Source organism: Phyllostomus discolor, chromosome 4 (assembly GCF_004126475.2).
Source record: "Phyllostomus discolor isolate MPI-MPIP mPhyDis1 chromosome 4, mPhyDis1.pri.v3, whole genome shotgun sequence".
NCBI classification, from domain to species: domain Eukaryota; kingdom Metazoa; phylum Chordata; class Mammalia; order Chiroptera; family Phyllostomidae; genus Phyllostomus; species Phyllostomus discolor.
Window position 1 is genome coordinate 1,950,969 of NC_040906.2, and position 137,512 is coordinate 2,088,480.

The following is a 137,512-nucleotide window of genomic DNA, read 5'->3' on the forward strand; positions in this document are numbered from 1 at the left end:
GGGGACTGGGAGGGGGCAGGGAAGGAGGAGGGGAGAGGTGAGCCGGGAGCTGGGGGGCCCCGGCCAGCATTGTGGGGTTCGGTTGTGTCCCTCGCTCGGACATTCTCTGCCTCGAGGCTGGGCCTCTGCCCCGCTCTGCCCTCCCCCCAGTTTCTCAGGGCGCCCCTCAGTGGTGTGGCTCCCATGCTTTCTGCCCTCGCCCTGTGACTGTCTGGCCTTGCTCCCTTGCCTGGGGCTGGCTTTCTCTTTCTCAAGACTGTGCCGCCCAGTCTTGTGTCCGTCAGACGAAGAAACTGAAGCCCAGAGAGGGGCTGACGGCTCCCCCACGTCACACAGAGGATTAGAGGCGCCTCGCACCTCCTCCAGCCCACCTGCCAGCGTCGTCTGGTGGCCTGCCTGCCGGCGCCGGCCCCCTGGGGAGGAGCTCCGGGGGCACCGGGACTGGGACGTGCGCTCTGATGGCCGCCGGCCTGGCCCGCAGCCTTCCGTGACCGTGTGTCGGATTCACATTGTTCACAATCACAGTCACGCATTTAGAGAACGCCTTTGACTTGGACTTTGACCGAGGGGCATTTTCCAAACAGAGCTCTGCGCCGTGCGCCCCCCCCCGCCCCCCCCCACCCCCCCACCAGGTGAGCTGAGCTCACAGTGCCTTCCCGGGGCCCTGGGGACAGAGGCCTGGTGCCTTCCCACGGGCTGGGAGGGGCTGTGCCGCCCCTGCCCCCCCCCCCCCATGTGACTCCGCCTCCTCCAGGGCCCCACTCCCTCCCTGCCTTGGGGGGACCTGGCCCGCACCGAGTTCCCAGGCCCGGCCCCAGCTCTGCTTCGCTGGCCTCTTCCTGCTTCTCAAGTCGGTCCGAGACCGTCGTTGTTTTCTCACTCCGGGAGGAACGTGTTGGAGGGACGGTTCTCTCGTCAAAGCCCACCAGCATCCTTCCCTTGTCGCCGCCCCACAAGTGCGCGTGCCCGGAAACGCAGGCCCCCGGAGGGGCTGGTGTGGGGACCCCGCGGAGACTTCCCCTGAGCCGAGGCCTCAGGACAGGGGGCTGGTCCTCGCGGCCTGCCCCCATCGCCCCTCGTTTCCTCCCGGGGATCGGCGGTGTCTTTCCCGGCACGGCTGCGGCCCTGGCTGCTGTGCGTCACCCAACGCAGGGGGACGTGCGTGCGTGCGCGTGGACCTCGAAGGTGCCGAATGGAGTTCACTGCCTGGGGAGGAGTCGCCCCGGCTCAGGACTGGACTTCCCCGCGGGCGCACTCGGACATGGTCCCCACGCGCTGCTCTGCGGGGCGTGGGCTCCAGGGCAGAGCGGCGTGGGCGCTGTGACATCGCTTTGCTAGAGCTCCGTCCGAGTGAGAGCTCCGACGGGGGACGCGGCAGGAACGGGGGGAAGAGGGGTTCGTTCTGTAGGACCGTAGACCCCACCAGGCTCTGCTCCCCCGGAGGCCCCAGAGGACACCTCCAGCACCAATCTGCTGAGCCAGAGGCTCGGGGGGCTGGTTGGGGTGGGGGTGGGGGAGGGTTCCCGCGGGTCCTGGCCCGCATGCAAGCTTCTCTGGTTGGCCAGGGAGGGACTGGAGGGAATCGGGTGGGACGACTGGACCCGTGTGTGGACTGTGGGTGCTGTGTGTGAGTGTGGCCTCTCCTGTCAACCATCTACTGCAGGAGGGACACTGACGGAACAGGCACGCTGTGGACGTCAGCCTCGGTTCTCGGGACAGTGGTCATCCTCACCTTGCAACGTCCTCTCCTTCTCTCTTCCCTCTTCCCTGCACCCCGACCACATGTCCACCTTTGTGGGGGTGGGTACTGCAGGGGATGAAGGTCAGGGGCATCCGCCGGGGCTGGTGCCCGACATCACTGAGACCGGCGCTTGGTCTCCAGACGACAGCTCGGTCCCTCTGGACATCCTGCCCTGGGTGTCCACCCAAGAATAGGCAGAGTGGGCCCCGCAGGGCGAGACCCTGTGGTCAGCACAGGCGGTGCAGCTCCAAGCCCTCTTCTGGGTCACTTCCTGCCATGACTCCTCCGCACCGACAGGGGGCGAAAGAGGCTGCCGGTGGAGGGGGCGGGGGCGGGGGTCATCACTAGATGCGCGGTGCCCAACCTCCTGCCCTAAAGGAGCAGCAGGGCCAGGGTGTTGAACGCCCCGAGACTGACGCTGCAGCCCAGGCGCCCCCATCAGGCGGGCTCAGTTTCCCCACTTCTAACACGGGGTACCTTCCGGTGCTCGGAGGACTGAGCTCCCGGGGTCAGACGAGCGTTTGCGAAAGGGCAGCGCAGCGTGGATGAGATCCCCGAGCAACGCGAGGCCTCGGTGCAGCGCGGGTACAGTCCGCGTGCCACAGAGATGAGGGCGCCTTTCACCCCCCACCCCACCCCCCCATAAAGGGGACGCCCCCCACCCCCAAGTCTACCAACCGCCTCCATCGGGGCCTGGCTCTGGCCTCAAAGCCTTTCCATTTGCGGCCCAAGAGCTGAACGCAAATGCATAATTAAAGGCAGGGATGAGGTTTCTCCTGGCGGGAGCGTCCCCCACAGGCATGCAGGCGCTCTGCCCCCGCGTCTGTCCCCTGGGTGGGCCTGGTCGTGGGCCCCGGCCCAGGAGGAGCCGGGGGCGGCTGCAGGAACCCCCAGGATTCCTGCCCGCAGCGCGTGCCCCAGTCCTTCCCCGGGGCCCTCAGAGGCCGTGACACCTGGCCTTCGATGCACTAACCTGCTGGTTGGAGCTCGGAGCCCCAGCTCGGGCCCCCCCTCGGAGACCGGGAAGGAAAGGAAAGGAAAGGAAAGGAAAGGAAAGGAAAGGAAAGGAAAGGAAAGGAAAGGCCCGCTGTTGCCGGAATCCGTGGAAACGGGGGCCCCTAAACCCAGGACTCTGTGCATACCAGGTGACCCGTTCTCACTCGCTCCCCGCACCCGACTCCAAATAAAAGCAGCCCGAGCCAGATGAGTTGTGGAGGTCCAGCACGGGTCCCTCCCCCGAAGAGTTTTTATTTACCGTTGTGACTTGGATGCTTCTGGGGGGTTTGTTTTTAGTGGCAAATTTTACAGAAAGAGCTCCTCTCTGGTGCCCCTGCGGGTTTGCCGGTGGCCCCAGCCCCTGCACGCCGGGTCCCTTGGGGGGTTGTTTCCCGGCGGGGCTGTGACTCGGGACCTACCGGGAGCCTCACCAGCATGCAGCATGGCGTGGCTCCCGGAGTCCGGCGTCCAGCGAAGGGAGCCCTGGGACTCCCTGGGGGGCGGTGTCAGGAATGCTGCTGGGGCTTCCCTCCAGCCCAGCACAGGGTCAAGGTCCTGGCGTGCAGCCCCAGGACCAGGAGAAGCGAGAGACCTCTGGGGACCCTCCGCAGCCAGCAGGCTGCGCCCTCGGTCCCCACCCCGAGCAAGCAGCTACTGCTTGGGAGACCCACTGGCTCCCAGCTCCTCCCTTTGGGGCCCGAACGCCCAAGGGGGCCCAGCCCCTGCCTCGGGCCAGACCAGAGACGCTGGGCAGGGGTGGCGGGCGGGCAGGGTAGGGCGAGGAGCCGGGCACTGTTTCCAGCTCCCGGAGGCAGAGGGATGGGAACCGGGTCTGCGTTGCCCGGGAAACCGGCTGTCTGCTGGCTGCTGAGTCATGCGTGGGGTGTTCGGCTTCTGGCGTGGGGCCGGCGGCGGCGGCTGTGGGGAACTGGGCCCCGGGTTCCCGGAGACGGCGCGAGGGCCCTGGAGAGAAGCCCGTTCACGCCCAGCACCCACGACCTGAGGGGGTCCCCCAGGGCCTGGGCCACCCTGAGACTCTGCTCCACACCGGGGTTTGCTCCGGCCCACCCAGGGGCCACTGTTAGCCCCACAATGAAGCGAAGGGCTCCCAGCCGAGAACAGAGCCCACGCTCCCATCCTGGCCTCGGGGGGCTCCAGCCCTGCACCCCACAGGCATCCCCGTGTCCTTCCTCCCTGCCAGAGGTGTGGGCACACTGCGGACAGCCAGCAGGGCCGGGTGACTTGTCCTAGCATGGGCCACTGCGGCAGCCTTGCCCCTTAGGCCTTAGGGGCAGATGAGGTAGGAGGTTCCAGAACACAGAGGAGCAGGGGGCTGTTCGAGAGAGAGGCTGTGCCACCATCACTGTGGGCATGTCACAGCCAGGGCCACCACAGGCAGGCAGGGAGGGAGGGAGCGGGATTACGACCTCAGCCGGTCCCCTCCCGCTCCCGAGGCCTGGCTGGTGCCCCCTCAGGGCTGAGCCCACAGGGAGGCTGAGGACCGGGCGCAGCCCATGCAAGGTCAGTGGTCAGTGTCTGGGACACCAGAGACCAGAGGCAGGGGGGCCTCCCGAGGGGCTGCCGGCCCCCACACTTCCCCTGGCTTCCCCAGCCCTCTCCGCCCCAGCTCCCCAAGGTCCCCTCCCAGGAGTGAAGTTTGCAGGAGCCTGGCGACCCTGCCCGCCTCTGTCTGTCCAGCTGCCTCACCCGGCTCCTGGGAGAGCTTCCTGCCGACCCCTCCTCTGAGGACAGGCCTCCAGGCCAGCCCGACTCCCCGGGCAACGGGCTCTGTTGCGCTGCCCTCGGGTGCCCTCTTGTGGCCAGAGCGGGTTACTGCGGCTGACCCTGCGGCCCAGGTGGATCCAGGGGAACCCGGGGACCCAGGATGCCCACGGTCGCGTGCACCAGGAAGAGCAGCCCCGCCGCAGACCTGTAACTGCTGAGCTGTCCACCGCCCACCAGGAGGAGCTCCGGGGCTCTGGGCTGTCAGGAGGCCGCGTCATCTGATCTCCATTAGGGTCTGCGGCGCCTGCAATGACGGGTTTCTCCCGAGCGGGCCCTAGGGGGCGGCTGGAGCGCTTTCAGGCTCTTTTCCCGGCGCTAGAGGGCTCGCTGCGTCTTTGGGCGTCTGGTCCCAGCGGGACGGTCTCTGGGGTTTTACAGCCTCCACGGCCGGACGAGAGCACAGGCGGAAGGACTTCAGACGCCTGGACGCTGGGGTCAGCAGCTCTGCCCGGACTCGTGTGCGCCCCTCGTGTCCAACCCCGCGCGGACGTTTGCCGCCGGGACCCACGCCTCCCAGGTCAGGCAGGCGGCTACAGCCCACCGCGCGTGTCGCCGTCCCTGCGCCCAGCCGGCTCGCGGGCTCGTGCCCAAGCGGAGCAGAGGCTGCCTTGTTGGGAGTTTGTTCCAGAAGACAGAAGAGGCGACGGCCGTGCCTCTTTAGGATTCCCTCTTCCGTGAAGCGCAGCTGATACTCCATCCACCGCGTTGTTGGATTGGGATCGTTTCCCCGGGTCCCACACCCAGTGGAGCGTTGTCAAAGCCCAGCTTCTGGCCGTTCTGGAGATTTCCATCGTCGTCTCAGCCGTAGGGCATTAAAAAGACTTGTCACTACTACGAACTAACTTCCTTTTCCTCCCACCCTCCCTCCTTCCCGCGGGCGGCTGTGCCCTGGCCCGCGGGCAGGGCGAGCACGCTCAGGATCATCCAGGCCAGGTGGAGGGGGCTGGGACTGCAGCCCCAACGCGGGTCCCTCGCGGAGGAGGCTTCGGCCAGCAGGAGAGGTGCCTCAGGTACAGGGTGCGGGTCACCAGCAAGTGGCATCGCGTAGAGATAAACGAGGCACTGACCACGCCACTCTGCTGGGGTTGCTCCACTGCTGGGTGGACCTGGGGCCCACTGGCCGGGCCTCTACAGCAACGCCCGGCTCTGGGTGCCAGAGTCCCCTTCCCTGTGCCCAGTGCCCCGCGGCCACCCCATGCACCTGGGGAAGGCGGTCCCTGCAGCCTTCCCCTCCCACCTGCCCAGGACTGGGCCCCTCCCCTTGTTCCCCAGGCACGCCTGGGCTCCGGCCCCTGGGTGCTGCCCTGGTCTCTAATCTGCACCCCGGCTCCGGCAGGGTTTTCAGTGGGTGTGAGGGAAAGCACATAGACGTTTGGTTTTATTTAGTTTGTTTTCTTAAAAAAGAATGGGTTATGATGTCAGGGGTCCAGGGGGATCCCCCAAAACCTGGATTTATTTATAAAAAATTGTGTTTGTATTCGTACATGTTTAAACTTCAGCCACCTTCCGAGTGCTCTCCATTGGATGTGACGCACCTACCGAGACATTTTTTCCGCTGTTCAAAACAGTTTTTAACTCGTCGATTTTGATGCCTTTTAGTGTTTCTGCTGTTTTTTGTTTTACCTCTTCCCCATTGGCAAAACATTTCCCTCTGAGGACTTTTTACATCCCGGGAAAAGTGATGCTCTGTGAACAGGGAGGGTGGGGCACGGCGGTCATGCCGATTTTAGTCAAAAACTGCTGAGCACTCAGTGCGGTGTGGGCAGGTGCACCCATAAATCACCCATCAGGGAATGGGCAAATGTGTTGGAAAATTCATCTTAAAAAAATACACTGAGGCCGAACGCAGCCTCTCACAACAACGCCAGCTGGTGCACCAATGCAGATGGGCTCCTGGAACAGTCAGTCACCTAGTGCGGGGGAAGCCAGTGCTACAAGGGGCCCACCTTCCAGAAGGTAACAGCGGGTTTTCTTGAGTCCCTCCTCGTAGCCTCCATGATCAAGACCATGTCGTACTGGCAGATGGACAGACACACAGGTCGGTGGGACAGAGCAGAGACACCAGGACAGGTGCTCACCCAGATGCCCCACGGATGCCCCACGAGGGCGGAAGAGCAGCCCAGCGAAGGAGAGAGAGTGTTTTCTACAGATGGCACTGGGGCTGCCGGGCCTCGTGGATGTGGGGACAAACCTGGACCCAAACCTCCCCCATCACACAAGCGCCAGCTCCGGAGGGATCAGGGACTTAGACCACACAGCCCCCAAACTTTCGGGAGAAAAAAATCAGAGAAAATATTCTGGACCAAGGAGTGAGTCGCTTGACTTGACCAGAAGCGCCGTTGGTAAAAGGAAAAACACGGATACACGGAGTCACATCGTAGCGGGACGCTCCTGCCCCGAGGTGGGTTCTGTCAAGGCAGGGAAAGAACAGCCATGCACGGGGGGACAGACGTGTTCACAAACCACACTCCCCGCCGAGGGTCAGCGTCTGGAGTGTTGACACGTAAAGAACTCGAACTCAACAGTAAACGAACAAACAAACACCTAATTAGAAAATGGGCTAAGGACATGATGAACAGGCTCTTTTTTTAACTTTCCACCAGAGAGGACCCCCAGATGGCGAATAAGCCCATGAAGAGATGCTCCATGTCATCGGGCGTTGGGGAAATGCACACGGAAGCGTCAGGAGACATCCCGGCTAAGATGGGCTAAAACGCAAAACAGCGGCAACACCCAGTCCCGGGCGGGCAAGGACGCGGAGAGACTGGGCCGCTGTGCCTGCTGGTGGGACCGGAAGCCGGGACGGCCCCTCTGGGGAGGGCCCTGGCCTTGTCCTGCAGAGCCGAGCGCACCCTCAGCACCCAGCTCTGCCAGCCCCCGCTGGGTGCTGGCTCCCGAAGTCTGAAAACCTCTGCTCCGGAAAAGCCTGCACACACCCATTCAGAGAAAGGTCGCTCATGTCCGCCTTGCTTGGGAAACGTCTCCAACCCTGAAGTGGGTGCGAGTGGGACAAGCTGTCATTCACCCGTGTCTGGAAACGGCTCTCGGCCACGGGAAGGAGCGAACTTGGCCCATGCAGCCATCTGGGTGGAGCTCAGGGAGCTGGGCTGCCTGAAAAAGTCACTGTCCAAAGGCTGCAGATTACGAGTTCCTTCCAGAAGCACCTGGAGGTGACAAGTTTGCAGAGGTGAGGGGATTGGGAGGTGGTTGCTGGCCAGGGGTGCGGCACGGAGGGCGTGGTTGGGCAAAAATGCCTATGGGATATGAATTCAAGATTGTGTCTCTTCACAAATGCGTACTGGATGCAAGGGAGAAAAACGGACTTGAAAGGAGCCAGATTGGGAACATGGATGAAGTCCCGTTAACCTCTGATGTCCCATTACACAAGGCTGCTGATGGGAAAGGTGCCCAAACTGTGACCGTGGAAACCTCAGGGCCTGATAAAACCCACCACACGGTCGTGTTGTCCTGCCGTGCCGACGGCACTAAACCGCCACCAGTGCTGAGTTTCAGGAGAAAAAACGTGCCAGAAGAGGCCGTCCCAAGAGGAGTCATTGTCTGTGTTCACGACGAAGGATGGGTGGGTGGACGGAAATGGCATGAAGATACGGATAGAAAAGTGTGGTCCAAAGGTCCTGGGGGGCTTCTGGGAAAACCTGCTCGACTAGTCCTTGACCAGCTTAGGGCACTTGTCACTGGAGCCACAGAGAAGAGATGTGAAGGAGAGAAAACCCATCTGGCCGTCATCTCTTGAGGTCTCACCAGCCGGTTGCAACCTTTGGGCGTTCCCAGCGACGAGCCGTTTGAAGTTTGCATGAGAGAAGAGCTGCACAAAGGGACGGCTGCTGGAGGTCATGACCTCCCACCAGCTGGACGAGTGAAGAGGCCCACGATCACCCCAGTTTGCGAGTGGGCGGAAACCTCAGGGCAGGCAGTGAAGGGTGGAACCGTTGTGAGGTCCTTCAGAAAATGTGGCGTCGGCAATGCCGTAGACGGCTCTGAAGATGGCGTCCCCTTCGAGCAGAGTGAGGAGCGGAGCTTCGTGAAGGTGGACCGTAGTGACACGGCGTTCTTGGGGTTCCCTGATGCTTAGAGGGGTTTCCCTGCTTAAAGCTTGCAGTCAGTAATGATGGTTGCTAGTGCTGCTGTTGAGTTCTGTTTCCATTTACATTGGTGAAATATTATGTTATTAAATATTTTACTGCATTTTTTGCTTCAAAACTTTTTTCCTGTTTTCCTCCTCTAAAACCTAGGTGCGTCCTATAGTCCGACAACACGGTACCTCAGTTTAGGGGGGGTGGCCATCTGGAGCCAAGGGCGGGCTTGACAACGAGGGGGCTTGGGGGGGCCTTTCTGGGCCATGGGGGTGTTGTCTCTCTCTGTTTTGGGTGGCTACGTGGTTGTACGCACGTGTGGAAACCCATCAAGATGCGCGCTTTTAACAAAATATTTATTTCCTTTTAGAGAAGAGAGGAGGGGAGGGAGAAAGAGCGGGAGAGATACCTGGATCAGTTGGCTCTCCCACGCCCCCAGCTGGGGACCCGGCCCGAAACCCAGGCCTGTGCCCTGACCGGGAATCGAGCTGGGGACCCTTCGGTTCTCAGCCGGCGCTCAGCCCACGGAGCGGCGCCCGCGGGGACCAAACGCGCACCGTAACGGACGTAGGCGTACGTACGCCTTTACCGCAGCCCAGCGACACGGACACGGAAAACGGGTGCTTCTGCCGCGCGTCGTGACTGGTATCCGATTCGGAAGCAGAGGCTCTGCTACAGCTGAGCGGGTCCGCCGGAGCTGGGGGCGGGGCGAGCGGGGGTGGGGCCGAGCTGGTGACAGACGCGCCTTCGGAGCGCAGTTTCCCGTGTCCCCGTTGGCAGCCGGGTGAGGTTTGTCTTGTGCAACACTTCTCCGCACTTCGCCGAGAGTTTAACTCACCCCAGCTGCACCCCGACCCCTGTCCCCCGAGGCTCCGGTGACTCACTGTCCCTGCCGCTGAGTCCGTGGGGAGGGGACTCCGGGGCGGGCCCCGCCCACGGCAGTGAGGCCTCGCTCTCGGCCCACTCAGAGTTCCCGCAGGACGAAGTCAAGATGCATTTCAGCAACGGTCCCAAACGGGTAGCTTGCCGTCGTGGACCTGGGGCTGGCCGCTGGGATTTCCCTTCAAGAAAGAACTTGCTAGAAAGCTGTGGGGAGGGGGGGTTCCTGGCAGCCTGTGGCCCATTTCAGCACCTGTAGGGTCGGTCTCGGGCCTGAGCCGAGGCTGATTCTTGGGGGCCTGGGCGTAGTGTGGGTTGGGGTGTGGCCCTTTCTGTCCCCTTGGGGAGGGGCTAGTGTCCTCAGCCCCGCCCCGCCCTCCCCCTCCTCCCTCCCCGGCTTTCTCCTCCCACACCTGCTCCCCCGCCCCGCCCCCTCCCTCCCAGGGCTGTGCCGCTGCGGACACCTTGCAGGAAGCGCGGCGCAGGGGGGTGTTTGAGGTGTTTCTGCAGGTCCTGGAAAGAGGTCAGACGCTAAGCACGGACCCGCTGCAGCAGCAAGCAGGACCTCAGCCAGAGCAGGAAGTCAGTCTGCTCTCCCGGCCTCGCGGGACCCAGGGAGGGGGGGGGGGGGGGGGGCGCTGTTGCCGGGACCCCGGGCCGCCTGGCGGACGCTGGAGTAATTTCAGGCACATCTGGCAGGAGCTGGAAGCCCACAGTGACAGACTGTTGTTGGTGGGTCCCTTGTAGCCAAGTTGGGGGCCAGTGGGGGGAGAGAGAGACAGAGAGAGAGAGAGAGAGGGAGAGACCCCGCCTTCTCCCTTCCAGCCCCCGCACCAGTCCCTGCTCCCGTCTAAACCCACCCAGACGCTGGGAGACCCCGGGACCGGGTTTCTATTTCCCTTCCTCAAGGAGCCGAGGAGCAGGGGAGCGAGAGCCAGATGCGAATCTGAAAGAAGACAGGAAGTGGCCAGGACACCTTCCAAAACCTCCTCCCCGCTCATTCGGGGGAAGGTCATTGCGAAGCGCGCGAGTGGGCGGCTGGGGGGATGGGCAGGCGGATCCGGCCCGGATGGGACCAACCCGGCGAGACATCCGTGGCAGAATCCGGGTGGGGGAGACGCAGATTTTCGCTGAGGTTCTTCCAGCACTGCTGTGGGTCTGCACATTTTCATGATAAAATATTGTAAAAAACACCCTCTTTAAGTAAAACTTTTATCTTTCCGGGGAGGCGAGGGTCAGTTTGGAGTGTAACCGTTTCTGCCTTGGAGCCCTTCCCTCCTCCTGTTGGGACGAGCCCTGTGACCCCCTTGTCTGCAGCTTTCGGGGTGCCTCTCCCATCCCGGGTCGGGGTTGGGGGCAGAGGCTGCACACCCGTGGCCAGGCTTCGGTCCACGCCACGCCACCTGTGGCCACCCAGGGCTTCACAACTTCCGTGTTAGCCACTCCCATTCAGACACCTGAGAAATTCTCACGAAAGTCCGAGTGTCCACCTTCGCTTTGGAACCGGAAGGTCCGGCAGCGCTGGGCCTGCCTTCCTCCTCGGGAAGAGCTGAGCGGCCGATGGCGCGCGCCCGGGTCGCCATGACCACCGCCGCCCCGCCCCTCCCAGCCGGCCCGCCTGCTCCCTCGGGCTTCCCTGGACTCATCCCTGGGAACAGCGGCTCCGAGGACCCTGGCTTCACTAGGACTCCTCTGCTTGGAACGACCACGCTGCACCTTCCCGCGATGCTTACGTCCCTTGAGCTGCTTCATCCGCCGAGCCCTTTCGTGACTTGCCGTATCCACGGGTCGCCTCTAGCCCCTGAAAACCTTAAAATGGATTATTTCAAAGAAGAGGCCGATTTTGTGCCTTTCCTAAGCACCATTCCCCACGAGCCCAAGAGTTCGGTGCACTCCGAGGGCTTTCCTGACGCCACACACCGCGCACTTGCGCCCGAAAGCGTGGGCGCGCGTCTGGCACAGAGGCAGCTTGCGCCCCCTTCTGGTCGCCTCTGTGCAGGGCAGCCTTCCAGCAGGCCCCCAGCTGCCCACGAGAGGTGTCCCCGGCTCCGCAGGGCCTGTCCCGCGTCACGCGTGGAGGAACCCAGGCTGCTTTCCCGTGACCCTGAAGCTCGGGGTACGCAGCAGGGCCCCCCACGTCTCCTCCTCCCCCAGAGACTGGCTCCTGCCCTTCCGAGTTCCGTGGCTTCGGCACCTCCTCGGCACACCCCCAGTTTGCCGAGGCTCACCGCATTCACCCAGGAGCACCCTGGCCCATTCTGACCGTCAGTCCTGTGTTGGGAGCGCGGTGTGTGGTGTGAGGCCGCAGGATCACGCTGGGGACACAGACGGGGCCACGGGACAGTCTGGGCCGCCACACTCTGGGTCTGTCCCAGCGGTGGACAGAGCCTTAGGGAGCTGCCCTCTCAGGTGACCGGACCCCCTGCCGGGGCCACCGTGTTGGTCCCCTGGAGCTGGAGGTGGGCGACCATAGCAAGGACACTGCCCGCGTGCACTGAGCTCCCAGGGGCCGGCACACGCAGGCAGGATCCAACTCGACAGTCACACGACCACTGTGCGGGGGGAGGGCAGGGGGGTCGCTCCGGCCCCGGGACAGATGAGGCAGTGAGGGGAGACGTTCAGAGAGGGGAGGAGCGTGCCCGGGGCCCCACAGCTGGTAAGTGACGGAGCTGGCCTAGAGTCCTGGTCCACATGACACCCCTGTGCACCCTCTGGCGCCCCGCTGGCCCCCGGCTGTTGGTGCCGAGCCAAGTCTTGTGTTTTTGGTGAGCTGGTGCACGTCCCTTCCACCGTCGCTCACGGGTTGGGCGTTTTGGTTGGTCTTAGGTTTCCCCCGGCGCCCCCTCTTGGTGCTGATACGGCCCCCAGAGCCGGGCCCGGGGCCGTGAAAAGGCCGCACAAGTCCCCACGCCTGGTGTGCCCACGTGTGCCTCCCGAGTGTGCCTCCCACAGGGCGGCTGTGTGCCTCCTGCTTCCCTGGCGGGGGCCGGCGCAGGGCGGGTGTTGGCAGAGTCACCCAAGCTGCCTGCACCCTCGAGAGCGATGCCGTCTTCTCTGTCCCCGCCAGAGCCACGGAACCCTCCAGCAGGAGGGCGGGAGGTTGGGGTGTCATCCCCGGGCCCTCGACTTCTGTGACCTTGTCCTGCCCGCTGAGTCTCAGAGCCAGAGGGCCCGGCGCGTGGTGTGGTCTCCACACCCCGGGGGGCACCAGGGAGAGGTGGGGCGGGTGCCGCTGGGTGCCGGCCGGCTGTCCTAGCTGACACGCCCACCGGCAGGGCCCAGGAGTCTCTGGGTGTGCCCAGCACGGCGGGGGGGTGGGGTTCGGTCACTCCCCCCACTCTCCCACCCCGGCCACCAGGAGGCAGGTCCTGTAGAGGAAGCCGACCAGCACTCTGGCGCCGCCTCCCACCTGGTCCCCCAGCGACAGCATGAGGCGGGAAGAATCCTGAGGCCAGGCGGCCGGGGCCAAGCGAGGTCACGGGTCTTGCCAGAGCTTGAGGGGTTTCCGGGACTCACCCAAAGCTGTGGCCACCCACTGGGCCTCGCTGCCCCACCCGAGTTCCTGGAAGCCCTTCCCGCCCCGCCCCTGCCAGGACAGAAGGGGGGCTCCCCTGCCCCGCCCCAGCACCAGAACTCACTTTCTCACGGAGGCGGCGCTGGCCATGCCGCCCAGGGGCCCTGGACCGATTGCGGACAGTGTGCTGCCGCCGCGCGCCGGCCGAGGAAGAGCCCGCTCCGGCCGACCCCGTGACCCCTGAGCACAGTTGCCGTGGGAAAGCGCGGCTCGGGCCCCAAACGGCTGACTTGGAAATGCAGGCCCGGCGCTCAGCCCGCGCATAAATCAGGGCCCGCCTGTCACTGTAAAAACTGTTTATTTGGAACGTGGGCCTCCCTGGGCTCCCCTCCCTCGGGGTCCGCCTCGTACTCACTTTCCTCTCCTCCCGAGACGCCGCGGTGCAAAGCCTTCCTGTTCCCGAGAACTGGCAGGGGCCACCGGGTCCCCGGGCGGGGCGTCCGTGTCTGGAAGCACCCCAGGGACGCGTTTCGTCACCGTGGAAAATGTCCTTCTGTTTTCCTAGGTGACGGGAGGTGTTTACACAGGGACTCCGACGGGGCTCCCGCCTGGCCCGCCGGAGCGGCCGGCTGGAGGTGCTGTGCGCCCAGCAGCCGGGCTCCCCCCGGCCCCCACCGCCGGCCACGGGACCCGCAGGCGGGGGTCTGGGCGGCCCGTGGCCACGGGATGGGCACATGCCCAGCTCTACACGCGGGACCCAGGGGTGGGTCGCCGGAGGTGGAGTGTAAGGTGGGGGAGGCCTGGCCCGCCAGGGTGGGGTGGGCCCTCCCGGCCCACAGTGAGTCACGCCTATTTTTAGCAGCCGCCCGCCCAGGTGGGCCAGGTTTCGGCTCACTGCTCTCCGCTCCGGTACCTCCCTTTCCTCTGGGAGCCGGCGACACTCTGCCGGGGAGAGTGCTCAGTGGGTCTGGGGCTCTGCCCTGGGTGGGCGGGAGCAGGGCTGGTGAACCCCCAGGGGCTTATGCCCCTTTCTCCACCTGCAACAGACATGATTAAGTGATCGGGACGCACCTCTCCCAGGCTGGGCCTTGGCCGCCTGTGATCGATTAGCCATGCCTGTCTCTGAGCCTGGGGACGCAGGTAGGGAGCCCCTGCTGGCAGAGGCGGGGAGAATCGGTGTGTCAGTTAGTTATTGTGTGAATTCCCTTCTGTCTGTCCTGCTGACAGCAGCCTGCATTGCAGTGCCGGTCCTTTACTGGGAGGGGTCCCGGAAGAGGCCCAGGGCAGTGGGACAGCGAGCCAGGGCGTGGACAGCACGGGCTCCCTTGGGCCATCTGGGGACCTGGTAGGGTGTGTCCAGAGCTGCCCCCCACCCCCCAAGGGATGAGGATGCGAGGCGTTCATTCTGCCTCTGCAGCCGGTCGGTGATTGAGGACCGGTCAACCGTCCTGAGAGCCTGAGGCTCTTCCTCCCGCTTCCCCTGGCCTGGGTGTTGGCCCCACATCCGGGTCTGCAGGCCGGCCTGTCCTCCTGCCCCTGCCTGGGGCCTGCGCCTGCAGCCCCGTCTTGGACCCCACTTCTCGAAAGGCCTGTACCCACAGGGCCTGCTGCAATACAAGAGGAACATTTGCACCGCGTCGTGTGGCGGGGACATCAAAGCCCGCCTGGGCTGCAGACAGCTGGCCCTGTCCAGTTCCAGAGGTCACGCCGAGGTTGCACAACGTGGCTTCCCCTCTGCATCTCGTTCTCCGGCTGACACCCTCACGTCCCCTCCCCCTCCCGCTTCTCGGTCCCCCTGGCCCTCCCTCCCTCCCCTCCCCTCCCCTGCTGAGCTCCTCTCACTGGGGTTCCTTCACGTTTTGGTTCCGCCCACGTGTTTTCCCTGCAGGACCCCCAGCCCCCACATGCAGGGCTCCGCATACCTCTGCCCCCTCTCAGCTGCCTTCTCGACATCACAGCAGCGAGGCCCAAAGGGACGTGTGTGGAAATTTCAGCCGGAGAATCAGGACTGGGTGTTGCTTAACATGCGAAAAAAATGCGGCGTCTCCTTCTCCACAGAACACGGTCCCCACAGTGGTCAGTCCGCCAGCAGGACGGAGGGCCTGGCGAGGGCAGGTGCTGGGTGGCCCCCCAGGACCTGCTCCTCCGCCCACAGAGCCCTGCCCAGCTGTGGGTGACCCCCTGCTTCCAGCCTCTGTCTTTGAGATCCTCTCCGGCTGTGCCATCGGGGTGGGTGGGGGTCCGGGGCCACTTGGGAGGGGCCAGGCCGCAGTCAGCAGGAGAACCGGTCCACAGAGAGCCGGCTGGGAGCCTGCAGGATACAGCAGCCCAGGGCACTCAGGCCAAAGCCCACCCAGTTCCCACCTAGCCACACCCGCCTGCCTCTGGAACGAGGAACCCCCCTCCGGGACAGCCCCTTAGGCCCTCAGTGGCTGGTGCTGATCTGATGCTCTTTGCTTCCGCTGTCGGCTCGGACAGGGCGGCGGGGGAGCAAAGAGCACTGGGGGTGGGGGGCCAAGTGGGGGGGTCTCCCCAGGATCCCTGTGGACACGGCTATTCTGGCCACGTGGGCAGATGCCCGGGTGCGTCTCCTGACCAGACGTGTCCAGCGTGACTTGGGTGGTCGGTTCCCCTCTGGAACCCAAGTGTCCGGGCCGACGGGCCGCCCCCGTGGCTGCCCCCGGTGGCTCCACCGTGACACGTCCCCCGTGCTGCCTCGTGGGGCCGGGGCCCTCGCACTGGCCCTGCCCTGCGCCAGGCCCAGGAGGGAGCTCCGCCCAGTGGAGCGGTCGCCCTACGGTGGGGGGGGAGAGAAGGAGCCCCATCTCCGCATGCCGTCCCCGTGTACGGCGGGAAACGTCCACACCGCGTGGGGGTGTGCGCGTCACTTTTAGATCCAGTTTTTGGATCGTTCGCTCAGTGTGCGAGCGTCAGGACATGCAAGCGTTACCACAATTTTTAAGGGAGCCAGGAAGGGGGAGGACTCCTCCTGTGGACAGGGGAGGGGAAGGGGCGGGCAGGGGGAGCCGGCACCTGTGCGCCCCTCAGGACAACGGGGGTTCCAGAGTCACCCCCGGGGCCAATGGCCGCTGCCAGGCCCCTGGAGCCGTACGCACTCTGGTCTGTCTGCTCCGGGGCGTGTCCTCGGGCTGCCTCTGCCCTAACCCCCCGTGCGCCCCACCTCCCGGCCCCTGGGGCTCACTCTCTGGCGGGTGCTTCTCTCCCGCTTCCCTGGGACTGCCTGTCACCTGTGCTCTGCTTCCTGCGGGGGGGGGGGGGGGGGGGGGGGGGGGGTGCGCTCAGGTCTGTTTCCGGTCACGTCTTCCTCCCGCTCTCTCCCTCCTCCGTTCAGCTGTCGCGTGGTCATTATTCTCCTAGTGAAAAGGTTAACAAACTGCGTGTGCGTTTTAAGAATAGGTTGCCCCACCTCATGTCTCGGGGTCCCCCGGGTGGTCGCTCCGGAGGTGCACGCTGCTGTCTCTGTCGTGAGCCCCTTTCCCTGAGTTTGCCAATTTCCCTCGGTCTTCGTCTCGTTGGTCCGGGGCGGATCTGAGTTTGGGGCCTCGGGAGCGGGAGGGGGCTTCCTGCGCTTGGTGGCTGCGGGCGGGCCCCTCGACAGGGTGGCCTGGAGGCCAGCGCCTGTTTTGTTAGGGACCCCCTCCCGCCAGGGTCCACCCTGGCCCCCCCACCCCCGAAACGAGCTCCCGTCCTCCCGGGCCAGGGGCCCACGCGCCCCCTTCTGGGGCCTCTCCCTCTGACGGCTGTGGCCGTGGGACAAGTAAGTGCCCACGCGCGGTGGCTTAAAACCACTGAAATTCCTTTCCTCACGGTCCTGCAGGCCCGGCGTCTGCAACAAGGGTGTGGGCAGAGCCGTGCTGTTTCCGGAAGCTCCAGGAAGGGCGCACGCCTCGCCTGCCCCCACGCTTGGTGGCTCCCCTGTCCCTTGGCTTGTGGGCACGTCACGGCAGTCTGTCTCCATCCCCACCCCCCCATCCCCTCCGCCCCGGGTGTTCCCTCTCCGGTCCCTCATTCTGCAGGTTTCGCCGCATGTCGGGTCCACCCCAGCACCTCAGCCGCTGCTCGTCTCGGAATCCTTACCTCTCTCCCACCTGCAGAGGCCTTCCCCCCCCCCCCCCCCCCCCCCCCCCCGCCGATAAGGCCCCTTTCTGAGGTTCCAGGGGTCAAAACGTGGGCATGTTGTCTGGGGGGCACCCTTCCACCCGCCGCACCCCTTGACCTGCAGATGCACCCCCTGCCCCCGTGCCAGCCCGGGTCTCCGTGGAATGAGCTCTCTGCAGAGCCTGACCCACGAAGACCAGGGGCCTCAGCCACCTTGTCGGACCTGCAGGGCCCCTCTGCTCCGTGGCACTGGGGGCAGGGACTCCGCACTGCGAGGAGGAGGAGGGGCGTCGCCCGAGTTCCATTCACCCGGCCGAGGTCTCCACACTGCGTGGCCTGGGGTGCAGGGTGGGAACTCAGCAGGGCCTCACTCTCTGGAGGGGCCCACCCGCCCCGGGAGAAGGGGCCACTTAAGGGGGGGACAGTGGGCCTCCAACTGCAGGAATAAAAACACACGCGAACCCGTAAAAGGAATGGTCGCAACAAAAGAGCAGGCGCTGGGTTCAGAGAGGGGGTGGGCCCTGGTGAGGTGGCTCCGCGGGTTGGAGAGCCGTCCTGTGCACCACGGGGCTGCGGGTTCGATTCCGGCTCAGGGCTCATGCCTGGGCTGCGGGTTCGATCCCTGGTCAGGACGCATCCAGGAGGCAACCGGCCGACGTTTCTCCCTCACACAGATGTTTCTCTCTCTCTCTCTCACTTAAAAAAAACGTTCTTGGGTGAGGATTAAAAAAAAAAGAAAAAACGACAGAAAGCAAGAGGGCGGAAGGAGTGTGCCAAGAACGCTGCTCCCTTCCTCGGAAGCGCTGATATTTTCTATTTGGGGCCCGTTGCCCCGGCGACATTCCACAGTGGCACGTCACTCCGCTGGCTGCGGCAGCGTCCAGAAACCTCAGGAGACCAGCGGCCCCTGCTACTTTAATATGTGGGTCAGTGGAAACCGGTCGGAAATCTGATAGCTGCCGACACGCTCACCGGCCAGCCCGTGGTGCCACCGACAAACGTATAATTCAGCTAAGGCTCCAAGGAACGGCACGGAGACGGGCCTAGCAACCGCGTTGGGGTGTCTTGGGGAGCTGGGAGCAGTGGAGGAACCAGAAGGGGGTACTGAGGGGGGCCAGGAGAGATGCCCCCACGCCCATCAGCCCAGACAGAGCGGAGATCCCACCCCAGGCCGTCGACCCCAGTGGTCCCCCTTCTGTGACAGAGGTCACGTCTGCAGGCCTGCAGGGTGTGTTTTATTCCAGGGGACATTTGCTCCAACGTCCTGCTGTCCCCAAGAGCAGCCCCTCTCAGGGTCTTTTGTGAGAGACCCCGGCAGCAGCGGTGGCTGGGGAAGGACGCCAGACTGTCCCCTCGTCCCGGACGCCCAGCTCCCCCGGCAGCAGGCCCGGGGGACATGCCTCCGTGTGATCTGGCACCTCTGTCCGGCCCCTTCTCACCCGGCAAAGTCAGCCCCTGACGGGCCCAGTGGGTTACGGGTGGGGAGGGAGGGAAGGTTCTAGCGGGCACTCTGAGACCTTTGGGTCACTGTTAGTGTCCAGTAGCCTTGGGGTCACCGTTAGGGTCTTCAGGGCCCCATCCGTCACCTCCCGGGGAGTGTGGGGACAGGGCAGTGAGGACAGCCAGCCCGCAGACTTGGGGGCGTCCCCGGGGCTCCGAGGAACTCTGAGGGCACTGGTGCGGAGCCCGGCCAGCCCGCCCATGGGAGCCTCTTCACCAGTTGTTCATACACAGTTCCATGGAGAGCGTGACAGGTGTGAGCCTTCCTCAGCCGCACCTGCCGCGCCCCTGCGCTGAGAAGGGGGTCCCGGGGCTGGATGGGGCACCCAAAGGTGCGGCCATGAGAGCCCTGATTCCTGAGAACAGTTCACACACAGGTGCGACCCGTCCCGACAGGTGCTCGCTGCCGGCCAGGGCACCTCCCGAAGGGGCTGTTCACATCCGGAGACACATCCAGAGCTTTTCCCGGGCCCCGGGGTCTCCACTGTGGCCGCCACCTGTGGGTCCGATCACCAGACGACGCCCCGGGGCGGTGCCCGGAGGGGGCCCTCCTGCCGGGATGTGAAGGTGGCAAGAGGGTGTCCTGAGAGCGCGAGCCCCCCCTCCTCTGTGCGGGGCCTGTGTTCCAGTCTGCAGAGTCTGCGCCTCGAGCCCCTGGCAGGTGCCGGTGCGTGAACACCCTGGGGTGGCTTGGCGGTGAGCATGCATGAATGAGTGGATGAATGAGTGAGTGAGTGAATGAGTGAGTGAACGAACAAGGATGAGGTGAGGGAAGCGGCGATGCGCCTGGTCTCGCTGCCGCCAGGTTCCTGGGCTGCAGCCGCTGCTGCCGCTGGGAGTCCAGCCGGGAAGACCGAGCCCCCCCTCTGTCCCCCTCGGGCTCTCTAAGAAACGGGCTGGCCGCCCCGCCCGCCTCCCCCAGGATGTGGCCGGCAGACCCCACGGGCGTCCTGCGTGCCTTGCTCGGCGTGGCTGTGCGTCACCCCCACCACTGCTGCTGGTGGGTGGGGCGTGACGGGGCGGTGTTTGGCCCCGGGCTCGGCTGCGGGCTGCAGAGGTGAGCTGAGGAGAGGGCGTGGTGGGCCCCGCGGCATGGCCGCCGGGACTGTTGACAGCTCGCAGCCAGTGGAAAAAGGACTTCACCGGGCCGGAGGGCCGTGAATCAGAAGCCGCCCTCGCCGGCGGACGGCTCCCCTGTGAGAGCCCCATTCACGGCGCCCCGGGGGGCAGTGCCGGTGGAGGTGGTGAGGCTGCAGTGGGTGTGCCTGCCCTGTTGCCCGGTCTGCCCCGTTCCAGGCCGCAGCGACTCCGGCCCGAGCGCGGCCCCTCCCGGGCTGTGGCTGCAGTGGGTGGGCAGCCGGTGAGCTGGCATCCCTTTGCTCGCTCCAGCCTTACTCACTGCCCTGTCATCCTGCTGGTGCGTCCCCACCCACCTGCCACCCTCTCCCAGTCCGGGCAGCACCCCACCCACTCGCCCTGGTCTCCCATCTCCATCCGGTGGTCCCGTGGGGTCCAGAGGGGGAGGGCACAGACCCACTGGCGGCCCCGGGGGCAGGAGGGGGTCCCTCGTCGGGCACTGAGGGTGCTGCGGCTGTCAGAGGTGTTCTGGGCAGAGGGGGGGCCACGTGGGGGCTCCTTTTACCTGCGCTGTCCACCAGACCCTCTGGGGGCCTTCAGACCTCTCCACTCGCACCTCTCGCGGGCCTGCGGCCCCCTGCGAGGCCAGGAAGGCGGGGAGCTGTTCGCGTTTGCCATGGAGAACGCCGGGGCTCACTCAGCGCGGGAGGCCGGCTCAGTCCCGCAGCCAAGCAGGGGGCAGCCGTGTCTGCAGCCCCAGGCCCCTGCTCTGGTCCGCCCCGCCCTCCCCGCTGCCCGGGCCATGGTGCCCAGGACCAGTGTTATTCGGCCCTGTCCTGCCCTGTCCTGTCCCATTCCATCCCACCCATCCATCCGCTGTTTCTGATTCTCTTCTCGTTCTCTTCTCGTTCTATCCTATCCTATCCTATCCTATCCTATTCCATCCCTCCCATCCTGCTGTTTCTAATTCTATTCTGTCCTATCTCACTATCCTACTCTTTTTTCATATTATTTATCTAATACTTTTTCCTTATTTTTTTTCAATCCTTCCATTCTGTTTCTTTTATCTCTCAGATATAGGACTTCTCCAACGGGCCTGCAGTTTTCTTCTCTGTTTCTTTAGCTTCCTCTCTGGCATTTGTCCCGTTTTCTGAGGGGGTTTCCTCACGTTAGTCTTCCGAAAACGTCTATTGCATGTTTCGCTTTTGCCGTGGTGTTTTTCTGAGATTGGTGGAGGCATGACTGACTAATAAAACTTGCCGTCATTGTGGTGTGCGATGCTGTGACATGCGGAGACACTGGGGAGTGACTGCACAGCCGTGAACACACTTGTCACCTCACGTAATTACCGTTTTCTTGTGACAAGGGCACTTAACATCCACTCTCCCGTCCACCTTCAAGGAAACAGCGGAGTTTTCCTGAGTCTCCTCAGCACGCTGCACTTGACCCCAGAGCTCACTCAGCTTGTCACTGAGTCTGTGCTAGGGGCTGAGGGGCTGGGGGGCTGGGGGGCTGGGAGGCACGGGTCCCCTCCCACACAGAGACTTCACGGAGCCCTCCCACCCCTCCTGCTGTCCCTTGAGGGTCTCACCCTTGCCTCATTCCGTGCCCCGTGTCCTGGAGTTCCTTGCTCTTGAAATCCACCTCCCCATTCCCCTTGGGGTTTGGAGCCGCATTGCGCCCGGGGTAGGATCCGGGTGTTGAGTCCTCTCCACCTACACCCCCCGACCAACCCTCGTGCTTCCTGCCTCTTCCTGCTCTTGCTAACGAAACGGCAGCTCCTAAGGGACCTGCCTGAGCTCTCCCGGGGTGGGGGGAGGTGAGGGCGCCCTCTTCTGGCCGCCTCTGGCATTTACCCCAGGTGCACCCGGGCCTCTTCTCCTCCTGGGGCCTGGCCCGCAGCAGGAGATCCCGACCCACCCCGCAGGGCGGCCTCCACCTCTGGGTCCTCCGGGGTCACCTGCCCGCCCCGCACGGCCGGCGCACACAATGGCCCTTCAGTGCCGGAGGCCGGGAGAGCGCAGGAAGGGAGAGGGCGGCGGTGCTCAACCGAGCCGCTGTCGGACTTCACGCCCGAGAGAAAATCAATCCTGAGGCCTCGGCTGTTCAAGGAAGAACCAGCCCGCCCATTTCTTTCCAAGTGGAATTCATAGTTCAACGCAAAAAAAAAAAAAAAAAGAAAAATGAGTCACGGAACTTCGGTGTAGCCTGGTAATGAGAACACCAAATATCTCCTTGCTCAGAAGTTGGAATCCCGACCCACGGCCCCTTGGACCGCCTCCCGTGGGCTTGCCATCCTTAAAACTAATCAGCCGAGCACGGGCCGCAGCTCACCCGATTCCGGGAAGCGTGCTGTATTTTTAACCGGCGATCTGACACACAGTTTCCTAGCGCCAGCCCAGCGCTGGCTCCCGGCTTCTGCTCACAGCCACTTTCTCGTTTCCCCACGTGGAGGGGGTCACACGCGCCCCCAAAGGGACCGGTTCACGGTAGATAGAAAGTTCCCCCTGTTTGGCGTTTCTTTGCAAGAACGGGCGCACCGTCGTTAGAAGGCCGTTCCCCAGGCTCTGCAAGTGCACGGCTCAGGACGCGCAGCCCCGCCCCACACCTCCCGGGGCGATGCTTCCGCGGACGCCTCACCTCCCACGTCCAGTTTCCGTGTCAGGCTTGGTGTCCACATGCCTCTCAGGGACAAGGACCTCACTTCCTGTCCGTTCGATGGGAAAAGTGGCTTTAGGAGAACGTGAGGAAAATCCGGACAAAGATTTTCACGAGCGCAGGGGTGTTCGTGGAGATGCGGCCTGTGAGCTGCTGGCCTCGGAGGCGGCCCTGGGCCCCGCAAGCAGCCGCTGGTTGGTTGCTCAGGTGGCAAGCCGGTTGTTCGGGTTGCAAGTCTGGGGCGCCTCACTCAGATCCGTGTGAGAGGAGGGTAACTTCTGGCTCACAGTCCAAGGGAGAGTGGAGGTGGGGGGGCCCAACTTTGTGGAGGGGTCTGGGGACGTCTGGAAGCAGGGATCCATGGTTCTGTCCCCTTCTCTCTGCCGGCTGCCTTCACGTGGCTGCAACTAGGGCAGCTCCCCTCAGGGAGCCCCAACACCGGCTGGCTGTGCGTGCACACTGGGAAGCCTCAGGCAGGCCAGCTGGGCCCGTGTGTGTGTGTGTGTGTGTGTGTGTGTGTGTATGTCCGGTGTCTGCGGGAAGCTGGCGGCCGCTCTGGAAGCACATGATGAAGGTGGGGAGGGCGGTCCCCCTAAGAGGGGAAGTGCGGGCCAGACAAACGACATAGCAGATGTCCCCGACGGCACTCCTGTCCCCTTCGCGGGCGGCTGTGCTCCGGCCGGTGGAGGAGAAACATCCCTGAGCTCTAGACTCTCGGAAGTGGCCGCCACAGCGCCCTTGGAGCAGCGGATGAGCCCGCTGGGGGGTCACGGCAGACTGTTTGTGCCGTGTGCGGGGAGGGGCAGGGGCGGCGAGCCCCCCACACCCTCCCGCCTCGGCCCTGAGGCCGGGGCTGGGGGCCCAGTCAGAGGCAGCGGGCTGGGGCTGGAGGTCAGGCCGAGGCCAATGTGGCGGACGCAGCAGGACCAGGGGTCAGCGCTGGGCCGGCCCTGACGTTGTCACGGCGGCAACCTCGTGTTCTGCCGACGAGGAAGCGGAGCCCAGACAGCCGGCCTGCCCGAGACCCACGGTTCCTCAGCAGCAGGGAGGCCCCGTTCCCACTCTCCGCGGTGCTGCTGAAGGAAGCTGACGGCGGCCCGGGGTTGGGGGTGCACCTAGGAGCCCCAGCCGCCCCCACTGCGGGGTCCTGGGGTAGGGGGGACAGCTCAGCTCCTCCTCCGTGGCTGTGCTCACTCCCCTTCCCTTGAAGTAGCAGGGTGCCCCTTGGTGCACTTCACCGTCAGCTGACTTTGGAATCTCACGTACCCACCCCCTCCCCCGGGAAGGCGCGCCCCAGCCTCACACAAGCGCGTCATCCGTGACCCCGTGACCCTGCCTGCAGACGCAGACCCCCGCTGCGCTGCGGGGTCTGCAGACAAGCCCCTCCCCCACACTCTCCAGGCCCAGCCTCTCCCAGGAACTCGATCTTCATCTCAAAGGCAGAACTGTGCCTTGACTCCCCCGTCTTCCTCGCTCAGTGCTTCCTCGGCGTCGGCACGTCCGTGCGAGCCCGGGACCCCCGCACGCGACCAGTGAGAGCAGGGGCGCCCCCGAGTGATTCCCACGCACAGGGCCTCTGACTATGTGCCCCAACTGTATTTACTGTTTCACGTGCGTTCACTGGTCTTCCAGAGAAGAGGAGAGAGAGAGGGAAACCTGGACGTGGGAGGGGGGGCCCTGGTCTGTTGCCCCCCGTATGGATCCCAACCGAGAATCAAAACCTCAGCCCTTTGGGGGACAGGATGATGCCCCAGCCCCCCCACTCGCATTGGCCCTGGCAATGCGCCCTGACTTCAGAACCGACCCCTCCCCGTTCCCGCCAGGGGGATGCACGGCCGTGGGCCCTGCAGCGGCTGCCTCGCCGGAAACCTGAGTGTGGCTTTCCTTTGGTCTCAGGGCCGCCCCGGTGTTTCAGGGCTGAGCGTAACCATGGAGAACCTGCATTTTCCTCTACCCATAATGCTGTGGTCTTCCTGTCCGCTCGTTATCCACGGTCGTTTCCCGTGCCTGTTGGCAGGGGCCTTCCGGTCTCCGAGCAGCATCCCGGGGGCCCAGGAGCCAGGGTGTGTGTGGCTGGGACCCCTGAAAGGCCTGCCCAGCACGGGGCTGCTAGGGTACCTCTTGGATCCTCCTGGGGCTTTGGGTTTGGACTGGGGACAATGGTCCCAGGGGCGGGCTTCTGGGGCTCATCAACTTCGTGAATGCTACCAGTGCTTATTATGGGGTGCCGGTCGTCAGGGCGGCGGGGCCAGGAACTGTTCTGGGGGTTGCTTCCCACGAGGGGGGTCCCACTCGGACTTCCGGGAGCTCCGTCCTGGAAGCTGGCTGCGGACCCCCCACGCCCCTCCCCCCAGGGCGCCAGCAGCAGCACTAGTGACCCCTCCACCTGCTCAGCGGGTCCGTCCGGGCACCAGGCCGTCCGCAGAGCCAGGGCCCCAGGAGCCCAGCCCCCCGCAGCCCCCGCTCCGTCAGCGTCGACTGCCCTGGGTGAGTCAGGAGGAAGAGATGACATTCGAGGAGAAATCATTTCACGTTTCCCCTGAAACAGGAATTTGGACACGTCCGTGCCATGCGGTGGGGCGGACGAGACTCTCTTGAGGTCTTTCCCAGAGAAGCGGCGCCTGGGCTGAGGGGCTGTGGAGACCCCTGGGCTCGCCGCCACCTTCCCCCCCCCCCCCCCGCCAGGCTGGAGGCCGGTCCGAGCAGCAGCGCACCCGCCACCCCGAGGGGCCCCGGGGGCCTTTCCTTCCTCCTCTCTGCCTGTCCCAGGAAACACGCAAGCTCGGGCTCCAGAAGCTGGACACGGAGACTGAGGTGCCAGCGCGCCGGCACCCGCTGGGGCTCCGTGCGGGAGAGCAGACCCGCCCGGCTGCTGCGAGCTCCCAGGGGTTCGAGGCCGGGAATTCTCTGCAGGGGTTGGGAGGCTGGGGGTCCCCAAGGAGTGGGCTGCAGGGCCACACCGTCCCACCTCGGTCCTCCGGTCCTCCGGCCTGCCCTGGGAGGCGGGGACGGGGCCGCACGGCAGAGCCTATGTGGAGGTGCAGGGGCTCAGCTGCGGCCCCGGGGTCGGGGACGAAGGAGATGGGGTGGCGGCGTCACCACTCAGATGGGATGCCCAGTCACCACTTCCGCTCAGCCGCGGGAGCCGTGGTGCGACTGGGGGTCTGAGCCCAGCTGCCCCTGCCCCCCAGCCCGACATTCTGCGGGCTGGGCCCCAGGGTGCCCTGGGCCTGCGGGAGGGGCGCGGGCATGGTCTCTCGGGTGCTGTCTCTCCTTAGTCCTTGGGCTCAAAGGGGGTGCTCCCTGGAAAGGAAGCCAAGGTGGCCTTCAGGTGTCCCTAAATCAGGGCCCAGCGCAAGGAACACCGTGTTGTGACCAAGTCATCCGTGTGTCGTTCTGTTACATAACTGTCGCCCTCGCACACACCACACGGCGTGTTCATGTTCGCAGGAAAACCGTACACTGTGGCACCCACGTCACTGCCCTGCGCACCATGAGAAACAGGCTGTACCCCTGTGGGACCCTGCATTTCCCGGGGACCGTGCTGTCGCTGGGGCCGTGGGCCAGGGGAGCCGTGAGAAGCCGGGGCGTGTCCCAGGCTGGGGCTCCATGCAGGTCTCTGCCACGGGCCCAGGTCCCCCTCGCCTGTGCAATGGGACCCTCCCCGGCCCCCCAACAAGAGGGGACACGTTCTGTCGTCCATCAGAAAGGGCTCGGGGCATTGCCGTCCGCCGTCGAAGACAGAACCGGTCGGTATCGAAGCGTCGGCACCGCCCAAGCCTCGTAGAAACACACGACCTGTCTCAAGAATTTCCTTGACACCCTGAGCAAGGGAGCTGTTCTCGTCCCTGGAGCAGGGTCCCCGGCCCCACGCTCAGAACCCTTGACCCCAGAACTGTGAGGGAGGACGCGGCCCCCCTTTCTCGTCTCCCTGCAGCACCCGGGGCTCCGGGCCGTGGGGAGCCGGGCGGCTGTGACTGCGGCACTGATATGTGAGGGGGGAGGCTGTCAGGAGACGTCTCTGCTCAGAACCTTCAAGGAGAAGCGGGTGGCGGGTGCGGTGAGGGCGGAGGGGCAGCCGCATTTCCTGTTTTCCTTTCCGCTGGCGCTGCAGAACACCACGGGAACACTGTGGGGAGACCCACGAAGAAATTCCAAAATTTACTCTCCCTGCCACCGCCGGCCCAGCCCCAGGGGTGCCGCGGAGAAGGGGTGAGCTTCTTTCTCGAGAGTCGGGGTGTGTGGGGGCCCGGCCCCACGCGTGTCGGGGGACGGCAGTCCTCCGAGGGTGACCTCAGCGGCTGCAGGGGCCAGGAGCGGCAAGGCAGAGTCTGGTTCTCATTTACAGTGCGGGGCGGCCGGCGGCGGGGAGGGGCCGGGAGGGGCGGGGGGAGGGGAGGGGGAGGGGCGGGGGCGGGGCCGGAGGAGGCCCTGACTGTACCCCTGGACCCCGGCCAGTGTGCAGCTCGGTCTTCCCCCAAAGGCCGCCGCGCGCTCTCCCGCTCCAGCCGCCTGCAGGGACCTCCGGGGAGCGAGCGATCCCCCTCCACTCGGGCCCCCTCTCCCACAGGAAGAACGGGACTGGCCGGGAGCGGGACGGCCATGGGCCAGACCCCGCGTCCCTGAGCGCAGCGCAGCAGCTGGGGAGGCCGCCTCTTCGGGTCCGCTCAGGGTGAGTGCGGCTGCCCCGCGTGGCCCCGGGGCTGCGCCGGAGGAGGGGACGCTTTCGAGCCGGGGACCGTGGGAGGTGGCTCTCAGGGTCCCTCCGTCAGCATCCGATTTCTTTACAAGTTGCAGGTCTCCGGAAGATGTGGCCGAGTTTTCTTTCTTGGTGTCCGGCCGCTGGGCTCCCCTAACGCGGCTGAGGCCGTGGGCTGCCGTGGGTGTACCTGGGCTGCCGCCGCGGGGCGCCTGGGGCTTCCAGCTCCTGGGGGTGGGGCGGAAGCTGTGCCTCTGGGCCCAGGAGGTGGGGGCCGCCGCCTTCTCCTTCCCCGACTCGGTGGGAGCCTGCTTTGTTAGCAGGAGTGTCGCTGGGAGAATCCCAGGGCTACCTGCCGGGCTGCTCCGTGTGTGGGAGGTGCCTCTGGGTTCTCCCAGGTGCGCCGTCCCGGTCCCCGCTCGGGGGGCACATCCGTGGCCTTCAGGGGACTGCGGTGACTTTAGTGTCTGGGTTCGGGGCCACGTCCGGAGTTCGCCATGACCGCCAGGGCTTCACCTTTTCAGGAACCTCCGCTGAAGTCCTTGTCCCCTGGGGCTGCTCAAAGGAGCCGCAGGGTCAGGCGAGGAGAAGGCCTTTGGTGTTCGGGCGGCGTGCCCGGTGGATAAGGCCGGGGGCCCTGGGGCCGCGGGCCGGCCTGTGCTGCCCAGATGGGGGGCGGGTGCCAGGCCGGGAGGCCCGGGCTGCTCCCTGGCCGGCAGGGTGCGGCTCGGTCCTCTCGCCCGGGATGGAAAGTGTTTCCTGACGGTTGCCAGCCTGCCTTGGGGACCTCGTTCAAGGGCTCACTGTGTTAGGAAGTCAGTGTGGGGTGGGGCAGGGTGGGGTCCCGGGAAGGGCCCGTGGAATACGGGGGACTCGGAAAACCAGCACTTCACAGCCAGCCCAAAGGGCAGGGTTAGGGGCTGGTCTGGACCCCGAGAACAAACCGCTCTGAGCCTGTGGGGGGTCCCCTGCACCCAGTGGGACCGCAGCACTGGGGTCCCTTCCCAGGTGGGTCCTTGAGAGCTGCGGGGTCGAGGACTCCTGGGGTGCTCAGAGCTCATGCAGACACACCGTGCTCCACCCGGGGTCCCCCGCCTCTCAGGGGACCCGTTCCGAGCACTTCGGGAACTTGCAGGGAGCTGGCCTTAAGCCCGGGCAGTCTTTGTTTCGAATCCAAACCCTGCCGAGGGGCGGCGGCGGGCTGCTGGACATGGTTGGGACTGCTGGGGAGGTCGTGGGGGTGTCCCCAGTGGGAGCCTCTGAGGCGTGGTCCCGCGGTTTTGCAGAGGAGGAATGGGGCGCTCCCAGGGGCCGACTTACTCGCTGGGGCCGCAGGACCCGGGGGCGGCGAGATGGCAGCAGATCCCTGACTGGGGCCGGAGAGCAGACGGCCTCTGGCGGAGACCCCTCGAGGACGCGCCTCTGGGCTCGCACATGCGTCGGCTTTGCTTCCCCAGAGGACAGTGCCCCGCGCCCTCAGCCTGTCACAGGGGATGGGGAACGGCTCTGTGCTCCCCAAGTCCCTGCGGGCATGCACAGGAGACCGCGCTGGGCAGGTGAGCCAGCCGCCTCGACGGCACTGGCCCTGCGTGGGGGTCTCTCGGGCGTGGCTCCCTCCTCAGGCCGCCTCCCATGGGCCTGCACCACGTGGCGGGGCTGGGGGGAGGCGAGGGGCTCTGGGAGGAATGCATGGTCCAGGAGTGGCCACGTGGTCTGGACAGTGTCTTAGTTGAGAAGGACGTTTTTCGTCGTGGGTTTGGGGTCTCCTTCTGCATTCCTAGCGGTGTGGCAGCACTGAGAGGGCGTGGGCAGGAGGGGTCCACCGGGGAAAGGGTCCTGGGGGAGCAGGGCGGTGCCCCGAGGCTGTCCTGCCTTTTCCCAGCCGGGGACCTGGAGGGTGTGGCCACATCCTGGCGCCCGTGGCCCTCTGGAGATCAGGTCTGTGCTGAGTGTTCGCATTGGGTCTTAAGGACAGTTTTGATGGGAGAAAAGCATCTTCCTGAACAGGGATTGTCCTTCATCGGCACCCCCGAGTGTCCACCATGTTCAAGGCTCCCCGTTGCCCTGCTCCCGTCCCACTGAGCTGAGAACCAAACACGTCCGTGCAGGGACCCTGGGGGGCAGCCTCTGGCAGTCGGCGATCAGCCTGCGGCCCCCGAGGGGCATCCCATTGGACCTCAGTGGTGGGTGCGGACCACCACGGCCACCCCCCCACAAGCTGGCTCAGACGCCCTGCCCCCCCGAGAAAGCCGCAGTGCCTCTGCCCCTGTCGGGGTTCAGGTCTCCCCCCCCAAGCGCTCGGGCAGTGGGTGAGTGAAGCGTGCTCCCCACGGGCAGGGCGTGTCAGCACCCACTTCCATGTGAGAGTCCACGCTGGGGACTGAAATTTCCACGTCAAGTCACGGGTTCCGTGGCATGCAACTGTCTCGCAGGCGTGGCAGCCGTGCAGCCAAGAGCTTCATCTGGAAGCTGGCTCTTGGCACTGCTCTCGGGGGAAGGGCCGGGGCGTTCGCTATCTCTGGGAGAAGAGTCGGACGTGTCCTGGGCTGCCCCCTGTCTGAACGGGGCGCCGTGCCCCCCCCACCCCCCCGTGCGTGGGCTTTCCCTTGGCGACCCCAGGGAGCGGGCTTTTCCCGGGGCCTCGGCCGGGGAGGCGGCCGTGAACCCTGGCACCACCACCCACAGGGGCGGCGGGCGACCCCAGGAGCCACCGGACATTTCAGACATTTTATTAATTGCTCCGGCTAAGGAAATGAGAAGCCCCTGTGCGTCACAGTTTAAAGCAGGGAAGCTTTAAAAACAGTCCCTGCACATTTGGGCAGCTTTGAACCAGGTATTCGTAGGTACGGTTTCTCTCTTCCCGATGTAGAAACTCTTGGGAGAAAGAACCCTTCACAGAAAAGACGCTCTTTGTCCGCCCCGAACCCAGGGTCGTGACAGCCTCCCACTCAGCACACACCGCGTCCCGATCAATTCCCCTCGGCACGGAAGGATGCCGGTACTCGGAAAGGTTAACTTTTGTTGCCTTTTGGTCTCCTAGGCTGTTTTGGGGAGGAGGTGAAAAGTCGAGTGAGAGCCTTGCTCCTGAAAGTGAAGTTTGGTTTTCCTTCCTCCAGAGGGCGGTGTGTCCCCCCCGAGCGCCCGAAAAGGATCTCCGAGGGGTGCGGGAGTCCTCAGGGTGGGGTTTCGGGGCCTGCGGGGAGGAGAGAGTCGGTAGTGGCTCTGCAGAGCTGGGGGACACGGCGGGAACCCCGAGAGGTGGTGTCAGTACAAAGTGTTTGGGAAGCGGGACGGCAGCCTCCACAGAAGATGCAGACTGAGCGTGTTTTCTAGCTCGGGGAGGGAGTGCACTGAGGGGGAAGCACGCTTTGCAGGGAGGCCTTCTGCAGGCCACCCGACCTCGGCACCGGGGCGTCGGCCCGGGGAGACCGGCTCCAGGAGGTGCCTGCCCCCCTGCTGAGGAGGGTCTGAGGTAGCCGGGAGGGGTTCCGGAGGCAGTGTCCAGGCAGCACTTCTGAAACTTATTTATTTTTTATTTACATCGTGCCACAATTTCATTTCATTTTATTTTCTACATATAATTTATTGAGGATGCTATTACAGTTGCCCCAACTTTTCCCCCTTTGCCCCCCTCTGCCCTGCCTCCTTCCCTCCAGCAACCCCTCCAGCCCCCCCACCCCCACACTTAGTTCATGTCCACGGGTCGTGCATCCAAGTTCCTTGGCTTGTCCACTTTCTACACTGTTCTCTTTTTTTTTTAAGATTTTATTTATTATTTTTAGAGAGGGAAGGGAGGGAGAAAGAGAGAGAGAGAAACATCAATGTGTGGTTGCTGGGGGCTGTGGCCTGCAACCCAGGCATGTGCCCTGGCTGGGAATCGAACCTGTGACACTTTGGTTCGCAGCCCACGCTCAATCCACTGAGCTACGCCAGCCAGGGCTCTGTACTGTTCTTAACATCCCCCTGTCTACTCTGCACCTACCAATTATGCTTTTTATTCCCTGTACCTTTTCCCCCATCCCCCTTCCCACTCCTCACGGATAACCCTCCATGTGATCTTCATTTCTGTGATTCTGTTCCTGTTCTACTTGTTTGCTTAGTTTGTTATTTTTTTTGATTCAGTTGATGATAGCTGTGAATTTGTTGTCACTTTATTATTCATAGTTTTCTGATCTTCTGTTTCTTAGATAAGTCCCTTTAACACATCCTATAGTAGGGGCTTGGCCATGATGAGCTCCTTTAACTTGACCTTATTTGGGAAGCGCGTGATCTGCCCTCCCGTTCTAAATGAGAGCTGTGCTGGATGCAGTCATCTTGGATGGAGGTTGCTGCTTTGCATCACTCCGACTGCTTCTTGCCATCCCCCCTTGCCTGCGAGGTTTCTCCCGAGGACCCAGCTGACAGCCTGTGGGAACTGGTGGGATGTTAAGAGGAGCTGATGCAGTGACTCAGGCTTCCCATTGCCTGCCCTTGGCTGGTTCCTCCTGCTGGGCAGCCCGTGTGAACGTGTTGTAAAGAGTGCCCGCAAGCGGCGGTTATGACCGTCCTATTGAAAGTGTTTGTTAATACAAAGTAGACGACTGGCTCCCAGACTTAGGGCTGCCACCAGCCTGAGTTGTCCCCACCCAGGGCCTGAGTAACAGACTCCGGCTCCGAGGGAAGAGCCCCAACCCTCAGCGGGGTCTCAGCCTGCTGTCTGCTCCCACTCAGCGAGAGCCAGTGCTCCACGGCGGGGCGCCCGGGGCCCAGGGAGGGACACAAACTGCCAGGACACAGGCCCTTCGTTCCGGTGGGCCAGCGTGGTTTCCGTCTGGCCACGCAGAATGTTGAAGCACGACCACCTCCGTGGGTGCCTTCTCCACCCCTTTGGGACTGCAGGTGGAGGAGGAACGGGGGCGGCCGAGTGGCCCGGGGCCGCCCTCTCCTGGGCGCTCCCTCCTGTCGGGGCTCCGTGCACAGGTGGCCGGGACCAGGTGCTCCCGGGGGCACACGTCCCCGGGAGTCGGTTGCTGAGTGTCACGTGACGGAAGGCCCTTCACGTCTTCCGTGGAGGAGCATAGTTTAAGTTTATTCAGCAAAGAGGTAATTGTTCAAAAAAAAAAATCTGGAAAGGAAAAGGAGAGAAGAAGAGAAATAAGACAAATACGCGAAGTTCTGCCAAACCGTCTCCCAGAGGCAGAGCGCTAGCCTTCTGAGGGGGCCGGCTCGGTGGCACCCAGCTGTCCTCCCGCAGCTGCGACTCGGGGAACACAGAGACACGTCGGAGTCCGGGGAGGCCTGGGGCCGTGCGGCCGGACCTGTCCCGGCCCCTCCCCTGGTCTGCGCTCTGCATTCAGTGTGCGCGGCTCCGGAGCGCGGACGGCTGGCCGCCGCAAGGAAGAGCTCTCGGACCGGTTTAATTTCAAAATCCAGCACTGAGCCACAGCTGGACGTGACTCAGGTCTCCGGGGAAGCCATTCCAGGAAACCGGTTTGCCTTTCTTCTGGAACCTTCATCAGCTGATTCAGCAGCTCAGGGCCAGCGCCAGCTCAGCGGAGCCCACGGGGAGGAGCGGGGTTCTCTGCGCCTGGTGGGGGGTGGGCAGCGGGAAGCCCCTCAGGGGCCGGGGCCTGGGGAGGGCGTGGGTGGAGAACGTGGCCGTAGGACCCCGCCCCCGAGACCCTGGGGCCACTCTCGGCGTTTCACTGGCCAGCGAGGCGGCAGAGGCTCGTGGATCCCCGCCGACGGGGCCTGGCACGGGGCATCGGTCCCGGCTGTCACTCCCAGTCCAGAGCCGAGGACGTTTGATCAGGGGTTTCGACTTAATTGTCGTAAAGGCTCTATTTTAAACACGTTTCCCTTCCAGACTTGGTCATGAGTCAGGCCAGAAAACAAAACCAGCACGTTTGATGTCCTTGAACTGTGAGAGCCGTCCAGCCACGCCCGAGGGATTGCACAGAGGAACCCCAGGGGCTGGGGGAGGCAGGGACCCCCAGGTCCAGGGCCGGGGAAGGAAGGGAGGGGGACAGACCCCAAGCCCTGGCCCGGAGCCCCCCGGCACCCCGTGTCATGGGGCGGGGCGGGGAGGGGTGGGTGCGTGTTCTGCAGCGTTTCCCGGGGCAGCCCCCACCTTGGTGAAAACCCGAACTAGCTCTAACTAAGGTCCACCCTCCGCGGTGGAAGCCCTGTCCAGGCGCCCGGCCCGTCAGAGGGTAAAATGTGTTTCCCATCTGCATCCGGGCGTCGAGCTTTCCCCGCGCCTACAGAGACGGGACTCTCTGCCTGAAGGTCATTGTCTTGGCCCCGGGACCAAGCCTTTGAATGAGTTCCCAAGCACGCGGGCAGCTGCTGCGGAGGTTCCTTAAGCGGCCCCGGTGGGGGAAGGGAGCTAACCCCATGTGCTCAGCGCGTCCCCCCTGGCGACCCCGTTCAGCGAGGGGATGCCCCCACCTCGTCGTCTGTGGGGGTCTCGTCCAGTCCGGAGCTGCCCGACAGGGGCCGTTTCCCTCGGTCTTACCAGGAAGAGCTGAGGACGCGGGTCAGCCCCTCCGTGTCCAGCCAGGACCCCGGTGAGTGGCAGCGAGGCCGGGCCAGCGCCCGCAGGGTCAGAAGAGTTAAGAGCCTGCTGCCCCAGGGGCCTCGGTCAGAGCCTGGGTCCAGTACGGCGCTGTTCTCGGACACGGCCTTGCGGCTGGTGTTCCGTGTCTGGTGAACCTTCCCGGAGTGGAAGTGCCCGCTTCTCAGGTGTTTCTTTCTTGCAAGGGCTTTCCTCGGGGCCGTCCCCCCCATCACTGGCTTTTGGGGGTCCCCCCAGAGCTCTTCCCAGTGGCAGTAACGTATTAAACCCCGCTCTCCTCCTACTGGGTGGACCCAATGCACCCCCCTTAGCTTCCTTTCCGGGGCTGAGAAGGGGGGCTCCTTTCCTGGGGTTTGGGCAGATGGGGAAGGAGAGCCAGGAAAAGACCGAGCGGGAGGGGCCGCAAGCTCAGGACGCCTCGGGTTTCATGAAATGTGGCTTTTCCTGCCACAGCAGACGGCACATCTCCGTCCCGCAGCCTCCAGCTGCTCCTGCAGCTCCCGCGGCGGCCGCGGGTGGCAGCGGCAGGGCCAGGGAGGCGTCACCGGCAGCCCCAGCCCTGGGTGGGACGGCCGGCCTGGCTTTCGGGGGTGGTGCTTGGAGAAGACCAAAGAAACGACTTCAAAATGGGAGCTCTGGATGTACTTAAGCCTTTGTTTCCAAATTATTTCCTTGTGTGCCTGTGTGTGTGTGTCTCTTTCTTAAAAAAAAAAAAAGATTTCCAGACGTGGAAAATGAGAAAGCGTTTGAGTCGACTTCAGGAACACTGAATGCGTGGCTCTGCTGGACGGCTGGGGGGGGTGTCTCTGGGACTCGGGGGGACACGAGGTCGGGGTGAATGGCCCTGTGCTGCGGGCTCCATAAAAGAGGGGTCTTTAGAAAGTTCTGAGGCGTCTCAGATCCCTTTGAGAAGGAGGCGGAAGAACACAGACAGGAATTACTAAGTGCTCAGCAGGGAGAGCGAGGGTGCAGTTCAGTTCTATTATTAACTCCGCTGCCCGGAGGGCAGAGTGCGAGACACAAAGAGGCCCTTCTCCCCACCCACCCACCCCACCCCACCCCACCCCACGCGAGGGTCTCAAGCAGCCAATTTCCTACCGTACTGGAAAGAGCTGCAGGGAGCAAACGGATTCTGTCGACACAGAACCCGTGGTGGCCACCGTCAAAGACGCCTATTTTATCCCCGCGAGACGTGAGCAGTTGCCGTGTGCCGGCCCAAGTCTGCCACGGCCTCTTAGGGGTTCCCGGGGTCCTCTCTGGGCCGTGGAGACGCAGACCTCGGTCACAACTCTGCTCAGGGTTGTGGTTCTGCGTCACCTGTGTGGCTGTGGGCGAGCGGCTTCGTCTCACCTGGTTCTGGTTCCCGCTGCAGAAACGGGGGGGGGGGGGGTGGGCGGGGCAGGAAGCAGCCGTGGGGCTGTTGGCAGGAGATCTCGCCCTGGAGACAGGGACCCAGAAACCACTGCTTGCGTCTCAGCTCTGTGTCCTGGGGGGAGGGGCAGGACAGGGGAGGGGTGTGGGGGGGCGGCGGCCTCACCCTCCCTCCTAAAATGGGCAAGCCCGGCGACGGATCGTTGGGGATGGCGATGTCGACGGCGTTCGCCCATCTAGACGCGAACGTTTCTCCAAGTTGCCCGGAACCTCGGGTTTGAACGCCAGACTCCACGGCGGGGCCGACCACAGCCTGGATCTGACCGCAAGGGAGAGGGAGGACACATAGGTGGTCCCCCCCGCCCCCGGCCCCTGCCCCGGGAGGGAACCCAGTCACTCAAGCTCGTCGGTCACCCGCGGGGCCCGGACGGCACAGGAGTTCGCACCCACCTCCCCCGTCCTTCCTTCTCAGAGCCGGAAGGCCTTCTCCCCGCCCCTCTCTCCAGCATCTGTGTAGACGGCGGGAAAACCATCCCCGTGCATTATGCATGCACTCCATTCCTTCGTGTCCGGACAGGAAGCGACTCCCTTGGGGGGTTGCTGTCCTACAGCTCGACACCTCGGAAAGGAAGACTGTTCCGTGTGAGGTTCGGCCAATCTGAGATTCCTTGCCCTGAGAGAGCAGTTGCGGTGAGGGCTGCCTCAGAGAGATGTGACGGGTTTCTCCCCAGCACAGCTTCGAGGCTGCTGAGCGCCAGCCCAGACGGCGGATTAGGCTGGAATGCTCCCTGCAGCCCTGCAGCTGCTGCGTGGAGGACGTGTTTAATTGAAGCCAGCGGGCCCGGACCCCCCGGGAGCCCTGCTCTGAACCGTTCACTGAAGGTGGTGTTTAAGCTTCGCTGGGGAGCGCGGCTCACACGCGGACCCCGGAAACCGACGGAGGCACCTACGGTTCCGCACACATAGGTGGGGGTGGTCAGGCCCTTTGCAGTCTGCGGGCCCCGTAGTAAGCGGTGTTCTTGACCAGCCCTGGCCGGTGTGGCTCCATAGGTTGGAGTGTCGTCCTGCAGCCTGAAGTGTGCGGGTTCCATATCCAGTCAGGGCACACGCCTAGGCTGAGGGTTCGATCCCCGGCCCAAGCACAGACCATCCTCGGTCTCAATGCCTGCGGGGGGCAACCGATGGGTGTTTCTCTCTCCCTTCCGCTCTTAGGTGACGATCAGAACATAAAAACATATTCTGATAGTATTTGGAAGGGACACGCTGTATTTCCAAAAAGAATCCAGTAAAAGGTAGGTCCTGCAGACAGTTTCCCCGTTTTCAGCAAGGTGCTCATTGCTAATAGAAGCTCCAGTGTTGAACTTTCCTAGAAGGACGGAGAGGCACCCAGGCACCACGTCCTCCCGCCGTGCGCCGAAGTGCTCGTCCCCGGTCACGGGGGCGGGGGGGTAAACACGTGTCACACTCGTGGAGCTTGCTTTCCTTTATCCCCCCCGCCCCCCCCCCAAAAAAAAGACATAAACAAACCCTCAGGAATAGGTCGAGCAGAGCGTGGAGAAGGAAGGTCGGAAAGGATGGAGAGGTCTGGAACCTCCTCCTTGTTCTGCTAGAACTTTTCGTGGAATGAGGGTTCCCTGGAATACACTTTGAGAAGCGCTGGCAAAATGGACCGCAAAAGAGAACCGTCGTTAGAATTCCCTGACTGTCTGTTCCATGCCGGGCATGTGACCGCAGCCCAGTCTGCCGCACAGTCCTCACGGGCAGCTGGCGAGGGGGGCGCTGTTCGTGTGGCCCCGTGTTCGAGACGAGGAGGCGGGGCCAGCAAAGTGGCCTGCCCAAGGCAGGGCGCGCCAGACCCCAGATCCAGGCTCACCTGTGCTTCCCTCCTCCCTCTGGCTCCTTATTCGTTCCTAAGAGGCTCCAAATTCAGGCCGTGGAATTCGATGGACAAGTTGTCCCAGAGTATCAAGATGTTTTTCTTCCCGTCCTCATTAACGGTCAGACTCGGGGCCCAGGGGAAGAGCAGGTCGTCCCTCAATAGCTGTGTGACGTGGGCCAGTTGCTCTCTGAGCCCCAGTTCGAGCCTCGATTTCTTCCTGATAAGCCTGGGGGTTGGCGTGTGCCTGGAAAGACGGAGAGAGGGCACACGAGACAAATGATGAGAAGCTGTGGATGGCACACAGCAGGTGCCCGGGAACTGTTGATACTGTGATGTCAGAAAGAGCGGTTTGATAACAGCGGAGGCTGAGGCCTTGCTCCAAAGTTACTCAGGATTTCAGGACAGCATTACACCAAGCACGGGGCCCTGGGAGCGTGGGGTCTCATGGGGTGGCCCAGGAAAAAGCTGGGAGGGCCCAGAGCCTTGGGCGAGGGGGGGAGAAAAGGGGTGCTGTCTCGGCAAGGGGACGTGAGCCTGGCCGGAGCAGACCCGGGCCAGCTCCCTGGGGCGGGGAGGTGGGGTCTGGCGGACCAGCCGGGCTGTCGAGCTGACCTCTCCGGGCCGGGGCCTGGAGGGTGGAGAGGCGACAGGACAGTGTGGAGCCGTGGGGCTGCTGTCTGGTTTGGGGTGGGGCGAGGGTGTGTCACGTGCAGGGACACCAGCGAGTGAGTCCCTCTGAGCGTGGCGGGAAGTCACACCTGCAGCCCCAGCCGGCGGTCACGGGACCGTGCAGCAAGGCGGCCAGCCCTCGGGCCTGCTTCTCAGCGTTGCTCACTCGGGAGCCCTGGGCGAGTTCCACTCTGAGCTGGGGGCTGGCACGCAGTGGTTTCTGCTGGGGGGGGGCGGGGTGCTAAATGTTAACGGAGAATAAGGGGGAAAGGTCGAAACAGCCCCGGCACTGGGGCTGTGCCCGTGCACGCTCACCTGGCGATCTGGGCGGAGTCCGCTCCCTCCCAGCCCGTTGCTCCCCGGTGGGCTTCCTCCGAGCAGGACCCCAAAGCCAAGGGGGTCTCCATCCTGCCACTTCCGTGCCTGCACGTGTCATCCCGCCGGACTCTTCTCCTCGCTGCCGGTGGCTCAGTGACACGCTCTCTCTCACCGCCTGCGCCAGTGTGAGGGGCAGACAGGGGCCGTATCACAATGGTGGTAGCTATGGCCACCGCACCACGGCCGCCGGATTCAAAGAGTCTCATTTACATGTCCAGTCAAAACTATTTATCGGCCCTGGCTGGCGTAGCTCAGTGGATTGAGCGCGGGCTGCGAACCAGGCATCGCAGGTTCGATTCCCAGTCAGGGCACATGCCTGGGTTGCAGGCCACGGCCCCCAGCAACTGCACATTGATGTTTCTCTCTCTCTCTCCCCCCCTCCCCCCCTTCCCTCTCTAAAAATAAATAAATAAAATCTTTTTAAAAAACCCTATTTATCGTAAAAGGGGCGACTCCTTCATTCCCTAGGCGGTCGTCTCAGAGCCAAACACGGTCATTCTCTGCCCTGTTCTCTCTTCCAGGTCCCCACGTGGTGCTCAGACAAACTCAAAATGAGGAAGCACCGGCATCTGCCCTTGGCGGCCGTCTTCTGCCTTTTGCTTTCAGGCTGTTCACTGACCGGTGGTCAGCAACAACCAGGTAAGACCCGGAAACACCTTTGATGCTTTAGAATAGGATCCGCGTCCTCCGCTTCCAGGCCGGAGGTAGCGCGCAGCTGCCACAGCACTTACGGATGCTTCGGGGAGCGAGCTGAGGGAGTCGAGGTCCACGGGACACCCACCCGGGTCACGGACCTCCTCAGACGCTCGCTCCCCTCCCGAGGGACCGCTCACCTGTCCTGGAACTCTGGTTCGCTGTCTTGGAGCTGGTTGGCCAGTGGCCGGCTTCGGCACCGGGTGCAGACAGACCATGTGCATCACACGCGTGTTACCATCCGAACCCTTTCGGTTGGCCTCCGGGCGCTGAGAACCGGGAGGAGACACGATTTTCCTTGGAAACAAAACACAAGTCTGGACATAGAAACATTGGTCCTGTAGCATCGTCCAATCTTTCAGAAATCAGTTTCCCCAAACTATTAAAAAACAACCCAACCCTAATCAGCCCCATGAAGAATTTGCTCGCGGAGTTTTAGGAAACCCAGAGATCCTTCATGCGCTGTGAGCTCGGAGTGGGGCCGGGGCCTCCTGTCCGGGCCCGGCAGAGCTGGTCCCTGCCGGGGATGCCCCCCACCCGGCGCCCTAGTGGTTAGACGGCAGGCGGTGAGTGCCAGCTCAGGGGAAGGGGACCACTGGTTGGGCACCGGGCCAGCCCGAGGTAAGTAGAGTCCGGGAGCCCGCTGTGGTCAGCCAGCTGGCCACGGCTGCAGAAGGGCCGTCCCCAGCACCCCCAGCCTCCTGCCCACGGGGTCCATCTTTGTAGCAGACAGGTTATGGCCAACACCTACGACGGCTTTTATGGCCCCCAAACATGTAGCAGGTTGTCAAGGCGCCTTTCTTTGTACCAGAAAGTCTGAGAACAGTGAGACTTTGCCCCTCTGTGTAGTAACACGAATCGTGCTCACCGAGGGAAGACCTAGTCATTCCCTTTAATTTTTCTTGAAATTACCCAAAGTTTGGAGGTGTGTTCAGGCCCAACAGCAGCCGCTTCCACGCTCCCTCCTCGTCGGGGCCCAGCACCCCGCCCCCAGACTGCAGGGCACGCTGTCAAGTGGTGCCTGGTCACGTGACAGGCTCTCCCGCTGGTCTGCTCAGGTGGGTTTTGGGGTTCAAAGTGCCACAGAGGTCATGCTTGAGTCCAAAGACACCCCGGAGGATGTTTTTCTCCATTCTGGACCCTGCCCCCCAGTGGTGTGCAATCACGTGGATTGCAGAAGGGCCTGGGGCCGCGCCCTGGGTGGTCTCCGGCAGCTCGGAGCCCCGGCGCCCAAGCCCCACCCCTCAGGTAAGTCGGCCTGCCCACCCACCTGTGCTGCCGGCCACCAGGTGTGAGTCCCATGGAGACCGCAGGGCAGACGCGGAAGGAGTTAAGGGACGCTTTGCCCGGCTAGGAAGCGACTGCTTGGACAGGAGAAAACACCTAAACCCGTGTCTTCTTTTAAAGATGTCACACACGGTGCCGCTGCCGATGTAGTATTTCTAGTGGATCCCTCTTGGAGCCTTGGGAAGGACCATTTCCGACTCATCCGGGAGTTTCTGTATGACGTTATAAAGTCTTTAGCTGTGGGACAGAATGATTTCCGTTTTGCCCTGGTCCAGTTCGACGGCAACCCGCGGACCGAGTTCCGGTTAAACACGTACGGCTCCACCCGGGAGGTCCTGTCCCATGTCTCCAACCTGTCCTACACCGGGGGCGGCAATGAGACTGGAAAAGGATTAGCGTACCTAACGCAGAGCCACCTCACCGAGGCCGCCGGCAGCCGGGCCGGGCGCGGAGTCCCGCAGGTTATCGTAGTGCTGACCGACGGACGCTCGGACGCCCGCCTGGCGCGGCCCTCAGCGGGACTTAAGTCTGCCGACGCTGGCGTCTTTGCGATCGGAGGCGAGGACGCGGAGGAAGGCGCCTTAAGGGAGATAGCCAGCGAGCCCTTCCAAATGCATGTCTTCCGCCTAGAGAATGCCACCTCGCTCCATGACATAGTAGGCCACTTAGTGTCCTCTGTGCACTCGTCCTTGGCTGCAGAGAGGCCTGGAGACACAGGGACCCTTAAAGACATCACAGGTAACGGCCACGCCGTCACGCTGCCGCCCGCCCGCCCGCCCGCCTGTGCCTGCCTCGCGGCCCTTCGCAGATGCGCTTGGCACCCGCTGGCCTTACAGCGCCGCCCTGGCTGGCTGACGCGCGGCGGGTGGATCAGGGAAGAGATGGCCGTTCACAGGCTTAAAAACAAAGGTTTTTCTCCTTCGCAGTCTCCTTCTGAGAGAGCGTGCACCCACACCCAAGAGGGTGTTTTTGGGAAACCATTACATTTTAACTAAAAAAAAACCACCCCACATCCCACCAAAGGTGCTCCTTAGGAAGGAAAGCCCCAGTGTGACTGTTTGCGGCCGGATGGGAGGGTCGCCCCTGAAAGGTCAGGCTGTGGTGGAGAGCACGTGGACGGGGCGGGGGCTGGGGGAGAGGGTGCCCACCCTGGCGTCCAGTGGAGAAACGGAGGGAGCACCTCTCTCCTGCACAGCTTAGTTCACTCCAGAGGCTGGAAGGAGTTGGGACTGTAGGGAACCTTGGCTGTGGTGCAGCCCACGTCTGTGAGAGGGCTGGAGTCCCAGGAGGTGAGTGACACGCAGTCAGGGAGGGTCCGAGCCATGCACTTGGCTGGGGGTCTGGGTCCGGTGTTGCCCTATGTCCCGGGTGCAACCCAGGCTCTCCTACCCTGCCTGGCCCGCCGGCGCTGCTCTGGCCGCTCTGAGAAAGCCTGACACGGCCCTGCCCGGCGCTGCAGGGACGCCGGCGGACCAACTGGAGGCTGTGCCGTTTGGCCAGCCCGACCCGGGAACGCCCTCCCCAGTGCCAAGTGTGGGAGACGGACAGGGCAGGAGCGTGATGAGGCCTGGGCCAAATCTACCGCCCACAGCGGTTCTGAGCCGTGCCCACTCGAGGCTCCCTCCTCAGTGGTGGGCGGGGCCAAAGTCTGACACCTGCGCAGGGAGCAGGATGCCAGTGCGGAACAGGGGGTCTTAGGAGCCTGGGCAGGGAGTGAAGGTGGGGTCGAGGCCTCAGGGAGAGACAGGGGGGCAGGGAGGAGGACTGGGGGTCAGGGGAAAGGAGCCAGCGGTCCCGGGCGGGCAGAGCTAGCACAGCCCTGGTGTTTCATTAGGCCGTCCACAAAACGGTTTCCCAGAGGTTGCCGTGATTTCAGCTTTGGTGGCGTGAGAGGACCACGCTCTCCTTCCAGCGGAGCGGGCCGAGGGACAGGCTGGGCCACTCACGCTCAGCACCCCTTCAGAGGGCGGGCTTCACCTCTGTCTGGGTGTCGGTCCTGCCGGGTCGCAGGAAAAGAACGTGGGACCCCCGAGAGCGCCCCAAACCACACGCTCCAGGTGACGACGGGGCAGGGCCCAGAGGTTGCCTGCGCTCACCTGCTCCGGGTGCTGCTGTACCCTCCGTATCAATGAGTCACTGCTCACCGCTGTTCTGGATGGAGGGACGATAACTAATCCGTGTCAAACATCGTGCGGGGGGCAGGGGGCAGCCTTTATTTATCGATGTTTTGGCCAGGTCAGGAAAAGGGCCTCTGTGTTTAACCCTCATGTAAATGAACAGGTAATCAGATTACGAATGCCACCTGAGCCCGTCAGCCCAGGATGTTTGCACACCAACGGCAAAACCTTTGTTTTTATGCTGCGAAAACATCTCCGCCTTCTAGTGTCCCGGCCACTAGCAGCGCTGGGGCGGACTCTTAATCCATCCGTGTTGTCTTTTCTAATTAACTTCACCGGCAGTTTTTCTAGAGTCATGTCCCACTGCATGTTCCACAGGAAAAAAAATAATTCTCTGCTTATGGTTGTGGGGAAAGGTAGTCACGACAGAGAGGAATTCTGCTGAGTTGGGGCAATTTCTCCCCATCACCTGCCCACCGCGTAGCTTTCCCCCCTAAATACATATATTTATATTTATGTAAATAAATATGTATATGTATAAAAGTTAGTGATTGCCACTGTTCTAAATGAGCTCAACTCAATCAGCCTCTGACAGTTGCGGTTTTCAAAACCCCTTGTATACATGGGTATAAGACACAAAAGCTCTAAACTAAAGCAAAAGCCAAAGGTGGTCTACAGTCGGTTTTGAGGACGCACTTGCTCTGCCGTGCAAAACATAAAGGTCTCAAGAACTCAGGCAGCCCCCCGACCACTCTGTATTCGTGTAGGACATGCAAGTGCGATCTTTCAAATTTGCCTTAAAAAAAAAGAAGGAAGCGCCCCGTGAGCTCAGGAGGGCCTGGTGCCCGCCCCACGTCTTCAGGAAACTAGCCTTTCCAACGGCATCGAAGGAGCCGGCGGTTTTTCCATGGGCCTTGCTCAGTGTTTCCATAGAAAATGCCACGGAGGGCGTGAGGCATGAGCCTCGAAGGCAGGAAACCAAAGGGGCCCCCGGTTTGCATCCTAAGTGGATCCGATTGCCCTCCGAGTCCCCCCAGCTCACTGAGGGGCCCTGCTGGACGCGGGACCCCTGGCTCTCGTGCCCCCCGAGGGTCCAGCTCTTCCGGAAGACCCAGCATGCCCGTGTGTGTCCATCATGTGCGCATCAGAGGACAATGCTGTCCATTCAGTGATGACAAATTATCCAACGTTTTTCTATGACCCAAAGCTGTTTGGCCTTCGAGGGGAGACAGGTGCAAGGGGGTCCCCTTGGGGTCCATTTAGCTTATTCATGCCATTGTGAGTTGCAGGTAAAAAATAAGAAATAAATGAATAAGAAAGGTGCCAGCCTGTGACATTTTCTACGATTGACCCTGGGATCACCGTTAATTCTTCTTTTAAATGTCTTGCTGTGCTAAGTGTGTGGCTGGCAAACCTTCCTTGGTCCCTCAGGGTCATTGGCTCAGGTCTGAGACAAGTTGAGGAATTCTGCGGTGTGATTGGCAGAACCCCTAGTCATGTGATGACACGAGCCATTTCATTGGCCGGCTATGCCACACTGCTAGTACCGCCCTCCCGTAGATCCTTCAGGAATCCCATTGGCTAAAGAGTGGCCAGTGCTTCGGAAGTCTTGGCAAAGACCCAGTCTCATTGAGTTCTTGTGTGTGATGACAATTATTAATAACACAAGAAAAATTATGGTCACTAGACCTTATATTTCCTACTCAATATCTTTGCCTAGGCGAGGAATTGGTCGGCAAAGATGTGACCAGGACCGTGTGTATTTGAGGAAGGAAAGGGAGGAGGCGGAGCTCCTCAAAATCCCGGCTCGGTTTAACGCGATGAGAGAGCTTGGGGGAGGTTTTGCTGCGGCAAAACTTTTCAATGTCATGAGATTAGATTGGTATCCTATTTCTGCAGTGGAAATAAAAGCAATGTTGTTGGCGCAAAGAAAAATAGTTTTAAATATAAAATGTTTGCTGCCATTAAAAAGATCAGAATGAATGGTCTTATATATTGTATTATAATTGTACCCGAAATACAGTGTCCTGACATCTCAGAATGTAGATATTACATATATTCACATGAAATCCGTTCCCACTCTACCACGCATGGAAGTGATTAAACCGACACCAGAATAGTTTTCCTTCCTCTGCAGTTTAAGTCAGTCTGATTTAAATGGTCTAGCTGAGCCTTTAAAATATTCTCCTCAGGTTTGCAGATTTATCGATTGCTCAGTGCTCCTCTGAAACCCCAGGTCCTAGTGTCAGGATGGAAGTGTCACAATGGCCCTCACAGGGAGGGACACAAGAGCCCTTGGCTGGCCAGCCAGCCCTTCTTCTGCCCGTCTGAGCACCCCAGAGCGAGCTCTGTCTGGTTAAGGGCCCATCAGGGGCGCACGGTCCCAGGAGGCCAGCAGTGGAGGCTGTCATAAAAACAAGGTTGGATAATTATGTCACGGCTGGTTTCACGTCACCTTGCTTGGCCTTGTTCTGCATTACGTGACTGAATAAGAGGCAATAGCCTAGTCCCGGACCCAAGTGGGAGTTTCACGCAACTAGACATCGTACGGGATAAAAAAATAAAGCCAAAATTTTAGCTGAGTGTTTTTAAAATGAAAACTCTCAGTGTCGCTTGAGTTCTCCCTTTCAAACGAACTAAGTTGTGTGCACCCGGTCACACTGGCTTTTAAAGAGAACAAAGAAGACACAGGCCGCTCAAAGAATCAAGCGTTTAACATGCTGAGGTGGCGAGCCACGGGACCCTGAGTCTGACGTTCTCTTTTGTAGCCGTGGGTTTGCACTAAGGAAATTCTTACAATCACTTGAGGATAATACGACAAATGTCCATCCCATCGTCGGGCCTTTGTTAATGTCCTCCTTTGTTTTCTTCCGGAGGTATGGTAACGCACACTTCCGTGAAACTTCATTGCCCTCCAAATCGAGTAGAAATTTGTAGAACATGTACCCACATACTAGAAATTTCTCCCACAGAAAGGCAAATATGAGCCTTAAAAAGAGGGCAGAAAATGAAAATGTGATAGGAAGTTCCCTATTTTACACCATCATTTCTGAGAAGTTGCCTCGTATCCATTCAGAATGCAGAACAAAAAGAGAAATTCACGTTCCTTAATCAACATGTGTTTCGTTTGTCCATATTTCGTGTTTCTTATTGGTCTCCAAAGAAACATGTCAGAACACTGAACGATGCATGTGGTCACTTGTCCTAACGCTTTCACATTTTTTGCATTTCTTTCTTTTAAAGCACAAGACTCTGCTGACATTCTTTTCCTTATTGATGGATCAGACAACACCGGAAGTGTCAATTTCACAGTCATTCGGGACTTCCTTGTAAATCTCCTTGAGAGACTGGCAGTCGGAGCTCAGCAGATCCGAGTGGGGGTGGTCCAGTATAGCGATGAGCCCAGAACCATGTTCTCCTTGGACGCCTACCCCACCAAGGCTCAGGTTCTGGATGCGGTCAAGGCCCTGGGGTTCATTGGCGGGGAGCTGGCCAACGTTGGCTTCGCCCTTGATTTCGTGGTGGAGAATCACTTCACCCGGGCAGGGGGCAGCCGAGTGGAAGAAGGGGTTCCCCAGGTGCTGGTCCTCATAAGCGCCGGCCCCTCTAGTGACGAGATCCGCGACGGGGTGGTGGCGCTGAAGCAGGCTAGCGTGTTCTGCTTCGTCCTGGGAGCCGAGGCCGCCCCGAGGGCGGAGCTTCAGTACATAGCCACCAATGACAACCTGGTGTTTACCGCCCCGGAATTCCGTAGCTTTGGGGACCTGCAGGAGCAGTTACTGTCGTACATTGGTGGCGTGGCTCAAAGGCGCATTGTCTTGCAACCGCCAACCATTGTCACACAAGGTACGTATACCCTTCTGGCCGTTGAGGGGGCGCGGGGTGCTGGGTGGGCGGGGTGTGTGGAAGGAAGGCGGGCACCTCCCGGGCTGACCCGCCCCGGGAGCAGCTGTAAGTACCACAGCGGAGCCCTCGCGGGGAGCTGCCGGAGCTGGCTCTCGGGTGCGGCGCCTCGGACGGCGTGGTTCCCGAAACACCAAGGGTCTGTGAGGGCCACCCCACCAGCAGGCCCCTGGTCCAGGACCTATGCTTTGAGGGCCGGCTCAGTGAACCCGACCCCGCAGGATGTCAGACGCCAGTGCGTCATCTCCTGGTGACGCGGTCCTGCTAAACCTGGGTGTCGGGGGCCCACGGCCATCCCGGGAGAGTCAGTCCAGGGCCAGGGCACCGGCCCCTGCGGGCCAGCCCGCGGGCAGTGTGCTCGCAGATGTGCGGGGGCGTCTCCCCAAAGTCCTCTGCGTGCTGGGAGTCCGGAGGTGTGCTTCTGAAGGTAGGACTGCACTGGCTCGGTGTGGGGTCTCGGAGAACACTTCCCTGCACGGGCCAAGTTCAGGGGCAGCTCTTTCCAGGGGAGCAATGTGATGTGGAGTCACACGAGGGTCTTTGGCAAGAAGCCCAACTGGAGTCCTTTTAAAAAACAGCCAACCAGTCAAGTCCCTTAAATCTCCGTGTAGCAACTGCGGGAGGTGGGAGGTGGACTTCAAATTTAGACAAGGCAACGGCAGTGCCTGGCACTGCGGCGGTGACGGCAAGGACGGCGGACACCGGTGCTGCACGACCTGGGGGTCCCCTCCGTCCCTCGGGGAGCCCACCTGCGGTAACGGGCGCGCTGCCGGCCCGGTAAATGAGGGTTGATGGGGCACTGCCCCCCGAAGCTTCTCTCGGCGATTCCAGCTCTGCCTTGGGTGGGCCTGCACCCCACGAAGGGGTGTCCCTCCCTGGGCTTGCCCACCTTTGGGAACTCCCACAGTTTCCACAGGGTTTGTGGACACCGACCGAGGGCTGTGGCTGCCGTGGCTGCCGTGGCGGGGGCTGGCCTTTGGGCCCAGGGCCTGCGTCAACCCTCTGCGTGGTGCTGGGCTGGCCGCATGACGGCCTCTCGTGCTCCAGGGTCCGGAATCTGTGACCCGGGAGTGTCCCCAGGGGAGGAGGTAGCTCCGCTCCAGGAGGTGTTTCTGATCCTTGCTCCTGCAGCTCGAGGCCCTCATTTCGGTGTCCCAGGTTTCCTGGGGAACGAAAGCGCCAGCCCCTTGCTGGAGACGTCCCCCCCCAGTCTTTGTGGTTAGCTTGTCAGTGCCCAGCAGATGTGCCTGGCTGTGTGGCGGGAGCCGGGCGGTGGGCCGAGCCTGGGAGAGTCGGGGCGGGTGGGCAACACCGAGGTGGCGGCTGGCCTGACAGAGTACGGTGGACGGGGGTAGACGATGGGGTGTGAACCACGACTAAGCTGGAGTCCGGCGAGTTTGAGGAGGACACCACAGGGGCCGTCAGGGGAAGAGGGGGGCCCAGCTCTTTAGACCGGGGGTCAGGGAAGCTGGCCTGGGAGGTTGCAGGAAGGGAGGAGGCGGAGCACCACTATGTGTGGGGGAGTCGCACGGTGGGGCGAGGAGAGGAGCCCGGCCCCCGTCGGGGCTGGCACTCACTGGGCACGGGGCCCTGAGAGGCAGGGACAGCTGTCTGTGGGCCCTCGAGTTCGAGAGGCGCCTGGGTGCCGGGGACCGACCTCACATGGGCGGAGGGGACAGTCTGGCGGTGGGGCAGGGAGAGCCGGGTCTCGGGGACCAGGCTGCAGGGCTGTGCTCGTGCGGCGGGGAGGACGGGACAGGTGGCACGGGGCGGGGCAGGGACGGGGAGGCGAGGGTGTGGGATGCTCGGAGCCCGGCAAGGACCGTGTGTCCCCGGGTGGGGGAGACCCCCGGGGCCCCGAGCTGCCGAGAAGCGGAGGAGGACGGAGACCAAGAGGCCCCTCGGCCATGTCCACGTGGAGGTCCCTGGAGTGGGTGCGACCGTGCGGGTGGGGCGAGATGGCTCTGAGCGGAGAGCAGGGTCTGGGAGGGCCGTCCTGGGGGTGGGGAGCCGAGCTTGCTGGCGCAGCCTGAGGGAGGGCCGGGGAGCAGAGGGCCAGGCCCTGAAGGTGGCGGGAGGGACGGAAGCGGAGCCTGCAGGGGCCCGTTGGGAGCAGGGCGAGCGCAGAGCACATCTAGGGCTTCGGGTGTGGCCGGAGGAGCGGGAGCCAGGGGTAGCTGGAGGGTGAGGCTGGGAGGGGGACAGGGAGTGAGAGTTCAGAGCCCTTTCTGAAGACTTCAAGGCCACCTGGGGCTTTAGACACAAGTGCTGGGGGCAGGAAGACAGGCTTTGTTGGCTTTCGGGGTCCCGGGGTCCCTGAGAGGAGCAGCCTGGGAGTAGCTTCAAGTCACTCTAAGGGTGGGCTGGAGGGAGACAGCACCGAGAGAGGGCGGCAGCGGGGGTCTGGACAGTTGAGGGGATTTGCTTGGAAACAGTTGAAGCACAGGCACCCAGGCCTGGGCCGCCAGGGCTGCGGGGCAGCCGTGTCCTGGGGGGTGAGCTGCACGCATGGGGCGGTTTGAGTGGCCGCACACCCGTCCCGTCCTTCACGGAGCAAAGGAGCGGGAGGGAGAAGGCAGGGTTCGGGACACGTGGTGAGTTTCAGCCGCACGCGCAGCGAGAATCCCGCGTGTGTGCAGGTCTCTGCAGAGCCGAGGGCTTGCCATGGATTGTTCACAGCACAACTCGCCGCCTCCGCTGGGGCCCCCGCATGCCCGTCCTGGGTGCGTTTCTGCGTCCCCGCTGACGCAGGGCAGCGCGGAGGGACAGGCGGCAGCGCGGTGAACGCCGAGGGCGGTGGAGGGCTGCATGTGGCCCGTCCGGCAAATCGGAATGACGGGGGCCCCTCACGGCCAGACAGCGGCCTAGTGAGCAGAGGCCGCCTGCCGCAGCCTGCACCTCCCGGGTCCCTGTGGGTCCCGGAGGCCCTGCCGGTTTCTGGCCGGTGGGCGGGGGGCGGCGGACTTCCAGTCTCCGTTCCCGGGACTCAGGCGGGCTGCCGGCGTGGGGACACGGCCTGGGGACAGGGCTCTTGCTTCGTGGCTCGTCTTTGCAGCTCCCCACCCTCACCACGCCACGTAGAACCTTCAGGACCCAGGGCTCTTACCCAAAACACTTCGGTGCCACTCACCAGCTTCGACACCGATTTCCCTTTCACAAGCTTTTTACAGTGCCCGGTCACCGGCGTTTTTCTTTCTCTGCCTCGAAGTCGAGGCGGGGCGGCCAGAATGGAAGGGGCAGGGTGCTCACACGCTCAGCGTCTGTCTGCCCCTGGCCGCGGGTGTCCGTGCGGCCCAGCGGTGGCACGAAGGGCCCTCCGATCGCTTCTTCGGTGACCGGACCCGTGGCCCCGTTCGGCGCTTGCTGACTTTTTCAGCGACAGCACGCTGGCCAGCCGGGGGCTGGGAAACCGCATCCGTTCGGAAATAAAGCGCCGAGTGGGTGGGGACGGCGGGGGAGCTGGCGCTGCCCTCCCGGTAGGGGAGGACGGTGCTCGTGTGCGGGTGACGACGAGCCCCCCGCGAGCCTCAGGTTAGCCAGAGCTGGAGGGGACGCTCTGTCGGCCGCACGGAGCCACGGTCGCCCGCCGTGGTCAGACCGCCCCGCTCACCCTGTCGCGTTGCCGCCCGCAGTGGTCGAGGTCAACAAGCGGGACATCGTGTTCCTGGTGGACGGCTCCTCGGCGCTGCCCACGGCCAACTTCAACGCCATCCGAGACTTCATCTTCAGAGTCATCCAGAGGCTGGAGGTCGGGCCGGACCTCATCCAGGTGTCGGTGGCCCAGTACGCGGAGAACGTGAGCCCCGAGTTTTACTTCAACACCCACGCCACCAAGAAGGAGGTGGTCGCGGCCGTGCGGAGGATGAAGCCCCTCGGGGGTTCGGCGCTGCGCACGGGCTCCGCTCTGGACGTCGTCCGGAACAGCCTGTTCACCAGCGGGGCCGGCCACCGGGCCGCCGAGGGCGTCCCCAAGCTGCTGGTGCTGATAACGGGCGGCAAGTCGGTGGATGACGTCAGCGGGCCGGCCCAGGAGCTGAAGAGGGACGGCATCCTGTGCCTCGCCGTGGGCAGCAGGGCGGCCGACCAGGCTGAGCTGGAGGACGTGGCCTTCGACACGACCTTGGTGTTCACCCCGGCCGAGTTCCAGACCGCGCCCCTGCAGGGCATGCTGCCCAGCCTGCTGACGCCGCTCAAGACCGTCTCCGGGACCACCACCGAAGGTACTCGAGGGGGGGTTGGGGGTGGGGGGGGCCCCAGGCAGGGCCCTCGGACGACATGGCAGAGGGCCGTTTTAGGTGTGCCAGTTAGGAGACAATCTGTAAGTGGAGGAGGCGGGTGTGACAGATGGCACTGGTGTCCTGTTTCTGCTGCTGGCCCTGGGCCGGGACCTGGGGGACTTCGCAGGCATGGGACGCAACTTCAGGTCCTGAGACGCCACGAGAAGAACTCCGTGGCTTCAGCTGTAGGGTCGGGGCCCGACGGTCTCTGAAGCTGCTAGCGGAGGGGTCCCCTCTCAGTTCCTGTGCCTCGTGAGGTCCCAGCGCTCTGTGTCTGCTGGGGACCCCCATCCAGCCTCCTTCTCCCCTCCCGCCCCGAACCCCGAGACGGAGCCTGGGCCTTCCTCTCCTGAGCAGACAGCCCACTCCTCAGGGACCTGGGCAGATGCTGACCCACTGTCCTTCCCTCTACGGGATGTCCTGTGGGAAGCACAGGGAACCCATGGGCGTAGGCAGAAAACCCAGCGGTTGATCCACGCCCTCAGGTAGTGCGGCTGTGAGTGGGAAGTTGCTTAAACAACACCCAGGCAGCCCGAGAGCTGATGAACAAGTGGGCCTTGCCCGATGACCTCCCTGAAGATGGATTTCACGGATTTCCTGGGGGCCGGCTCTCTGCCTCAGGAGCCCTCCTCCCGCGAGAGGGTCCCGTGCTTGGCCCGCGTTGCGTGAATGTGCGCTTTCTCCTCTGGCACGCTCTCTCTCTCTCTGTCTCTCTCCCCCCACCCCCCGCCTCCCTCATGCTCCTGAAAATCCCAGTCCACACCCTCACAGCCAAAGGACAGTTTGACAGAACATAGGATAAAGTTAGTTGCTAGGTTTAAATTTTCTAAGACACCAGGGGACAGAAGGGAAAGAATTTTTTAAAAGGCATGGACTTGGGTGCGGGGGGAAAACTCCTGTTGGAGAATCACACCTTTGACCCTTCACGGGTACAGCCTCAGCCAAACCCCGCAAGGGACCCTTTTCACTCTCCCGTGTTCCTGTGATCCAGGGTTCCCATGATCCCATGCTCTCTCTCGGGAGGGATCGGGCGCCCTGTTAACAAAGGAGAACAGCAGGAAGGGACGCGTGGGTGCCCCTAGGACAGCTCGAGATGAGAACAGACTGGTCTTACGAAGCATCTTTAGTCCTACGGAAGTCATGTTCTGGGGTGAACTTAGGGGACCCTGGCTGTGACCGTGCCCCGGGACACCGGCGAGGCCGAGCTCCCTGGCGCCCTTGCAGAATCCACCCGCAGGGAAGGGGGCTCCGCTTCAAGGCTCCACCCCTTTCTGTCGGCCGGAAACGCTGTGCCTTCGGCGTCGCGTCTCCCCGTGAGCCAGCTTGGCCTCTCCTGCGCATGTCCACGCGCCTCGCACACCGGCCCCGGCCCCGGTGGGGGACGCGGGCAGCCCTCCGCCACGTGCCCCGAGCCGGCCGTGCTTCGCCTCCTCGGTGTGTCCCAGCGTCCTGCGTGTTGGTTGGCATGCGTGCCCGCGGCAGGCACACATGGGCAACCCCCGTGGGCGTGCGCCTCTGTCTCACGTTGTCCTCTGTGCTTCACTGCAGTTCACGCAAACCAAAGGGATCTCCTCTTCCTTTTGGACGGATCGCTCGGCGTCGGAAACAGCAACTTCCCCTACGTGCGAGACTTTGTCATGAACGTAGTTAACAGCCTTGATGTTGGAGGCGACAGGATTCGCGTGGGTGTAGTGCAATTTAGTGACGCTCCGGTGACGGAGTTCTCCCTAAACACGTACCAGACCAAGGCTGACGTGCTCGCGCACCTGCGGCAGCTGCAGCTGCAGGGGGGGTCGGGCCGGAACACGGGCTCCGCCCTGCGCTACGTGCGCGCGCACCACTTCACCGAGGCCGGCGGCAGCAGGATCCGCGCGCACGTCCCGCAGCTCCTGCTCCTGCTCGCGGCCGGCCGGTCCGAGGACTCCTACCTGCACGCCGCCAATGCGCTGGCCCGCGAGGGCATCCTGACCTTTTGTGTGGGAGCCGAGCAGGTGGATAAGGCCGAGCTCGAGCAGATCGCTTTTAACCCGAGCCTGGTGTATCTCGTGGACGATTTCAGCTCCCTGCCGGCCCTGCCCCAGCAGCTGATTCAGCCCCTAACCACGTATGTCAGTGGGGGTGTGGAGGAAGTCCCGCTGGCCCAGCCAGGTAAAGCTCTCCCACTGCGCGGGGCTCCCTCCCCCCGCCCCTCCCCGGCCGGCAGGCGGCCCAGCTCGGACTCCAGAGCCTGGGGACCTGTAGAAATTCGATGGACACCCTTTGGTCGAAGCATTTTGAATGGGGGCTCGAGAGGTGGCTGTGCGCCCTCTGTCTGAGGGGTGTTCACGAGAGGCAGCAAGGGTGGGCATTCGGCTGGTGCTCCTCGCACCTCGCCCCACCCTTCATCCAGAAGCTGCCTGCCCCACCGATGCCGGCCATCTGCATTCTGGGGTGCACAGAGAGGTGGAAGTGAGAGGTGCCGGCAGACAGAGACCGGTCCCCCTCCCCCGAGAGGACGCCTTGGGGTCAGTGGGAAGTCTCAGTTCTTTCCCTTAGGTGACATTTTTTATGCGCACAACCTGCTGTATGTGGGCCAGAGGCTGCGGCTTTCTGTGACGGCGACAGGGTTTCCAGAGGCAGCCCCCCCGCCCTGGGGTTCCTCCCGCAGAGGAACACGGGGGCGGCAGAGGGGTGCCGGGTGGTCCAGCTGCTGACGTCACGCAGACGACGGGGGGGGGGGGGGGGGCGGGGCAGGTTGAGCCCACTGAAGCGCACCAGAGAATCCCAGGGAGCATTCGCATGGCCCGGTGGGGCTCCGTCAGGGGTCGCCACTCTTGTTTTGATGTCTACATACAGCAGATTGGGGCGCAGTGACCCACACAGCAGTGACGGGCACTGTTCTGGGCGCTGACCTATACCCTCCAACTGGGTGAAACGGTGACCCCGTGGGAACAGACAGGTGCGGGTCACTTGCCCTCAGGCAGTGACGATGCCCGCCTTTGTCACGAGAGGCAGCTCAGCCGTTAAGAAAAAGGACAAGGAGGGCCCCGAGTTCGAGCGCTCAGTGTACAGTCTGGAAACACCGTCCGTGGTAGAGCGGTGGCCCCCTGGGGCCAGAACGCGACCCTCCGGGCCCCCCGTTGGTTGCTCGGGGGAGGGGGTGCGGGGCCAGCTGGGGTAGACCCGTCTCGTTCTTCTGGTCCTTTGCCTGTACTCGCTTCCTGCGAAGGGAGGGCCGGAGTAACTTGGGCATTTTTAATGACGGCTGTGGGGGGCGGGGCGGGCTTTGTCTCCCCTCGCCGGCACGGCAGTCTCCAGATGCCTTATGCGATGCCCACGGCCAGACTCGCGTGCGGCCGGGCTGAAGCCCATCCCCGCTCTGGAACCTCACTCACTGTGCCCTCACCGCCTTGTTTCGCAGAAAGCAAGAGAGACATCCTCTTCCTCTTTGACGGCTCCGCCAACGTCGTGGGCCAGCTGCAACCCGTCCGTGACTTCCTCTACAAGATCATCGAGGAGCTGGACGTGAGGCCGGAGGGGACCCGCGTGGCCGTGGCTCAGTACAGCGACGACGTGCGGGTGGACTCTCGCTTCGACCAGCACCAGAATAAGCCCGAGATCCTGAACCTGGTGAAGCGGATGAAGCTCAAGACCGGCAGGCCCCTCAACGTGGGCTACGCCCTGGACTACGCGGACAGATACATCTTCGTGGAGTCGGCCGGGAGCCGGATCGAGGAGGGCGTGCCTCAGCTCCTGGTGCTGCTGGTGGCGGGGAAGTCGTCCGATCACGTGGAAGAGGCGGCGCGGGTCCTGAAAGGCAGGGGGGTGGTGATCTTCGCGCTGCAGGCCAAGAACGCAGACCCCGCCCAGCTGGGGCTGATCGTGCTGTCGCCTGCCTTCATCCTGGCTGCCGAGTCGCTCCCCAAGATCGGCAACCTCCAGCCCCACGTGGTGAATCTCTTACAGACAGTGCCGGTCGGGCCGCCAGCACCAGTGCCCATTGGGCCGACGGCACCAGTGCCAGCACCAGGTATGGCCCAGAGACTCCGGCTGCTTCCGCAGCTCAGCTCTGCAGTGCGGGAGTGATGGTGGGTGGGTGGGTGGGTGGCCGGCTGCGGGCCGTCGGAGGGAAGCCCCGCGGGTGTCTGGGGAAGGAACAGGCGGTCTCCGCAGGAACCACGAAACAGGCTTTTCTTTCCCCGCTTGGACTCTCTCGCTGCTCTTGGAGGCGAAACAGGAGCGGTTATTTTTAGGGACGTGAGAGTCTTTCACAGTAAGACGCACGCTAAAGATCTAGACATATTTGTGGTTGGAAACCCTTTGAAGAGAGACGACTTTACTATACGCATAATAGAAGCCACATGGTATGGTTACACTGTAGCTAAAGGGCTCTTCATCTTCCCGCTCCCCCGAGTCCTGTTGCTGAGGGTGTGCTGCCGAGTTAGAATTCCTTCGCTCCGCTCAGCAGCAGCCCACGGCGTGACGGGAGGCGGGCGCATTTCCCGCCACAGACACTGCAGGAAGCATTTCTCACCGACAGTCCCATGCCTTTGTGTTTAACCGCCTTCCAGCTGCTGACCCCAGGGCAGTGAAAAGGGTCATTCATTTCACGGGGGATCCTGTCGATGGGACCCCGGGGACAGGGCGTTCCCCTGGTGGCTGTGGGTGGGGGACTGTGACCCAGACGTCTGGGTCGCATTTTCTCCCCAACGGATCCGGGGCGGCTTGCAGCGAATTATCTACAGCCACTTGCCTGCAACGGGGCAACGGCCCCACAGGCTGTGCCCGCCCTCTCTCCCCAGCCCCTGGCGTGGGTTTCTTCCCGAGCCTGCCTTTGTGCCTCTGAGCATTAGCAGCGCTGCCCGGGCCTGGGGCAGCCGGTGCATCCCCCACCCCCCTCTGCCAGGGCTGCTGCAGCAAATTGCCACACCTGGGGTGGCTTTAAACCAAAGGGAATTCGTTATCTCACAGTTGTAGGGGTCAGAAATGCAAACTGAGAGTCGCTGGGCTAACGTCAGGGTGTCCAGTGAGACTCCATTCCTCCTGGAGGCTCCGAGGGGTCGTCCCTTATCCCACCTTCTCAGTTTCCGGAGGAGCCTGCAGCCTTTGGCTAGCGGGCCCTTCCTCCACCTCCCGAGCAGCAGCAACACAGTATCTCCTGGCTCCCGGGACTTCTGCCCCCGCCCCCTCGCTTGTCCCTCTGGCCCGATCCCCTCCCCCCACTGGCTCCCTCTTATAAGGACACCCCCCAAGTCACGCTCTGCTCTGGGGATTCAAAAGCGGACGTTTCTGTGGGGCTGTTCTTCGGCCCATCACAAGTGGCCCCAGACCGCCCCTCTGGTGTCCCGTCCGAGTCACACAGCTGTCTTCCTGCACTTCCAGAGGCGAAGGACGTGGTGTTCCTGCTCGATGGCTCGGACGGGGTCCGGAGAGGCTTCCCCCTGCTGAAGGATTTGGTGCAGCGGGTGGTGGAGAGCCTCGACGTGGGCCCTGACCGCATGCGCGTGGCCGTGGTGCAGTACAGCGACCGCACCAGGCCCGAGTTCTACCTCAACTCCTACATGGACCGGCAGAGCGTGGTGGGCGCCGTCCGTGGCCTGGCCCTGCTGGGGGGGCCGGCCCCCAACACCGGCGCCGCCCTGGACTTCGTCCTCAGGAACATCCTGATCAGCTCGGCCGGGAGCAGGATCGAGGAAGGCGTGCCCCAGCTCTTGGTCGTCCTCACGGCCGGCAGGTCGGGGGACGATGTGAGCGGCCCCTCCGCGGACCTGAAGAGGGCCGGGGCGGTGCCCATCGGCATCGGCATCGGCAACGCCGACGTCAGGGAGATGCGGACCATCTCCTACACCCCCAACTTTGCCGTGACCGTCCCCACCTTCTCGGACCTGGGGAGTGTACAGCAGCAGCTGTACGGGAGGGTCCGGCTCAGCAAAGAAGAGCTGATCCAGTTGTCGCCAACTATTATTGAACCACCGCCAGGTAAGGCCAGGTCACCCTTCCTTCAAGCAGCCGGGGCGGCTTGCGGGGACTGCGGGCTGCAAAGTGTTCTCAGCGTGTGTCCCCTGCCGCGCAGGGTGGGGACTGCCACTCCAGGAAGGAGAGGAGTCACGTGTGTTTGGTCTCAGGGGCCGGCAGTGGCAGAGGCTCGGGGAGGTGCTAAGGTTCACGTTTTCGGCCAAATTAAAGGCGGACAGAGGACGGAGGGGCGTGCGCCTCGCCCGAGGGGTGGGCGGTCCCCAGCAGGCCCAGCTGGCAGCCTTCCGTGGCCAGGGCCCGAGTCGGACCCCAGGCGCGGTGTCAAGCTGGAGCACAGCCTCTGAAATACTGGTTTTCCCGGAGCCGGAGTGTGACGACGGCTTTTGAATTTCCTTAGTACCGAGAAGTGTCTTAACTGGTCGGACAGCCGCCCGGCCGGCTCCGTTGCCAAAGTGTATCCCAGGCCCTGCTTCCCGTGCGCTCCCCCAGGCCTGGTGACGAGACGCTGGCAGGCGGCGGGAGCCCGGCCGGCCGCCGGGAAGGAAGGGGCCTGGGTGGGGGTGGTCACAACGGGGACCGGCAGCAGCGTCTTCTCCTGGTGGCTCACCTGCTCCAGAACGCCGTCTGCATCCGCGCAGCGTGGAGCGTGGAGCGGGGGGTGGGGGGCGGGAAGGGAGGAGAAACGGCCAGGGAGAAAAGTCAGATGCCGGACACAGAGCCTTGGGGAGAAGGAGGGAGGTGAGGGGTCGGCTTCCCCTGGCGGGTGTGCAGGGCAGAGGGCAGGCCGGCCCCCAGGCCTCCAGGGCACGTTCCGGAGGGCTTGTCTTCAAACAGACGTGGGAGCCCGTGAGACGCACAGAGGGAAAGAGGTGCCGGCTAATCGGGGCGCTTTGCGAACCTCCAGTACAGTGGGCGGCAGCGTTTGCACACTCCCTTCCCGCAGGGGCCCTCCCACGCACGCACGCCCTGAGGCTGTGTGGCCAGCCTCCCGAGTGTGCCCTTGGGGACTGCCCTCGCAGCGAATGGGCCGCTGCTTTACCTGGAGCGCGAGCCCGTACTCCTACGGCAACACGACTCCGGCCCCGCCCCCGGTCACACCCCGCCCCCGGTCACACCCCGCCCAGCTTCCGCTAGGCCCCGCCCTCTCAGCCTGCTCCCCCTCCCCGGTGCCGGCTCCTCTGGAATCCCACCTCCCTGGCCAGCGTCAGGGATTGGAGTTGAGCTTCCGGAAGCACCACGTGGTTTCTCCCAGCACCCGAGTCCTTGCCTCAGCTCCGCCCCCTCCCCCGGTGACCCCCGCCCCCCGTCTGCTCCGGGCTCTCCTCCCACCCACACAGGGGTGTCCTCGCTCCGGATCTCCCGTTCTTCCCACGCATGGGGAGGGTGACGTTCTCCTCACTGCAAACGCATTGCTTTCTGTCTGGCTTAGATACTCCCTCCCAGTGAATGCCCCGTGCCCCCTCCCGTGGTGCCTCAGCCCCCATTCAGATCCCACCCCCTCCACATCTCCTCTCGGGACCCCCAGTCTGCCCTCCCCCCACGCCGCTGCACACAGTGGCTCCTCCCCAGGGCCCCCCCTCTGACCAAACCCGATAGTCGGTTGTCAGGTGCCTTCTGGCTTGACCCACCGCCAGCACCTGTCGCAGCGGAGGTCCCCTCCTTCCCGAGCACCATCCCCACGCCACCTACACGTGGCTCTGGGTGGCCAGTCTCTGCCCCCCTCGCAGTGACCCCTCCTCAGCCTTGCCGGCTCCTGTCCTCTTCCCGACTTTTCATCACGTGGCCGGGATGCAGGTGTTTCAGCCGAAGCCGTTAGAATCAGGACACTTCGCCCGTTGTGCGGTGGTTCCGCGACAGGCCGGGAGGTGGTTGGCTCGTGCTAAGAGTCAGGTGCCGGTGAAAGCGAAACCCCCGGTGTCGTTGGGTTAGTCCCAGATGCTGGCAGCAAGAAGGACGTGGTCTTCCTGGTCGACGGGTCCCTGCGCGCCGGCCCCGAGTTCCAGTACATCCGCACGCTCATGGAGAGGCTGGTGGACTCCCTGGACGTGGGCTTCGACACCACCAGGGTGGCGGTCATCCAGTTCGGCGAGGAGCAGCCCAAGGTGGAGTTCCTGCTCAACGCCTACTCTAGCAGGGAGGAGGTGCGGAACGCGGTCCGGCAGCTGCGGCCCCGGGGCGGGAGGCGGGTGGACATCGGCAGCGCCCTGGACTTCGTGTCCAAGAACATCTTCAAGAGGCCCCTGGGGAGCCGGATCGAAGAAGGCGTCCCTCAATTCCTGGTCCTCGTCTCGGCCGGGCAATCCGGGGACGAGATGGACGAGCCGGCAGCGGAGCTCAAGCGCTCCGGCGTGGCGCCCATCGCCGTGGCCCGGAACATGGACCCGCAGGAGCTGGTGAAGGTCTCCCTGAGCCCCGAGTACGTGTTCTCGGTGAGCACCTTCCGGGAGCTGCCGCGCCTGGAGCAGAAGCTGCTGACGCCCATCGCGACCCTGACCTCGCAGCAGATCCGGCAGCGGCTGGCCAGCATCCCCAGTCCCCCGCCAGGTGAGCGGGGTGCTCGCTGTGGCTGTCTGTCTGGGGCGGGGGGGGGCGTGGTGTCGATGAGCAACAAGGAGTGGGCTCAGAGATCCACGGCGCTCGTGATGAGTGCTGTGGGAACGCAGGCGGGAGGTGGGCCGTGGGACTCCGCTGGGCTAGGGGGGGCTTCTGCTGGGACCTGAGCTCATGGCAGGGGAGTCTGTGGAAGGCTCCGGGAAACGGGCCTTGGCCCCAGTAAGATGCCCGTCAAGAGAGGGAAGTAACCCCAATGCGAGTGGGTGCCCTGCTGAAGCTCAGGGGTGCAGCTGCCGGGCGTGTCGAAGCCCCTGTCGCCCCCTTCAGCCGGGAGAGAGGGCCGTTTGGTTACTTTTGTCTTCTTTTCGTCCGCGTCCACGCGTGGCGATGGCCGCGTGACCTCCTTTTTGTCTTGATGCCTCGTGGTTACCACGTGGCTTCTCCCGACCTTGGGGTCCCCCTGCAGTCTTTGTGTCCCGAGGGAGAGCCCGGGGTCTGCTGTGTGTGGGGGGCGGCACCTCTCTCTCTCAGCGTGACCGGCTCAGGGGCGCGACACGCTCAGCGTGTGCTCCGCTGTTCCCACCGCCGGCAGCCCGGTGACGCGAGAGGCGAAAGGCTGAATTTGACGAGCCATGTAATGCACGGCATCTAAAAAAATACCCAGAATTCTAACTAAGAGGAAAGCAGGACTTTCGGATTCATTTTTTTTTTTAGTTAAAAAGTGGGCTCATGGAAAGATCTAGGAGAGGGAATATTGCAAGTAAAAACTTGGTATAAATGCTGGAGACACGGGAGCCAGAGACACGCACCGACGGCAGCAGTGGGGGCGGGGGCCACAGCCACCCTTTGGGAGACGGCGGGTGTCGTCTGGGCGGCCAGCAGCTAAGGAGAGGACCTTTGACCTCAGCGGGACCCCTCTTCTTGTGCCACAGGGATGGCGGTCTGGGGACCTCCACGCCTTCTGGTGGGGACCGTGCACGATTCTGTAGGTTATGGTTCCCAGGATCTGTTTCTAAGTATCGCTTTGATTTTTCAAATCAGTTGTAACCCGGACCACAAAGCCGGAATTAAAATTGAGTCAGCTCAGAAAATGTTGGAGAACTTAAAATATTTCAAGACCTGGCTACCATTTGGGTGCATAAGGCCCAATTTTAATGATTATTTTAAAAAAGATGACCCAAGCTATAAACACACGGGACTCGGGTTATAGTTTTAATCTTTTTTTTTAAGATTTTATTTATTTTTTAGAGAGGGAAGGGAGGGAGGGAGAGAGAGAGGGGGTGGGGAGAGAAACATCAGTGTGTAGTTGCTGGGGGTCATGGCCTGCAACCCAGGCATGTGCCCTGACTGGGAATTGAACCTGCGATGCCCGGTTCGCAGCCCGTGCTCAATCCACTGAGCTACGCCAGCCAGGGCTATAGTTTTAATCTGAATGCTGGGGTGCAATAGGCCACCAAGCCCAGACTGAAACGCCAAGGGCAGACACAGGGGCACAGGGCCGCCTGCCCCCCCTCCGTGCTGAGTTCCCTGTCCTCCCTCCGGTCCGCAGCTCTGGAGAGCGACGCGGCCGACGTCGTCTTCCTGGTGGACAGCTCGGAGGGCGTGCGGCCCGAGGGCATCGCGCACATCCGGGACTTCATCATCAAGATCGTCCGGAGACTCAACGTGGGCCCCAACAAGGTGAGGGTCGGGCTGGTGCAGTTCAGCAACGAGGTCTTCCCCGAGTTCTACCTGAAGACCCACAAGTCCCCGGCCGCCGTGATCAGCGCCGTGCGCCGCCTGGGCTTCCGGGGCGGGTCCCCGCTCCACACGGGCAAAGCTCTGGAGTTCGTGGCTAGGAACCTCTTCGTCAAGTCCGCCGGGAGCCGGATAGAGGACGGGGTGCCCCAGCACCTGGTCCTGTTTCTGGGCGGCCAGTCCCAGGACGACGTGTCCAGGTTTGCCCAGGTGATCCGCTCCTCGGGGATCGTGAGTTTAGGCGTGGGGAGCCGCCACGTGGACAGGGCGGAGCTGCAGACCATCACCGACAACCCCAGGCTGGTCTTCACCGTGCAAGAGTTCAGAGACCTCCCCAACCTGGAAGACAGGGTCCTGAGCGCCGTCGGGCCCTCTGGGGTCACGCCGGCCCCTCCAGGGGTGCCGATGACACCCCCGCCGAGGACAGGTAAGAGCGGTGGGACCCGCGACTGTGGGGTGGGGTGCCGATTTGTTTTTTCGATTGAAAAATGTCATTAGCATTCATTTGGGTGATTTTCATCTCATAGGGTGGTTGTTCCAGATAATATTAGCAACTAAATACTGGAATAACAATTTAGTTGAGATTGTAGAAGAAAGCATGTCCCAGAAAGCCAAGGGTTACTGATCCCCTGCCCACTGCCCTCCCCCCCGAGATGTCCAAGAGCTTCTCCGAGGTTAAGGTAGCCGAGAGGCGCTCGCAGGTGCACTGAGGGGTGACCACCGGTGTTGGGTCTCGGAACAGGACGGCCTCAGGGCAGCCGGCCAGCCCATGACCCGCTCTGTTCTGGTCTGGACCACCTGGCAGAGTTAGGATGTGACCCCAAATGCCCCTGATTTTCGGCAGTATGCCACCACGCTCTCAGCGTGTGGGCAGGCGGCCCTCCAAGGGTGTGTGGGGTCCGCTTCCCGTTCTGTGAGCGGTCCCTGCCAGCCTGCCCTTGCTGTGCCTCTGGCATGTGTCCCCAGTCCTTGCCAGGTGACAGCCTTGCCAGGTGACAGCCTTCCTCTGGACCAGAGGGAAGTGTTGGGTGGCACTTCCCAGGACACCTGGAGTCAGGGGCGGCACAGCAGAGCTCCATTCCAGCCGGGACGGCCGGGACTCGGTTTCTCTGAGTTCTCGTGTTTCCCGCCCTTTGCGTTCCAGCCATGTGCCATCTCTCTGTGCCCAGCGTAGCGGTTTGAGGGCTGTGCCCTGGGAAACCACAGAGGCGTGGGGCAGAGCCCCGGCGTTCACCATGCGTCGGTCACAGGGCTGCCTCGCCTCAGCGATCTTCACGTGTGCTCTGTGTGCCGGCCGCGGCCACGGAAACCAACCCTGTCCCCCTTTTCGCTCGGTCGCCCTCAGAACAAAAGAAGGCGGACATCGTGTTCTTGCTGGACGGCTCCATCAACTTCCAGCGGAGCAACTTCCAGGAGGTGCTGCACTTCGTGGCCGACATCGTGGACACGGTGTCCGGGCCGGACGACTCCATCCAGGTGGGGCTGGTCCAGTACAACTCCGACCCCACCGACGAGTTCTTCTTGAAGGACTTCTCCACCAAGCAGCAGATCATCGACGCCATCAACAAGGTGGTCTACAAAGGGGGGCGGCAGGCCAACACCAAGGTGGCCTTGGAGCACCTGCGGCTGAACCACTTCGTGCCCGAGGCCGGCAGCCGCCTGGACCAGCAGGTCTACCAGGTGGCCTTCGTGATCGCCGGCGGCAGGTCCGTGGAGGACGCACAGGAGGCCAGCTTGGCGCTCACCCAGAAGGGCGTCAAGGTGTTCGCGGTGGGCCTGGGGAGCGCCGACGCCGCGGAGCTCGGGAAGATCGCCTCCAACAGCGCCATGGCCTTCCGCGTGGGCAGCATCCAGGAGCTGTCGGAGCTGAAGGAGCAGGTGCTGGAGACCCTGGACGCCGCCATGCAGAAGAACCTGTGTCCGGGGCAGACGGACGTGGCCAGAGGTAGCCCCCTCCGCCCTGGTGCGTCGCTGTGCTTGGCCGGCTCAGCTGCCTAGATTTGTCTAGACCCCCAGTGCCGGCCAGGGGTTCCTTAAACATAATGCCCTTCCTCCGGGCATTTATGGACCCCTGTCTGCCTGGGTGGACTCCTGGTGGTCGCCTCGCCCGCTGTGGGGTGTCCCTCCAAGATAAGGGGGAGGCCTGTCTCTCTTGCTTTTATAGGTCTTGCTTTCCCTCTGTATTCTTTAATCCCCCAAGAATTCCGACTCGCGACCCCCGTTTCTGCCCGTAGATTTATTAGATCAGTGATAGGCGATCAGAGTGTTTGAGCTCTCGGGTGCATTTAGGTTCAAGCACGAACTTGGGAGGCACCTAAATACACCTGAGGGCCACGCCAGCATAGACGAGAAACTCACAGGGTCTGCACTGGTGCCCCGGGGAGACGGGCGGACGGGCTGCTTCTCAGAGTTCAGCCGCACGAGCGCTCACCTTGCCCTCTGCCTCGGGCGGCCTGGCCCCTGGCCCTGGGCTGTGCCGGGGTGTCCGGCTCATCTCCTCAGCCCCTCTTAGAGCTCACCGCCTGCTTCCTGCCCCCCGCAGCCTGTCACCTGGATGTGATCCTGGGGTTCGATGGCTCGGGAGACCAGAACGTGTTTGTGGCCCAGAGGGGCCTCGAGTCGAAGGTGGAGGCCGTCCTGAACCGCATCAGCCAGATGCAGAGACTCAGCTGCAGCGGCGGCCAGATGCCCGTCGTGCGGGTGTCCGTGGTGGGCACCACGCCCGCGGGCCCCGTGGAGGCCTTCGACTTCGCCGAGTACCAGCCGGAGCTGCTCGAGAAGTTCCACAGCATGCGCAGCCAGCACCCCTACGTCCTCACGGCGGACACGCTGAAGGCCTACCAGGGCAAGTTCCGGCAGGCCTCGCCCGACAGCGTGAAGGTGAGCGGGGCCGCCCCGGTCGCCGGGAAGCCCGCCTGGTGTTCCGTGAACACTGCCCACGTTCCGTGGCCCAGGCAGTGCCTCTGGCGAGAGCCCTTCCCTCGGCCGTCGCCGTGTTCCGGAGGGCAGCGTCTCCCTGGCCTCCCTTCAGCTCTCCCAGAAAACACCCTGGAAACCGCTCACGGAGCCTGAATGCGCTGCCTTTGTGACGAATGCACGTCTGCGGTCCCACCTATTAAATGGTTCTGTTCCCCGTGCAAGCTGTCTCCCTCTCCAGGCACACGCCTATGGTTGGTTGTGTGTACACACACACAGTTTCCAGAGACAACTACACACACACACACACACACACACACGGGAGTGAGGTAACTGTTTTCACCTTTGTTGCTGCCTGTGGTTTTGGATAAACCAAACACCACCGCACACCGCTCCCTTTCCAGCCAGAGTAACGGCACGGCAGCCAAGCGCTGGGGCCATGGGGCCGTGGTGCTCGACCTCCGCCCCAGTCTCCTCGGCTGTGGACAGAGGGGTTCACGTGGCGGCCGGCGCTCCCTCGCAAGCGCCTGTGCTGTTTCTTTTTGGTTGCGTCTGGAGTTTGACTTGTCTCCTGTTTTTAGGTGGTCATTCATTTTACTGACGGGGCGGACGGAGACCTGGCCGCTTTACAGAAGGCCTCGGAGGAGCTCCGACAAGAAGGTGGGTTCTGGGGTTCTCTAAACGCAGGACGGAGCCGTGGGGGAGGCAGACTTGTGGCTCTGCTGGAGAGGAAGGGGTCGCTGGCGGGTTCCCGGGCCGCCCTCTTCCTGGGCATCTCGGCTCCCCGCTGTCCACCTGGGGCAAGGGGGTGGGGCGTCAGGGGGCCCCCTGCACCTCAGACCCAGTGCTGGCGCAGGCCGCGCCGTCTCAGACCACCCACGTGGTGCCACACCGGGAAGCAGGACGCTTTTGCAGGAGGCCGGGAAGGCTCGACTCCCTTGGTGACACCACGTACACTAGGAATCAATTTCACAGCAGAAAACATTGCTGTCTTTTCCGTTAGCCCAGCTCAAGAAGACCACAACATCAAAGACACATAAACTTCAATGTAACGTAAATAAAAGCACACTTTCCAAGTTCAAGGTGGCCAGCTGGAACAGACGGCCGTGGTGCCTGCTGTCGCATGTGACGGCTGCCCGCCCCGGGCGCTGGACTCTGGCGGCTCTGACCGCCAGGACGTGGTGCCGGCACCGGAGGGTGGGCGGGAGTGCAGGGAAGCGTTCGGTCACCACGAGAACATTCTCTCCGTTGCTTGTTTCCCCGAGCGGTGGGGATGGGACGGCTCTCGCCCGAGTCTGAGGGTGTGGGGCTCCACTTCTTTCCCCGGCACACCCGTGTCAGGCAGGGCCAGCCAGGGAATTTGTGCATGAAGCCACTTCGCGGCGTCACCGCCTGCATCCGTGTTAAGCGGTTCAGTCAGTGACACGTCTGAGACCGCTGCTCCATGGGCGGGGCTCGGCGTTGCAGCATTTCAGCTCCATCCAGGGGCTGACCGGCCTGCGTACCTGTGTCTCCGGGAAGGGCCGCACGGCGCACCGACGTTGTCTTTAAAGGTGGGGGTGCGTGGCTGTCCGTGCCCCGGCGAGCCTCAGACGTGTGCCGTCCTCTCAGGTGTGCAGGCGCTGATCCTCGTGGGCCTGGAGCGCGCGGCCGACCTGGAGCGGCTGATGCAGCTGGAGTTCGGGCGAGGGTTCCTGTACAACAGGCCGCTGAGGCTCAACCTGCTGGACCTGGACTACGAGCTCGCGGAGCAGCTGGTGCGTAGCACGTGCCCCCGCATGCCACCCACAGTGTTCGGCTTCTAAATCTGGCTGGTGTGGCTTAGTGGACTGAGCACGGGCCTGCGGACCAAAGGGTCACAGGTTCGATTCCCAGTCAGGGCACATGCCTGGGTTGCAGGACAGGTCCCCAGTAGGGGGCGTGAGAGAGGCAACCACACAGGGATGATTCTTTCTCTCTCTTTCTCCTTCCCTTCCCTTCTATCTAAAAATAAATACATAAAACCTTTAAAAAATATAATGAAATCAGTGATCCCCCGCTGCGTGGGTGACTTAACCCATCGAATACCCATGGGACCTGCCTTGTTGCCCTCACATGAGTGAGTCTGGGACACAGAGCTCCAGAGTGAGACAGGAGTCAGCGAGCTGGGACACGCGTCCCCGGGCGTGCTGATGCTGTGGCCTCAGCGTCCCCTGTGCTCCCTGCGATGGAGGTCTTTTCACTCATAAGGTTGCTGAGCAGACAAACCACCGAGACCGACCCTCCCAAACAGAAACCGTGCCTGTGGCCCCAGGGAGCCGGCACGAGGCGAATGAGCATGTGCAGGGAGAGGAGGGACCGTTTCTGGGTGGAGAGGGGCTGCTGAGGCCTCCTCTTCCTGTTTCCTTCGAGCGAGCAAAGGTGCCCCTGGGGCTCCCTCCCTCTCTCGGCAGGAAGGCTGGGAGTGGGGGTGGGGCTCATGGGGGGTGCAGGCTGAGCGGTCCACTCTGAGGCCCTCCGGGTGTGGCCGCAGTGGACCACGGGATGGACCGATTCTGCCCCGCCTCCCCTCTGCCGCCTCCCAGCCCTGGAACCGGGGTTTGGAAAACTGGCTGCAGGGACGTGCCGTTAGGCGGTGACCCCGGGGTGCGGGAGGGAGGGAGGCTCTGGGAGGCTCGCTCACTGCCAGAGGGCAGACCCCACGGCCGCGAGCTGAGCAGGCGGAGGGCAGTTGGGGTGCAGCTTCCCCGGGCCCGGGCGGGAAGGGTGAGTGAGGGCCACGGAGGTGTTGGTGACCCGGCTGGTGGCGCCCTGGCCGGGAGGCGGGGACCCTGGGGTCTGCCCCACACCGGGCCTCCTCTGGGCCCGGGCCCTGAACCCCAGGCCTTCATTTTGAAGCCGCCTTCTGTGCCGACCGCCAGCCATCTGTGCATTAGGTGTTGCTCTTTGGAGCTTAAGAGTACATGAAGTACGCTTCAGGTTTGAGACTTGAGAATCTGTGTTGGAAAGTTCTAGAAATAAGGCCCAGCCCGAGGGGACATTGTGAACAAGGTGTATTTTACTTTGCTCTCGGTCTCCCGAGTGGCTGCCCCCCCCCACCCCCAGCCCCCGACAGTAGAGCCACGAAGCCGGTCTCTGGGCGAATGCCACTCGGAGTAACCTCCTCGGTCGCCGCGGGACCCCCACAGCGCGGGCCTCGCCCTTCAGGGCCCGCCTGTGCTGCCGGGGCAGGCCTGGGGAGACGCGAACGTCCTGTTACGATTTGGCAGGACAACGTGGCGGAGAAGGCGTGCTGCGGGGTGCCCTGCAAGTGCTCCGGACAGAGGGGAGACCGCGGACCCATCGGCAGCATCGGGCCGAAGGTACGGGGGCGTCGCCCTCCCCCCGCCCCCAGGCTCGAGTCCTGGAGTCGGTCAGCGCCTTGGCTGGAGACGGAGAAGGGGGAGGAGGGGCCGCCAGGGTGTGGGGCGGAGGATCGGAGGGTTGGACGTGGGTGGGTCCACACGTCTCTGCTCCCTTCCCCCAGTCCCTGGGGCGAGGGGGTCTCGCTGTCCCCGGACGCGCTGGCTCCGCACGTCACAGAGGACTGGGGAAGCCGGCGGGCACCCTGACCGCTCCCTGCGGGCGGTCCTTGGGGCTGCTGGGCACCTGCCCCGCAGTGGCAGCAAACAGACAGGATTTCGGACGGATCGGGAGCCTTAGAGGTCCCGACAGAAAGGACGATCTCGCCAAAGTAGCGAGCAGAAAGCCGGAAGTTCGAGGGCACCGCTGGGGCCGTGCTAACCTCATGCAGGGGGTCAGGGAGACAGACGCTCCGGCCCGGGGCGCAGACCCCCTCGGACCCCCGTGACTCACCCGGGAACTGTGCACTCTGTTCTAGGGTGTTCCCGGAGAAGACGGCTACCGCGGCTATCCCGGGGACGAGGGCGGGCCCGTAAGTGAAGCTGTTTGCTCCCGAAATTGCCCCTGCCTCCTCCTTCCCTGCCGGGACCCAGGGGTGGGGCTCCCAGTCCGTCCGTTGCTGGGGCCTCTCCCTCGGGGAACACTGATGGGTAACTTCCCCGGCGACTGCGTGGGACTGCACCGTGGTGGGAAGCAGTGGGGCTCTCCCTGCCTCTGCGTCTCGGGTGGGGCGGGGTGGGGGGCACCGTGTCTGAGGCCCGGGGTCGCCGCCTCCGGTGCTGCTCCGTCAGACCCCCAAGCAGGAACGGGAGTCAGCGGGAGCGGGGTGCCGGGGCCCTAATCAGGCTGTGATCGGCTTACGCCCTCCAGGGAAAGTCTCCCAGGGAAGGTTTGGATGGTCAAGAGCCTTGGGGTCCCCTTGAGGGTGGGCGGAGCCTTCCAGAAGTGGTCCTAGGGACAGACATGGCCGGAGAGGCTTTGAGGCACTAGAAGGAGGCCCAGCCCTGGGACTCAGGGGCCCCTCGGGGAGGAGGTGAGGTCACGGTCCCCAGCCTCACTGGAGAGGGGGGGATGCAGGACCATGCAGAGGAGCAGTCAGGCCAAGCGTTCTCCGGGGGGCCTGCCCACCTGGGCCCCCCCCCCGGCAGCACCCCGGCCGCAGATCCTCCCCGCACCCTGCCTCCGGGACACTGTGCCCTGGGCCGAGGGGCCAGGGATGCTGGGACCCGTCAACTCAGGCGGCCGTCCTGGCAGTCAAACCGGTTTCCTAAGGCGCATCTCTCACGGGGCCGCGGACCCCGTGGGGACTGAGGGCCAGGAGCCCCACCTTGCAAAACGGCTTTGTCTCCCTGACAGGGCGACCGGGGCCCTCCCGGCGTGAACGGCACCCAAGGCTTCCAGGGCTGCCCTGGCCAGAGAGGAATAAAGGTACAGTGTGGGGGCCGCCACGTGCGGCAGGGCCACAGCACCAGGCGGTGGGCCGAGTGGCGGTTCCTCCCCGTGTGTCCTGGGGGAGGACAGTGTGGCTGACTGGGGGGGGACCCTCTGCTGGGAGGGTGGCCATGGCCGGGGGTCCAGGGGCACAGGCCATGCTGGGAAGGGAGGGTGAGAGGCAGAAATAGTTTCCTGTGGGGACAGGGAGCCTCCAGGAGCCCGTCACCAGGACAGATGGGCGTGGGCCAGCGCAGGGGGAAGGCCAGTGCCTGTGGCTTCAGCCTGGGACCCCGAGGGGAGCTGGGGAGGTGGGGGCACACGAGGGAGGCAGAGACGGCTGCGCCCGCCGGTCCTCTGCAGGAAACACGCGGGTTTAAGGGCTGGCGAGCTGTCTCCTCTGCTGGAGTCTGAGAGCAGGTGCTGGAGGCAGGGCCACCGTCCTGCCTGCCACAGAGGGACCTCGGAGCCCTGACCCTGGCTTTCGGGCCCCCCTCCCAGAAAACCAAAACCACCCAAGGGCTCAGGTCCAGGGGTATTAGCTCTGTCACCTCCCTATGATGGTGAGACAGCAAGCCAAACAAATGCATCTCTAACAGTGAATTCTCAGCCGCGGCAGCTTTCGGCAGGGCGTGGGGCAGCCCCGTGCTGCAGCTGAGGGCCTGGCTGCCAGGACGGAGATAATGTTCCCCTTCCCCTTCCTTTCTAGGGCTCTCGTGGCTTCCCAGGGGAGAAGGTACGGAGCTTGGTTTTCTTTTTATATCGAAACGTGTGTGGGATTTCTCACTGCCCCATTGCCTAAAGGACTCCGACACTCACCCCTGTGTCCCGTCCCCTCACAGGGCGAATTAGGGGAATTCGGACTGGACGGTCTCGACGGCGAAGACGTGAGTAAACTCGGGCACTGAGTCCCGGCCGCCTGGGTCCCGAGGATTCCCGGGACCCGTACTCCGTCTTCGGTAGCAACTGCGCCAGGAATGACGTTTTGTCCTTGTCTTTGGCAGGGAGACAAGGGGTTGCCTGGTCTTTCCGGAGAGGCTGGGAGTCCCGGGAGAAGGGTAGGTGCACGCCCGAGTTCGCCGTGACGGCAAACCTGCCCCCGGTTCCTCTCGGGGCTGCTTCTTGCACTCCTGTGGTTAACGCCGCTTCCTCCAAGCAGCCCTCCCTGACCTCCTCTGGGGGTGCCTCCTGCGCGTCCCCTACGTCCACGGGCCGCTGCGACAGGTGACACTGTTGGGTCTCGTTGGAGACTGTGTCCTGTAGTGCAGGGACTGAGTTTGTTTTGCTGTGAGTACCTTGAGCGTCCGTACAGAGTAGCCCCGGTCAGTGTCTGTGGGCCGCCTGCCCGGAGCAGGAAGTAGTTTTACCTTCACGGCGAGTGAGTGCAGGCCTAACGTTGGTGTATTTAAGATTTATGAGCTGAAGAGTGCGACTTGAAGGGTGAGACAAAAAAACTACAACTCTCTTTAATGTTCAGTCTCCGCTCGCGTGTTTTCGTTCAGGGTGACAAAGGACCGCGAGGAGACAAAGGAGGAAGAGGAGACGTGGGCATTCGGGGAGACCCGGTGAGGAGAGGTCCCCTCGGACAGTCTGAGACCCGCCGCTGTGGGGGGAGAGGGTTGGGAGGGGGAATTTTACTCTCGAGGTGGCTTTAAAGCGTGTTGATGAAGGGCATGGTTTGTTTATCTGTGTTGGTTTTGGGGTGGCTGGCCACGTGTTTGCCGCCTGGCTGTAGGGACGGGTGCTGGCGGGCCCTGCCCTAGGGGACCGAGGGGGGGGGTCCGTAACACATGGTCTCCGGGCACGTTAACCCTGCCGCACGGGTGGTCGGGAAGGATATCCATGGAGATGTGGTGGCCGTGAGGCTCTGCGGCCAGTCCCTCCAGACACACCCACACAGGTGACATCCACCCCCTCCTTGCACCTGACTGAAGGGTGCTCAGAAGTCCTCAGCCCCAGGCAGGACGGTGCCCGGGCCTCCCCTTGCCTCGTGCTGGCCCGGAGGACCAGAGGCTGGCCCGGGGACGGTCACCGTCTCACGGGCTTTGTGGAGCCGGAGGCGACAGCAGCTGCAGACACTCCCCTTCCCCCGAAGCAAGCGTCGTTGCTCTTCCCCGGCCCGCGTGGCTCACCCCCTGACCTGTGTCGTTTCCAGGGTGACTCGGGACGGGACAGCCAGCAGAAGGGACTCAAAGGGGAGACCGGGGACATCGGGCCCATGGTATGATGCCCCTCGTGGCTAGGCTCCCCGTGCGGGGAGGGCCCCGGAGACAAAACCCGCACTGGCTCGCCCGCAGCCCCGGGGCCGAGGAGGTCGCCTCCAGGCTGTGAACCGGAGAGGCAGTGGGACGGAGGCGGGGGGTCCCCTGAATCCGAGGGCGTGACCCCGTGCAGGAAGTCTCTGCCGGGGGACAGAAATTGCCCTTCCAAGGGGGGCTGTTCCTCGGTGGAACTGGGGCCCCTTAGACATTTTTGGACAGAGCTTGTGAACCCGAGGCTGGCGTGCGTGGGACGGCACCCCAGCGGGACCCACCCACACCAGGTGCCCGGCCACCCCGGGTGTCCACCCCACGCCCCGTGGTGTCCCGGGCGATACCGACGTATGGGTTTGACATGCTTCTCTACAGCCAAGAATCTCACGCCGATTTTCTCTCCCGCACCAGGGTCTCCCTGGGAGAGACGGGGTGCCTGGCGGCCCTGGGGAGCCTGGGAAGGACGTGAGTACCCCTGGGGGCTGAGGGGGCTCCGTGTGAGGTTAGCGCCATGGAAATCCAGACACCGCGTGGGGCGGAGCTACTCAGCCACGTCCTGGGGGGAGCTTAAGGGAACTTCTAAAACTGGTGTCACCCAGATCCCTCTTGCTCCTTAGACCTCCAGTTCTTATCGTTGGCTCTGGGCCCCGTCTCCTCCTCCTCCGAGACCTCTTTCCTCCCCCCTCCCCCAAAGCATGCTGGCCCCAGGCTTTTCAAGGGCCTGTCTTGACTGCTTCCGAAAACTCGGCCAGGCTGCTTCTCACGATATATGTAACAAATCCCCATGGAAGGAGACCCTGGGGGGTAGTGAGGGAGTCCGCAGGGAGGCCGATGGGGGGATGGGGTTGCACGTTGTTGTTGGGTTTGTCACTGTTCTGTGCTGTGTGCATGCGGGCCGCCAGGAACGGGAGGCAGGCCACGGAACTAGATTCTGTTTTCCTGGGGGGCGGCATCTCGCAGTGGCTTCTTAAGACCGTTCAGAGGCGTCAGCTGCAGAGTAGCTAGCTCGCTGCACGGGTACCCTCTGCGTCCCGGCGACGAGTTAGAACCCAGAGCCAGAGGCTTACAGAAGTCCTCTGGCGGTGTCTGGGGGGCAGGCAGTGGGAGCCCGGCGAGGAGGGGTCTGGAACTGGTGATCCTCTGGGGCTGTTCAGGGTGCCGGGGGTGCCCCGGACAGGTCTCTGCTGGGAAACTGGCCGGGGCTGTGCGGCCGTTTCCCCGGTGACGGAGACATGTGAAGGGGCGAGCCGCTGGACGGTGGTGGGGAGGGAGCCTGCCCACGGGAGGGCTTGTAGAAGCAGCGACTCTCCTGCGTAATCACATGGCATGCCGTGGGCATCATTTTGCTTTTAAAATCCAGAAGAAAACTTACCATCTGAAAATGCCCCGAAAGGCTTTGAGCGCCATGTTTGATCTATGCTGCCGCGCTGTGGCCTGAAAAAGCGCCGCGAAGGCACTCCAGTTGCGGGGCCGCATCACTCAGTCTGTGCGCCGGGCCGGACTTGTTTTTGTGAGATGCGGTCGCGCACCGTTCCCTTGGGTTCGGTGCACGCGTGGGTTTGAATTCGGTGCAGCCGAGGTTTGCTGTGGCCTCCGTCGCCTCCTTTGCTGCAGGGGGAGGCCTGTGGCACCGCGCCCTCCTTCTCTAGGCCCTCGGTGGGCCAGCTTCCCCCTTCTGCCGGGCTCCCCCACCCCCACCTCACCCTTGCAGGGCCCCCACAGGCTGCCTCTGACCTGAGCACTGCATCGACGACCCTCGGGAGAATGGCCTCTGGCCATACTGAGGCTGTCCCCTTTGGGAGGGGCCAGCCAGACGGTCATTCTGTGGAGGAGTGACCTGGCCCCGCCCCTCCCCCACTTGTCCACGTGTCGTCCAGGGAAGGAGGCCCCAGTCTCCCCTTAAAGAAGCTGCCAGTCAGTGAAACAGCAAAGTGGTCACCCCAGGAGGTCCCTGGGCTGGCCCGTTGGGAGTAAGATAGCGGTCCTCGGTTTGACGCAGTGACAGTTTGGCTCAGTCACCATGGGCTGTGACCGTCCCCAGGATGCCAGCCCCCAACCTTGTGGAGATGCACCCGGGACATTCCCGTGGCCCCACCCCTGCCCCTCCCACTGGAGAGGAGGCAGCCCAGCGTGGGAGCTCGGAGTGACTGACTTGGCGAGCCCCGTCCACTCGGGGGGGGGGCGGGGGTCACCTCTGGAGCGCGGCGGGAGGGAGGTGTGGCCCAGGCGCGAGCGCAGACCGCGCGCCCTCGGCCATCAGGGTCGCGGACGCGCGCCTGGGCACTCCCTGCACTGAGGACCTGTCGCCTTTGGCAGCCGCACTGGGCGAGTCCGGGGCCCCTTCGGCTCCGGGGAGCGCGTCCCGTGGCTGCTCCCGCCGCTGCCGGGAGAGCGGGAAAAGCAGGCGCCGACGCCCGTCCACTCTCCTCCCTGGAACGCCGCCTGGCGGCCGGGAGTCATTGTTCGGCTTGGCCGGGCGGCGCGGCCCTCCCAGTGTCCGTCCGGGTGACAGGCGGCGCGAAGAGGCCGGCGGGAGGGTGTCACTCCGTGCGCGTGTCCTCGGGGCTGACGGGGCCCGGCACACGGCGGCTGGCAGGTGACCGTGAGCGTCGGGTCACACGGGGTCCCTGCGCTCCGTCCTGTTTCCCCTCACCGTGCGTCTTCTTCCGCAGGGCGGCTTCGGCCGGAGGGGCCCAGTGGGAACCAAGGTAAGCCTCCCAGTCGGCGCCTCTGCTCTGCCCTCGCGGCGGGACTCGCGGAGGGACTCGCGGAGGGCTCTCAGGGACTGCCCTGTGCCCGCCGCCCGCACGCGGAGATGACCTCTCCCCTTCCCCGTCGGGGCTCGCAGCTCAGCCATCAGCGACCCCCTTTCCCGCCCCTTCAACTCAGCCCCTTCTCCCGGGCTGGGGACAGTGATGAAGGGGGGGGGGTGGGGCTGGGCGTGAAGGGAAGAAGATGGGGGGCATTTCGGGGGCGTCCCTTGCCCGAGACATGCCTGCTTCTCCGGTCATCAGCAAGTCACCATGTCTCAGTGCCTCGGGCTTCTCGCCCGTGAAGTGCACGTCTGGGTCCCCAGGTGTCCTGTGTCCCAAAGCCGCGGTGAGGGAGGGGGAGGCTGGGGGCACAGTGACAGCCACTGGCGTCACGTGTGAGGCGCGTCACCCTGGGGCTGCCGGGTCAGTGGCTTCCAACCCCCTCGTAGGGCTGGGGTCTCAGCCCAGTCCTCTTCTCCGGCATGACCACGGAGCAGGGAGCTGCTGCTGGCGTGAACCCCCCTGACCCCTCCCTGCCTCTCCCCCCCTTGTTTCCAGGGCAACAAAGGTGACCCCGGCCTGGCGGGCTCCCAGGGGGAGCAGGGGACCAGAGGGGCGCAGGTCAGTACCCGGCGTGCCTCGTGCCAGCTCCCAGAGGCTGTTGCGTGTTTTTAAAGGAAGGTGACCGCCCACTTCCCAAATGAAGCATAGGACGCCTCATTTACAGTGGATGACGAGGGGCATTTTGTACATCCACAGTGTCATATGAATGTCGAGTCCCCTCAGTCTCGTGATCCCAGGGGAGACCCTGTGCCCCCGATGTCGTCGGTCCCCACCCCCGGCTTCTAGGGACGCTCATTTCCTTCCCGCCTGTATGGGTTTGCCCCATTCTGGACATTGCATAGAAACGGGGTCACTCAGCAGGTGGCTTTCCACGTCCGGCTCCTTGCCCTTGGAGTTACATTTCTGAGGGGCGCCACGTGGTAGAAGGAGGCGGGGCACCTCTCCTTTTCACGGCTGAGTAATATTCCATGGCACGGCGGGGCCCCAGCTCCCGACCTGCTCATCAGCGGATCAGCACTGGGGTGGCTCCTGCCTGTTGGAGGTTGTGACCTTCGTTCCTGGGGACATTGCAGACACACGCGTGTGTTTTCAAAGTGACTTCCCCTCCGTGGCCCGGGCCGGGCAGCCGTCCCCGTGGTGGACAAGGAGTGTGGTCCCGGGGGGAGGGGGCCCTTCGGCAGCATGCGGGGGGGCCTGGGCTCCGGGAAGGTGCAGACGTCACCCTGGGCTTCCTCCCGGAGCGCCGCCCCGACACCACCCTGACCCGAGCCTTTCCCCTCAGGGCGCGCCTGGCCCCACGGGCCCCCCGGGGCAGATCGGCGAGCAAGGCACCCCTGGACCCCGGGTGAGTTCCCCTCTCCTCCCCGCTCTGCGCGGCCATGCTGGCAGCACAGGGCCCGCGTGGGCTGAGACTCGTGGTGGGTGTCGCCGAGGGCCGACCTTGCCCTAGCCCGACTCTCTGGCGACACCAACCCTGGGTCAGCCTCAGTCCCCGCGGCCACTTGTGTGAGGACTGGAGAGCCCTTCTTCTCGGGGCTCCAGCGGCCTTTGGGGGCCGGGGCGTTCCTTCCCAGCCCCCACCAGCCGGGCTCGGCCCAGGCCTGCTGGACGTGCCTCGTCTCCGAGGTCCCCGCGTGGGGCTGAGTGAGCGAACCACAGACCCACTGAAAGTCTCAGATGCTGACACCTTGTTTCACAGTCGACCCCGGGGGTCGGCTCCGAGGCGCAATAGTTTATGGAAGGAGCTCCCCGTGCTCAAGGCCACGCAGGAGATGGCCCTTGAACCTGCTGTGGCTGCAGACTTCCCCACCTCTGGGCTGTGAGTGACGGGGGCAGACGTGTGTCCCGAACCCCTGCCGGCCCTCGTGGGTGACGGCACAGTGTGCGGCCCGTCCTGCCGCTTGCTCCGGAAAGTGATGAGGACCAGCCCCCGGCAGGGGACTGGCCGCCGCTGCCTAACGGCACAAACAGGCTTCGCGGTGGCGGCGGGAACCCGGCGAGAGCCGCGGTTCGCTCAGAGAGACCTCCCCGGGTTTGAACCCTGATGAAGACCTGCTTTGACAGCCTTTGTCCCCCGAGGCGCCCCACCCCCCGAATTTCCTTCAGCTCCGATTTAACCAAGAATTTGAGATGAAACCGGGGGGAAGAGGCACGGCCGCCGCCTGGCCTCTACCACGTGTGGGGGCTCGTTCCCGGCCCCACAGGCCGCACCATGTGCGGGGACCCAGGTCCCCTTGCTCACCTGGTGGAGCACAGCACACCTGTGTCGTAGCCAGGTCTCGCTGTGGAGGCGTGGACAAGGCCCCCCCAAGATCTGGGTGTGGTCCTCTAGTCAGGGGCTCAGGGCAGGGAGAGACGCTGGACACTGCATCATGTGGCATCCAAGTGCGCTGGCCAGAGCGTCCTGCCAGGACGTGGGGTCTCACAGGCCACGCATGTTTGCCTTGGGGCCTGCGGCACTGCACGGGACTCAGAGCTCCGACACTCCACTCCGACCTCCGGGGTGTGGTGGGGGGCAGCGGGGGACAGACACAGAGGCTCGGAGGGGGGGCACACGGTCACTGACGCTGCTCTCCTCTCGTCCCAGGGGAGCGGAGGGCCCCCCGGTGCTCCTGGAGACCGCGGCAGAAATGGTCCCCTGGGAAAAAAGGTTGGTGTCGACAAAGCTGGAGCCTGCTCCCCGAGGCCAGGCCGGCCAGCCCCCTGGTGGCCTCCCCCGAGTCTGCCAGCCTGGCCACACCCCTTGGCCTCCCCTCTGGGCTTCCCCACCCCAGCCTCCCCGGTGAGAGCCAGCTTGGCTGGTGGGATCCCCGTCCTCACCCGGAGGGCATGCACGGTTCCTGCTCAGAGGCCTGGCTTTCTCGGAGCCAGGACCTGGCAACAGCTGTGGCTCCTCCGATCTGTTCACGCCGGGGCCTGTGACCATGGTTCCGAGTCCTCGCACCTCTCCTAGCAGAGCGGGGGCACCTAGTAGGACGTCAGCACTGCACCGAACTCGCTGTGTTTGGATGCTGGCCGCGCACACAGCTGCTCTGCTGGCCGCGCTCAGCTCACGCCCGCGCCCTGACTGTTCCGGGTGCCGGCCACTTTTGTTATTACACAAAGGGCCCCTGACGGGCTGCTGTTGATAGACCTTGAGAAAAACCATTGTTCACCCAACCCGTCTGAAAGGCCAGCGTTGTCTCCGTGAAAGAGATGTGCCCCTGGGAACCCAGAATTTTCCGTGGGGTTGGGCTTTCCTGCTGGATTCAGTGCCCGCTGACTCTCTGGGCTGCTTCCCCGCCCCCCCCCCCCCAGCGTGTTCGCATGCCACGTTCACGAAAAGAACACTCAGCAGCCCCCCTCCCCCCCGGGCTCCTCTGCCAGGCCCCACGCAGGAACTTGCCGTTGCAGAAGTCATTTTTATCGCGACCTGAGCGGTGGAGTGGGCGGTGGCGGTGTCCCCCAGAGCCATAGGGTCGGAGTCACATTCCCATCTGGTCTCAGGCCCGGGTGTCTCACCCCGTTTCTCGTGTGCAGGGCGAGCCGGGAGAGCCGGGGCCCAAGGGAGGACTCGGCAGCCCGGGGCCCCGCGGCGAGACGGTAAGGCCCACTCACGTCGCTGCCTCTCCGCGGGAACGTTCTGCTGGGGGGTCGGGGGGAGCCGGCTGGGGGCGGGGCCTTGCGCTGGCCGGCCTTTCTCCTCGCAGACAGACGAGGTTTGGTGACGACAGAGACGACGTCTCACCGCTTGGCCTGTCACTGGGGACGGGGTCGAATGTAGGGAAGCCTGATGCTGTGATCGGCAAATGAATGTCACGATCACGTCACCGGGGGGTGGGGGGCGGGGAGTGGGTGAGGAGTCCTGTCTGTGTTTCCGGGGCGTGTGAGCGTGCTGGCCTTGGCCTTCTGGAGCCGGAGCCAGGCCGCGTCCCGGTCCACGAGACCCGTGCTTGGTGGACGCCGAGGCTTAGAGCTTCCCTGCAAAGACACGGGGTCGGGGTGACGAGTGCTCAGTCCAGGTCGAAGCCGTGTCCTTGGAGGGGGACACCCCAGGAACAGGAACGATTACCTCGATGACCCGGGTTTAAAAAAACCGCTGTTTAAAGGAATCCAACTGCTCGCTCATGATAGCCTGGCAGGGTGGGTTCCTGTGTGAGGAAGGACAATCTAGGAAACGCTGGGAATTTTTCAACAGTGAGTCAGGATACCTAAAAACTATACAAATTGACCAGCTTGATCTGACTTAGGACCCCGGAACTTTTAAATATTTTTTGTGTAACTTCTCCATAGTTAACGGAAGTTTAAAAACACCCGTTCCTGCCACTCCTAGTCTCAGACGCAGAGGGAAAGCATGCCTCATTCTGTCGCCATAACACCCGGGCCGTGGGTCTCTGCTGCTGACACCCGCTTAATTAGCTCTGGGGGCGAACTGAGTGGCGGGTTTCCCGCCTTGGAGACGTTCATGTATATTTCACGTAAATTCTTCCGCTCCTTTGGAAGTTACCCTGTCCCACTCTGAAGGCCCCCAGGAGGAAGGGACGGGGGGAGTGTCCCGGGAGGGGGTGTTTGGGAAGAGGGCGGTCTGGGGGCCTGGCCTGGGAGCCAGGGGCGGGACTTGGGGAGGGCCGTCGGAGCACAGACCGCTGGGGCGGCGTGAGCCCGAGCCCTCGTCTTTGCTCTGGGGTGTGGTTGAAGACTCGCAGGGGCACAGGCGAGGCGACCTTCACGGGTCCTTCGAGCTCCTGGATTCCCAGGTTCAGGGAGTCTCCGGCTCCACCTCCCAGCACCGTCTGTGGCCACAGCGGGGGGCAGGTCTTCCGATGCACAGTCGGCCGGCACCTTTCGGAGAAGGGGCTTGTCCAGGCCACCCTCCGACAGACTGTGTTTGCACGTGGGGGAGGGGGAGGGCTGGAACTCTCCCCGGAGCTGCACCTGGGTCTGGGGACATTTCGGGGGCTCCAGGGCTTCAGACAGAGGGGGGTGTGGCGTGCCCAGCACGGCGACCTGCGGTAACGCTGTTTTTCCACCATCAGGGGGAGGACGGCCGAGACGGGATCGGCAGCGAAGGACGCAAAGGCAAAAAAGTACGTACTTCTGACAGGTGGTGTTTTTACAGCATCGTTTCTCGATGTTCTATTGTAATACAGTGAACTTTTTCTCTTGATGACTATAGATAGATACGTTTTTTTCTGCCCAAGAATGACTTATTTTAGATGAATTTACATTGAGACCAAACGTTGGTGCTTTGTTTTGTCTTACAGGGAGAAAGAGGGTTTCCCGGATACCCAGGCCCGAAGGTAAGCAGTCCCCTGGCGGGAGAACCACGGCCCGCCCCCCCCCCCCCCCCCGCCTGCGTGAGCACGCGTCTGCGTGTCTGCGGGCCGCACACAGAACACCTCGGGCTTCGTCCTGGGTCAGCCCCTTTCGAGTGGCCTTGGGTGTCCCCAGCCCCCACCCCGTCTGCGACGTTCCCTGGTCTCTCCAGGGGAGATGGCAGCGTGCCCTCGTCACGGGGCTTGTGGGGATGCCACGCAGCGGCCCTGAGACAGAATCCCGGCTCGGCCTCACGGTGCTGTGGCTGCAGGAGCTCATCCTCCCTGGTTCAGTGGGCTGAGGCTGCGTCTGCCAGGGGCGCGCGCGCAGTAGGGCCCGTGGGAACTCAGATTGCAGGGAGCCGCCTGGCTGTCCTGGGATGTGCGGTCCCGGCGCCCCAGGGACCCTCAGCGGGCTGGGCGCCCCCTTCCAGAGCGTCACGTGCTGCCTGCCGGCTCTCTTCCAGGGCGTCCCTGGCGAACCAGGAACCGCAGGACCGCCGGGACCCAAAGGCATCAGGGGCCGGAGGGTAAGCGATCCAGGGCCAGGGCCGGGGTGGGAATGAGGACCGGCAGGAGGGTGGTCGACCCAGACGCCCCCCTGCTCCTGTGGGCGCTCCCCTTCCTCAGCCGCTGCCTGGCCCGAGACAGTGTGGGGGGGGTGGGAAGGGACCCCTGAGCTGAAGGCCCGTGTCTTCAGGCACCCCCCCCCAATTTTGTGTGTTCTCCCCGTTATGGGGAGGCCCCACGAGCCCCTTCCTCTAACACGTCTCCAGCCAGGGTCACCCGCCCATGGTCCACTCGCAGCGGGGCGCCGGGGGCTCAAGTCCCAGAACAAGTCAGGTCAGATCGGGCCTCGCCCACCGATGGCGAAGCAGCGGGGTTTCATGGGCCGTGTGGGTGCTTACGAGGGTCCGGGCTGGGAAGCCAGGCAGGCCGAGACCTCCTGCTCCCGTCCCACCGGCCCCACCCACCCCACCCGCCGGGACTCCTCTTCCTGTCGCCGGTCAGGGTCTGCGCACTCTCTTCGGGGGATGTTCACGCTTCGTTTTAAGATGGCGCTGAGTCTTAGATTAGCGAATTGTGGTCTGGATGCGCGTGACGGTTTCTTTCTTTTTTTTTTTTTAAGATTTATTTATTTATTTTTAGAGAGGAAAGGGAAGGAGAAAGAGAGAGAGAGAAAAAAACATCCATGTGCGGTTGCTGGGGGCCGTGGCCTGCAACCCAGGCATGTGCCCTGACTGGGAATCAAACCTGTGATGCTTTAGTTCGCAGCCCGAGCTCAATCCACTGAGCTACACCAGCCAGGGCTCGCGTGACTGTTTCTAATGGTTATTTTGAGCCTAAACTATAGTTCAGCTCAGGGTGATTGTCCTGTTGCTTTGCTCGGGGAAGACAGTCAGATGAGACCAGTTCAGGGTGTGAAAACTTTGGGGGGGTTGTCTGTGTCAAACAGCGGTCTCACTAGTGGTCGGTTACTGACTTCCTGGGCACCCGTGGACGGCCTCGTCGGTGGGTCTCGGGCGAGCACCCGTCCCACCGTGACCTGCCAGAGAATGCAGTGTGGGCAGACGCGCATCCGTTCTTCGAAAGCCTCTTGTGCTTGCGTTTGAACCCGGAGACGCCAGGATCCCCGGAAGGGAGGGCTTTCCGGCGGGAATGGGGGACGCCACATCGGCTCCCAGGCGCCTCCCTCCCCAACCTCGGGAGTTGCGATTCCCCTTCTTCCACCACGGTCGAGTGATGCTGGTTCTGCCCCTTGCAGGGAAATTCGGGACCCCCGGGGGCGATCGGACAGAAGGGCGACCCCGGTTTCCCAGGACCGTCTGTGAGTACCCACCCCTTCCGCGCCGCGGGTGCGATGCCACACAGGCCCCTGAAAACCCGCCACTGTCCCCTTCCCGGAAAGGCGGTGTGCGGCGTCCCTGCCGTCACCGTTGTCTGTCTGCGCGTTCAACGGCTCTCCTGCTGGTGCCGCCGCCGGGGAGGGGAGAGCTGCTCAGCGGGCGGCGTTCCGCGTCCGGGGCAGGTTGCGATTTGCTTCTGCAGTTGCCGGTGTGGTTTCTGAGTTCGAGGCTCCGGGGGAGGACGGACAGAAGAGAGTCCCGTGTCGTCCTCAGTCTCTCTCCTCTGCTCCTTGAGCAGGAAAGTCAAGTTTCCAGGGAGGGTCTGCACGTGACCCAGGCCAGCCAGGGTCCGCCTCGGCTTCCTCCGTCCCATTCCTGTGGGCTGGGGCCCGTCCCTCATGCCCGCGTCCCGCCTCAGCCTCTCCTTCCTTGTGTTGCAGGGTCCCCGAGGCGACAGAGGTGACTCCATCGATGTAAGTTGGGTGCGCGCGGCATGAACCGCTGTCCGTGGGTGGGCCTGAGTCCGCTGTCCTCACCCCTCCCTCCTTTCCTTCCACAGAAATGCGCCCTCGTGCAGAGCATCAAGGACAAATGCCGTGAGTGCCCCACTTTCTCTGTCAGCGACCCCCCCCCTTCGTGCTTCCCCGGGAGGCCCTCCCTCGGCGGGCGTGACTGACCCCCTTCTCTGTTCCCCTTCTAGCGTGCTGCTACGGTGAGTCAGCCCCCGCGGCGTGGCGCCCTTCCGCGGAGGACAGAGGGCCCCCTTCCCGGGAGTAAAGTCAGTCTCTGAACCCCCCCACCCCCCCGCCCCGCTCCCCAGGGCCCCTGGAGTGCCCCGTCTTCCCGACCGAGCTGGCCTTTGCCCTGGACACCTCGGAGGGCGTCACCCAGGATGCCTTCAGCCGGATGCGGGACGTGCTGCTGCGCACCGTGGGCGACCTGACCGTCGCCGAGAGCAACTGCCCGCGGGGCGCCCGCGTGGCCGTGGTCACCTACAACAACGAGGTGACCACGGAGATCCGGTTTGCCGACTCCCGGAAGAAGTCCGTCCTCCTGGACAGGATCAAGAACCTCCAGGTGGCCCTGACGTCCAAGCAGCAGAGCCTGGAGACCGCCATGGCCTTCGTGGCCAGGAACACGTTCAAGCGCGTGAGGAGCGGCTTCCTCATGAGGAGGGTGGCCGTCTTCTTCAGCAACAAGCCCACCAGGGCGTCCCCGCAGCTCCGGGAGGCGGTGCTGAAGCTGTGGGACGCGGGCATCACGCCGCTGTTCCTCACCAGCCAGGAGGACCGGCAGCTGGCCAGCGCCCTGCAGGTGTGTGCCCGGGGCCCCGGTGGCAGCTCCCCCGCCCCCCCCCCCCCCGCCCCGGGCTCCGAGGAGGCACTCGGGCACCTGCACACCGTCCACGGGGTCCCCGTGACCTGTGGTCCTGGGGGGCTCCGGAGGGGGCCGGTCTGACCCAGAACTTCTCCCCTGGGGTTTCCGGGGCAGCCTCTGGCTCCACCCCTGACCCAAGGTCCCCCGTCCTGGGCTGGAGGTGGGTCTCCCTGGGTGGACGGGAGGTCTGCTGCCTCCTAGCCAGGCCCCCAGACACCTGCGACTCAGGGTCCCCCATGTGCACCCCGGCTCATACCTCTCCTCCGCCGGGCTGGCACCCCAGGGTCAGCCTGGGGCACAGACAGGTGCTCCTCCCTTGTTATCGCCCGAACCCCTTTCATTGCTGCACTCAGTCGACCCGTATTTGCTCAGGGAGGACGCTGGGCTCACTGCTCACGGGGAGCAGGTGGCCGCAGGGAGGGAGGGCGGGGCCGGGACGGAGGCGGGGCCGGGATGGAGGCGGAGGCGGGGCCTGGGCTCGCGGTCCCTCTCCCTGCCAGCCATCCATGCGTCTCACTGGCTGACCTCTCTGTGGCCCAGATTTCTCACCCGTGACAGACAGACAGGGCAGGGGTGTGCTCCAGGCCTCTCCTTCCAAACTGGATACTCTGTGCTTCTCCTGCTGCCCATGTTCCATGAGCAGCACCGGGTCATTGTCGCTGTTCCTCAGGGCCTCCTCCGCCTGACCGCAGGCAGGCAGAGCACAGAGCCCTGGGCTTGGGGGTCCCTCGTGGGCCCCCAGCCGTGTGCTCGGCCAGGGGCGTGCTGCATGGGCGGAGTGACCCAGACCCTCCTGCGTGTCTTACCGGCGATAGTTTCAGCAAGTTTAGAACATTAGTTATCTGTTCATTGAGTTTAATTACTCCCTAAATAAATAATTCGCAGTGGTGGGCTGTGATGGTGGGGGGGTTGAATCTTCTGGAGATGCTTTAATGGCTTGCTTTGTCATCACATCCCTCTGTAGACCTGGGAGGGGGAGAGGGAGGGCGCTAACCTTCGCCGTGGACCTTCGTTGCTGAAAACGACGACATTGTTTGAGTCCCCGCTGTCTGATCGAGGCCGCAGAAGGCACTTAGCGTACACGACCCAGCTCAGTCCTTCCCAGAACTCGGTGGAGAGTTTGCCTTCATCCCATTTCCCAGCTGAGGCAGCTGAGCCCCGGAGGGCTGGAGCGGCTGCGCGTGGGGCCCAGCAGGAAGGGCAGGGCTGGGGTTCGAGCCCCAGCTCCCTTCCTCGGAGGAGAGCCCGCGTTTCCCTGCTCAGCTCAGCGCCGCCTCTCACCCTCGCCCTGGACCACGAGGGGCTGCTGCCCCGTCCGTGGGGCGGTTGGCGTCCGCGGCGGGACTCCCCTGGGCCCTCGGCGGGACTCGGCGGGGGGCTGCTGATCACGCCCGCCCCCCCCGCCAAGCGCTCCCTCTCGTTCGCACAGATCAACAACACCAAGGTGGGCCACGCCCTCGTCCTGCCGGCCCGGGGTGACCTCACCAACTTCCTCAAGACCGTCCTGACCTGCCACGTCTGCCTGGGTAAGGTGTGCTTGCCCCGGCGCCGTCCGTGTGCGGGGCTTGCGTGGCACGGTTCAGGGCGCCTGCAGTCCACTGTGTAGCGGCTACGCGGTAGCTCCCATACTTAAAGTGGACTCCCCCCCACCAGACAGCCCTGCTCTTGGGTGGGGGATGATCGGTTTGCAGGTAGTAAAGGGGGAAGTAGACTCTGCTTGCATTTTGACTTTGGAGCCCAGATTGCAATGATCTGGCTTTGGGACTTTCTAGAAAATGGTTCTTCAAAGGGTGGCAGAAAAGTAAGGTCCCCTCCCGTGCTGTTTCCCTCCCTCCCCTCCCCTCTGCTTCCTCCTCTCTTCTTCCCCTCCCTCCTTTCTGACACCAGTGCCCAGCGCACTGGCACTCCTGGGCTCACCGGCTTGTTTGTGTGGTCAGCGTTCTGTGATGGAGCCCGTGGCCACCGCGGTGTTGGCCACCATAAGCGGGGTTCCGAGTCCTCCAGCAGCGTGGGTGACCCCGGCTCCCGCGGACCGAGGCGTGTGTCTCGCCACGGGAGCCGAGTGTGGACGGGCTGCCGTTCTCCCCCCTAGACATCTGCAACATCGACCCGTCCTGCGACCTGGGCAGCTGGAAGCCGGTCTTCAGGGACAGGCGCGCGGCGGGCAGCGACGCGGACATCGACATGGCGTTCCTCCTGGACGGCTCCGAGTCCACCTCCCTGCTGCAGTTCAACGAGATGAAGAAGTACATCGGGCACCTGGTCAGGCAGCTGGACCTGAGCCCCGACCCCAAGGCCTCGCGGCACTTTGCCAGGGCGGCCGTGGTGCAGCACGGGGTGCCGGAGGCCGTGGGCAACGCCAGCGCGGCCCCCGTGAGGGTGGAGGTCTCCCTGACCGACTACGGCTCCAAGGACCAGCTGCTGGACGCCCTGGGCGCCAGGGTGGTGCCGCTGCGGGGGGCCGGGGCGCTGGGCCGCGCCATCGACTACACCGTGGAGCACGTGTTCGAGCGGGCGCCCAACCCGCGGGACCTGAAGGTCCTGGTGCTGCTGCTGGCGGGCGAGGTGCGCGGGCAGCCGCTGCAGGAGGTCCGGGCGGCCGTCCTGCAGGCCAAGTGCAAGGGCTACTTCTTCGTGGTCCTGGGCGTCGGCAGGAAGGTCAACGTCCAGGAGCTGTACGGCTTGGCCAGCGAGCCGAACGACGTCTTCTTCAAGCTGGTGGACCAGCCCGCCGAGCTGGGCGAGGAGCCCCTGCTCCGCTTCGGCAGGCTGCTGCCGTCCTTCGTCAGCAGTGAGTCCGCGCCGGGCCTGGGGCTCCCGGCCGGCCTCCCGCCAGCCCGCGCCCTCGGGCTCTTGGGGGCGGGGTGGGGGCACACACGTGGGAAGGGAGACTGGTGTGCAGACGCTCACTTGTTCGCTCATCAAACAGGGGGGTGTCGACACCCGCCACGCCCCGGGCACGGTTTCAGCTCCAGGGGCGGCCGTGGAGGCAAGCAGGGGCCCCGTCCTGTTCCCTCGCTCCCTTAACCAAGTTCGACTGGGCTCCGCCCGGCACGTAGATGGGGACCCTTAGAATGGACAGTCTAGGCAGGCAGATGGGTCATGCACGAGGTAGTACGCTGGCAGGTCACAGAGCAGTGTATCCTGACGGGGCACTGGGGAAGCTTCCAGAAGGAGTTGCATGGATCTGGGCTCAGCCGCCAACCCCCATGCACCTGGAGACCTCCAGGTCTTTGCTGGCGTGGCTCCCTGGCACGCTCCCCACTTCTGCTCTGGCAGCAAACCCACACGTGTCTTCCACACCCCCCCACCGTTGCCCCTGCCCACCCCGGACGCTCCCTGTTCCCAAGGCTGGCCCACCGTTAATCCGGATGCCATACTCACCGCACCTGTTACGTGGCCCGTGGCTCGTCCATCCGTGGGTCTGTGGGCCCGGTGGGCTGTGTGGTCCTGGAGAAAGTGTGTCATTCGCCACCGTGTCCCCGAGCTGGAGTCGTCACGGGGAGGTGTCTCACAAACCGGAGGGACGTAGGGAGCACGGATAAGCCTGCACACATGGGGAGGTTCTCACTCAAGGGCACGGTCAGGGCTATGCCCACAGCTCTCCTGCCAGGAAGCCTGGGCCCCAGAAGTTGCAGGGAAGGAAACAGGGAACAAAGGTCAGGCAGCGGGCTGACCCAGGGGCCGCTGTCCTGGCCATCAGAAGACCTGGGTCAACAAAGCTTTGTTAAACGCAGCGCTGAGAACATACCGAGGGTAATTTGACGGTAGCTGGTGTTCAAGGGCTCGGACCGTGTGAAACTCGGCACCTGAGCTCTCTCCTACGCCCGTCTTCCTACCCGCGCTGAGTAAACGTTATCTCTAACCGAAATAGTGCCAAACAGAAGGTCTTGGCTCAAGATGCTTCGTGGAGCCAGTACTTAATGTTTAAGACGGCTAGGCTGAGCTCGTGTGTGAGAGTGAATCAATTACTTAACGAATATTTATGGGCTCCCTACTGTGTGGTTCATTTAATTCATTAGCAGATTAATTTTAATTTGCAAGGGATTCCCCTACATTTAAAAAATACACATTTTTTTTTCCATTTTTTCCTAGGCGAAAACGCTTTTTACCTGTCCCCAGATACCAAGAAACAGTGTGACTGGTTCCAAGGGGACCAGCCGGCGAAGAACCCCGTGAAATTTGGTCACAGGCGAGTGTAAGTGATTGCACCGACCGCCCCACGGATTCCAGGGCGGGCGGGGGCAGGAGGAGCCCCAGGGCCTGACCCTGTGGGGTGAGGACCGGAGCTGCAGAGCACCTGACCTCCCCGGGCTCGCGGGAGAGGTTCTTGTGGAAGGGCCTGTCGGATCTGCTGAGTTCCCGCTGCGGCACAGACGCCCCGGACGCAGCGCTTAGCACAGCTGCGCATTCAGCCCAAGGCTCAGCCTGCGGGTCGGCCCTGGTGCTCGGGCTCCACCGGTCAGGTCTCTGGCCCCCGCTGGGCGCGGCTCTGTGTTGGAGGCCGGCTGCTCGCCCACTGTGGGCTGGTGGTCCAGGGTGGTCTCAGCGTGCAGCTCAACTCTGCCCCGCGTGGTCCCTCACCCTGCAGTCGGCAAGCCTGGCTGCACCCCAGGCGAGGGGGCAGGGCTCCCCGGGACGGGGCTGGTGGCGGGTGCAAGGCCTCCCGGGGCCTGGGCCAGGGCCGGTGCTCGGTGACCTCTGCCCCGTCCTGTCAGTCAAAGCGAGTCCCAAGGCCAGCCTAGCTGGATTCCAGGGTGCGGAGCCACACGGTGGGCGGCGAACCTGCCGCGTCCCATGCAGGGCGCAGGGACAGAGAGGGTGGGCGGCCGGGGCCCTGCATCCCAGCGGTCTGCCGTCTCGGGTGAGAAGCGATTTCACTTAGAAGGATTGGACGCGTTCAGCAAAAAACGGGCTCCATGTCTCCCTAAAATAAGTGGTGCTGTCATCACACAGCTGGCGGTGGGAGAACACGAGGCCACATGTGTGTCCTGCGAGGGGGACCCGTGAGAGGGAGGGGCCGTGCCGTGGTGCCCGCAGTGGTGCTGGCCGCCTGGCCCCTGCTCAGGGACTGTGTGCCCGGCGGCACCTGTGAGCAGACAGGAGGGCAGGGTGGCCAGGCGAGGGGGACACGGTGGCAGGACCCGAGCGCAGGCCCTGTACTGTGCGCCGTGCTTGGGGGGATGGGGGCCTGCCTGGGGCCCCTGGACAAAGCGTGGGTCTGAATTATCCTTGACCAGTGGGCATTCAGCATGCTCCTGGCCGACCTCCAGGGCCGGGGCAGGAGCCCACCTCTTCTGCCTACACCCCTGTGTCTCCATCCCCCCAAAGTCCTTCAGTGCCGGCCTCTGTCCCCAGGGGTGACGCTTCACATCTCAGCCCCGCTGGCTGAGGACCGTCACCAAGGCAACGTGGCCCTTTTCTGGCGCTGGGACACTGGCCCAGTGGGTCTCAGTCCACGGCTTCCCTTCTCTCGCCTCGAGTTCTCTTTGGAATCCCTCTAGAACCTTCCCCTGATCTTGCCACCTGATCTAGGAAAGCAGCGGGAGCACACCTTGTATTTGAACTTGTAGCACAGCGACTTGAACGTATACGGCATGTGACGTGTAGCGTGATGCAGCCGCACAGCGGCGCACGTGCGTGTGGGGGCGGGAGCTGAGCGAGGGGGCGTCCGTGCTGCTGTCTAGAGACTGTAGGAAACAACCCCTGGAACAAACCTAACGCAGCCCAAAACACACAGGGAGCCCCGGGGGCGAGCGGGCAGGCCGACGTCACACCTCCGCAGCCCGACACGGCGTGTGGCCGCCGGGGCACTCGCTAGGGCCAGAGTGGTCCTTCACGGAGCATTAGCACGGTCCCAGTGAGAACAGTCCTCACCGTCTCGGCACTCGCTGTCCCTGCCCGCGCTCTGCTTTTGTCCTGTGAATTGAAGAGAGACGTCCGACCCACTTACACAGAGAGTGACGTCTGCCTCGTGTCCAGTGCCCCAGCCACTGTGCGTGCGGTCCGAGGCGCAGGCCCGTACAGGAGGCCCGCGGTGTGCACGGTGCCGCGTGCGGCGCAGAGAAGCCGCTGCGGGCGTTTTGCTCAGACAGCGGTCCCGCGAGTGCGGCGGGCCCCGTGTCTGTCCGCTGGAGACGGCGGGCACAGTTGCGGAGGGGTTGAAGCCGTGCTCCATTTGTTTTCACAGGAACACTCCGAATAATGTTACTTCAAGTCCTGCCTCCAAACCAGTGGTCACCACCAAGCCAGAGGCCACCCTGGAACTGGCGACCGGCACCACCAAACCCGTGGCCGTGGTGCACCTGCCGGCCTCTAAGCCGGCTGCCTCCAGACCCGAGGCTGGGAGGCTGGCCGACGCCAAGCCCGAGGCCACGAAGGTGGCCACGGTCAGACCCGCTGTGGCTGCAAAGCAGGTGGCAGCAGTGAAGCCAGTGGCTGCAAGACCCCCCACCATTGCCAAACCAGTGGCCACCAAGCCCGAGGCCCCCAAGACCCCGGCAGCCGGACCAGTGGCCACCAAGCCCGAGGCCCCCAAGACCCCGGCAGCCGGACCAGTGGCCACCAAGCCCGAGGTCCCCAAGTCCCCGGCAGCTGGACCAGTGGCCACCAAGCCCGAGGTCCCCAAGACCCCGGCAGCCGGACCAGTGGCCACCAAGCCTGAGGCCCCCAAGTCCCCAGCAGCTGGACCAGTGGCCACCAAGCCCGAGGCCCCCAAGTCCCCGGCAGCCGGACGGGCTGCCACCAAGCCCGAGGCCCCCAAGTCCCCGGCTGCCGGACCAGTGGCCACCAAGCCCGAGGCCCCCAAGTCCCCGGCTGCCGGACCAGTCGCCACCAAGCCTGAGGCCCCCAAGTCCCCGGCCGCCGGACCAGTCGCCACCAAGCCCGAGGCCCCCAAGTCCCCAGCAGCCGGACCAGTCGCCACCAAGCCAGCCACTGGGAAGCCCGTGGGTAAGACAGCGGTGGTTGGGGCTGCCGCCGTGTGACGTCCTTGTTCACTGTGGCCGGGGTGCATCAGCACTGATCCGGGGCTACACCCCTGGGTGGCTTGGACATCTGAAAGGTGCTGCTCAGAGCGGGGACTTGTCAAGCGTAGCATTTTTTCTGTGTGAGGAAGGAAGCGATCTACCTCCTCCCCGAGTGAGGCTGACGGGCCCTGGCGAAGGGCAGGGGAAAGGGCTCCCTCCTGCCCGGCTCCCCACCGAGCCCCACACCCTGCTGTTCGCGTGGGGGCGCCCGTCCGCAGCCGGCATGGCCCTTCTCTCCTGGGGCCCGAGCGTCTGGGGACAAAGGGGTCTGAGTAGGAGCAGGGTTTCAGCCCCCGGAGGCAGGGGGAGGGAGAGAAGAGGCTCCTTGTCATCATCTCCCAGGCCGAGGGCCGTGCCGGGTGGTGGAGCCCGACCTGCCTCCCTCAGATCAGGACGGCAGATGGTCCGGTCCGCCTGGAGCTGTGTCACTGCAGCCTTCGTCCTGCTGGACGCGCAGGGAAGAGAGGCCCCATGCTGCCCGCTCTGGCTGTGCCTGGCGTCCAGTCCCCACGCGCTGGTCTGCACGCTAGCCGCGGCCGTGGGGAAGACGGGCTCCAGACGGAGTGGGGGCCCAGGGCTGGGTGGGCTCAGGGAGACCCGGGCACATTGTTGTAGAGCTTCCTCAAAGGGGGCGCTGGGAGACGCTGCAGGGAGTCTCTCTGACTGCCCTGGGCGGTGAAGGCGGAGATCCCCTTAGAAGGATTTCATAGAAGGATGCCCTAGAGTTTCATGACTTCATATGTTTTAAGTCACAGGGGCAAACACAAGGCTTGTGGGTGGAGTCCAGCCCTCCGCCTTGTTCTATCTGGCCCGGCACCTTGTTTCTCCCCGGCGGCAGCACCGAGCTCCTCGCCCCTCGTTACGGAGCAGGGACATGTATACAAAGGGTCCTAAAGTCACATCCGGCCCCTGAAGGCCGCCGAGAGGCTGATGTGGCCCCCCGGTGAACACGAGTCTGGCACCCCCGTTCCGAGTCACGGGGCTCACTCTGTATCGGATGCCTCTTTGCAGACGAGCCCACCGGCCTGTGCATTTCCCAAGTGTCTCCTCAACAAGGGGGTTTCCAACGGGGGGCAGAGGGAGCTGTGAGCCTCGGGGGGAGTGACGGGGGTTCTGATTGCTGGGACTTGTTTCACACTCCGTCCACGTCGGTGGGCCAGGAGACCAGCATTTCCCGGGAAGAAATCGGTTTCCCGTCTCCCCCCGAGTTTCCGTCACCTGTCACACACGCCTCTCGGCGGTCCCCTCCCGCCTGCGTGTCTCAGTCGCGTGGGGTTCGGGCCGTAACCCGCACTGTGCCCTGATCTCCGTTGCAGCCAAGGCCCTCCGCGAGTTGCGGGTGTCCGAGGTCACCGAGAGCAGCGCCAGGCTCCACTGGGAGAGGCCGGAGCCGCCCAGCCCTTACTTCTATGACCTCACCGTCACCTCGGCCCAGGACCAGTCCCTGGTGTTGAAGCAGAACCTCACGGCCACGGACCGCGTGGTCGGGGGCCTGCGCGCCGGACAGACGTACCACGTGACGGTGGTCTGCTACCTGAGGTCTCAGGTCCGGGCTGTCTACCGAGGAGCTTTCAGTACAAGTGAGTGCACGGCCCATGTGAGGCAAGTCGGCCCTGACCTCTCCGTGGGATATCGGCAGGACATGGAACAGTTCTTTTTATTATTGTTATGAGTATTATTTTTAATCTTCACCCAAGGACATGCTTATTGATTTTAGGGAGAGTGGAAGGGAGGGAAAGAGAGAGAGAGAGAGAGGGCAACACTGATATGAGAGAGAAAAACAACCGAACCCACAACCCAGGCACATGCCCCACCCGGGAATCGAACCCGTAACCTTTTGGTTTACGGGTCGATGCTCCAACCCATAGAGCCGCTTGGCCAGGGCCAGAGAGAACAGTTCTCACTCGCCGAGACTGCCCTGAAATGAGGCAAAAACAAAACCCTGGGTGTTTCGGTTGCACCCGACTTTACAAATGGACGAGACGGAAGGCAGGTCCTTGTGAACCACCGCCCTGCGTTGGGGTCCCGGGCCACCTCGTGGAGGAAAGAAACCAGCTCCGTCTGGCCTGGGTGCTGCCCCGCCCCGCCCAGGGGTCAGGAGTGTCCCTCCCCCCTTCAGTGAACCGAAAGCACCCCGAGACTCACTGGCTCCTTCGGGAGTAACTGAGGTGCCCACGAGGTGTCTCGCCACCCCGGGAGGCCCGTGGCCCTGCAGAAAGCACCTCAGAATTCCCCTCCCCAGCTCCCCGCGCTCGGGCTCTGCCCTCTGCCCTCGGCCGTCCTCCCGGGTCCTCCGCGGCGCCAGGGCCCGGCCCCACACGTCCCCCCCCAGCCTCGCTCAGTGGCTCACACGCCCCACCTCCTTTCCGAGTGCCTCTGAGCACCCCCATTCTTTTCAACCCCCTCCCCCGGGACATGATGGGGGAGGGTCACGTTCTTGGCTCTCTGGGCGGGTTGTTCAGATCCCGGAACTGGCCCGAGGGGAGGAAATCCCCGCTGGTCCCCCCACAAGGTCCGTGCGGGTGGGAGCCCTCGGCCCCAGGGGCCTGGCTCCGTGGCCAGACACAGGCGAGCTTCCGCGGGGAAGACGAGAGGGTCCGTTCGGAGCCCGGCGGTTGGCTCCGCTCGCCCACCGAGACGGGTTGACCCCGCAGACAGCAGGCGTGAGGCCTGCGTGTAGAGGCCTCTCGCTGGGGTCTCTGCTTCCTTGTCCCCACCCCCCCACCTGCCCCCCGCCCCCAGATCCCAGACGTGACCTGGAGAGGGGTCAAGCTCGCCTCGTCCCGCAGGCTCCCAGCCCCTCTGGCGCTGAGTCACCCACCGTCTGCCCGTGTTTGCCTCTCGCAGGGAAAACGCAGCCCGTGCCGCCGCAGCCCGCCCGGTCGGCCGCCAGCGCCACCGTGAACCTCATGGTGAGCACCGAACCACTGGCCGGCAGTGAAGGAGGTGAGTCGTGAGAACGCCGGGGCGGGGGGCGGTGCTCATCAGCCCCCCCCCCCCCCCACACACACACCCGAGCCTTCGCAGTCCCGTCCGTGGGCCGAGGGCCGAGGCTCTGACCCTCCGGCAGGGCGGGCCTCTACGGGGGACGTCCCAGCCGCTCTGTGCACGGTCCAGCTGAGCACGGTCTCCCCTGCGTCCTCGGGGCTGCACCTGCCGGCCTCCCTTCCTGGGCACCGCAACCAGGGACCCGCTCTCGCCGCCACTTTTCCTCACCCTGGGGCCGGTGTGGGTGTGTGGGGGGGTGTGGCCTGTGGCACTGCGGAGCCTGGGACGCCACCCACGCAGAGATCCGGTGCAACACAAAACCCCTGTGGAGGACACGCCACGACCCAGACGGGGACCCAGGGCAGGCACGGAGGGTCTGGGAGCAGCCCACGGTGGGCATGTCCTGGCCCCGGTCCTCCGGGCGCACCTGTGGCTTGGTCTGCCACACCACTCCGTGGGCTGGGGCCCCCCGCATGTGCGGCTCCTCTCTGACCGGGACCCGTGGGACGGGCTCCTGCAGGGACCTCGGTAACCCCCTGTCCAGCGGGGTGTGAGCCGGGGCCGCTCACCCGCTGGGAGCTGGTGTTTGCGATGGTCGATGTGCTTGGCTGAAGTGTGTTCTGCAAAAGACGTGCGCGCTAACATCCAAAATCCAAATTCCGGGGGCGTTTACAGGTATCTTGTTCTATAGACCCCCCAGCGAAAGGTGTCCCCTGAGTGCGGGGACAGTCCATTGGCTCCGGGGGTGTTGGCCACTGGCAGGAGGGGTCGAGGCGATTCCTCAGTGATTCTTTCTGCACGCAGCTGGGAGGAAGGGCACCCGCTGCTGCCTGCAAGGCTCCCATGGGTGCCGAGTGCAATGCAGCGGCGGCCACCCCTTGTTTTCTGAGTTACCCCTGAGGCTTCCACAGTTTGCTCTCTGCACCGTGAGTTGCTGAGATGTTTGTTACTTTGTTTCTCCATTGTACGGATGCTGTCGAGCCCGCGCCCTGAGCCCGCGCCCTGTCTGTCTGGGTTTAGAGAATCTCGGACGGTTTCCGGCTCTGCACCTGGGAGGAGAGGCCCCTCCGTTCTATTAGCTGTTTCTCCCCGGCTCTCCTCCATCACCAGAACGTCCCATCCGCGGGCTTCCCCTCTGTTCACACGCACGTCGTGCGTCTGTCTGCATCTGCCAGCCACGTCCAGGCCCATATGTACGTCTGCGTCTCTCCAGTGTCCCTCATGACAGCCACCGCCCGTGCTGACGGACGTGGGGCCTCGGGCCCCGCAGGGGGGTGGGTGGCCGGGCCGGGGCAGTGGCCGGGAAATGGTCAGGCGCACAGACAGAGCCACCAGAGCCCGGGGCTGAGAAGCGCTCCAGAGTGTCTGCCTCCGGAAACACGTCCGGGAACTGGCCTGTGTGAGAGGCCGCCCGTGGTTTTCAAAGTCCTCCAGCCTCCCTCACAGAAAGACGGATGGAAACAAGCAACCGTGGCCTCCCAGTGATGTCGGTGTGCGGGCCTGAGTCAGGGGTGCACGGCGGGCTGTGTGCAGTCCCCTCCCTTGTACAGTCCTTCCTGGGAGTAGGGCGGGGAGGGTGAGGGATGGAGAAGGAACCTGGAGCCTTAGCCCCTGTGGCTTCTGCTCGGAAGCTGGTTTCCGGGTCCAGCAGGAGCCTTGTCCCCTACACTGGGTCCCGGCGCCCCCACCCACTCTGGGTCCTTCCGGAGTCACCTCCATCTGGGGGCCCCAACCAGGTGCTGGAGCGGAGAGAGGCCACAAAGACCTTGCAGGAATTCCCCAAAGACGTGGGACAGGACGGACAAAACGGCAACTTTGAAGTCACGGAGCCCGTGTCTGTTGTGTTCCAGTCCCGGGGAACGTGGCCCCCAGAGAGCACGTGGGACGCGGCGGCGTTCCCAGTGAAGGCAGGGCCTCGGAGAGAAGGCAGCTGTGGCAGGCAGCGCGGCGGGGCCGGGCCGGCCTCGGTCTCCTGCGTGTGGTCCACGGGGACTCGGGCGTGTAAACAGTGTTTAGCTAACATAAACAGCACAGCCTTTAACCGAGAATCTGGCTGGGCTGGGATTTTTTTTTTTTTTTCTTCTAAGGACGAGTCACAGATTCAGAAGGGGGGAGGTGTCTTCAGTCCAGGCCTTCGTTGCTTCGGCCTCCTGTCTGCATGTGACAGAGAGCAGAGAGGTTTTGAGGTTGGGGCTCGCGGGTCTGTCGAAGCTCCGGGGGTTGGTTCCGATGCATCGAAATCTCGTCCTTCCTTCCGGTGAGCGCGTGGCCCTCAGACCCAGGACTGCGGTGTCCCGTCACTACCTCACGGGGCGTGTTCCCCACCTGGTGACTCCGGCCAGCGTGCAGACCAGGGTCCGTGTCTGGCCGGAGCCCGGGCCCCGGCGCCTACACCCACGCGGTCACGGAACAGGGCTCTGCCTGCAGAAGAGCTCGCCACGCGTGTGCTCACGAGCACCTGCCAGACCCTTCTGCTATTTGTGGGAGCTCTTCCGGTTGAAACCAGTGAGGTGTTTACTTTACAGTATTTACAATTCAAAATGGGTGAACGGAGTTAGGAAGTGAAGGCTCGTCTTGCCCCTCCCTCCCAGCCTCCTCCCCTCCTTCAGTACCTGAAGTGTCCTAGGCATTTCCCCCAGGGGGTGCGGCTCTGGGAAGGCACCTGCATTTCTGATGGTCGAAGAGGGAATACCTTACCCACGGACCGAGTGACCTCTGAAGACCACAGTGACGGCGTCCTTGGAGCCCGAGAGTGCTGAAGCTGTACACGCAGGGACGTTTTCTCACTCACACCGACTGCCCCTGGAGCTCTGGCCCCCGCCGACCCGCTGCGTGGGCCCGGAGGCCGCTGGCCGTCCCCTGTGCCAGCCCGCGGATGGAGGCTCTCGGCAGGGTCTCCGCACGTACCCGCCGTCTCCGCGGAAACCTTCTCCGCTGCCCCGCCCCGTGTGGCTGGAGGGGGCAGCGGCAGCCCGGCCACTTGCTGCCCTGGACGGTGTCCATGCGGGAGCTTCTGACAACGCTGCCTGCAGACACCGTTAGAAATCTCGAACTCCACAAACGGCATGATTTTCCAGTTCAACATGCTTCTTGTTTCCGAGCGGGATGTCTGTTTCCGACCACAGACTGAAAGCTCTTGGTCGTGCGGAGCTCGGGACGCCGGGAGAGTGTGGGGGGCGGCGGCTCCTGTGGCCGCGGCGCGGGTGGCCCCCGAGGAGCCGTGTTCACGACCCTTCAGGTTTGCTCCATGAACAGGACACGCGGGTGCACGCATGTGCACAGGTTCCTGGGGGCTCCCCACCCCGCGGTGGCTGTTCTGGGGCGTCCCAGGTTGCTCCTTGGCTCCGGAGACCCTGCAGGGCTCCTGGACAGGGTTCCCCGGGCCATTCCTGTTGCCCCCACAACCTTGCGAGCGTGGATGCTCACGGCGGCCGAACGACCCACCCCTCACCACTCCGCCAGAGGGCAATCGGACTCAGGCCGCCCTGCAGGGGTTTCCTCTGAAGTGAAACTGACTTTGCCGGTCAAGGTCGTCAACAGCCCCCCTCCCCCGCATGGTCTTTGGGGCTCCCGCTGGGTTCTCAGTGTCAGGCGGAGGGGGCGGGTGGACGTGCAGCCAGACGTGCTGCGGGGGTCAGAGCAAGGGCCGAGGGCTCCTCCAGGGCCCTGCCCCCGGGGCGACTCCCGTGGGAGGGAGGCGGGACCGCCATCGTGGCCACAGGCCGCGCCAGGGAGGGGCTCCGGGAGGCCGGCCGTCGTCCCTCTCCGGACAGAGGGCGCTCTCCTGTGTGTCCGGTCCCTACAACAAGCTGGTAGACCCAGCTCGGGTGAGGCCGGTCCGCGGGCTGCGTCTCAGGGGTCACGATGACAAGGTTTCTCAAGAACACGGAGCCGCCCGTTCTGCTGCCTTAAACATGGACAGCCCCAGGCGGCTGTCTCGGGAGAGGGCAGGGCCCCCACGGACGGATTGCTCTTGTTTCCCGGATGTCCGTGTGTCCACGGCAGCGACGCCCTTACGTCCCACGGGTAAACCAGACGGGCGCTGGCGGCCACTCTCGCGGAAACAGAGGGTGTCACCTGCAGTTCGGCGCTGGGCATTGCAGTGCAGGCTTCCCCCAGGCCGGTGTCCTGGGGCCCCCTTGGGCCCGGGGACAGTTCCCGTCGCTGCAGGAGGCACGGGGAGCAGAGGCAATAGCCAAACTCAGACGGCCGGGACTGAGTGTGCCCAATAAACGAATCGGACAGACACGGCCGTCTGGGGGGAGAAAGGAGGGGAGGGGCTGAGGCAGCCCTTCGGCCGGGGCCTCGAGCTCACGGGGAGCCCGCGGCACCCGGACAAGGGGTGCGTGCGGGTGGCTGAGTCCTCTTGCCTCGCCCTGTCCCCTCTGCGACGTTCCAGGCTTTCCCCTGCAGTTGCGGGCACGTTTGAGAGGAAGATGTTGTTTTCGTGAATTGTCGTCACGTTTTCCTGCCTCTGTTGGGGCCGCCGTCTTCGCGCTGGGGTGGCAGCGGCCCCACCCTCACCGGGGAGGGCTTCCAGCCCAGTCTGGGCCCCCGTCCTGAGCACCGCGGGGTCTGGCACTCGAGGCAGCCCCGAGCTCTGGCTGTGCCCCCGGGGGCCCAGGCTCTGGTCTCCCTGCGTGCCTCCGTCAGAAGTGCACCCGCTGGCCCCACTGCTGCTGGGGCACCCCCCTAGCTGAGGGCAGCGGCCCCGGGGTGTCAGCCCTGCGTGGTGGGGGCGGCACCGCAGGCACGTGATCCGGGCACGTGAACACGTGCAGCACCACCCGTGCCAGGGGGTCGGTCGGGAGGTTTGCGACTTCCAGACCGTGCGATGGCGGTGGCCGTGAGCGCTGCTCCCTCCCCGCGCCGCCTGCCGTTCGCCAGAAGCTCCGCGAACGGGAGTTTTCCTGGGGTGAGCGGCCAGCTCCGCCCCCCCCGGGGCGCCGGGCGCACACCCCTCTCCGAGTGCAGCTGGGCTGCCTCTGGAGCCCGTGTTTGCCTCCGAAGCTTCCTTGACGGGGGCAAGCGTGAGTATCCGTCTCAGGGCCGTGGTGCTGCGCCCCGTTTCCACGGCTGTGGGTTCCACACCGTGTGGGTGGTGGTGACTGGGGGTCACGGAGGCACTGGCTCCACGCCTGTGCACACACAAGTGTGTGTGCCCACACAGAGACACACGCACCCCCCACACACATGCTCACACGCACCCCTGCACACTCACAAAGGATTTTCCCCACTTTCACTTTCGTTGTCAGGGCAGTCGGCTCGCGGTGAGACGTGCGGCCTTCCCTCTGGGCTCTGCTCTGGCAGCACGGGCTGCTCTCTGGCCGCGGAGCAGAACGGTCCACGGCTCTGAAACTCGGTGTCCCCTCCGGGGACGTGGCAGTGAGGGGACCAGAGTGCGGGTGGCCCAGGGCCTGGGAAGGGAGACGCCGTTGACTTCACGTTCAGTTTCCCGTGAGGAACCAGTGCCGACGCCGGGGTTGGGGGGCACAGCACCCCGCCTCTCGCCGTCCGGTGGCGCTGGTGCTCCCGGGGCCCTGGGTGGCCATGACGCCCGTTTGCAGCGTGGGGGAGGGGCACAGGGTCCTCACTCTTCTCTTTCGTCCCTGCCAGCCTGCGACCGGTCCCCCAGCCGCTCGGGCTGGCGCCGGGGACCGGGGGACCAGGGGGACCAGGGGGCTCTAACGGGCGGGTGTCCGTCTCGCCCCAGCAGACATCTGCAAGCTGCCCAGGGAGGAGGGCACGTGCCGCAAGTTCGTGCTCAAGTGGTACTACGACGCGGAGACCGGCAGCTGCGCCCGCTTCTGGTACGGCGGCTGCGGCGGCAACGAGAACAGGTTCCACTCCCAGGCGGACTGCGAGCGGGTCTGCGCGCCCGGTAAGCGACGCTGCCTCCGTGTGTGTGTGGCCCCTGTGGGCACGGCGGCAGCCACCCGGGTCCATAACTCACCCTTTAAGATGCTCGGATCACAAAGGTCGCAGTCGATGTGAACCAGAAAGAAATGCACTGTGTCTCCGGGTGAGGGAGACACCCAAGTAAAGCCCCCAAGGGGAACTTCCTGAGTGAGCGTTGATCCTTAGGAACATGCTCGTACCCTGACCTGTTGCCGGTGAAGAAACACTGTTAACCAACGGGGTCCTCGGGGAAACGACGGGCGATTGTGGGTGACACCACAGATAACTGACCCCGCCGGTCACCTGTAAATGGCCTTGCTCCCTCTCAGCGGTCCGTGCTGCTACTGGGTCCACGCAGCAGCTCTGCATGTTGGCCCTAAGATGCTCCAGCTCCCCGACAGCCTGGGCCCCCTCGGGGCCGGAGAGCTCGGTCTGCACCAGGACCCGGCCGGCCGGGGTGCAGGGGGACAGGCTCAGCCTCCAGGGGGGCCGCCCCTCCCGCTCTGTTCCCCAAGGCCCAGAAGCTCGGGGGAACCGGCGAAGGTTCTGGGCGGACAGGGAGAGGCGGCAGGGTGGGGGAACGGGAGGCCACGGGGTCATTGCCCGAGACGCACGGCGTCCGTCCCGGCCGGTGACCCGCCTTCCCCTTCTCTGCCCTCTCTGCCCGCCCCTCCTCCGGCGCTCAGTGCACGTGAAACCCGGCGTCGTCGCTGCCCTGGGGACCTAGGGCCGCCGGCCGGGGACGCACACCTCTCGAAGCAGGAGCCAGCCGTCTCTGGGCCGTCTTCCAAGGACCTCCGGGCGCAGCTCCCTGGCGCCGCGCCGCCTCCTGCTTTGATCCACACTCGGACTGGGGAGGGGCCGCCTGCCGCACGACCCACCCACATGGTGCTAGCGGGGTGCGTGCCCCCGCGCCCGCGGTCCCCGGCAGTCGGGTCCCGTGCTGTGGACGCCCTGCGGCAGCCACGTACCACCGGCGCTGCCGCCAACCTGCCGTCACCTCGCACTCCCCCCGGGCTCCATGCCATGCCTGTTCCGGGCAAACGTGGGGTCTGGGAGGGAACCCCCCCTCCCCCCCCCACAGCTATGCTTCTACTCTCGCTTCCTTCCTCCTCCCCTCTCAGTTTAAGCTCGGCTTCGGATAGAGACCCCACGACGGCAACCACCCGCGGGCCCTGCTTCCCCGAGTTGCCCCCCCCACCCCCGTGTCCCGGGGTAGATGGCCAGAGAAGGCTCTTTGCCCAAAGCCTCTGGCCCAGGATCTCGCGGGAAGGAGGCGAAATCTCGCCATCGCTGCACGCCGCCTGGGGACCAGTGCTTAGATCAAAGTGAACAGAAAGTCACGAGAGAGAATATTTTTGGCATTCCTCTAATGTGTGGGGTTTTTTTGTTGGGGGGGTGGGGGGGAACTAATTTTAATTTTAAAATTTTTAGGAAATTTATACAAAGAAACTTTTTAATAAAGTATATGGAAAGTGTCTTGGGTTTGGTGTTATTGGTGTCTTGTGGTCCGGGGGACCCCCGGGCGGGGCGGGGGCTGGTCCCGGGCACCGGCCTCCTGCCTCCAGTGGAGGGGCTCCGGGGCCCCGGGGGAAGGCACCTGCCACGCCACGGCCACCCGGAGGGCCGCGGTCCCGGCTGAGGACCCCGGGAGTCTTTCTGGTCTGAAGAACGGGGCTGCTTTTCAGCCCGCCCTCTAACCTTTGGTCCCGCCCCAGCGCCTTGGCCTCCCTCTCTGCGTCCATAAAGGGTGGTTTCCGGGGTGCAGTGTGCTCCCCGAAGTGTGGCTGAGAGGAGATGTGCAGGTGACCCAGGGAGACCCCCCACCCCTTTTCTGGGGCCTCGGAGACAAAGCGGAGCATCTTCCCGCTTCCCCCAGAGAGACCTCGTCCCTATCTTCAGAAACAACCCGAACCACACGAGTTCGTCTTCAGGGGGTCCCCGAACCCCGCTTCGGTGGGGCCCCGGGTCTGTTGCACAGGACACCCCTGCTCTGACAGGCCCTGGGGACCCCGGGCACAGGCAGGACCGTCCTGTGCATGACAGAGGAGGACTCTGTCTGGGAATCTGGGTGGGGGGGAGGAGGGAGGGCCCAGAGCCAGGGAGAGGAGGGCAGGGGGCAGCTCCACCCCGCCCGGGAGGGCTGCCCCTCAGGTGTCACCCTGCACCTGCAGATGGGGGGCACCTGCCCAGGCGTGCCGGAAAACAGGGCTTTCTGCCCCGGGGTGACACGGGAGAGAGCCCGAGCATGCTGACCCGTGCAGGGAGGGGGGGAGTCGCAGCAGTCGTGGGGAGGGGTCAGGACCCCCAGGCCCCACCACCCAGGACGGCGGCGCCTCGTGAGGACCGAGACCCCAGTTGCACCTCAGGGCGGCTTCAGGGGAACTCAGGCTCTGGTGGCTCCTTAGAAGTTTCCACAGTTGGGGGGCCCCCGGACCACCGCTGTCCTCTCGGTAATGCCAACCCCTCCTCACCTTTGGAGGGCCCCTTTTTTAGCGTGTGACCAGCCCAGGGCACCCCCAGAGAGCCCGGTGAGGTCACGACTTCCCTGGGAGGGGACACGCACCCTGGGCGGGACCTGTGTGTGTGCTGTGACGTTCTCGCCGGCGGCCCCCAAAGTCCCGGCCCCGTGAGAACAGCCCCCTCCTCACAAACCCACCTTCCACCCCCCTCAGGCCGGGTGTCCAGGCCGGGTTCACCCAGCGGAGCAAAGACAGGCCGTAGAGGGGCCAGGAGACAGGCGTCCCTGGGGCACTGGGTGGTGGGCGGGGCACATGGCCAGGGGACTGTGTGGTGCTCGGCTCTGTCACCGACTCCCAGACACAGCGGCAGAGGCGGCTCCGCTCCCAGTTCCGGAGGCCGGGCCCGGAGGCAAGGTGTCGGCTGGGCCCGCTGCCCTGAACCTCGTGGGGGGTCCCTCCTCGCCTCTTCCCGCCTCTTTGGGGGGTGGGGACTTCTCAGCTCCTAGCCACCCCACTCCAGTCTCTGCCTGTGTCTCCACGTGGCTTCTTCCTGGGTGGCCGCCGGCTCCTGGTGTTGGATCGGGGGTCCGGTGACATGGGATGCGGGGCGCCCCTGCTGCAGTCTGACCTCACCTGATCCGGTTACGCCTGCCGTGACCCTGCTTTCGAAGAAGGTCACATCCTGAGGCCCCAGGGGTGAGAATGTCAGCACAGGCCTCCCCCACAGCAGTCTCAGTTCCCCTCGTCCTCCTCCCCCACTTCCTTTGCCTGTGGCTTCCATTCCCCTTCCCCCCCACACACGCAGCAGACCGGCCAAGCCCTGGACGTGGGCGCGTCCCCCGAGAAACAAGCCCCCCGGGGACGGCGGGATGGTGGGCGACTCGCTTCCGACCCCGCCCACACGAGAGCTGTTCCCTGCATCCCATTAGCAACATCAACATCAACAACATTCACTGCATCCACCAGCCAGCCAGCGTCCACGCCCACTGTTTGGCGAGCTTTGGCCCTGGTGGGCCTCACACTCACGACGTGCGGAGTGTCCCTAAGCCCATCTGGCTGTGTGTGTGTGTGTGCGTGTGCGTGTGTGTGTGTGTGTCTGTGTGTGTGTGTGTGTGTGAGAGAGAGCGCTGACCCTTCCCACGGCGTTTCTCCCGGTACCTTTACACGCGGAAGTGTTTCCCGAGGAGCCCGCCGGGGACGCACAGAGGTCCGTGCTGAGGAGTTTCCATCTGTCCTGATGCGCAGTGATGAAAGGCATCGGAGATCACGAACATGACCGACGAGAGGGGGGGCTTGGGTACAGCAGGGTTCCCCCACAGAAAGAAAAGGTGGGTCGCCGTTACCTACGCCATCACGTTGGTGACCGCGGCATGCCATCCCAGTGTCCCCGCCCACGGGGACACACCCCACGGCCCCCGCTGGACGCCCGAACCCCATAGATACCGTGTGTTTTCCTCTAGGCACACACCTGCGACGAAGCTGGGTTTGTAAGCCGGCGCCGTGGGAGAGGGACAATGGTGACTCACGATGAGACAGAACAATCGCAGCAACGCACCGTGGGTGAGCTGTGTGCATGTGGCCTCCCCTGCCGCTGTGTCTCCCCTTGGGTGGGTGCTGGGCTCGCCCCCTCGGGGAGAAGTGAGGTGACGCGACACAACGCCCATGTGACGTGCTGAAGCGAAGCCCGCAGAACCGCTTGTTTCTGGAATTTTCCATGTCACGTGTTTGGACCCATGGCGTGTTGTTCTGGCGATGATAGTGGCCGTGGGCAGGCGGGCGAGGCTGACGGGGCCCTGGTCGGCGGCCGCCGTGTTTCAATGGGGTGGCCGGACCCTCCCTGTGGAGAAGACGACCTGGGGACACGAGGGCAGACGGTGAGGGGGCAGCCAGGCCGACAGCAAGGAGAGGGCTGTGGTCAGTCAGGCCCCAGGGCAGGGGGTGTGCCCCGAGGGAGGGGGGCACCGAGGCGGGAGACGCAGGGCGGGAGGGGACACCCAGCCAGGGCCCAGGAAGGCAGCCGTCGCCCGGCAGCCGGCTCAGGGGCTGACGTGCTCTTCTGGGACTTAGAACGCGTCCCCCAGCTGCTGCGTCGGGGCAGTGACGGGGGGCACCAGCCCCGAGGGGGTGGCAGACACCCAGGAGAGAGGTGACGGCGGCCAAGCCCAGGGCGGCAGCAGGGGGCGGGGATGAAGGCTGGGCTCCGGGTGCCCTTTGACCCAGGACACGCACGAACGGACACCGGTTTTGTGTCCTGCTCCGCTCTCCACACTTGTTCCGACGACGGAACTAAAAGCAAACCCCGTTCTTGGCCCTGACTCCACCTTCCTCCAAGCCAGGCCCGAGCGGCAGGCCTCCTGCCCCGAAAGCCGTGGACTGCGTCCGGAGACCGTGCTCGGCCGGGCCAGGCCGGGGACTCCGAGTCCTCCCCGAGCCCCGGTGCGCCCCGACCCCGACGCCCGCCCACTTCTTTCTGGGGAAGACTCAGAGAACGTCCGGCCTGGGCGGGGGGCGGGTGGGGGGCAGACGGGACTTGCCAGGAAAGAACAGCATTGTGGGTTTTGTGAGCGAGAACCACGCTTCCCCTGGGGTGAGACGTTGAGGTTTCGGGCAGCCGGTGGGGCCGGAGCTGACACCATTGACCTTCTTCGTCCGAGCGTGGAGGTGGGTCAGGCGCCCTGTCAGGTGACTCACCCCGTGATGCTGGGAGCGGCCGGCTCCTGGTTTTACAGATGACGACACATAGGGTCAGAGTGGCCCGGCTGCTCCAGCCGCGACCTCTTGGAGGCTGTGTCCGAGCGAATCACCGTGACCCAGGGTTCTGCCGGGGCCCCCGAGGATGAGCCGGTTCCTGTGGGGCCCGCAGGCCCCCAGGGGCTTCGGGGTGTTCCCAGGGGGTCAGGAGTAACCTCGGCGACGTCCTTGCCCAGCACCAAGTGCGCCCTGCCCAGTGCTGCCCCTTACTCCAGCGCCCGGAGCCTCTGTCCCTGCCCCTCCCCCTGAGTCCAGTGCCCCCTCTCTTTTTCACCGTCCGGGGAGAAGCGACGCCTGGCTCTGGATTGGGGCTGTGCGCAGGGCGGCCTGCTCGGGGCTGCGTCGTGGGGACGCCTGTCTGGGCCCGACTGGGAGCCATTTCAGCCCCTCTGTCGTCTTCCCCATGGGACTCGGGACTCCCAGGGCCCCCTGCCCCGGCCCCCTGTCCACCCCCGCACCCCCCCAACCCTGTGCAACTCTCCGCGTGAGCTCTGCAAAGTCTCAGTGAGCACGAACGGGAGCCAGCACCATAAACTCCCCTCCCTCCCCCCCGCCACCGGGGTGTCTCAGCGTCTTCTTCCCCGACAGCGGCATGTTTTACGGGCAGCCCGGCGATTTCCCCACCAAGCTTCCCCTCGCCGTCGGGCCTCCAGCTGGACCTGGCCGCCCTTCGGGGGACAGGCCCCTGGGGTTCCCCCGGAGGGAGACGCGGGGTGGTGGGGGCTGCCCCGTGTGGAGCCCCTGGGCCCCGTCCGGGGACTGCCCAAGGATCCGCTCCTTCTCAGCCGTGAGTGCCCGGCTCTGAGCTTCCGTGCTGCCTTGTGCCCACCTCCCCTGGGGGCCGTGGTGCCGGTGCTGCCGGGCGGCTCGTGGGGCCCCCACAGGTCCTCCTGCGTGTGGGGAATCGTGACTCCAGAGCCGGGCCGTCCCTCAGCGGCCCTGAGGCTCAGTGAGGAACCAGGTCCAGGGGCAAGGATCCTTCCGCACGGTCCCTGGTTCTGTGACCCACTGGCCGGCGTACAATCACCGAAGAGTGGAATACCAGGGAAGGTGCGTTTTCACTCCAGGCGCCACAGCCCAGAGGCACTCGGTGGTGGGGGACAGCCCCGGTGGGAACCCCTTCCAGCCACTCCTCCCCCTGGAGTGTGGCTGCGAGCTACTCAGTGGCCTTCCAAAAAGTAATTTCCCGGCCACGTGAACCTGCCCCGGCTCCCCACGGGTCCGACGGGCTCCGGGCCTTTCCGGGCGGGGCCTGGCCGGGCGGCCGTGGGCTGCCTGGCTCCGTGGCTGCAGCACCGGAGAACACGTGTGTCGGTGACACTCACTGGCGCGTGACAGCCAACAGGCTGTGTGTGGCTCACCCGGGCGTGTGAGCCTCGTGCCTCCCTCGTGATGTTTTCCCGAGAAAACACAGAACGCCAGGAATGGAGCTCCGCGGCTTTTGTGGGGCGGAAGCTGGGGAGCCCACAGGGATTCGGGCTTGGGCGGCCTGCTGTCCCCTGCGGGCTGGGGACAGTGCCGGCCCCGTGCGCCCGTCAGCTGGGCCGCCTGTGCCCAATCTCCCAGCCCCCAGCCCCGCCCACCTGCCCCCTTCCCCATTTCCTGGTGGACTTCCCCGATTCCCGGGCCAGCCCGCAGGCTGCGGCCCACGGCCACGTTCTGGAGAGCAGCACAGTGACCCCGTGTGCATTCGGGGCTGTGCGGAAAGACTTCACCGGTGGGCGTCTCCACCTTTGCTGTCCCGTGCGGAGCGGGCGGAGGGGATTCCGCAGTGGGCTGCTTGGCCTTGGGCTGGACACAACACACGGGTTGTTGACCTTCCCGCCTCACGGAGGGAACTGAGCCCATGCGTGCTAAGACCCAACCTCGCCAGACCTACCCCGGTGGCTGCGTCCGTGGGAACGGCAGCCACCTCTGCTGAGCCAGGGCTGGGGGTTCAATCCCCGGTCGGGGCACATACGAGAACGAACCAATGAATGTGTGAACCATCCGGACGACAAATCGATGGTTCTCTCTCTCTCTCTCTGTCCCTTTCTCTCTCTCAAATCAATAATTAAAAAAAAATTTTAAGGACAAAACTTCAGGAGAACAAAATAAATAGTAACCGTTTCCAGAAACAAAAATGTATGCCCCTTTTCTACTATTCAGACTAAGGCCCCAGGTTGGAGTGCATTCTCATCCTGCTGGGTTTTGTTCCGTCCTCTCCTCTCCCGCCGTTTGGGACGCTCTCGAAGCCGCGCCCTCCCGGGAGGCTGCCCGGGCCGGGCCTGAGCTGAGGACAGGGTCTGTTTAGCCTCAAGCGCTGACCAGCCGCCCAGCAGCTTTGATTTGTGGAGTGAATGTCGGAGTGGAATTTGGACACGTGGGTCTGTGAGTCACCCAGGGGCCCTCTTTCTTGGGAAGAAGAGGCAGCAGCCTATCTGTCCGCTCAGATCCTTGTCCTTATTTGAGTTTCGGAGTGAAGCCTCATTTGTCCTGGAAGGATGCTGTCGGACAGGTTCCCGCGCCCTCCTGCCCCCGCCCCCTGCCCCCCAGAGCACTCCTGGACGGACAGGCCTCCTCCTGGGGATCTGCAGGCTGGTTGGTCCCCGCAGCCGTCCGATGGGGCTTTCTCCTGCCTTTTAAGGAGCGCGCCGGGCCGGAGGGGTGTGGCAGCCGGCCTTCCAGCTCACTCACACACACACACACACACACACACACACACACGGAACCCCTCGCCTGCCACCAGCGGGGTGCTTCTGCCAGCGTGGCGGGGGGAGGACTAAAAATAGCGGGGGGAGCGCTCCAGGCCAGCCGTGGCCGCCCGTTGTCATCGGCTGCGAAAATATAGGAGCTGTCCGCGGGGTCCCACTGGGGCTCCGTCCTTCCCCCGCCTGGCAGGGGCTCTGGCCCCAGCCCCACCCCGGACGGGTGTTGGGTTTGCAGAGAGGCACTCCACCCGCCGGGCCCGCTCAGGCCACGCCCCCTTGTCCTCACCCCAAGTGTGAGTCTCACGCTTCCTCAGGCTCCTGGGCCTGGGACCCCTGCTTCCTCACTGTAGCTGCCACAGGGGGTCCACGGGACTGTCCTCAGCAGCCACGGGGGCCGCACCTCAGAGACCTCGGTGTGGGGCCAGTTTAGGAGGCTTGGTTTAGGTCACAGACACAGTGTCACCCAGCGCTGGGCTCCCAGGGATGAGCAGGGCCAGGGCAGGGACTGCTGGGGCCTGAGGCTCGGGGGGATGGGGGAAGTGCCACCCTGCAGGCCTCCAGGGTCGAAGGGGTTAACACCATCAAGTGCCAAGGAAGTGCCTCGCGGCCCCTTGGACGAACCTCCCGTCTGTGTCGAGCACGGCGTGGGCCTCGCGGGCGCCATCTTGCTGGACGACAGGGTCCTGGTCCTTCTCAGCTGCGTCCCAGGACTGCCAGCCCCTCACGACGAGTGTTCGATTCCTCTCTCGTCGCCGGGAAGCGCTGCCGCTCGGGAAACCACGAATCCTTCAGAACGGCGTCCGGCTCGCTCGTGGCCTCAGTGTAGGTGACTCCATGGTGCCTTTCTGGGCTCACACACTTTTTAGGTTCCTGACTTCTTTGGATTTTTTTTTTTTTTTGAAAACTGACTTTGTGAACTCCAGGGCCGGTATCTTTTAAAGTTATTTATACAGCTATTAGCTTATTTTCTTGAGAGGCTTTTTCCATGGATCATAAGACAGACACGTGGAGGTGGCGTATGGGGACCAGCTGGGAGGCCGCGCCGCGTCCCTTTGATCCGGCGGCGCAGCGGCCCGCCCCGCCCGGGACGGCAGTGAGCCGCGAGCAGCTGGCGGCCAGCGCGCCCTCAGCGGCGGCCCCTGTGATGTGGGAGCCCTTCCGCGCCCCTGCCAGCACGGTGCGTTAGAAGCAGCTGCCGTCATCATGCCAGGGGGTGACAGGTGGCCACGCCACCCCGAGGACCCGTCACCCACCAGGTGTCCCCCGGCCCACTCAGCCACGGAGCCAGGTGCGGCGCGGAGGGAGCCTCTGGGGCTCTCTGAGCTCCCGAGCCCCCGCCTGCAAGGGCTGTTCGCTGAGCGGATGCCCGTGGGGGGCCCTTCGTGCTGCCCCGCTCCGCTCGACAGAACCCTCCCTCTGGCCTCCGCTGCTGCCACGAGCTGTTTTTTCTCCTCACTGGGAGGCATTACAAACATTGTTGCCGTTGCAGCCGGAAGCTACTTTGCATTTCAGTTCATTGGTCTTAGTGTACAGGGAAGGGTCTCCCTGCACTCTGCTTTTTTAAAAAATTGTTTTTTATTCTGCAGTGACAGTTGACATTCAATACTGCGTTAGTTTCACGTGTGCAGCACGGGGGTGAGACATGCACACGCCTTCTGGGGCGATCACCCCGAGATGCCAAGTGCCAGCCCGGCCCCCCACACACAGTTACTGCTGGGTCACCGGCTGTGTCCCTGGGCTGCGCTCTGCGTCCCTGGGGCTGTTTCTACAGCCGGAAATCTGTGCTTCTTTTTTTTAAAAGATTTTATTTATTTATTTTTGGAGAGGGAAGGGAGGGAGATAGAGAGAGAGAGAAACATCCATGTGCGGTTGCTGGGGGTCATGGCCTGCAACCCAGGCATGTGCCCTGACTGGGAATCGAACCTGGGACACTGAAATCTGTGCTTCCTAACCCCTTCCCTCTTTCCCCTGTCTGGCAACCATCCATTTGGTCACTGTATCTATGCGCTTGCTCTTGTGTGTTCGTTTTGTTTTCTAAATTCCACACGTGGCTGAAATCACAGGGCATTGGTCTCTCCCTGCCTGACTTCCCTCATTCAGCCTGACACCCCCAGGCCCATCCGCGCTGCCGCGAGCTCCTTGGGTTTGGAGACTCCGTTGGGGCAAACGCGGGCGTGCGGAGCTCACTCCGCAGCAGCAGCATCAGGGAAGATGCTGCGCGGGGCCGTGGGAGACGGGCGGGAGCGCTGACAGCCCGGCAGATGCCGAGCCCCAGATCAAAGGCGCGCGGCACTCATCGGCGGAAGCCGGTGGAGGATGAGCTAGCCGTGATTCATCTGAAGGGGAATGTTTGTGGCCGTGTGAGTCATGGAAAGTCCTGCGGTGCAGCCTGGCTTCGGAGCGGGCCGTTCCGTGTGCATTACTTCACGTACCCTCGCAACAGCTTCCTCCAGGTGTTGCCGCGGTGAGGAAGATGCAGTGGGGGACAAGGTAGGGTGATGGAGAAGGTGGGATGGGGAGAAGGTGGGATGGGGAGAAGGTGGGATGGGGGAGAAGGTGGGATGGGGAGAAGGTGGGATGGGGAGAAGGTGGGATGGGGAGAAGGTGGGATGGGGAGAAGGTGGGATGGGGAGAAGGTACAACGGGAAGCAGGTGGGATGGGGGAGGGGCACAGCGGTAAAGAACGCTGGACGGTGAAGGAGGCACCAGGATGAGGAAGCTGACAGGGCGCAGAAGGGACAAAGAACCCCTTTTGCAGAGGAGGGATTGGGCTTCGGGACTTGCAGGGGTCAAGGTCAAGGTCAGAGGCCTGGTGGGTGAAGCGTGCTGGTCTTTGGCCTGTGAACGTGGCTCCACGGCATTTCACGCGCGTCCAAGAAGCCGCTCTGCGTGCTCAGGCGAGAGCGGAGAGAACATACTCTCGTCCCCTGCGTGGGTCGCCTTTTCGGTTACGGGACGGCGTCACCCAGCAGGAGTGACAGCCAGCAAGCCCGAGAAGTGGCCCCTCTGTGTGACAGGCTAACGCCCCTCCGTGGGCGAACCATCCCCCGGAACCCGGAGCTCCGGCCTCGCCCCCCTCATCGGCCCGAACGGGGTCGTGAAGCGTGAGACCAGAGCGGTAGTGACTCTCTCTGGGGCACCGTGCTGTCGCCGTTTCCAGCCACGGGAATGGCTCTTCACCCCCACACTGTCCACAGGTCGCAGGTGCATTCTGAAGAAAGTTGTTGCAACGGGGACTTCCCTGATCTTCGCAGCCGGGTGCGCGGCCTCCGAGTGCGGGTGGGCGGTGCTGGGGCGGCCCACGGAAGGGGTGCTTGGAGGTGTCAACACCGCCTCTCACACAGGGCGCTGGCGGGCGTGGCTCCGTCCCCCAAGCTCAGTGGTGTCTCAGGTGAGCCGACGCCACCGCCCCCGGGGGCGGGAGGAGCAGACGCCGGGTTTCTGTCGTCCACGGGCCCCCGCAGCGGTTCTGGGACCTGCCTGCAGGCCCGGAGGGCAGGCCTGGTTGGGTGACAATGCTCCTCCATTCTCACTGTTTCCACGGCACCAGAGACCACCCTCGTGGCTGTGGGGGGGGGGCGACTGACTGGGGGGCAGTGGTTCCTGTGGCTGCACTGGGCTCAGTGGGGGACTTGGGGAAACGACTCTCCGGTGGCAGCTGCCCCTGCCCACGAGGCGCGCTTCCTGCCGTCTCAGGGGCTCGGCGAGCGATGTGGCCGTGGTCTCAGCCCCATCTGGTCCCCACCAGGGCACTGCACAGGCATCCCAGGGTCCGCTGGCGCGCAGACGCGGGGAGGGATGGGGGCGGAGCCTGGCGTAACCACGGGGATTGCTGACTGGCTCCCTGCCCACGGGAACGTTGACTCAGCGACCCCAAGGCCTGGACCTCCGTCCCCAGTCACAGACTGCTCAGCATTTTCCTCCGTCCGGGCACAGAGACACGCGGTCCTGAGCTCTGCATGGGCGGGTGGGCGGCGTGCCGCCGGGAGGGGGAGGGGTCGGGCCTGGGTTGGGGAGGGGGCCGGTGCTGCGAGAACACGCCGGACTGAGCGTGAATGTCGGGTCTGCCGCCCCCCAAATCCCACGAGGGAGCCGCCTCCCAGAATAAGATAAAAGGATGGCACGTCACTGGTGTCCTGATGGTCCCAATCCATGTCCGCAGCAGTTGAGTTTGGATAGACCCTCTGACAGGCCCTCCGAGGGGCTAGTCGGACCTCACACGCGCTCACAGAACTGTGGTGTCCGGGGGGAAGGCAGGGCAGACCACCCCTGGGGAGCCGTCGCTCGGGGAGCGGCCACTGGAGACGGTCGTGCGCCCCGGGGACGGTGGCCTGGCCTCGCGGTGGCTGAAGGACCCAGGGCCCTTCCGCGTGGCAGAGGGAAGACTCGGGGCGAGGCCCTCGGTCATGCCCTGCACAGGTGTGAGCCGTTCTCCTGCAGAAGGAAGCACGCATGTCCTCCGTGTCCCTGAGGGTTAAAACCACGCGGGCAGGGGCCGGCGATGAGGGGCCACACGGGGCCGGGGCCCGTGTTTCTACCCCAGACTCTGCCTGCGCCTGAAGACGGCGGCGGCGGGGGTTGCAGGCATGGTGGCGCGGCTGCTCAGAGGAGAGTCCACCCGGGAAACGCTCCACCGCGGAGACGGAAGTCACGCTGAGCTTGGAGAGAGAGGGGGCTTGGGCGGCGGGGGCGCTCTGGGGTCTCGGGAAGTCACTCAAGGGGCAGAAGGGGCAGCGAGGTGACGGGGGAGAGGCCGGAGGTCGGGGTGGTTCGGACCAGGAGTTTTGCGGTCAGACTTGCGCTGGGATCCCATCTCTGCCGCTCGCGAGCTGCGTGCCCTTGACCTTGTAGGGAGAACGAGAGCCTCTGGAGGCCATCTGCGTCCGCTCCCCAGAGCCCGGGGCTGCGTCCAGCACCCGGCGGGGGGAGCCCGGGTCAGCAGATTGGGAGACCGTCTTGGATCATCCGGGCGGACCCGGTGCAATCACAAGGGTCGCTGAGAGTGGAAGAAGGAGGCGGAAGGTCAAGGTCGGAGTGAGATAGTGAGGCGGCTGGTGGGAGCGAGGTGGGAGGGTGCTGGGTGCCACGTGAGGGTGGAGGAGGAGGCCGTGGGCGCGGGGATGCCAGCAGCCCCTGGGGACGATAAGGGCGGAGACGCGGCGTCTCTCCAGAGCCCGCAGGAAGGGACTCGGCTCCGTCCCCCGTGAGGCCGGTCTCGAACTTCTGACCTCCGGAACTGTGGAGTGAGAAGCCTGCTGTCGCCCTGGTTGGTGTAGCTCAGTGGACTGAGTGCGGGCTGCGAACCAAAGCGTCACAGGTTCGATTCCCAGTCAGGGCACATGCCTGGGTTGCAGGCCATGACCCCCAGCAACCGCACAGTGATGTTTCTCTCTCTCTCTCTCTTTCTCCCTCCCTTCCCTCTCTAAAAATAAATAAGTAAAATCTTAAAAAATAAAAAAAGAAGTCTGTTGTCTTCAGCCACTGCCTCTGTGGCGGCTGTCCCCACGTCAGCACGTGATGGATCCGGTCTGGGCTCTCTGGGCCAGTTCCTTCAGGTGTACAGGGGACATATGAGTAGCAGCTATTTCTAGAAGTTTCCCAAGGATTTCTAATTCTTGTCAGGACCCCGCCCGACAGCTTGTGTGGGCTCAGCACAAAGGCTGTCAGTCACCCGCACTGTGACAGTGGGTTTTGTACATGAGTGTCCCCGGCATCACTTGGCTGTCACGAGCACCCATGGTGGTGATCCGCACCCCCTCCCGCCCCCACCCGGCGGAGCCCCGAAATGCACCGTTCGGCGCTCCCGCACCGGAAAGCGTCACGACCAGCAGGCCTTGTGCCCACAGCTTCCCGACCCCCTCACTCGGTGTTACCCACCTCGGCCCAGTCGGGCCCAGTCCTGACCTACCCCCTCCTAGTGCCACCCACTGTGCGGACAAGGGCAAAGGGCCATTCGCTCCGGGGGACTCCCAGTCGGCACGTGACCCGGGCCCCAGGAGGGCCCCTCGACGGCCAGCTCCCCCCCGCCGGGAGGCCGAGAGCCCGAGGACGCCCCCCACCTCTGTGCGGCCCGCGCCCAAGGTCAGGACCAGTCACTGGTACTTGAGTTCTGATTCTCTAACTTGTAAGTGTTTTTCCTTGGGAATCACCCCCCCCCCCCAAAGCCACAGAGGAATCCTGATGGTTCTTGGGTTGGCGTAGGAAGTTAGGAGACCAGAGTTGCAGACGGAATGCCGCCCGGGCACTGCCTCTCTGTCCAAACGACCAAGCGGTGACTCTCCGCTTCACTCGTTCCGTACTCGCGTCCTTCCCCAGATATGGCCCCCCCGCCCCCAAACGCAGGGCGAGGGGCGCCGGTGGCTTCCAAGAAACCAAACCGACGAAGAAGGAGTTTTGCAAAACAAGGGAGAGGCTGAAGGGGTAAAGACCGGGATGGGGGCCACCGCCGAATCTTGGGCCACACGCGGGAGAGGAGCGTGTGTGTGGGGGGGTGTCGGGGCCACGCACACAGAACCCTGCCCCAGCTGTGAGCGTCACCCTCCCTGGCCGCAGAAGTGGCTCCCAGCAGCGCTGCTGCGAGGCAGGGGGCAGCGCAGGCGCCGGCGTCCCGCCCACGGGGGTTCCCGGGCCAGAGTCACCGCGTACGGCCCGGCCCGTGCGTCCTCCCTGGGGCAGCAGGTGTAACTGCGTGGAGCTATTGCACGGGCTCCAAGACACAGTCTCATGAAGGACGTGTCCAGGGGCTGGGAACTGACAAGCAACGTGTTTAATTTCAGTGCATTTCAGAGTCGATGTCTCTGTCACGTGACCCCTCACCGGGTCTCTGACTGTGCCCTGCCCCGGCCCCTGACGGCTCTTCCCTCTCTCACCCCGAGTCCGGGGCGGGCAGGGATAAGGGGGCGAGGGGCCGGGTTTGCTCTTCTCCTTCCTCAGGGTCTGGGCCTCCCTGCTCTGGGCACACAGTGGGGTTCACCGTCTTGCGGGCCGTGGGGCCAGACAAGGAGGTCCGGCCAAGAAAGAGGAGTGAGCACTTCTGCCCGGCTGAGGCGGTGAGGAGCCGTGCCCTGCTCTTCAGGGTCCCCTGGCGGACAGGCAGGCCCCGTGTCCTGAAGGCACAGCCACGGAGCTGTGCAGGCTCCATGGTCCCTGAGTGACCATGTGGAGCTGGGGCCCTGGCTGCACCACACAGGACAGGCCACACGAGTCAAAGTCCATGTTCGTTGTATCAAAGCTCCTGAGGTTTTGGAGTGGTTGGTCACCAAGCACCACCCAACCTTCCGCCTCCTACCCCCACAGCCCCTGTAACACACCGCTGGAAACATGACGGCGAGAGACTTGCCAGTCCCTCCCAGCCAAACAGCTACATTGCTGCAAAGCGCTACAATCGAGTGCGACCTCAGGTCTGCCTCCGCAGGCTCCGCTCTCTGCAGGGAGGAGGGGCGTCCTCTGCCGACCCCTCCCCTCGGCTCCGGGCCAGCGTCAGCCCCCACCGGACGTCCGGCCTGGCCCCCGGGAACCCCGCCTACCCCGGCTGCAGGGCCCACACCTGTGTGTGCCCTTCGCCTGCTTTTACGCTTGAACTTTCTCGTTCAAACTCCTCCGTAGTCAGGTGGTGCGGCCAGAGGAAAATCACTGGATGGTCGTGATCAGTTTTCTTACGAAAGCATTTTGACCTATTTGTCTCTCCCACGACACACGGCAGCTAAGAGAAATCTCTGCGAACCACGTGCTTCTGAGAAACACGGAGCAACGGGAGCCACTGCAAAGGAACGCGGCGCGGCGTCAAAAGGCACCAGACGTGCCGAGACGAGGGACGATGCTCCGGAAAACTCGGAAACAGCGGGAACGGTTTTGTGAGCTTCTCTGGGCCTCGGTTTCCCCATTGGTGAAACGGGGATCAGCTCACGGGCTCTGGGGCCAGACCACCTGGTTCGTCTCTCAGGACGGCCTCTCCCGGGCCGTGTGGGGCCAGTCGGCGTTCCCCTGCCTCGGTTTCCCCACCCGTGAGGCTGGGCCCGCGGGGCCATGTCGTGGGCGGTTGTGAGGACGGCGGAGTGGGTGACGTTCCCGGCGCGACCTGCACGGAGCCGCGATTGCGTCAGCCGCCGCCGCCGCGTCTGCAGGGTTTATTTAAAATATCGAATGTCACGTCTTCTCGGCACAGGCGTGGGCTTCCAGTGTCTCCACCACTTCCATCTCATAAACCCTCACGATTTACCCAGCTCTAGTTTTTACACCGTGTTTCAGATGTCTCATCTCGAGTGAATGCCCCTCCTGTCCACGTCCCAAAACTAAACGCGGAGAAGACGACCGGCTCAGAAGACGGCAGCCAGCCCGCCCCGCCCCGCGGGGGAAGGGGCGGCTCTTCCAGAAAAGGAGATACGCTGAGCAAACAGTCCCGGGAGCGGCCCGTGGGCGCTCCAGCTGCGCCGTGATTCATGGGCAGGAAATGCGGGTGGGCCGGGCCTCGGTGACACGGCGCAGCCGATGGAAACCAGATGTCGGCCCCTGGTCCGGGGGCCCTGCAGAGCGGGCGGCTCGGGGAGGCGGGGTGAGGAGGGGCCGGCTGCCGGGGGACGGGAGACACGTGTGTGTTGTGTTGGGGGCGGGGAGGGGGGCAGCACACAGAGAGAGAACCGGGACGGGGCGGGCCCCGGGGGCGGGGGGCCGGAGCCAGCCAGCCAGGCAGGCACTCATGGAAACAAAACGGCCTCCAAAGTCAGCTCGTAAAGCGCTCCGCCGGCCCGGAGCTGGCGCTGCCGAGAGTGCGCACTGTTTCGGCACCCGTTCCCAGGGCGACGGGCCGGGGCGGGTCAGATGTGCTCACTCACCCGGAACCCCGGGCCCGGGCCCACGGGTGTGCGGGTGCACGGCGAGGACACGCGGCGAGCCTCCCCGCGTGTTTCAGTGAGACGCCTCTCCTGTCCCGGCGCGCTCCCCGCAAGGGCCCCGGCTTCCCGCAGGCTGGGAACGGGCCGACCCCGAGTGCGCCTCTGGCCGGGGATGGGGGGGAGGGGTGTGTGAGTGCGCGTTCTGCTCCTTCGCCAGGCCGTCTGCCGCAGAGGAAGTCGGCCCCCGCAGCGGGGTCGTGGAGCTGTCGCCGGGGCCGGTTTTGGCTTGGAGACGGTTCCCCTGCCCTCCCTCCGCGGGTGAAGAGCTTTCTTTATATCTCGGGAGGGTGTGGGGGAAAAAAAACAGAAGGGGACTAGGAAACAGGATTGTGTGTAGCTCACGAAGCCCAAACACCCTCTCTCTGACACTTTGTAGCAGGGTCTGCTCTTCCCTGGTCCCTGGGGGGGGGCTGCTGGCCCACACAACTGGCCACTTGGTGGTAATTGCTACAAACGGAAACAATTCTTAGACGTCAGTCACAGACCCAGAGGGTGCTGGGGGTGGGGGGCGAGACTTCACTTGATCACCTCGTGCCAATCACTGGACTTTGCCCCTAAAGGCGGGCGAGGCTGACGCGCACCCCACTCGCGTGCGGAGAGGTGGGAGGGGGGGTCTCCCTGGCCGCGGCGCAGGAGGGCGAGCACGGCTCTGAGCGGTGCAGAGCCGTGCCCGCTCCGAGGCACCAAGTCCAGAGCTGGCACTCGCCTTCCCACCCTCGTACGGGACAACGAGCAAGGAGCCCTGAAGTCACAGGAGAGGCACCTGGGCTTCGGACGGACCCCAAGAACAAGGCACCCAAGGAGCGGCGGTTACCGGGCCACACCCTCGCTAGGATGAAAGTCAGCTAACGAGGAGAACCATAGCGTAACACACAGAAACAGTAACGAGGCTACTGGCAACTACAACTAACTGGGTGCTGATGGTGGGTGTGGCACCGGGGGAAACGCGTCCCCTGATTTGTCACGTGTAAGTCTCGTCGTGGCCGGGGGAGGGTGAAGGGACAGGCCCAGAGGCAGAGCAGCATCCCCCACGTGGACCGGCCACGCGGAGGCAGAGCCATGGCCGGGGAGCCGACGCCCGGCCGCCGTCCCCACGACGGGCCCTTGCAGGGGGGAGGACTCCGCGCCCAGCGCCCGAGTGTGAGCACGCAGGGCGCCGGCGGAACGGAGGACAGGCCTTCAGGGTTCGCGTTCCCCTCCCTTGTCCCGAAACCCCGAGGGTCCAACCCTAGCATCAAGGTGGGCCCCTTAATTTCATCCTGGATTGTATTTTCTGTGGCATCTGCAGTGCGCCGCGTCGGGCATTGCCCGCCCCACCCCTGCCGCCGGGACTGAAGCCGCCGGCCGCCTCCAGGACCGTGATCCTCCGCGCTGCTGGCCTGTCTCGTCCTCGCTGCCCGGTCAGCTGGCCGCACCACGTGTCTCCACGGCACTCGGGAATAAAACCCGTGTATCATGGACGTGTGTGTTTTCTGCTGTGGCCGCTCAGAGGGTGTGTGTCCAGGACATGTGTGAAGGCCCAGGTGGCCGCTGCACAGAGGTGCTGCCCAGGAGACTAGACTGTGCTGGGGGGGGGGGGTAAATGTGGCCACAGACGTGAGTGGGTGTGCCACGCACAGCCTGGCCCACACGGGGGCACGGTGGGCGGCGGGCCCCTCAGGACCCAGGCCTCTCCCTGGGACGGAGCTTGCACGTTCTGAACAAGGATCTGCTACAGATGCTCATCTTCGCTCTTTGGGGGGCTGGGGGTGAAGCACCTGACGCCTGCCACGTGTTTCTCTCTGCCGCCGTTTCAATGAGGTGAGGAGACCGCGTGTCCAGCTGTGTCCTCTCTCCCCCCGAGTCTGTCCTGTCCTGTTGGGTCTGCAGCCTCGCGTCTTCCATCGTTCTGACAAATTCTCGTCTGTTTTCGCCTCGGATGTTTTCCCGACCCCCTGCCGTCTTTCTGGGGTGCCAGCCACACGCATGTTAGGCTTGTTTGGAATTGCCCCGGAGCTCTGGGGTCCGGGGCCGGTTTTCCCCACTGCTTTTCCTCTTCGTGTCCTGTGTCAGGTTTGGCCACGTCCACGGAGGTGCCTCTGCATCCAGCGACTCCTGGGCTGTGTGGGGCAGTGGGCCTGGAAGGGAGTGGGCCTCTCTTCATATTTGTTTTTATTTCCAGAAGTTTTTTTGGACTCTTTTTTTAAAAAATAATTTCTCTCTGCTGAAACCCCCTTCTGCTCAGGCGGGCTGCATTTTCGTTCACTCACTCCCTCACTCACTCCTTCGCCCGTCTGGCGGGTTTTTGTTAAGAGCACCGTGATTCGGTCTCTCTGCTGGGCGGTGGGGGGAGGTGCGGGCGATCTTCCCCAGGCCTCGGGGCCGGCTTTCCCGGGAGCTCGCCCGGTGCCGCGCTTCGCCCGTCCTCACCGTCCACCGGCGTCGTAGCTGGTGCCCGCCCGCCCGCCCGCCCGCTTTTCCACGCGAGACCCGGGCCCTGCCAGCAGGACCGTGAGGGGCAGGCCTCCGGCTTCGCTGCTTTCAGAAGCTTTTCCTTCGCTCACGCTTCTTCAGTGTGTGCAGACGGGGCAGTCGACGGTCGTTCTCTGGGGTCCGATTCTCCACCTGAAAATGGTTAATTTGTGCCGACCGTTCTGTGCCGAAACGGCCTGAGGCCACTCAGGAGAGAAAGAGCTGCTTCCCCCTGATTTGTTCTGGAATAAAGGGGCTTGCCAGCGTTTCTGTGGGTCACCAGAAGAACGAAAAGTTCCGCCCGAGTGTGGGGGGATCAGGTGTGGAAACTCCCACTGCACTGACGGTCTGCAGGGTCTTCGCAAAGACAGCGATGAACCGCTTACTGCGCAGATAAGGCGGGAAGACGGAATGGCAAAGATGAAGGGGGCTCAGGATTCAGGGCTGAGCAACAATGTAACTACAGGATTCAGGGGGAGGGGCTGAGCAACAATGTATCTATAGGATTCAGGGGGGAGGGGCTGAGCAACAATGTATCTACAGGATTCAGGGGGAGGGGCTGAGCAACAATGTAACTGCAGGATTGGGGAGGGGCTGAGCAACAATGTATCTACAGGATTGTGGGGGGGCTGAGCAACAATGTAACTACAGGATTCAGGGGGAGGGGCTGAGCAACAATGTGTCCGCCCCTCCTCGGATGAAGAGAAAACGCATCCGCCTGCGCACAGCGGACTGCCTCCCTCCAATGGGCAAACCCGGTCTGTGCCTGTTACCAGGCTACATCCTCCCTTTCATGGAGAAGTCGGGCAAAGTGCATTTGTAACGACGTGTCTGCTAGTGGCAGACGCTCACTGAGGAAGGAGCACCGGAGAACAGAGACCATGAAGGAGGGAACAGAAGCGGCCGGGTTCCCCGCCTGCCCTGACCTCCGGGGCCCCTTAGCGGCCCCCCCTTTCACAGCTCATTCTGTGCTTGTTTTATTTCAAAGAAACCTGTAGCAGTTTTCACACGTCTTGCTTTTCTTAAGATTATACTCCAGGTCTTGACATTATGACTCTTCTTAGTTCTATTTTTAAATAAAACCGTGACACTTGTATTCCTCTAAGACAACATTAAAGTGTTATTGTACTAAAATGAGTTATAAATCCTGTGCACTTCTTCACATGCCAGGCCACGGAAGTGCCCACAGCCCGTCTCCTCGCTGTGGCCGTCACCGGCGTTGGGCTCAGACCGTCAGGGGTGTGTCCGCACGGGAATGTGGTTGAAGCTGGAAGGCACGTTTCCCTGGGGCCACAGGGCATTTCTCTGCAGAGTTCACACAATGCTGCTCAGAACCCCACTGCTGGCCCTTCAATTATTTCCATTTTTGGTCGTGTGGATGTCTCCCGATTTTTCACGACTGCACTCGTGGGGCAACGCGAAATCCCTGTGTGGCCGACTGCCGCTCAGAATAATTTCCCAGAAGCCTCCACGTGGCCGCCGGGCGTGTGACCAGGCTGTCGTCTGAAAATCCTCACCCAGCTGTCCCCTCCCCCCCACCCCCTGGGAGCAGAGGCCACCTCTCCGCCCCCTCGCCCACAGGGGTTTCGTTAACCTCCTTTTCACTTCTCGCTTCGTATCGCGGGATTTCGGAAATGAGGGTTTTTAACTGTTTTAAACCGAGTCTGTTATGTTCAGAGTTTTTAACATATTTACCAGCAGCCCCTTGTATGTCTTCTTCGTAATTCCTCAAGCAAATATTTTGCGCCTTCTTTCAGTTTCTAAATATACATTTACCCTTTTGCAAATGATTTGGAAAAGTTTCTCTCTCTGATGCAGCGAGAAAATCACCCCTTCTTCTTCTGTCCTGGAACAATCTCCTCCCGCTCATGATTTGTCACCAAGGACACGCTTTCTGGCGCCCTGGGAACTCGCACCCCCCTCTTCTCCGGGGGAGGGCGAGGGAGCGGGGTGGGGGGGAGGCTGAGTCCGGGACCCCCGCCCGCTCAGGAAGGGACCCGGTTTCCGTTTATACTTCCGACAAGCTCTGTGGCTCCGGGTCAGCAGCCTCCTTCTCCTCAGGTCCAGGCCCCTCATCTGCCAGGGCGAGGGGCCGCCACTGACCCCCCGGTTCCCCGGGGCTCTAGGGACCCGGGACGCTGAGCCCCAGAGGCCCGGCCAGGTGGGCGGGGGGTTCGGCTCGGTGCCAGGCCCAGGGGGTGGTTGGGGGAGCCTCCAGGCCACCAACTGGCCGAGGGGAACGGGCTTCCGTCTGGGCACACGGGGGTTAGGACTCCGCAGCCCCCAGGAAGCGGCCCGGCTGCTCGGGGGGGGGGGGGGGGAGGGGTCCGTAGCCACGGGCAGGGACGCGTCCCATCCAGCAAACCCGCTTCTCTCCTCCCCCCTCCCGCCTTTCTCTCCTCCTGGCTTTCTCCTCCTCGGCCCTTGAAGGGAGTAGAAGGAGAAACTCTCTTTTCCAGGTCATCCCAGGGCTCTGGAGATACGTCGCCTCAAGGGCCCACTGCGGCCCGACCGTGGGAGCCCGGCCCACGGGCGCTTTACCCAGACCCCCGCTGGTGACACGGCCCCCACCAAAGCGACGCGGAGACGGGGCGGCCGGGAGCGCCCGCCTGGGCCCCAGGAAGGTTTCCCCGGGAGTCTGGAGCTGAGGAACCGTGTGCTCAAGGTCGACCTCACTTGGCCTTTGCTTACTCTCGTTTTCCAAGTTGTGACTGACATAAATTATGGTTACAAAGTAACAAGTTCATCTTAGAGCCTTTTGGCTTTCTGCAAAATCTGGAGGTCGGTGTTTGCGGCCTGCTGGGGTGACGACGGTGAAATGTGCTGATCACTGAGCACGCAGCTGGGACAGGGGCCACCAGCTTTGCATGTCACAGGCCGAGGCATGCAAAAGGAAAAACACAGGTTTGAAAACGAAGATAAATCAGCGTTGCGTAAACAGCGGTCTGACTGGGACACATGCTTGAGTGACTTACACGTGCACGTGCTCCGCCCGCGTCCCGGAAGGAGCTCCACCCGCGGCCCTCAGGCCGGGCCCACCTTCAGGGGCTCGCCGCGTGCTCGGGATGGGGGGCCGTGGCCACCCGAGTGCAGGGGTCCGAGGACGACTCGGGCGTCCTGAGTCTGGGGTCCCGACGTCACGGGTGAGGGGCTCCCCCTTGGGCACACGACGTGGACGCCGCCACACTGGAATAGGGACTCGCAGGTGGACGCCAGGAGGCCCCGAGGCCCCGGGGCCTGCAGCTAAAAGGAGCCCCTCCCTGGGCCAGAGCTTGTGGTTCTGGTTGTCTTGGGAGGTAGGGCTGCGGGACCCCGGTGGGGGCTGGGAGGCCGAGTCTGGGGTCGGGCCCTCTGAGCGCCTCCACGTGGGAACTGAGCAGGGAGTTCATGGTCAGTGGGAGGCCAGAGAGCCCGGTGAACAGGCCAGACGGCCGAGGACACAGACCCTTGGGTGTGGAGACGTGGGCTTTCCTGCCACGCAGGGCCCAGGCGGCCTCTCCCCCGAAACAGCGGGAGACACAGACGTCACCAGACGTCAGACAAACGACAGAAGCGAGGACTGTGGGCATTTCCTAGCTGCTTATCACATGTAAGAAATTTTTTCATCCTGGCTGGCGTAGCTCAGTGGATTGAGCGCGGGCTGCGAACCAAAGTGTCGCAGGTTCGGTTCCCAGTCAGGGCACATGCCTGGGTTGCAGGCCACAGCCCCCAGCAACCGCACATTGGTGTTTCTCTCTCTCTCTCTCCCCCTCCCTTCCTTCTCTGAAAATAAATAAATAAATTTTTTTTAAAAAAGGACTTTTTTCTAAGCTAACTCTATTCCCTGCTTTTATTTTAGGTACAAGTTGTTGGCCACTAGCTGGGTGACTTATGCAAAATGCCCAGGGAGATGTGGCTGAGTCTGAGAAACGGCCGACACCGGTGACGATTGGCATGACCGTGGGGGTGACGCGTCCACACTCTGGGGGAGGACGCAAGGGGCTGCGCCTCGAGGGCAGAAAGGGGCTGCGGTGCGGGTACCCCGTGGGGACAGGTTGTGCGGAAGCTGAGCAGCCCGAAGGGGGCCGTGTCCGCGATTGCTTGGCGGCCTCCCAGCTCCAAACTGCCCCCCCCCCCCCCCCGCCGGCCCTTCAGACGCCCTCCCCTTGCTGGCCTTCCCCGCAGTCTGTGTCCGCAGCGGCCCCCGGGGGACGGAGGCGGAGGAAGGGGCTCTCCTTGGTGGCTCCAGGGGGTGTGTCCTCTTGGCTGGCCCCCGCAGTGTGTGCACTTCGGGCGCCTGCTCCTGCTCCTGCGTTGCACGGGGCGGTCCCCCCTGACCTCCATGGTGCAGCCACTTCCCGGCCCCCAGCCCCCTGGCCCCAGCCCTCCGGCCTGCACCGCCAGGCTCCGCCCCCACAGCTCCGCACCCCACCAGCACACTGCCGCCCCGGACCCGCTGTCCCTGACCCTGAGCGGACGTGTTGCCAGCCAGCTCCAGAGGCCTGATTTCCAGCAAGTTCTACCGGTGCACGGCACAGCAACCGCCCTGCCGTCCGGTGAGACGGGCCTGCGTCCTCTCCAACCGCTCGGAACCCTCTGGGCCCTGGTGGGGGGGCGGGGCGGGGGCTTCCCTGAGCCTGGCCCTCGGGCCTGGGGACAGGGTGGCCTCCCCATCTGCCAGTCCCAGAGGCCCCAGAGGCCGTAGAGATCTTTCTGCTCCTTGCTGGCCCGTCCCTTGCTGCCCCTCCCCCCGTCTGACTTAACTCCGCAAACCCAGCTTTCCCCGTCGGGGTTTCCGTGCAGTTTCTGCCTCCTGGCTGTGCCGCATGCATCGGCACGAGGCTGTGCCGTCTTCTCGGGAGGAGAAATACCAGTCTGGGTATTTCAGAGGCCGGTGCTGCTCAGAGAACCACGTGGGCCCCCCGCTGGCCCTGGAAACCCACCCTCCCCTGGCCCGTGTGGCTGGTCCCCGCAGGTCCCCAGCTGCTCTCTCCAGGACGGCGTCACAGGACCCAATGGGACGGCCTTCACCTACTTCAGCGTCTGTCATCGGGAGGCGGACCACCCCTGGGTGTCAGGAAAACTCGCAGCGCGGCCGGGCTGCCACCCAGCGGGGCCTTGCACCCCCAGCCACGGGGGCGTGGGGGGCACGTGCCTGTTGGAGGATGCCTCGTGTCTGGGTTTCTGACCTCAGGCTGTCATCCGACAGGACGAGAGCAAGCCCGAAGCTTCCCAGGAAAGCGGCCTCTCCATCTCCCGGCGGAGGGCCTGAGAGGGCAGCCCACACAGCCACCCGCCCCGGGGTCCGACCTCGGGGACGGTGCCTCCGGAACTGGTGGCGGCAGGGGGACTCCCCTCTCCGGGCGGTCAGGACGGGCCAGGCCAGGACGGGCTCGGGCGTCTGATCTTGATTTCTGGGAGTGGTTGTCCTCTCCGGAAGGCTGGTGTCGCTTTCTCCCATCTGCTCAGTAACACAGGATCCGTCACTGTTGTCACCTGACTGTTGAAGGGCGCTGTGTCGCGTGTGGACTGCAGGGGCCTGAACCACACTCTCCCGATTGGCTCACAGCCCCGTCCAATCAGGAGCCTGGGGACATGGGCCGTCTGTTCCCGAGCTTGGGGCCCGACTGACTGCACCACATGACCGGGGAGCTCATGCACACGAGCGGGGGCAGCGCCCTCCGGAGGAAGGCCAGGGAGCTGCACGTCCACGGGCCCTCTGCAGCCCCGTCCTTCTTCCCACTGAGTCTGGGGTCCTTCTGGAGAGAGGAGGCTGCGGTGTGTCAGGAGGAAAGTAGGAATTTCCCCCGTGGGGACCTCACCGGGGGAGCCTGGGAAGCGAGCTGCCCGCCCGCCCCGAGCTGCGCTCCCCCAGGCAGTGGGGCGGGTCGGGGCCCCTTCGAGCGCAGGGACCGGGTGACCCGATGCTTCTCCCGAGCCCCTTGTAGAGAGCCCCGCCCTGGAAAGGCTGAGGCAGCGCCGGCCACCATTCCTCCCGCCCGGGGCGCTCGCAGCTCGTGTGCGTGTGAAACCCACGGCCCCCACCGCGGCCGGCACAGTAAAGACGGCCACGTCTTCAAACAACGTCCCACAGACGCAAGTCCCACTGACGGTCCACACAAGGCGGGAAGGCGGGCGGTGCGGCCACATCTGGGAGGTGTCCTGGGCAGGAGGCTCCGAGTAGGTCGGGGTGGGGGGGGCACGGAACGGGGGGAGTCGGCCCCCAGGGGTGGGTCCAGCTGGGCCGGGAGGGGGAGGGGCGCGGGCAGTGAGGTCTCTGCCATCCCCGCGTGGACGTGGACAAGCACAGTTCTCGGGGACGTGGAGGATCAGCCGAGACCCTGCCGTGCCTCGCTCCTCAGGTGCCGAGTGTACACGCCTTGGAGGTGCACCAGCCTCCCCAGCAGAGGGTGAGACCCCCGTCCCTGGGAGCCCTCACAGTCGGGCCAGAACCCGCCATTAAAAAAAAAAATGAAACAGGTGACCCAGCAAGGTGGCTGGGGAGATGTGTCTCCCGATTCCCAGTCGTGAGGGGAGAGGCTGCCCCTCCGCCAACCTCCTCGCCACGTCCTCACCCCCTCCGGCTCCGGCCCCGGCCCTGGCCCCGGCTTTCTGCGGGCTCCAGGCCCCGCCGGGTGGGACACGCCGGCAGAAGCAGGAGGCGGGGCCTTGTGGGTGTGGTTCGGGCCATTCCAGCAAAGCTCCCCCGAGTGTCCGGCACGTGGGGGGGGCGGGGCTCCGTGCCCACTGCTGGCTGTGCGCTCTGCGGCGGGCGACCTGCCTCCCTGAGCCTCAGCGTCCTCGCCTGCACAGTGGGCGTGGCGCGGGCTCCCGCGGGCTGCCGTGCACGTTCACGCAGCTCGGCACCCGGGGCCGAGACCGCTGGGTGACGCCGACCTGTCCGCCTCGCCGCGGCTCCCTGAGCGCCGGCCGCGCACCTGGGGCTACTCACACGGCGGACGCACACACGCATGCACGGCGGGCAGTAAGGAGGGGGGCACGCCGCCCATCCCCCACACCCTCACGTCGGATGGCGCTCGTCACCAACAGAGGCACTCAGGCTCCGGGAAGGACTGTGTCACTTCCAACGGCGTTCTGAGAGGCGACCGTTTTGGAACTGGTCCTAGGACTACAGTTCAGGACCAAAGGGTGCCAGCACCCTCGGCGTCAGGACCTGGCTCTGTGGGCTCGCCCTGATGCAGGGGTCTCTGGGCTGCCCTCCTGCAGCGCGCCAGGCCGGGGGGAGACGGCACTGGGGGGAGGGGGCTCGGCTCTCCGTGGTGTGCACACGGCACAGCTGCGTTTCACCGTCTGAGAATCTGCCGGTTTCAGAGGTTTGGATGTTCAGCCGTGGCTGGGTGGCTCATTTGGTTACAGCAATCTCTTGCTCACCAAAACGTTGTGGGTTCAGTTCCCAGTCGGGGCGCGTCCCAGGGTCGCAGGTTCAGCCCCCTGTCGCGGAGCGTACGGGGTGGGGCCGGGGGGCGACCGATGGGTGCTTCTCTCTTGCAGCCTTCCCCTCCCTCTCCCTCTCCTTTCTCTACCATTGATGAGCGCACCCTCAGGTGAGGGGCAGAAAGTTATTTTAAAAAGTGTTCGAACATTTGGAGACACGAGCCAGCCGCCTGAGGTCAACCGAGGTTCACACCAAGTCTAAGGTTTTTATGTTCCTGCGTCTGGCACTCCCGGTGCCGTGACTCATTTTGGATGCAAACGGAAGGCCTCTCCGCATTGTTGACAAAAGCGAGGCAGCCGCCAGAATACCAGGGCGACCGGTCAGCGGGAGGCATAGGGGAGCGGCCCGCTTCTCCCACTCCCGCCTGGGATCGGCCGGCTCGGGCAACACGCAGGATGCCAGGGTAGCGTGGGGCGGTTCATCTTTCCACTTTAAAGACGGAGACTCGGGGTTGCAGCCGGCTCCGACGTCCTGGGAGGGGGGAGCCGCCGGCACATGTTGCCTGCTGTGTGCGCCCTGGAGCCAGCCGCCCGCTGCGGGCGGAGGGGATTCCCGGAGTCTTTCTGCAGAAGCGACATGGCAACTCCCACTTAAACACAACATTGATACATTATTAATCACTGGCCAAGTCCGTGGCACTTGGTTTAAAAATAGCAACACAAATAACGGGGTGGATGCCTTGGAAACAAACAAGACATTTCGTTTTTAAAAAGAGGAAACAGGATACATTGTTTCCAGGACATCTAGGGTTTCGGGAGCAGAGGGCTTGACACTCTGCTAATGTGGCTCAGTGAGTTATTCCAATTACTGTCCAAAACGGCCAGTTCCCAGAGATTTTCCTTCGTGCGATGAAGTCCGTTCCGGGCGTGAGTGTCCGGGGCAGCCGGTCAGGGACCCCGCTCCCCTCCAGCGGCCGTGCCAGCGCGGTCGGGGGTGGGGGTGGGGCGAGTGTGCGCCTCGCTTCCTGGAGGACACGCCCCAGCTGTTGTCTCTAGGACTGTGTTGCCATGCCAACTGGTAACCGGGGAAAATAAGAGGATGTGAAATATTATTTATGATTTTGTTGCTTAAGTTTCAGTTTGATCCTGATTTAAATGGTGACTTCCGAGAACAGTGGGATTCCAGGATCACGCTGGCCTGGGGGACGGGGACACTGATGACTGTCACCAACACCGGGGGTCGCTGACAAGCGGCCAGCACGTGACGGACAGAGGTTAGAGGTCATTCAGCTCTCCCAGCCACCTGTGACAGGCTCTTCCACGGGTCTCGGTTCCCAGGGCCCTCGGCGCTTCAGTCCGTCTCCCCGGGGCCGTGGACAACAGCAGCACGGAACACTTCCCCCGCTGTCTCCTGCCCGGACACGGCCACCAGCTCATTCGAGCCCGCACCGAGCCCGCTGCCTCCCGCAGCTGGGTCTCCCCACGGGGCTGCCCGGCCGGCGCAGCTGGCGCCGGAGGTCTCCCTGATCGCTGCCCTCGCTCCCCACGATCGACCCTCCACTCCGCTCGAAAGACTCCGCACCTCCCCTCCCTTCGGCCCGTCTGTGTGTGCCCCGTCCAGACGCAGCGCCCGCTGGGGGGCTGAGCGACGATCCGGGACCCCGAGTGCCCGCCCGAGGTGTCCGCCGAGTCTCTCACCACGACACTGCCGGGACCGGCGTGGTTGTTCTGGAGCATCTCACGTGTCCCTTCAGCAAATAGTTACCGGTTCCTCGTCTTTCCGCAGCTGCGAAAGGAGACAAAATCTCAGCTCCTTGGCTTGGCTTTTCCAGAATGTTCACAGGTGGCCCCTGTCTGTTTCTTGGCGTGCTCCCCAGCCTGCGCACCACACGACAGCCCTGAGGAGCTGCGGGGGCCGCGGGGCTTCTCACGAGAGGGGAGGGAGGAGGAAGAGGTTTCTGAGCCGCCGTGAGCCTCAGACGTCACGCGCAGAAGGCCTCAGGGACAGCCGAGGCGGACAGCCGAGGAAAACCCACTTCGGCTGAGACGGGGGCGGCAACTGAACCAGGAGGCTCAGGAGAGGGGAGGCTGGGTGTGCCGGCACTCCTCCACACGGGGCCCGTGCCCCCGAGCACAGCCGGATGGCCCCCCACCGGGTGTCTGGGATTCCCCGGGCCCCTGCTGTGCCTGACATAGGGGTCTTCTCCGCTTCTGGGGGCTGCCCCGAGCTTTCCGAGAAACTGCTTTTCGGGTGGAGGTGGTCAGCCAGTGTCTGTCGCTTGTCACCGAAGAGCCTAAACCGACGCAGACCCTTCCTGCCCGTGACGTTCTGTGATCTCGGGCTCCAGACCGTCCCGGGGGTGGCGGGAGGCCGGGCCACCGAGGAGTCCTCACCTGAGAAATGTTTCTGGAGGTGGGGGCCTGCCTGGGCTGTGCTCTGCCCGCCCCCCCCACCCCATGTTTTGTCCCTAACAGCTCCCCGGCGTCGGCTGCCCCAGAGACACTCCTGCCCCGGGGGACTCTCAGGGGGTGACCGTGGCCTTCAGAGCAGGGTCTTCTCGGCTCTAAGGTCCACACTGGCGCCTCCGGGGTGACCGGGCAGAAGGGCTGGGCACCGGCGGTCTCCCTGCCTCTCTGCCGCGGAGTCGGAAGGACGCCCCCCCTCATCTGGTTTGTGTACTTCCTTTACAACATTTTAGTTGAGAAATTGGCTCCCCTTACTGAAAACAAAGTCCGACAGTCGCTGCTTTGAGAGTGTTCCTGGGCGGAAAGTCCCCGAGACCCTGGTCTGCCGTGTCACGACCGTGGGGACCCCCCACCCCTCCCCGAGGACGCCCCGCTGGCGGCAGCGAGCGCAGGAGCGGAAGCTGCTCTCCCATGAGTTGGAGATAAAAGCGACCTGGGCTCCGCCCACCCCGAGGAGCCGAAACGTGGGCAAGCCCGTTGCCGAGGGAGCCCGTGAGCAGAAGCCACCTCCGGAAGGATGCCCAGAGCCCACTCGCGAGGGCCTGCACCCCGAGGCTCCTGGGCGGGTGGGGTGTGCGACCTGGACGGCCGCATGAACCCCGGGTCAGCTCCAGCTCCGGTCTCCGTGACTCAGTCGGGTGGCGCTTCCCTCCGCAGGCCGAGGTGCTCTGTGGGTCCGGGCTGCTGGCCCGGCGGGTCTCGGCCCCTCAGCAGACCTGCATGTGACAGGTGTCACTGTCCCCTCCCAGGTGTCCCTGGGGAACCCTGGCGGCGCCAGGCCTGCCTGAGCACACACCTCGGTCCCCGCCCACGCTGCCCCGCCCCTATCCTGTGGGCCAGGGGGCACCACAGTGGGCCCCACAGCGGGCCCCTGGGGACCCCAGGCCGGGACACCGACCACCGTCGGGGACCTCGTCTCTGCCGTGGCGTTGCCACAGATCACACTGGTGGCTTTGTTCAGGCTTCAGCTTGCGTGGCGTCTCGTGAGTCTTCTGAGCAGCGAGCGGGAGGCTCCCGGCAGCACCACGGCCCAGCGCGTGGGAGGGCGGGCGCCCGAGGACCCTGTGCCGCTGTCCGAGCCGTGAGCTGAGCTGGACACAGCGTGCTTCTTCCGTGCTGACCGGAAAGGCAGCCTGACAGACAAATCGGGGTCACCCAGACTCCGGCGTTTCTCAGGGTGCTGCTGGGACACAAAAGGGGCGAGCCGGCTGCTCCCAGGAAAACATCCGCAGTGTTGGGGGCCGACGGTAAGATTCCAGCTTCCGTGCACACGGCCGCCTTTTCCGAGATGGCCGTCACCCCCAGGGGTGCCCTGGGGCCTGGTCTGCGCTGACCGGCCCGTTCCTTTGTAGAATTTGTTTCCAACGCCCTCACTGCCCGCGGGTGTTCATACATAGATATCACGGCGTTGTTGCTGCCCGAGTGCGTCGTTACAGGTTCAGTTCCCGCGTGGAGTGTTTCCTTCCTGCCCCACGAGGCTGGCCACGCCCGAGAGCCGGGCCTGGGTGCTGAGGGCGACCACACGAAGGGCAGACAGTGAAGGGACAGTGGCTGTTCTCGTCTGGAGGTTGGGACTCCTGTGAGTGTCACCGCCAGTCCGAGGGGGTCGATGGTCCATGCGGAGGATGCTAGACAGGGTTGGGGACGTGTGGAAAGAGGCGGGTCTCTGTGGCAGAGCCTCGAGGGGCATCCAGAGAGCGACCACGGAGGGGGTGCGGTCAGCACAGGGGTGAGGGCGGCCGGGGAGCCGGGACGGAGCTGCACAGGGGCGCACGCGGTCCTGGCCGGGCCCAGCTCCTGCACACCCCCCCGCCGGGGCTCTGGACCATGGTTCCCGAGTCACACCGCCGCGCTGCTGCGCTGGACCGGCTCCGGCGAGGGCTCGGCCCTTGGCAGTACCCGGGGACTGGCCTCCGGCAGTCTCGAGTGTGGGCGGGGACTCCTGGGCCAAGAAGCTGTCACTGTTCCCAGGACACTTCTCTGGAAACGGGCAGCTGGGAGTCCTCAGGGGCCGGCACTCACGGCAGCGGGGGGCCGGTGCCCGGACATCTGGCCGGGGCTCAGGGGGTGTCTCCCCGCATGGGTTCCATGAGCCCCCGTTTGCTCTGAGTCCAGGCCCACAGAGTCGGATGCCCGGTGCCTGGGCGACCCTGGCACGCTGGACCAGCACGCACGTCCCTCCTGGGTGACCCCCGCACGGGCTCCGGGAGGCCCGGCGGCAACTCAGGAGCAGCCGGGTCGTGGTGCTTTGTCACGAGCCCGGCCCAGGGGACCCTGTGCTCTTTCCGGCCCTTGCGCTGCAGCCAGCCCGGGAATGCTGCTGTGCCCTGTGCGTGCACGTGAGTGCCTGTGTGCCTGGAGGGCAGCTGTGCATGAGAGCGAGGCATGGGAGGCACAAGTAGATGGCTTCTAGCCCATTCCAGAAATCTGCTCAACTACAGGGAGCCCTGCCGTGCTGTGTGGCCGGCCCGATGCGGCCATGCCTCTTGCCAAAGGGCACAGGCGTCGGCTTCCTCGCTGTGGCCGCGTGTGGGGCCCCCCCGGACCGGCGTGCTGGGGGCCACCTCCACTCGCCTGGGTGGCGCTCATCTGGGCAGAGGTGGGAACTGGAAGGTGCCCGACACCACACTGTCCCCCAGACGGTGGCATTTCGGGGGAAGACAGGAGGCAGTCGGCAGTGGTGGTGGCTCCGAGGTCAGTGTGTCCTCTAATCAAAACCAGGTTCCCGGAGGGACTCGGGCCCTTCAGGGTTGAGAACCAAAATACCGGGGCATTACTGCTTTGGCAAGACCGCCCTGACCGTACATGAACTTGGCCCGTGAGGTTACGTTATAACGGGACTTTTATTGTCTCGGGAATAATAAGCCCATAGATGTTTAATCAATAGTTGGTGGAGCCAATCGGTTTTTCATGAGACAAAAATGTTTTAATGGTAACCTTCTGTCTCTGCAATCTGTTATTTTTCCTTGCCCAGGGAAGATAAAAAAAATACTTTCTCCATGAGCAGAACGCTCCCTTCCCCAAGGGCTCTGTCAACAAGGCGCGTGTCACCCACGGTGGCTTCTCCCCTCTCTGGGCAGCAAAGCACCTGCATCCGTGACGCAAGGGCCTGTCCCCGGGAGGTGGCCCCCGAGCTGGGGGGGGCGTGGCTTTCGGTCAGCGGGCGGTTGTGTTAAGAGCTGATGACAGGCCTCCGACATGCCCGTCCCAACACGAAACAGACACGACTTCTGAAACAACACAGTCGACCAGATAACAACGCTTCAGCAGAACAGAATGAGAGCAACTGACCTTGACTCCTAACATTTGTTTACAAGCTCTGTGCTACGTGCTGTACCTGGGTTAACGCCGTCCATCATCACAAAGTCCCTGTGAGCCCCACACAGGGTTCTCATTCTCATGAGGAAGAATGGAGGCACCGGGGCGGGGGGGGGGACCCCAGTGAGGAGGTGGCAGAGCGGGGATTTGAACTCGGGTAGGTGGAGTCCAGCGCCCAGGTCGGTGGAGCCCCAAGGGAAGGGTGGGGGGCGGGGGGCAGCGTCTGACTGTCCAGCCAGGTGCACCTTCTCTCGTGGGCCGTGGCTTCCCGGAACAGCGCCCAGAAACCAGAACAAGGTCACATGCTCCTCTCTCCCTCAGATGTGGTGAAGGAAGGGCCCCCGCCCACAAGCCGGGTCTCTGCCCGTCCTCCCAGACAGAGGTCGGGGTGTCCTGGGTGGGGAGTCCTCACTCCGCACCTCATGGGGAGCCTGGTTGGGAGGGCGCACAGCTCAGGGGGAAGGACTCCGTCCCGGCTGGTGGGGTCCCCGACCAAGCCCCACCCCGGCCCCACCCTGGCCCCGCCCCAGCCGCGCCCCAGCCCCAGCCCCGTCCCGGCCACGCCCCAGCCCCGCCCCAGCTGCATCCCGGCCCCACCCAGGCCCCGCCCCAGCCCCACCCCGGCCCCGCCCAGCAGCACCCAAGCCCCGCCCCAGCCCCGCCCCAGCCCCGCCCCACACCAGCTGTGTGACCCGGGCAAGGTGAGGCCCTTCCCTGGGCTTCCATTCCTGTGTCTCCAGCGAGACGCTCAGTGGACAGAAACAGACGGAGACGTGAGTGTGGGTGGGGACGGCCCCACACGGGAGACGCATCTAAAACCCACGGCAGAGTCGGCTCCCCCGCAGGGCTGGGGAGGAAGGCCCGCCCGACGCGGACCGCCGGGGAAGCGAGGTCTGAGAAGGAGCCGTCTTGGGTCTGCCCTTCAGACCCCACGCCGCGGCCGGCCTTGAACCGGGCGAGGGGCTCCACGTGGGGCAGCGTTCCCCCAGGAATCAAGGGCTCCAGCCGATGTCAAGGTCAAATAAGGGAAAACTGTGTGCGTCACCGCGAAAGAAGAGACCGTGAAGGAAAAAGCACGCAGTGACATCTGGATTTACCACTTTAACCCTCCGGAAACTCGGGGCAAGTGTGGAACAGAAACAGTCCAAGTCTCCTGCGAATTTTTCAAATTCGTATTGAATTGACAGTGTGTTAGGGAAATCAAACAGTTTCCATTATGTCTTGGAACGACTTTTTCTTAATGTATCATCGATGATGGACCCTGTCCAAGTAGCGTTGCCTTCCAACTGCTCTCTTCTGCCGGCAATTGTACACGTTTGAATCCATTCCTTCCCCTTTATAATCTTCTGGGCTTGAAATCCCTCTACTGAATGTTGCTAATGATTTCACTCGACAATAATTCCTCATTCTTTTACGATTTTATATTTTTTGCTTTTAAATGTTTCCTCCATCTGGAACTTATTTTAATGTCAGCAGCGGTCCCAGGATGCCGCTTTATTGTTTCACGAATGCGCCAGGAGTGTCGGCGGAACAGCCCGTCTTCCCTCCCGGTCTGCAAGGACGCCGTTGCCGTAAATCACACTCCCCCACGCGCGTGTGTCCTCGCCTCGCCTTTCCGCCCCCGATCTGCCCTCCGTGCAAGCACGGCTCCGACGGCCGCTTCACGGCGCGTGGAGGGTCTGACAGACAGGGCGGGTCTGCCCGCGCTCCTCTCTCTCTAGCCCCAGACTTTCTGAGCTCTCCTCCCGTGTGTTTTCCCGGCCGGGCTGGCACGCCAAATTCCCCTGGGAATTAAACAAAGTGTTTTTCAATCCTCACCTGATGGTATGCCCCTTGATTTTAGTGAGAGTGGCAAGGGGTGGGGAGAAACATCCACGTGTCAGAGAAGCATCGATTGATTGCCTCCTACCCACGCCCCAGCTAGGGATCGAACCCACAACCCAGGCCTGTGCCCTGACGGGGATTCGAACCTACAACTTTGTTTGGTGTTTGGGACAACGCTCCAGCCCACTGAGCCCCCTAGCTAGGGCCCCACTGAAATTGTAATGCATTGCTCTGAATTTTTTCATATAGTTAGAGATCATTAATATTCACAGTAGGCTCTTCTCTGTGAAAACACAGCCTGCATATTATTTTACGCTTTTCTTTAAAACGTTATTTTAAAGAGCTAAAACGTGAAAACAAGATAAGAAGGGAAACACCACTGCTGTCTCACGACGGGAAAAACAGCCCCTTAACGGGGTTACACGCGGCACTTCCGCGGTGTTCCCACGGCCGAGCCCGCGGGCTGGTCACCGCGGCCAGTGGGGGCGGCTGGTTTCAACGGAAACGGAGAGAATGTTTCAGGAGACTCAGCACCCATCCATGATTAGAAAAAAAGAACACGAAACAACAGAAAAAATTAAGACCAAAGGGGGACTTTCTTATAACAAAGGGTTAAAAAAACAAACAAAATCTGTAGGTTAGCTAGACTGACCGAGAAAAAAAGAGAGAAGTCTCCGAATATGAAAACCAAAAGTGGGGATTACTACCACCGACCTTAACAGAGTTTAAAAAATCTATAGATTGCACTACCGGGGAATCCCTGCCCTACAATCAGAGCGGGCGAGTCCCGAGAAAGACACAGCCTGCTGACACGAAGCCGAGTTGACACAGGTCTCCACAGACCTGTACGAAGCACAGAGACACGACTGTTCGCCCAGAATCTTCCCACCGAGAAACCCCGGGCCGAGACGGCTGGCTGGGGAGCTCAGTCCGACATTTAAACGACTAACGCCAGTCCTTCGCCAACTGATAAAACACAGAACACGGCGATCACTCTGTGATCCACTCTGTGAGACCCCGAGGGCCCCTCTGACGCCCAGGCCAGACGGAGGCGCCGGGAGAGAACCGCGGACCAGAATAGAGACGGGAAACCCTTCAGCACAGCCCTCACAACGCGAGCCCCGCCACACTTGGGGGGTGGGGGGGATGACGCAGAGGACCAGGCGGGGCTGAGCCCGAGAGCTGAAGGGGGCCTCGCCCTGGCCCTGCCGTCTGGGTGCCCTGCCGTCTTCCGCTGCTTCCCCGAGACGGTCTGTGTCTCGGCGTTCGTCCCATGCCAGGGCTCCTGGGGACGGCTGGCTGGTGGCGGCTCTCGGACCATCGCCGGCCAATCCCGATCTCCGTCATCTTGGCGCGGCCGTCTGTTTCCATCCGGCTGGCGGTCTCCCCGGTCTCCTCTGGACGGGGAGCGGTCGCGGGTCGAGATCCGAGCACGGTGGGGGTGGTTTTACGGGAGGAGGCGGAGTGGCGGCAGCGTCGGGCCGGGGCGAGGTGGGGGTCCCGGCCTCCTGCCCTGCAACGCCTGTGGGAGGCGAGGGGCTTCCTTCCTACCAGCCGGGGGAGGGGAGCCTTGGCTGCTGAGTGCCGCAGTCGGTGAGTGTGAATGAGTGTGAGTGTGTGAGCGTGTGCATGAGTGCGTGTGTGTTCCCAGGGCCCAGAGCGACGTGGTTGTTGCCTGGAAGCCTTCTGTCTGGCCACGCCGCCCCCCTCCCTGACCAGAGAGGACGGTATTTGGGGTGGGGGGTGGGGGTGGTCTGTGCCTATCCGAGTGTCCGGGCTGCCAGCCTCTGCGGCACCCAGCTGGGGCTGGGGCACAGAGAAAGCCCAGAGAACTCCCCGCCATACAGGCCTTCGGGCCCCAAGGTCCCTGGCTGTCTGCCCTCTTCCTTCCCCGCTTCCCGTCTCCCTGCGCTTGTTCATTAGACGCTGGCAACACGGGACACCCAGGGGTGCGTCTCCTCCCCCCTCCTGCAACCGAAGCCCCCCTTCTTCGGTGTTCCCTGAGCATTTGATGGGACTCCCTTTCCTTTCCTCTCGTGCTCTGTCGTTTATGCTTCCTCTAAACACAGGTCAGTGCTAGTCTTGGGGCTCACGGTGGTCACCTGCAAACTGCCCGCAGCCGCCTTCAGTGACGCCACTGCCCGTGGGGTGCTGGGGCCTGACAACGGAGCGTCCCTGTCCCCCCATCTCTGCTGCGGTCACGCGCTCCACCCACGGGACACGGAGCCCGTGGGTGTTGTTTCTCTGAGGAAGCCTGGGTTTGTCTTCCCCCTTTAAAGGATACTTTTGCTGGGTATAGAATTCTAGATCTGTATTTTCTCTCAAGATTTTCCGAGCACAGTCTCCCAGACGGTCCGGGGCAGACCTGCTGAGCGAGCCACAGGGTCGGCACGTCCCGAGCTCCGCCTGCATCGAACGTCATACTTCTGCCCCAAAATCCGAGTTCTCCTCCAGATATCAAAACTTGTTCAGAGTCACTGACTTTTGCCTTTCGATGGGGTGCAATTATGCCTCATTAAATTAATTAGCACGTCCTCTAATTATGGGGAAGTTTGGAAATCTCTTCCTATACCTAACGGCCATGCGGGTTTCCTTTCCTCTCGGATTGCCTGACCGTACCTGAAGGTCATTCTGGGGTCATCTTAGGGGGCTGAGTCATTTTCTTGCTGGTTTTTAAGACGTCGTCACGCATTTTACCGATCGACCCCCTCTCAGCGTTTCACGGTGAATGTCTTCTTCTCACCTGGTTGTGGCGTCCGCCGCTGTGCCGGTTTCTCATTTTTCTGACGTCCGGCTTATCTTTTTTTTTTTTCCTTCATGGCTTCTGCTTTACACCTTGTTTGAGAAATTATTTTCTCAGTAATATTTTCACTGCATTTGTCATGACTGATTTTACTAGCCTGCTTTGGGGGGTAATTTAGTCATTATTTTGCTAAACATTTAGTTTGATGCTTAATTTATTTTTATTCTGTTTTTCCTTAACAGAAAAATTTGTTTAGGAGGATTTTTTAAAATTTCACATAGCAAGGCTTTTGTTTTTTGTTTTTCTTTTTCTTTCTATTTCTGTTTAGGGTGTTACGTTAATTTTCTCGTATCGTAGTCAGAGAATCTGACCTGTGTTTTCACGTTTGTCCTGGGGTCTCCGTCTACAGTGCAGGGCCCAGCCTGTCACTGCCGCCCACTGGTGGGCGGCACCAGGGCGGGGCCGGCACCTGTGTGTGTCTGATGCGGACAGAGGGGGTTGGACCAGGCCCTGGGGAGTCACCCACAGCTTAGAGTCCCACTGTGCGGCTTCCAAACGTGTCACGTGTACACGTGACCTTCGAGTCCACAGCAACCCCGGCTGCTCCAAAGCCCAGCTTGTGTCCGCAGTTTAACTGGTCAGGCTAGCGACCTGCCCCTCGACATCCCCCCACCCCCGTGTCCATGGTTACACTGCCAGCCCGGAACAACCCGGGGCCACCCAGCCTCGCTCCTGAGAAGGCCCTGCATGGGAGAAAGCGGGACATCAATCCGGTGACTGCTGGAAATTCACCGCTGCCCACCCCACAGTGGGGTGCCGGTCAGCCCCGCTCAGGCCGGGGGCGCGCAGTGAGCACCGCCACGCAGCAGACACGTGCTCTCAAGGCCAGAAATAGACGGTGCCCCACATGTTGGCCATGTGAGCCTTCAGCTGTGACAGTCCCTGGAGAAATGACGGCTTCGGCCATATGCTCTCCCCTCTGGGAACTGAGTGTCCTCACGAGAAATGCCTGGTCCCCTTCATCTCCAGGAAACCAAGGGACACCCAGTGATTTTCTGTTCCTGCACGGCCTGGGCGGACGGCCAGACCAGGGCCATGTCCTGCGGGCCGTGTGGCCCCCACCCACCCTCCCCCCCGCAACACAGGGAGAGGTGGGCTCTGCGCTTTGCATCTGCCCCGTCTCCAGGGAACCGTGTTTTCCCAGGACCCTGAACCCCGCAGAGGGATGCATGGCGTGTTGCTTAACACACACTATGGACAGTCGCGGACGATAAGCAGCTGCTCTGTAAGTCTGCCCAGTGACGTGTCCTCCCCCATTCTGACCGGCAGCTGACTGGTCCGGCGCAGGCGGCCAGATGTAAGACGTCGGACGGAGCTCAGGGCCCCCACGTGCTGGGAAACCTGCGTGTTCAGCCAGCTCTGGCGTCCCTGCCGTGCTCCCAGACCCCACACGTCCGTGAGGATGGTGGTGTTTTCTGGAGGCATTTGTCTCTGAGAACAGAAGCGGGGAGCAGGCCCCACGTCACCCCCAGAGGGAAACCATCGGCGGTGCCTGCCGTTTCCCCGAGGGCCACACGCCCTCCTCCTGTTCACCCCTCCCCGGCCCACACGGTCCCCCAGCGGTGCCCACACCTAGTCCCTGATGCTCCCCCCCCCCCCAGTGCCGGTCCCAGCCCTGCCTGCCTGCAGCCCCACCCAGGAGAGCGAACCTGGGCTGCTGACCGGACCTGGAGCCGTGCTGGTGAGAGCCAGGCTCTCACCCCGGACCGAGGCCCGTAACCACGGCAGACGGGGTCTGAGCGCCTCGCCGGGGGCCAGCGCGCTTCCCCCGGTGCGTCCGTTCCACGTGGCTGCTTGCTTTTCCGAGGCCGAGCAGTCAGAGGTGCAGAGGAGCTGCAGGTGAGAAATACCGGTCACTGAACACGTGTGCCCCCCCCGCGCAGCGAGGCCCTCACGCGTCCAGTCTGCCGTTGCAACGTCCTCCCCGGGACAGAGACCCTGAGGGACAATGAGCTGGTTCCCCCCTCGTGGAAGGGCCTGTGCCGCTCTGCTGTCCCGAGCGGGCAACTCCTCACAGAAGCTGCGCCCCTTCCCACTGACCCAGCCCTGGGTGCCCTGCCCCCGGTGCTCCTGCCCTGTTCGCGTCCCCCTGGGAAGCCGTGCCCCTCCCGCCGTCCTCCTTGCTCCCCCTACGAGGAGACGGGCCGTGTGACTCGATCAGTCTGGGTCAGGGAAAAGGGGGTCCACGTGGCCGTGAGACGCATTTGCCCTTCTCTGGAAGGAGTCGCCCTGAAACTCACCTTTTCCCGGGGCACACTCCCTAGAGACGCCGTCAGAGAGGGTCCCTCGGCCTCGGCCGTTGGGGCGAGCGCACCGACGCTCCAGCTGCCCGAGCGAGGGTGTGTGTGCCTGGGGGGCCTGCGGAGGCCTGGGGGGCTCTGAAGGGCATGTGAGGACCTTCGTCAGGGGAAGGCAGGGACGCGAGAGAGACCGGGCCGCCCGGAGAGCCAGCATCCAGAGGACCCCGCGCTCCCTGCCCACCCCCATGCACAGCTCCACCAGAAGGACACAGGCAGCCCCCCTCCAGGCCGGACACTGACAGTTTTCCGTAATGGGAAAATAGAGCCCAAAGCCACCGATGACACCGGGTTTGGAGTGTGGGCGCCTGCTGAGTAAAGCCCTGTGCCTGCGGAACGTGATCGAGGCTGAGAGGGAGAGGGGGAGGGGAGAGGGGGAGGGGAGGGAGGGGAGGGGGAGGGAGGGGGAGGGGGAGCCATGGCCTGGGGAAGAGCGGCTGCCCCAGTTACGACCCTCTCTAGAAAATTCTACCCGTTCCCCCACGTGTGTCCCTCATCCCTTGGGGCTGGGAAGTCACCC

General features: G+C 63.7%; 1 protein-coding gene across 1 annotated transcript; it reads left to right on the forward strand.

The window, feature by feature from the left end:
• The first annotated feature begins 26,799 nt into the window (after nt 1-26,799).
• On the forward strand, nt 26,800-98,763 carry COL6A3 (collagen type VI alpha 3 chain). The gene is made up of 44 exons (XM_036022670.1): nt 26,800-27,035; nt 38,437-38,554; nt 40,016-40,633; nt 45,256-45,858; nt 49,548-50,135; nt 51,741-52,340; nt 53,593-54,166; nt 55,549-56,150; nt 58,077-58,691; nt 60,250-60,864; nt 61,783-62,382; nt 62,980-63,317; nt 63,935-64,013; nt 64,965-65,110; nt 66,602-66,694; nt 67,213-67,266; nt 68,091-68,162; nt 68,875-68,901; nt 69,008-69,052; nt 69,170-69,223; nt 69,668-69,730; nt 70,321-70,386; nt 70,829-70,882; nt 73,090-73,125; nt 73,729-73,791; nt 74,516-74,578; nt 75,821-75,883; nt 76,753-76,815; nt 78,249-78,299; nt 78,477-78,512; nt 78,995-79,057; nt 80,293-80,355; nt 80,815-80,847; nt 80,934-80,970; nt 81,075-81,086; nt 81,195-81,688; nt 83,181-83,277; nt 83,844-84,542; nt 85,847-85,949; nt 87,942-88,702; nt 90,096-90,359; nt 91,627-91,725; nt 97,484-97,648; nt 98,352-98,763. Exons 2-44 carry the CDS (start codon nt 38,467-38,469, stop codon nt 98,390-98,392), a joined length of 9,900 nt encoding a protein of 3,299 aa, XP_035878563.1. The 5' UTR covers nt 26,800-27,035; nt 38,437-38,466; the 3' UTR covers nt 98,393-98,763.
• The last annotated feature ends 38,749 nt before the right edge of the window (nt 98,764-137,512 follow it).

What these genes read in the sequence shown, in the direction of transcription:
- COL6A3 (XM_036022670.1), top strand. Translation starts at nt 38,467, where the DNA reads ATGAGGAAGCACCGGCATCTGCCCTTGGCGGCCGTCTTCTGCCTTTTG. An exon ending in GCAGACGGACGTGGCCAGAG is followed by an intron (nt 62,383 to 62,979) that starts GTAGCCCCCTCC and finishes TGCCCCCCGCAG; the next exon opens with CCTGTCACCTGGATGTGATC. An exon ending in CGAGCGGGTCTGCGCGCCCG is followed by an intron (nt 97,649 to 98,351) that starts GTAAGCGACGCT and finishes TCCGGCGCTCAG; the next exon opens with TGCACGTGAAACCCGGCGTC.